Source organism: Amblyomma americanum, chromosome 9 (assembly GCF_052857255.1).
Source record: "Amblyomma americanum isolate KBUSLIRL-KWMA chromosome 9, ASM5285725v1, whole genome shotgun sequence".
Lineage (NCBI taxonomy): Eukaryota > Metazoa > Arthropoda > Arachnida > Ixodida > Ixodidae > Amblyomma > Amblyomma americanum.
In genome coordinates, this window is record NC_135505.1 from 144,576,718 (window position 1) to 144,720,896 (window position 144,179).

General features: G+C 48.3%; 3 protein-coding genes across 4 annotated transcripts; 1 reads left to right on the plus strand and 2 right to left on the minus strand.

Moving 5' to 3' along the window:
- Positions 1-27,084: 27,084 nt before the first annotated feature.
- Positions 27,085-105,984, minus strand: LOC144104729 (uncharacterized). Of its 2 annotated transcripts, XM_077637890.1 has the most exons (4): positions 105,806-105,984; positions 95,266-95,448; positions 77,867-77,929; positions 27,085-30,132 (listed from the first exon to the last, which is right to left on the minus strand). In XM_077637890.1, exon 4 carries the CDS (start codon positions 30,100-30,102, stop codon positions 27,550-27,552), a length of 2,553 nt encoding a protein of 850 aa, XP_077494016.1. In that variant the 5' UTR covers positions 30,103-30,132; positions 77,867-77,929; positions 95,266-95,448; positions 105,806-105,984; the 3' UTR covers positions 27,085-27,549. The 2 variants fall into 2 exon arrangements, with proteins under 2 accessions (XP_077494016.1, XP_077494015.1); XM_077637889.1 differs by lacking the exon at positions 77,867-77,929 and having other exon boundaries at positions 27,091-30,132; positions 105,806-105,972.
- LOC144105130 (uncharacterized) lies at positions 96,992-103,535 on the plus strand. The gene is made up of 5 exons (XM_077638305.1): positions 96,992-97,053; positions 99,128-99,359; positions 100,500-100,557; positions 101,403-101,553; positions 103,410-103,535. Exons 1-5 carry the CDS (start codon positions 96,992-96,994, stop codon positions 103,501-103,503), a joined length of 597 nt encoding a protein of 198 aa, XP_077494431.1. The 3' UTR covers positions 103,504-103,535.
- Positions 105,985-120,414: 14,430 nt separating the features above from the next.
- On the minus strand, positions 120,415-139,142 carry LOC144104730 (uncharacterized). Its single transcript, XM_077637891.1, has 2 exons — positions 138,018-139,142; positions 120,415-126,634 (listed from the first exon to the last, which is right to left on the minus strand). Exon 2 carries the CDS (start codon positions 126,602-126,604, stop codon positions 124,334-124,336), a length of 2,271 nt encoding a protein of 756 aa, XP_077494017.1. The 5' UTR covers positions 126,605-126,634; positions 138,018-139,142; the 3' UTR covers positions 120,415-124,333.
- Positions 139,143-144,179: the final 5,037 nt, after the last annotated feature.

Consider the following 144,179-nt stretch of genomic DNA (forward strand, 5'->3'; position numbering starts at 1 on the left):
ATGTTAAAGAAATCCAGGTGTTAGGAAAACTGAGTACCAAAAATGACAGGACGAAGTAACACAGAGAACGGCGTACACAAGCGCCTTTGAAACATCCTTGTCTGCCTTCCTCCGTCGCGTCCTCTTTTGCGCCAAGATTTTCTAAACATGCACAACCAATTCGTCTAGCAGCACGGTTCGCAGAAAGTCACGCGGTTGAAATTGATTTCGAGCCCATATAAACGGCGCCTCTTTCTTTTTTCCTTCTTTCACTCCCTCCTTCACGTGACTCTTCCCTCACGGCAGTCAGGGGTCCATCGAGACTGAAACAGTCATCGCGCCTTTTCCTCCCATTACCAATTTTCAAATGAATAAAAAACTCCCGAACTCTGAAAAACACATCGGCGTTCGGCGGTAAGACGTGACAAATATACCTTTATATCTCCCCTATACTCAATTTCATACACAGCGGTCAACGCTGCAAAAGCTGCATCATCAGCAAAAGCTGCATCAAGAAAGCGCCCACTCTTCAGTCTAAATAGGGTGCTGCACCATAGAGGCACCCTGAGTTTTAACGACTTCTCCGCGATTTGAAAGATGCGCGAAAAACGATGGGAGTAGAGCATCGCTCCGGTCCGTGCCACGATCGCTCACGGACGCTGCGGTTGCGCCATCTAGAGTGCGTCATCGCAACGAGTAAGACCCAAGCGCCGCCAAACGCGGGATATTCAAAACGGTTGTCGTAACGAAAATATGTTACCTACGATCACATCCTGTGGGACTGCAAAATAGAGCCACCTCCGGGTGATCTAGTTACAGCTCCTTCTCTCGAGCGGTGGGAGACCGTGCTGGCTAGCTCTGACCCCAGAACGCAAGTTTTGGCGGTGGAGTGGGCTGACAAAGTCGTCGAGGGCTATGTACTCTCGACCACTTAACGCGACTTCTTGCCAAGCTCTTCCCGGCGAATAAAATGTTTTACAATCAAAAATGTTAGCTTTGGTGCGCCGGATATTGTAAAGAAATGCACTGGTGGTGCATTGCCAATGTAGTCGCACTAACAGTACAGCAACAGTAGTCGTAGCGCAGTTGAAGTAGTTGTATAGTAGTTGTAAAAGTGGAAGCAATAGTAGTGGTACTGGTTGTGTTCAGAGTAGCGGCAGCAGTAGTAGTAAGAGTAGAAATGCTAGTAGCCTGGGTGGTAGTAATAGTTGTGGGTGTCTGAAGGAGTGGAGGTATCAAAATATTGTCGTGTGTTATTTCTTTGGAACGATGCGCTGGAGTCACGGAACTAGGATCGATAAGTAGAATTCGTCTACTTCGGGCCATTAATTTACAACTGAATTCATTCTTACATGCAAATTCAGTTGCAGATGTCTAGCCGCGGTTAGGCATCGCAACTACAGTCTAGATGTACTGAACCACACATTACAGCGAGTGAACAAACAGCTTGCTGCATTCCTTCAACTCTTGTCACAAGCGCAACCAAATTGAAGTAACTTAAGAATCCGCTCACTGCGAAGAAATTTGGCTAAAACTGGAGGTCTGTACTGCCGAACAACGAGGAGGTGTAGCCTTAGAAAGGACTGTAGCCATTAAAGTGAAAAAGGTAAATAAATAATAAAATAATTAAGGATTTAAATTTAAAGTCCCGTTCCTCGGTTTTCGTTTAACCACAGCATTCACTCAGATAGCTAATAATATTAGGCAATGACTCTCCTGTTTAGCTGTAAACGCAGCGACTTACAGTTCAGGTGGAAGGGAAAAATTTAAAGGGCACACAGAACAAATGGAAGTTCGTCTTTGGTGATAGACCAAACCGTTCGGATAACAAAGACGCTATTTTTACTTAAACATAAGCTTTTATAAGCTAGCAGCTGTCGAAAAAATGAAGTACTGCTGTCGCCATCTTTGGCCATTTTCGCGAACAAACTGAGATGCGTCATGCAGATTTGCGGGAACGGATCTTTTAGGCTATACAAACCCGCCAATCACTTTCAAGTGTTGATCATGGAGTCTTCGGTATCGACACCGCGATATTCAGTTGAGTGTCGAAAAAATTGTGAATAAAAATTTTCTCAACAATAAAGGCGTATTTTTGTGCCGGAGAAAATCAGAATAGCCAGAAAGAGACAGTGCATTCTTTTTACTATAAAAAAGTACGCTAGAGCGGCAGATTGGGTCAGCTCCAAGTAACAATGGTGTAACTGAAAATTATCACAATTCCACCAAAAAAATCCTTATTTAGGCTCTCTGTTCACCTTCCAGCAGCTTAGCTTGTACCGGCAGCTAGGAAAAAGCGTGGCTATTTCCGTTCTTAAAATTCGCTGAAACTCCCTAGGAATTTTCTCTTCACCGAATTTTCCTGTTCACATTACTCGGAAAAGAAAAAAATAACCAGAACGCAATATCCCTTTCAAGAGCGGTTTGCACTTTCAAGAGCACACCGATAAAACTACAGAGAACACGACCATGAGCGGGCAGTGCCGCTGGACAGAGCGCTCGCGCTAGGCCAGCTGCGAACAAATAACGGCACAGAAAACGGACGATTTTGCCCCGCCGCGGTGGCTCAGTGGTTAGGGCGCTCGACTACTGATCTGGAGTTCCCGGGTTCGAACCCGACCGCGGCGGCTGCGTTTTTATGGAGGAAAAACGCTAAGGCGCCCGTGTGCTGTGCGATGTCAGTGCACGTTAAAGATCCCCAGGTGGTCGAAATTATTCCGGAGCCCTCCACTACGGCACCTCCTTCCTTTCTTCTTTCACTCCCTCCCTTATCCCTTCCCTTACGGCGCGGTTCAGGTGTCCAACGATATATGAGACAGATACTGCGCCATTTCCTTTCCCCCAAAAAACCAATTATTATTATTATTATGCTCGCGGTGGTTAGCCATCGGGTCAAAGTGATAATTGGTTTTTGAGGAAAGGAAACGGTGCAGTTGAGAGGACATAGTAGTAGCGCTAGAAAAAAAAAAGGACAGGGACAAAAGGATACAAGCAGACAACACAGCCGCTAGAGCCTGTGTTCCCTTACAAAAACTTCTTTAGACAGTCGATAGACTGTCCATAGACTTCTGTCTATAAAGTCTGAAGAGTCTATAGATTAACTTTAGATAACAGTCTATAGGCAGTACAATTTCTATAGACAGACTATAGATAATCTATGTATTTATGGCCACACACTTTTAGTAGACTTTTGCCTATAGATAGTATGTAGACTATGAGTAGACAAAAATATCTATAGGAAGGCAATAGACACGATAAGAAGTCTATAAACTGTCTATAGACCATTTTTATAAGGGTTGGCTACTTCTATCCTGTCGTCCCTGTGTTTTTTTAGCGCTACTACTTTGTCCTCTCAATCTAAACACCACTAGCCCAGCTTTCTGCCTTAAAATGGCGCAGCACCTGTCTGTCATCTCGGCGGACACCTGAACCGCGCCGTAAGCGAAGGGATAAAGGAGGGACTGAGAAAAGAAAGGAAGAAAGAGGTGCCGTAGTGGAGGGCTCAAGAATAATTTCGACCACCCGGGGATCTTTATCGTGCACTGATATCGCACAGCACACGGGCGCTGTCGGTGCACAATAAATATCCCCAGGTGGTCAAATTATTCTACCGGTTTAGAGCTTATGCACTAAAACATGGAAACAAGATGCAGCGGCTAGAAAGTTTAATTACTCTAACTGTATGCGGAGGTTGACGACGGCAATGGCTTAGTGATGTATGGGGTTTAAAGTTTCAAAGCGACTGAGGCTATGAGGGGCACAGTAGAGTAGGGCTCCGTGAATTTTCAATCACACGGGGTTCGTCAGCGTGCACTGACATCGCACAGTATACGCGGGCCTCTAGCATTTCTCATCCATCGAAATGCGACCCCTAATGCGCGGTTCGAACCCGAGTCTTTCGAATCAGCATCCGAGCACCATACAGAGCAACTGTCAGAACCGACCGGTCAAATAACATGCATTCATGCTTGCAAAAATAGTTGTGGTTCATTGCATATAGTTTCGTTTTAAAAAACTTCTTAATACCGTGTACATCAGATGCAATACAAAAAAAATCGGCAGTGGCTTAGCTTGGCTAACCCTGTAATGCAGCGAAATGCAAGCACTCTTGCTAAACATCTGAGGCTCGACCGCAGCTCCGCTACATGCTCGCAACAGCCGTTCTATACACATATACCCACACGTGACACGACCACGTGGCTATGACGTGGAATCACATGATCTTACGACACCCCCATTGGCTGTCGTCCCGTTGCTTCACATCACCCCATCGGATGTTCTTAACGTCAAAGATAAACTCAAAGCTCACACAATGTCAAATGTTAATTAAAGGTCATGTGTCAAGGTTGCGACACCATAACTTCACCACATATGGTCGTACACGGCTATCCTTGGTTGGGCTGAAGGTCGTTCAAGGTCATTATCCAGCCTAAGCGACGACTGCTTTACATAGCTTTACGTGAAGCTTTTCGCTTCAATAAAAGCATCGTATGCTACAACGATGCGTCGTTTACTGCTACGCCAATGGCGCGTTGTGGAAATAGGCTCTGATTTATTTTTTAAATGCGAAAGCACTATAACAGCCTCGTACACCGCAAAATCAAGAGCTGGACGTGAAGCCTCTGAGAGAGTCACGAAAGGAAATCAAACGCGCATAACTGGCTCCCTCGGTCAGTGGACACCTCAATCATGTTTTGAGATATGTGGCGGTAGTGACAGAGGGATGTGCGCTGCATGCATTGGGGCTGAGAACGTTGTGGCAGAAACGCTGCACTGGGTCAGTAGACCGCCGGCGTACATTGGCGTTGACAATGTTATAGACGCCGTTGATTTTGAGGAAAGGAAGCGAGTAGTAGTAGTGGTGGTTTATTAAAATAACAACAAAAAAGAAAATATTTTTGCTAGCCACGGCATCTGCCACCGCTACAGAAGTACTTGAGCTGGGGAAGCGGAAATAAAGGGTAGAAAACAAAATGAAGAAAGGAAATGAAAGAGGTGAGGGGACAGGAAGAGAGGATAGGGGAAAGGAAAGAAAAAAATGAAAATTGGTTTTTAGGGAGAGGAAATGGCGCAGCATCTGTCTCACATATCGGCGGACAGCTGAACCGCGCCGTAAGGAAAGGAAAGACACAGAACTGGCTCCATGGGTTAGTGAACACCTCAATCGCACTTTGACTCTTTGAGGTATGTGGCGGTGGTGTTCACCGACACACAAATTCTCCCCCAACACTGCCTCAGTGTTCGACTTAATGAGCGTTAGCTGCGGGAGTTTCTGCAAACTGTGTGCTCAGCAAACGTAAAGAAAACCAAATTCAAAATCGGCGAATGTCTCCTTTTCAGAAATATACCTTCTAAGACACAAGCAGAGACATCAACCTCATGGATTTTGCACTAGTATTGCGATTTACAGCCACCTTCGCAATGTCCAGTATATTTCCTCGTTATATCACTTAACAAACTTTACAAACGTGCGCATCACAACACGACGAATCGTTTGACCCCATCCGGAACACCCTGCGACAAACGGTTTGGCCGTAACGGCCCTGTTTTCTCCACTTTTTTTATCCCCCCCCCCCCCCCCCCCGTGCAGGGTAGAAAACCAGTTATTCTCCAGGTTAACCTCCCTGCCTGTCCTCTTCCTCCTCCTTAATATCGAACATTCTGCCCCTCCTGGCCCTAAAAGATTTCACTTTGTTGACAAAATGGTTTCCGTTATATTAACCAGATGGCGCCACCAGGCTGAAGATATCGTTGAGTCTCCGTTTGCTAATGTAACCGCGTAAAGTCGTACAAAATGCTTGCGCTAAGCGCGCGTACGCGTGCATGTGCATATCTGAAACTAATTTGTCGTCAGAGTTTGGTAGGTAGGCAGCATCTATTTATACTAATTTCTAACCATACCTGCGTGCGTCGCGAGCTGACAAGCAGACAAGCCGACGACAAAGCGTTTAACGCACACTCCTGATTGGCTAAGGAGGTCACTAGAATCCACAGTGCTCCAAGGAAATTATCAGAAAAGTGCAGGTGCTTGGATTGTTGGACCCCACCCGGGATGGAACGTGCCTGTGTGACAGTTGCATGAATCGCGCCCTCCCGGGATGCACCTGAAGCTATCGATTAGAAAATGCCAAGAACACCACCGGCCACTTTAATCGGTTCTGTAGCATGTTGAGTTGCCAACCTTTTAAGGCATGTGCGTAGACCGTAACAAAGGAAGAGAACGCTGAGCGCGTGAGGTGTATAAAGGCACTACTTTATTGTTATCACAAAACGATCAGTATCACAGGGGGATGTCGCTGGCTCATTTCCAGCATATAGCCCTGCGTAAAGGGGCAGCAGAGGATAAGTATACTAAGCTTGACGGCTAACCGCGTTATTCATCGAAGGCTGTTAAAGGTTTGGTTTAGCCATTCAGCCCATCATGCGCACAAGGAAAGTACGTCGTCTGCCGTATTTACTAGTAGTTCGGGAGGTATTCGTGGTTGGGGCTTGTATGAGCATGTATCACTTGAGTGGTGCTTAGTGCCTTTGTAACTATTCAGAGCTGTCAAATAGCCGATAAAGTGTCTCTGTAAATATAGGCTTGCCTTATAGACACCAAATTATTCACAGCCTCCACAGAATTACGGACAGCGGACATCATAAATTGGTCCGGGCGGTGACAAACATATTCCAGATGTGTGATTAAGTCAATGTGAATAAGTCAAAGGGCCGCAGAACGACTGCTACTAACCGGACACATACTAAGTTAACTTTGTGGGCACACGCTGTACAGATCGTTTGAAGTTACTTCAATTTTTTAGGTTTCGTTTTCTTTTCCTCCAGTTATAATTCCTAAAAGGCCACCCACTACAAACGGCATGACTATCAGATCATCACCAGCAACAGCGCTGAATGCTTGCAAGTCAGCAGCTAACCATGAGTTAAGTTCCTATGATCAGGTGACCTGTGGACTTCAACCATGAGATGTGTAAAAGCTGATGGGCAATAATCTCCTGCCTTCGCATATGAGTCGCCGCTTAACTTTCGCCTCGTCCAGGTCAACCCATGGGAATTGAAGCGCTAATAATTGGCAAGAGGAGTGCACCTCCCTGGAGGCCGACACAGGAAATCCATAAATCGGCCCATTACCCGCCCCAGGACATTACAATAGCAATACCATGTTGTTCATTAAGTCTGTGCAAACACGCGCCAAAATTTGGCAGTGCACACTAAATGCACACAAAAAATGCCCGTGTTAGTATGCTGGCAGCGCTGGGTGTATAGCTTCTTTACCTGGTGTTACAGCAAACACAAAAATTTTCAAAAAATAACCTTTCTGGGGCAAAAATATGGCTTTTACGGCATAGTATTACCAGCGTTGGCGGACACCAGAAAACCGGTAAGCTAGTTAACTAATTTTTAGTAATTAACTTTTTTAACCATTAGAGCTAGGCGCCTGTTTCAATTACAGATTTGTAGTCGGCCGTTGTAATAGCGGTATTAGATTTTAGAATTTCGAAAACGCGATAACCCTTGGCACTACGGCTCGACAAAATTTGGCTTTTTCGACTAGTTACGTGCACTGTAGGGGTTGCTTTGCTTGGATGCATGCTTTCGAAAGCGCACGCATTTTTGCACGATGTAGCCAAATTTTGTCGAGCCACAACGGTGAGGGTAAACACGCGTTGAGACACAAAATAAGACGCAAAATACAGGAGAAACAAGGTGTGAACAAATGCAAAACGAAGGGCACGTTTAACCAATATAGATTACTGTCTAACAACTGTTGCAAAGGGAGACTAGGAATTCTAGGAGAGTGCTGATGCTTACTTGAATAAAGAAGTATCGCAAAAACGACGACCACAGGAGGAAGAAACCACAAACTCTGACGCTTACAGAGTTCACACGAAATGAAGGTGGCCCTAACTTTTGCTTATTTTCTTCTGCACATTCTTTGAGTGAAGATAATCTCAGAGCCCCGCAAACGTTTCTACAACCAGGCTTCTGGCACAGCAGGCCCAAATCACACTCGCAGCACAAACACGTCACAACGCTCACACAAGCGTAATGAGATAAGCACCTGCCCTGATGAAATTATTGCCATCACCATAATCATCAGCCTGACTGCGCCCACTGCAGGGCAAAGGCCTCTCCCATGTCTCCCCAATTAACCCTCTCCTTTGTCTCTTTTAGTGCTCGAGTGTTTGCAGAGCACAACGAGAATGCAACGACAAAAAAATACTGACTAGTATTGCACACGTATAGTTTTTTTTTTTCCATCACAGAATGAACGAGTATTCACACACTGGCATGAGAGCTAAGCCGCGAACATGCATACTAACTCGCGAACATGCATACTAACTCGCGAACATGCATACTAACTCGCGAACATGCATACTAACTCGCGAACAGCAATACTCAATCGCGCGAAACCAACATAGGCACCTGTGCTTGCTTTCGAAAGGTGCTTCAAAACTTACCTCTGCAGAATCGCCTTTTTTGTGCCGTGTGCAGCGCTGCCATGCCGCTTCTTTACCCAGACGTGTCCGTACTCCGCAACGGCGTCACCGCCCATGGCTTGCATGGGTGCCCCTTGTCCCCGAGCAGCACGCCATCACAAACACGCCACTGCCGATGCACTGGGCCTAACTGCTGTTCGCCAGTGCCGCCCAGCCACCGTGCGACGGCGTCGATGCTGCGGCAGTGGCTGCCAGCCACCACGTTTCTCGAAAGATAGAAGTGGCGGCTGACGTAGGCTTCTTCTTCACGGCGCTCGGGAGCTTTATCTTCTCAAGCGTGCCGTCGATTGCAGCCGTGACGACGTAGCAGCCATCTTGGATGACATAGCAGCTCGCTAAGCGGCGACTGAAGAGAAACGCGGTGGTCATATTTAGTTCCACGCTGATGTCATACACGTGCTTGCACACATTCGCACACATACTACAGTATTGGTGAACAAACTTCACGCGCCGCTACGAATGGGCCGGGAGCTGCTGCGCTCTGCTTTCTCGGCGCTGCCCACGTTGACGTACGCCCATGCAGGTTAAAGAGGGCAAGGGAAGCAAACCCCTCATTCTCGGCTGTGCCTTGATAACAGCGCTCGCGAAAGCCTAGTGCGGTGTTCGTTATGACTGCTGCGTGCTTGGCTTACGGCTGCCCGGCTACGGTGGTTTGCGCGATTAAATGCGGCCGCAATCACGCATCCACGGTGTCCTTGCAACAAGCTGTAGCATATAAAATTCCGTAACCCTCGAGATTCTTCACTGTTATCTTTTGATCCAGCTCATTCAGACGCCCGAGCCTTGGCATTCTCCTGATAGATACTTAAATATGGCATTGGGACGGCAGGGTTTCTTATTTCCAATGCGTTGCCGTTTCTAGTGAAGACAAGAATAAATGGAACGTTGACTTGTCTCAATGCAGTCTTTTGTGCGGTAGCAAGCTGCATTATAATATGCGGCCCATTTAGTGATCGTTCTTTCAAAACACAACCAGAAGTCGCAATTTCAATTACAAACGGCCCCGTTGGAAGGGTCTTTATGGCGCAAGGGCATCTATGGTCAATGGCACAAGACGTTTTTCATCTACTCAAGGTGGATGCATTTCCCAAGCATTTCGCCCTAGAAAAGCCGAGAATTAGGGCAGTGGAAAGCTTGTACCCACTGTGCCACCTGTGAGCAGCCGGCGGTATAGGGGATCGAACCCCGCACCTCTCACGTGCGAGGATACTCAAACGAATACGCCACCGCTGCGGTGCCACTTCAAAGAGGGCCTGTAATCATTGTTCTAATACTGTATAGTTCAAACTGCGTAGACTACACTTCTCCACTAAGAACTGACTGTGTATTGGTACTGAGTGTTGCTGTTCTTTTATTAAAATTGGGAACATTTGAATTAACATTTGGGATTTAGAGGACGTTCGCCCTCCCTGAGTTAGCCGATAATTACAACCCCTCCCTCCCCACTTTGGAAAGTGCCCACTCCGTAGCCGATTTTGATGACCTCGACAATACTGTCTCGTTCCCGGCCGTTGGTGCCAACTTCCAAGCACACACAGGCGCAAGTGGTTCACGCCTTCATTGTGCGCCGCCGTAACGTGAACGTTCTTACCCTTAAGTTGGAATCGCGCAAAGGCCACGGCCACAAAATGATGAACGCGTCCCTGCTGGCGAGGTAATAACTATGAAATATTTTTCAACCCGTTCTTTACAAAACAAGTACATCAAAGTACACGAGCCATTGTGAATGAGCGCAGAATGCAAAAATGAAGACGTAATGAAAGGGCGCCCCGATTTTCTGTGCTGTAGCACGTCGCAAGAAGGTTCACGGCTGCTTAATAATCACTCGAACGCCGGGCAGCATTGCCCTCGGGGCCACCGCATTTGCTCGCACAATCGGCTGTAGCGTGGTGGGCCTAAGACAAGCACGCATCAGGCAGAGCGACCGACGCACTTTCATGGTGGTGGTGGTTGTTGCTATGAAGGGGGGGGGGGGGGGGGGGGATACCGGTCCCGACGTATGATGGCCCTTTGGGCATCACTCTAATCGCTGTTGTCAAGGGACAGCCGAGAGCGAGGGTCATGATTCCCTCCTCTCGGCGTGAGCGAGCGGCAGCGGGCGCCGTCGGTACCAGCGCCACGATAGCAAAGCACAGCCGATCGTGGCCCATTCACTGCGGCTTGAAGTTTTTTGACCGAGACAGTAGTACATATTACAGAAAGCACACGCACAGGCTGTTTCATATTTATAGAAAAATTGGCCGTGCCTGGCCACCACGCTTCGAGGACCACTGCTGCACGATAGGCGGCGAAAATAAGGGGCACCAGCCTCATGCGCAGAAACAACTCATCATCAGCCTGACGACGCCCAGCGCAGGGCAAAGGCCTCTCCCATGTCTCTCCAATTAACCCTGTCCTGTGCCAGCTGTGGTCACCCTATCCCCGCAAACTTCTTAATCTCACCCACCCACCTAACTTTCTGGCGCTCCCTGCTACGGTTCCCTTCTCTTGCAATCCACTCCGTTACCCTTAAGGACCAGCGGTTATCTTGCCTTCGCATTACATGCCCTGCCCAAGCCCATTTCTTCCCGTTGATTTCGACTATGATGTCGTTAACCCGCGTTTTTTCCCTCACCCACTCTGCCCGCCTCCGGTCTCTCAACGTTACACCTATTTTTCTTTCCATGGCTCGCTGGCCGTGCTTATTGCGCATGCATTTACCGCCTATTCTACCTGGCTGTCACGCGCTCCCAGTCTTCCTATTAAGCGTGAAACAGCCTGTACTATATGCGTTATTCTCACGCTAACCATCAGACATACACGCTTGACGTCGACTTGAGAAAACGAAATAAGGAACTGCGATCCAGCCTCGAAACGTTATTTACGGCAAGGGATACCCTCCGGCCACACGGGACCTGTTCCCTTGCACATACATGCGAAACAAGTACAGGTGGTGTCACCCTTTTGTAGAGCGCTCGAGCAGTGCATACCTGCTAAAAAAAATGAAATTAGACAGCAGCTCCCGCTTTCTGGGAAAAGTGCACCCGTCTACTATGTTTGCGGGTCTATCTGACACTACTTCCTGCAAGTGTCACCCTTGGAACTACGTGCAAACAAACTACGTGCAAACAAAGCGCGCGAAAACGCGCCTAGCGAAGGGAATTAAGCACCGATAAAAACATAAAACCAGCAATGAATAGACGCAGGTTAAGTGGCTTACCGGATGCAATCCCTGCTGCGGCGGACGCGGACAGCAGCAACTCGGAATACTGTGCGGCTTATCGCAGATTCGTGGGTTCCGATAACATCATCGGCAGTGACCGGAAAACAGCAGGAGGCAAAAGAAGATATCAGCGCAAGCGTGACTTGCAGCTCGGCGCTGACAGCGAGCATCCGACAAATCGGGTGCTCGATCTTCGAGCGAAGTAGCTCGGCGAGAAGGGCTATGCCGTCCCGCCCGAAACGTATACGCCGCTGCAGCTGCCCATCAATGAACATGACGAGAGGATTCGTTCTGTGTCGAAACACACGCTGGCGGCGGAACCGCCGCTCGGCGAGCACCTCGAGGCAGACAGAACGCAGGGCAGCCATGTTGGATAACACTGGACACGATTTGGTTAACACTGCCCATGGAGGAAGGAAAACTCAGGAAAGGCCCTCGCTATCCGAGCTGCATGTCAAAATATGTGCCGGAAGTCACGCGCTTTCGCAATGACTGCTGGGAGTCTTTGGACGACGGCGCAGCCAATAAGAACGCTGGGCGCAGCGGCGTCGTCTGCTACAATGCCTGCTGCGCATGCGCAAACGCGCCAAGACGGCCGCCAAGTATGGGGGGGGGGGGGGGGGGAAGCAGGGGGGACCCGGCTTCAAGAAATGAGACGCTACCATTCCTGAGTTCTGTCCCTCCATGACACTGCCCATGGTAGCCTTGCTGCCAATCTTATTCAAGTATATATTGTGCCTTGTTTAACTAGTTTTTTTTATATGTGCAAGTGACTCATCGGCTAGGGAAGATCCTAAGACTCTGATAATATTCGACTCAACCTGAAAACTGGAGTGAGACGGGGCTAATAATTTTGTGCAAGCGGACCTTTGGTCTTGTCTTGCTTATAAAAGCTCTGCGTTCGGTGTCAGCAGTCTATGTGATTAGAATGCGGTAAACTATCGATACAAGCTCACTTTTGCGTGTCCAAAGTGTGCCTTTAAGAAACTGCTAACTGTCCGTGAGTTCGCGCACGGTCATCAGTCTAAAGCGCGTGCTAAAATTTCGACTTGTACATCTTTTAAAAAAAAGAGGCGGTGAGCAGAACATGAGAGCTGTTTCCACAAAGAGGTTATTCGAATGGACAGACTCGAAGTTAGGCAGACCCGAAAGGCGACCAACTCCCTCCCCTAAACCCATTCCGCGCAGAGTGCACTTCACTCGTTCGGTCACGAGCTATCACGTGACTGTCGGTCTATGTCGTCATAGGTCGCAAGCCCACCAGTACGTGTTGCCTGACTGCCGCGCGGTTCAGGGGAACCTTTAAAATGTTCTTAGAAATTACTCGGTGCACATAATTACCTCATATTTTAGTCATAGCATAGCGAAAGAAATGCAATAAACAGCTTGAGTCCGAAAAATAGTCTCATGAACTCTCTAGAGGACTATAGACACCAAATTTTTGCTTGCGCGTTTTCTTCTTTCAAACGATGCGCAAGACATTCGTATACATAGAGCACCCTGTGGTATTCGCGTACGACCGCTAAATAATTTACAATCGAACTTCTTCTTGACGGTGTTTCGGTTGCATCGACCGAACGACGGCTGTGACGTCAGGTTGATGTTTTGGTCACGTGATCCACAAGAAAAACTAATATAACGCTGACAGGTCACCTTTTGTCATTCCAGGTCTTGGAGGAGGCTCGTGGTGAATTGAAGCTACATATAAGCGATTTTATTAGTTGTTCCAGTAGATCACATGACAAAGACATCAACTTCACGTCACAGTAATCGTTCGGTCGATGAAACCGAACCAGCATGAGAGAAGAAATTCAATTATAAACTATTTAGCGGTGTAGGCAAATACCATCCTGTAATGCATGTATTCTAGAGTCTAACGCATCGTTTTACAGAAGAAAACGCGCAATACAATTAGGGGTCTGCAGTCCTTCAAGTTCTTACGGCTGACGCAGTGATTACGAGGCAAAATGTACGCATATATGGCTAAATTAACTGTAACCGCTTTTTCTGTAAAGGAATAAAAATGTAAGCATATGGCAGAACAAATTAAGTGAATGATATATCATACAATGCAAAGACGTAGCAAAAAGTTGCATAGGAAGCACAATAATAACATTCAGTATGGAATCATTTTACTTCTTTGAATCGAGCACGTCGCTCAAGCGCAAGAAATGCCGTATTCGACGTAGACAAAAGTCGGGCAAGTCATCCAGTTGCGTCTTCCCGTCATCCCTGGCGCTGCACTCCATGACGTCACGCACTACGCCTGCAAGGCGCATGAACTCTGTGAAGTCTTGCAGTCGGAGCACGCACCGAGCAATCAGTTTCTTTGCTTCAGCTTCCTCGATGAACGCAGTCGCCTGAAGCTCGTCTACCAAGGTTGGAGAGTGGGAGACTTTCTCAAAGGCCTCTGCAGTGTACTTCACATGGGTGCCGGTGACGAAGCGAGCAGCGCGCTTTGCCAAGACTCGGTTCCTGTGCAGGATGTCTTGGATGGCCAGGCGTTTCGTGAACCACTCGTCACCATAATAATATACATTCAGGTACTGCAGAGCGTAGTTATTCGCCAGCTCCGGCTTTGAGAGCTCAGTGAAGAACTCTCTGAAAGCTACGCGGCTTTGATCTTGCAATGTGAAACTACGCAGAGCTCGACTTCGTATCAGAAGGCTGGCCAGCGGTACCATGTCATAGGGAGAATGTCTCCAGAAGTCGGCGGTCAGGCTCCTGATGCCCAGATTTCGACACACGGCTTCGCATATAGCAGGCCCGCACACACTCCAGCACCGGTTACAGCACTGCGATTCTAGATACAGCGCCAGGTGTCTGATGCTAGTTAACTTCTGGATAACCTGAACGATCGCAGTTGAGGCTGGCTCTGTTTCACCAGTAACGCAGAGAATCGAGTACAGTCATACCTCGACGTGCGTGAGGTTACGAGACATGGTCGCTCTGTCCACAGCGGTCTGGAACAGGCCGAAGGGCAAGGCGAACGGGCTGCAGCCCATCGGACGGGTGTCTCTGTCTGGGTAGTACACCATGCAGCGGCTTTTGACAACGACTCTGTCTTGTAGGCCACATTCAGAGAGGGTTCCGCATATCTCCCATGTATGGCGAACGAGGTCTTCGAGGATGATCTTCTTCAGCGACTTGTTCACTCTCACCGCTTGACAAAATGCCTGGCACTCTAAGAGGCTAAAGCCCCACATTGAGAATGTCAGTTCCGTGATGGAGCTGTCGTTCTTGAGCAGAGCGGAAATCCAGGGCTTTAAATGATCGTCGTCATCGAGGTGGATAATGCGGCACCTTCGGCATACCTGCCGACGAAAGCCTTCAATGATGTAGCTGCACGTGAAGCTGAAGTGCCTCAGTGTCTTGTTGCTATACAGAAGCGACTTTATTGCTGTGGCGTACTCCAACTTGAGCTTGCTGACCACTAGCTTAAGTGTAAGGAGAACCTCGTTAGTGGTCAGAGCGTCGCAGAGAGTCATGACGTACACTTCTGGACCCAATTGAAGGGCTGCTATATGCACTGATCTCAGGGACTTACTTTGCTTCAGGTACGTGCCAAGAGCGGTATGCTGGTTGCTTGGTCCGTAGGGTGTATAGCCGCCGTTAAGAATATCTGACGACAGTGACAGATCTGTGATGCTCCTGTTTTGGAACAGGCCTGCCAGGAAGGTGCTGCTAGCCGCATGGTGCACACGGGCGTAATTGTGAGCTATGAGGGTCTTCAATGAAGCAGTTTTCGTGAGCAGAGGCGCAAGACCGGCAAGCAAGTGCCCGTGCAAGTTCATGGACAGGTCAAGCGATTCCAGTCGTGTCAAGGAAGCCATAAGCGCTGCAAGGGAGCACGAGATGACTGTCGGTGACCTCAAGTTCAAGGAGAGCCTCTTCAGCCCCAGCGCGTCGCGAATTGCGAGGCACATGATTTCTTCATGGCCGGCGAGGATGTCGTCGTTGATGGTGATTTCCGGAACGCATCGGTGCTTAGTCAGAAGATGTATCAAGAGTGACGCGGCCTGGTGCCTCTGTTCCATTACGATCAGGTGGTTCATGCGTAGGCCGCTACTCGCCGGAACGAGGGCGAGCTGCGAGGCGGCGTCCTCTTCTAGTTCCAGCCCGACGACCCAAACGGACCTGTTCCAAGCTTGCAAATTGGCTGCGATGTGGCACTGATGACCTTCCCGGCTTTTGCATGGCAGATAGTGGTCGAATTTTGAAGTGGGGTACCAGCTGCGGGCTCTGGCCATCTCTTCGAGCCACAGTGAAGGTGCCTCGGGCGCCTCAACGACTTCGGGCACCTCCACGACTTCGGGCACCTCAACGACTTCGGGCACCTCAACGACTTCGGGCACCTCAACGACTTCAGGCACCTCAACGACTTCGGGCACTTCAACAACTTCGGGCACCTCAACGACTTCAAGCACCTCAACGACTTCAAGCACCTGAACGATTTCGTGCGCTTCCACGATTTCGGGCACCTGAACGACTTCAAGCACTTGAACGACTTCATGCGCTTCCACAACTTCGGGCACCTCTACGTCGGCGGGAACCTCGACATCGGCGGGCACCTGCTCATCTTCGCGTACTTGCTTGCGTTCGGGAACATCAGCCTCCTCGGGAACCCGCACCTCCACTGCAACCTTATCGGGCTCCGCAATCCCAACCTGGTAATCTTCAACATCAACGCTTGCCTCAACGCTTCTGCTTGGGCACGGTCTCGGCTGGCACCTGCTCGTCTTCGGCAGGCACATGCTTGTCTTCGGGTACTTGTTTGCGTTCGGGCTCCACAGTATGCACAAGGTCATCTTTATCATCAACGCTTGTATCTGAACGCTTCCGCTTGGGCATGGTAGCAGCACGGGCTCGGCGTGAACTGCCCTGCAAAAAAAGCACCGTGGGACGGATACAAGGCCGTTGGCGTTACGCAAATGCCGCAACACGCTTCCTACTGCTCTGGCCTGGACTATTGACATGAGGGGTGCACAGCATCTCAATCCAAGCCTCTGGGTGCGTCTCTTAAATAGGCGGTTAACTTTATGGAGATGCATGAGTCTTTGGCGAAGTTAAAGGAGTATATACACACAACTTCTGGGTGCGTGTCTTCTTGTTAGTAGTGATGCGTAAGGTATTATTATACATGTATTATCACCTGGCACTCTCCTACGACCGCTAAATAATTTAAAATCGCATTTATTTCTCTTGCAGTTTCGGTTTCAACAGCCGAATGAGGAATGTGACGTTAACGTATGCTTATAGGTCACGTGGAACATGAAAGAACTGCAATATAATCGCTGCTTCCTCATTCGTTGTCATTCCGGCTCTTGAGGAAGGCTGGCTTCAGCACTGCAGTAAATTAAAACGATGAAGCAGCAATTATAAAGATGTTTTTTCATGCCTCACAAGACACACAAGCGCTCTATGACGTCACAGCCATCGTTCTGCGGTTGAAACCGAAACAGCATGACAGAAAAAATTCGATTATGAATCATTTATTGGTCGTAGCCAAATATATGGTGATTCATGCGTAGTGGTGTCTTCCGCATCATTGTAGAGAAGGAAACATGCCTCGAAAATTAGGTGTCTATGCTCTTTTAAGTGCACACTGGTCGCAAGATTTACGAGTAGACTGAATATCATAAAGGGTCAAAGAGTTGTTTTGAGGGGTGCAACTCTTGCTCTTAGGAGCGTCTTTTATAAAAGCATGCAGAAAACCTTTTGATACCCTAAAGGAATTACACGAGTGCACTTATGTATGCTTGCATTTCCTTTTCCTCTCCCCCTTCCATTTTTAATTTTTTTATTTTCATTTTTAGTTGTTGCTGCTTTCTATTTTTTATGTGTGTTCATTTCCGCTCGTTTGATTTTTGATTTTATATTTTTATAATTTTCTTCATCACTATCGCTATCATCATCCCTGCCTGTCGAGCACTATCTATCTCTAGCACCACCACCTCCAGTAGCTATCATTACCACTATCAATAACATCACTATCCCTATGTACCTCTAGTACTTTCACTATGAGGCTATCATTATCACTATCTATCACTATTTTTACTATCTATTTACTAACTATCAGAGAAAAGTATACAACATCTGTATCTTACCAGTACTCACCCACGGGACAGAAACGTGGAGGCTTACAAAAATGGTTCAGCTGAAGTTAAGGACAACGCAGGGATCTATGGAAAGAAAAATGATAGGTGTAACATTAAGAGACCGGAAGCGGGCAGAGTGGGTGAGACACAAACGTGGATTAATGACATCCTAGTCGAAATCAAAAGGAAGAAATGAACCTGGACAGGGCACGTAATGCGAAGGCATATAACCACTGGTCGGTCGTTAAGGATGACGGAGTGGATTCCGAGAGAACGCAAGCGTAGCAGTGGGCGGATGAGATTAGGAAGTTTGCAGCCATACAGTGGGCGCAGCTGGCAAAGGACAGGGTTAATTAATAATAATAATAATAATAATAATAATAATAATAATAATAATAATAATAATAATAATAATAATAATAATAATAATAGGTTTTTTGGGGAAAGGAAATGGCGCAGTATCTGTCTCATATATCGTTGGACACCTGAACCGCGCCGTTAGGGAAAGGATAAGTGAGGGAGTGAAAGAAGAAAAGAAGAAGGAGGTGCCGTAGTGGAGGGCTCCGGAATAATTTCGACCACCTGGGGATCTTTAACGTGCACTGACATCGCACAGCACACGGGCGCCTTAGCGTTTTTCCTCCATAAAAACGCAGCCGCCGCGGTCGGGTTCGAAAGGGTTAATTGGACAGACATGGAAGAGGCCTTTGCCCTGCAGTGGGCGTAGTCTGGCAGATGATGATGACTAACTATCACTACTGTCATTACATATATGTTGCTCATCGACGGTTCCGTACTCAAATTTTATATATTTTAAATACAGTACAACTTACGATTGACAGTCCGTGCGGACACTTTTGCGGACAACATCCATCTACAACTTCCGTTCACGCCACTCATGAGCCAAGAAGGGCTTACGCCTTAAAAGGAAGCATACCCCCATGCTGTCTGCCGTAAGGCGCCGATGAGCGGGATGCTCTGCTTCTGTACCATGGTGAAAAGTTGGCCGTGTTAGTGTCGATTCATTTTCCGCTTTATTATCGATTAAAATGCTTGTGAATACTCGGGCAGAACAACTGAGTATAAAATTAAAAATTATAGCTTAAAAAACTTGGGCTTTGAATCTTTGAAATTGAGAGAGAAAAACAGTCGCTCAACAAGTGGGCAGCGCTTTGCGAAAACGTAACTGGAGACGGCTGAGTTAAGTAAGAGGCAACTTGCTGGGATTAGATAATGCTGCTGGGGATAATAGGAAGCATTCAGCGAATGGTGAAGAGGCGCTGGATGTCTGGTAGGGGGGCACAATACGAACACCTAAAGCTCCTGTATTATGTGCGGAAGAATTAGCATGAAATGCACTTGCGGTGTATTGAAACAAGCATTAACTGCCTAATCAACGCGCTGCGGTAACATGCGTAAGTATTCATAGAGCAGTTGCACAGAAGCCTTAATCATTTGTAAGGAAAGCGAGAGGTAAGTGTTCAGAAAAGAAGCGTTGCAGAGCGTCATTCTTTCTAGATACCATTTAATAATCAGATGTATGCTATCGTAGAAATACATTCGGAAGAAGGAGACATTGATTAAGGTTGAGGAGCCCTCTAGTAAGCTTTGAACGCTAATGGCACTGTCTATTTAGTAGTCGAGACGGAAAAAAAGTGGTATATGGTTATAACGTATAATTAAACCGAGTAGCTGTGCAAAGCATGTGTTTAGCTTGACTGCCTCATGGTTTTGCTTTGCTAGGGCGTTGTCACGTCTGGCGATGATATGAGGTTCGGGTGAAGCACAGACCGATCTGTTTGCGCTGCCGATGGAAGCTGATGAAGACGAAGATGTGCAATGCACAGCGCGAGAGTGTGCTGGCTAATCCTCCACCGTCAACTACTACTACTACTACTACTACTACTACTACTACTACTACTACTACTACTACTACTACTACTACTACTACTACTCCTCCACCGTGGGTATCTGCCATCGCTTCCGAGGCTGCAACAACAGGGGCCGCCGCGGTGGCTCAGTGGTTATGGCGCTCGGCTGCTGACCCGAAAGACAGAGTTAGATCCCGGCCGCGGCAGTCAAATTTCGGCGGAGGCGAAATTATAGAGGCCCGTGTACTGCGCGATGTCAGTGCACGTTAAAGAACCCCAGGTGGTCGAAATTTCTGGAGCCCTTCACTACGGCGTGCCTCATTTCCCGAGTCGCTTCGGGACGTTAAACCCCTGTAAACCAAACAAAATTTAACACGAGGCGTGTTCGGCTACGGCGATAGCATAAAATTTTATTTTACATTAAGATCTTAGCTTATTCTGATGACGTCGCCCCTTTTTGGTTCCGACAAAAAAGTGCTTGTGGCATTACATTTCACTGAACAGTTTTGTGAGGTATCAGGTGCGGCTCTTAATTTAGATAAATTCAAAAAGGACTTTGGTTCGGTCATTGGGGTGCAAGGCCAAGCCATTTTAGTGGCATGAGCTGGGACTGCGGAGCCCTTCAGTCCCTAGGGGTTCCAGCGCACCGAATTGGCAACAGCAGAGCTTACTGGGATGCAGAGATAATGTCCATCAGGCGACAAATCTAGGCCCGGATGGGTGGGGCAATGCAAGTGTTTGCTCGGGCTCAAGTCTGCACCATTTTTTTTATTTGCAGAACTTTCCTATGTGTTGCAGGTTCTCCACTGTACGAGGAAGAAAGTGCAGGCGATGCACGGAATATTTGCTACCTTCCTATGGCGTTCCCAATTGGAACGCATGCCTCGCGATAACCTATTTTTTTCTCTAGAGTCAGGTGGAATAGGCCTTGTTCACTTATTCGTGCATCAGCTTGTTTCGCGTTTTTTCCTTTTTCAAATCGTCAAACCGTCCTTTTATGGTAGCTGAGCTTATTAGGCGTCTCAGTGCTCATTTGCCTTTCCTATTCGCACCGACGGGACACAATCGTGAGGGGCCTTTATGGGGATTGCTGAAGGAAGTTGCAAACAGCTTCAATTTCCGCACCGTGCGCCTTTCTTGAGGCTATCCCTATGGCCCCTCCAGAAGAAGCGGTGCAATCTTTACTGGAAACGTGTTGGCTTCGTCACTATCGTCTTCAGGACTATGTTCTGCCGTGAAATGACACTTGCGCTTCGGTGCTCTAGCCCGAACTGTGGGATGCAGGACACTATTCGCCCCTCCTAGCCATAAGATGCATTCGGTTTACGGCCAGGTGTATGGCAAACCATCCCCTTCACTGGTGCGCACGCACATAAGTAAGAACGAACTAAAAAAAAAACCATAGCGCTACAGTGTGTAACTTATGGCAGCATTATTAAATGGCGGTATCTCCAGAACACACCCCTGCAGAAGGCAACAAAGAAGAAAACGTACCCGACAACGACAGAATGACTTTTACGAACAAGTCTTGCACTGCAGCCACATAACATGCAGGGCAGTCTGAAATAATCAAGTCTGAGTTATGACAACACAACTTTGGCTACGGTATAAAATCGTGAAGCCAATTAAACGAACCAAATATCGATACCCAACAATTCTGCAAGATTTCGCTCCAACAGTGAATATATCCGCAGATCTGTCTTGAGCACGCTTGCATTTGTTTGTCATTAACGTTTTTCTTATCGTCAAAAACGTTCTCCACTGGTTTGCAATGGCAGCCAACTGCTCGATGCGAGCGATCAAAAAATCTTAAAATAATGATTTTGCTACGCATCGAAAGAATCGAGATTGCCTTCAATATTTCCATAAGAGTAGCTTACAATGTTTATTCTTGGAAAGGCTTTTTCAAGAACGCTGGACGCCTGGCCAAGGGGCTTCCAGTGCACCCAACTATCTAATAATAATAATAATAATTGGTTTTTGGGGAAAGGAAATGGCGCAGTACCTGTCTCATATATCGTTGGACACCTGAACCACGCCGTAAGGGAAGGGATAAAGGAGGGAGTGAAAGAAGAAAGGACCACCTGGGGATCTTTAACGTGCACTGACATCGCACAGCACACGGGCGCCTGAGCGTTTTGCCTCCATAAAAACGCAGCCGCCGCGGTCGGGTTCGAACCGCGGCGGCTGCGTTTTTCCCGACTTCAGTCCTCGTCCGTTTGGCTGCACCAGTTTCTTGAAGTGCCGAAGCGTGTAGATTCGATGTCCAGCTTGGCACTGGATGCTTCCAAAACAAAAGGCCGAGTGCAGATCTGCTAGCCTTGACATCGCCACCTGATTATAGTTAACGAGGTGCCGGCGACATCGACAGGCGCCAAAATACCGCACCACGAGAAGGATTTTCAAGTAGCAAATCGCAATGAAGTGCCTCCATGAACCCGCCCGAGAAAATCGAGGAATGGTGCCCATGAGGCTCGACTTGACCACTTAGGTTCACAATCATGGCGCCGCGAATAATCACTCACGTTAACCTTTAAAGAAAGAACTGTCATGATTTTATTAGAAGACTGCTGCCATATCTTCTCTTTTCCCAACGTACAAATGGGCGCCGCCATATTGCTGCACTACAACTGCACTTCCCCTTCGAAGAGTGCAAGCCAGCCAAGAACTTATGCTGCACTATAAGCTTTGCGAAACGAAGACCGAAGTGCAGCGGATGCGCCTTGCAGTGGCAAAAGTAGAAAAAGTCCGGCACTGCTTGAACTGCTGCAGAGAGTACAGCCAAATCGATGGAACCTTTCAATAAGAGAAGAATGTCTTAGACCACGCTTTTGACGTTAACGCCATAGCGGTCGTCGTCTTGCTTTCTGTGGAGCAGTGCGAACGGCAGCCCAGGTGTACAACGAGATTCTCGCAGCCTGTTCCGGCATGCACTGCCGGTGATACGCGCTAGACAACAAGATGGCAAAAAAAACGTGGACAAACTCGAACATTATCTGCTTGTCCGGTGCACAAACATCGTTTCCCCGTGCGAAGACCCTCGATGCAACAAGACAATCACTTAACAGCACTGCGCAACAAAGCACACTTTGGTAGAAAGTTGTATTCTGTTACCGTGGAGGTCTGGCAGGCAAGGAGTACGACACGCTGTGCCGAAGCCTTCTTCCAGAGTCGACGAGTTAGCGTCACTGCGGGCGGCACTGACCACCGACCGACCGTCCGCGCAGAAATGCCGACAACGACTGGCAGTGGAAACGGGTGTGCAGAGAGAGGCCTCCCAAGACCAAACAAAGGTGAACGATAGGGGAGTACAGCTCTTGGAGGCGCGAAGGAAGTCCCGTGTGCAAAGCCACCCCTGCATCAGCGTGGCTATGACAAGGGTGGATGGCCGCCGAGGCAGTGAACCCAATGTCCCCCCCCCCCTTCTCGGAAAAAGAAAAAGAGGAGAGAAAGACGCCCACATCGTGCAATGCCTTTCTCTCTTTTCACGAGCGCCGCCATACTGGGCACTGGACTGTGCTCCTAGGAAAGCGAAGAGTTGAGGATTTAGCTACCCCCCCCCCCGTTCTCCCGAAAGACAAGAAAACAAGTTTTCCCGGGGCTCGTGAAAAAAAAATGAATGTGGATTAGCTCAGCTCATCCAGGATATACAAAGCGAAAGATGTCGGCGTTCATTGTGTTCATTGGCGCTGACAACGTTCTAGACGCCGATGATTTTGAGGAAAGGAAGGGTGTATGCGCTATGCTCTTAGCGGCTGCCCCGCGGAGGAGGATATAAGCCGCGGAGCGGCCACTCGCCTCGGCAGAAGGCGCAATGGAAGACGACGCGGCTGGCGGCCGCGTGTGTAGCAAGCGGCATCTTCAGAGCCTACAGGAAGCTGCTGCTACCGACCCCGAAGTAACTGCCTGGCGTGAGGCTGCCCGTCTACGTAAGAATGAACAGCGGAGAGCTAAGCGCGTGTCGGAGGCGCCCGAGGTATACGTGAAGAACGTCTCGCCAAGCGTCTTAACCCACCACCAGCCGTGTCTTCTTCCATTGCGTCTTCTGCCAAGGCGAGCGGCCAAGGCGAGCGGCCGCTCCGCGGCTTATTCTCTGGCAAGCGGTTATATAGTCGGCCTCCGCGATAAACACGCGCTTGCGGCGAACGTCAAAAGATGACGCATAGCGCGCGGCAGTGGCCACCTGCGCCGCGCGCGACGTCACGCGCGGCAGCGGCGAAAGGTCAGGCGACGGAGTCGGCGGCGGCCACCTGCGGCGTGCGTGACGTCACTCGTGCTCCGACATACGCCGGCTCGCGCGAAGCGCGGTGTTGACTAGCGTAGTGAAGCTTTTCGCTTCAATAGTTCAGTGGAGTTCCACGCGCCCAATGTTAAAGCGCAGTTAAAATGCAGCTTGTCACCGGCTGCTTCCAAAACGAATGGCCGAGTGCAGGCCTGGTGTGCTCCTATCCTTGGGGTCGCTACCAAATTACAGCCAACTGCGTGCTGTGGTATGGTGGCGCCAGCAGCGACCACACCGCCAGCGCCGCCTCGTGGCACTCGCCGCTTAACCGGACGCTCAGTGACGGCCGGTCTCTGCAGGGGAGAGCGCGCTCTCTCCTCTAGACTGGCCGTGGTGGCCCTGCGCCTTCCTCCATGCCCGATGCGTTCGCTTCAGCCCGGCCGCATAGCAGACGCGCAGTGACCGCAATGCCATTCTAAGTCGACGCCTGCTACTCTGCGGATTTCAACGCATCGAAAGCCTTGATTTTGCGCCCTGCTTCGACATGATTTTTGTTTGCGACTGTTGGCGGCGTGGTTACAGGAGGTGCCACTAGGTGTGACGCGTACCGAGGCGGCCCTCACTGGGAAACTGGATGGCTTTTGCCCGCAAGGCCACGCCCCTCTGACATCAGGTTGTTTGCACCACAGAGACGTCTATTTTGGAGTATGAGGATTCGGAAACTTGCGAGCTGCTTTTCGCAGAGAGGGTGCACCAACGCCTTACCGGCGTAAGGTCGACAGAACCTGCACTGATCACAACGTGGGCATTTGGCCTGGTCGGGAGGAGAATTAGAGAGAAAAGGGTGACACTCGGCCAAAGGTTCATCAGAAAACCGACGTTTCGATGCCGATCCAACACATTGTGTTCACTAGATCGGAGCCAAAGGCGCGCTTTGGAACTCGCTTGCGAGCCGTTGTTTGGGGTTCGTCGGCATACAACTCAAGAAAACAGTGGCGAATGCCCCAGTTGGCTTCGAGTGGCTCTAATGACGTCGAAGTTGCAGAGCGGCAGTGGCTAGCTAAACAGAAAAAGGAAGGAGACGGTCCTTTCTCCGCTAGCATAGCATGAAATCGCCGGTAACCGGCAAGTACTTCAGTGCAAGGGGGTTAATCACGATGTCATGACAATCGGTCTATGCCATTGGCTCGAGGGCATCTTTTGAGGTGTATTTGCCGCTGCCTTCTTGACTTGTACCGTCACCTGAAGCCCTGTTTACATGGAGATTGACTGCTTGCATCGACACACGAAAGCTGAATGCCAGACTTGTGCCGCACTCTCTCACACAGGACCAGAAGGCTACGCTGGCATCACTAAGCACTGATTTGCTCTCCGAGGCAGAGAAGGATGCTGCATTCGTGGACATCATTGCTGAAGACGAAACACGGTGTTTTCAATACGATCTTGAAACAAAGAGGCAGACCGCCGAATGGTGGTCTAGAAGCTCTCCGCCGTCGAGAAAGGTGCGGCGACAGAAGACCAAAACAAAGACGATGCTGATAGTTTTTTCGATGCCAGAGGTGTCATACACCATGAGTTCGTCCCACAAAAGCAGAAGTTTTATATCCGCGTGCCCCAACACATGCGTGATGCACTGCGGCGCCGTCGCCCTGACTTATAGGCATCTGGACAATGCAGCCTTCTCCACGATAACGCAAGACCGCACAGTGCTCTCAGCGTGACAAAATTTCTCGCCAAGCACATAATTACGGTCCTTCCTCATCCGCCATACTCCCCTGACCTAATAATAATTGATTTTTGCGGAAAGGAAATGGCGCAGTATCTGTATCATATATCGGCGGACACCTGAAGCTCCCCATGCGATTTTTTCCTGTTTCCTCATGTGAAGAGTGCCCTAACAGGTCGCTGGATGAGGAGCGAGGAGGCCATTCAAGACGCCACGACAAAGGAGCTGACAGCCCTGCCAAAAGAAGCGTTTTGAAACTGTTTCCAAGACCTCGAGAAGTGTTGGAACCTGTGCATAGACTTCAAGGGAGACTATTTAGAAGGGGTGCTTCACAAATGATTTCGGTGTTAAACGCATTTTCTTAATGGACTCACTCTCAGAACTTTACGGACAAAGGTTGTACGTAGCAAAAATCCGTGGTTGCACATATGCTCTGTACACTCTAAACAAAAAGGAGTAAACTTTCCTCTAGCACACTCCATTTTATGAAAAGTGCACTAAATGACAGCTTACTCCCTTTTACTCCCATAAAGGCGTAGTTGTGTTCAGAGCGCAGCGATTTCAGAATGATTTAAAAATTGCTGGCCAGTCAATGAGCCCCGATTTACTGCAATACAAACGCACTCGGTTGCAGAAGCTTAAAAGACTGAGGCACGCTGTACGAAGATTTGTCGATAATCATCGCGTCGCATGCTGAACCACACTGTGTATTGATAGCGCCTGCTTGAAAGGTGTACGAATCGGACTCTCCGGATGCACCTGAAGACAACGGTTCGAAAATTTTTAGAAGACCGAAGAGTTCTCCAATATGTGTTGAACCATCAGAACAGAAACCTGTTGTTACGCGTGTGGGTAGACCGCGACAAATAGACACTTTTATTTGGGGCGTATACGCAGCGACTCTGCGGGTAACCAATGCGCATGCGTGGAACGCCACGTTACGGGATGAGTTGACAACATGGCGGCGCCCTGCTCGCCCTCATTGGATAAATACATGTCGGCGCTGCATTGTTCAACGCGATAACTCGCTCGAAATTGTAGCGGTTAAGTTTTATTTCGGAAACTCTCGCCCACGCGTAAATCTATGAGCGACAAGCAGCCCCTGTTTATGAGATAATTTAGTGATTTTAAAGCTCCTAGGCCTAACTAAATGAAGTGTGTTTTCCTTGTAGCAATAACACCTTGCGAAGCAGTTGTCAAGCTTTCAGTAGGTCGCTATTCTTTTTTATCTGCATAGCTTATCTTTGAAGGAAAGAAGGTTCGCGATGCACCCACCTTTGTAACCTTTAATTATGGGAAAAATAATTCTCCAACCCGGCGTTGATGCATGCTTTGACGTCTTGTCGCTACATGGCGCCACTGCTCACACGTGCACAAGAGGGTCGCTAAGGAACGGCAAGCTAAAGGTGCCGTGTTTGCGCCGTTTAGAGCGTACGCAGGATTACTAAGTAGGCCCCACTGAAACAGTCTCACAGAAAGAACATCCAGTGCGCGAGGGGGAATGACTTTATTGGCATCACAAAACTGTCATTATCATAGCAGGTATGGCGCCTGTTTCCTTACAGCATATAGCTGCGCGTAAAGGGGCAGCAACACATTTTATAGAGCTAAGCTTATCGGCAAAACGCATTCGGCCCTGTGAGAATAAGCGAAATAGTATCTAGCCACGCCTCTCCCCTAAACGGAGGTAAATTTCTTTCGTTTTATACCTGCCAACCATGGCAGGTGGTGGCTAATAAAGTGATTTTATATTCTAAAAATAAATCCCTTATCAAATTCTCTTCATCATGCGGCTGACGCCGAGACACCATGGCCGAATACACGGCTATACAGTAAACCAACTGCACTAGCTTTCGCTGTGAACGGATAAAGATGTGAGTACTTGGAAGAACTAATGAAGTGATTATGATATTTTACACGATTCAGTGTAACATTCAGTATGACACCTTTCTAGTCCGATGTATAGAGCACGTCGCTCAAGCGCAAGAAATGGTGTATGCGACGTAGACACGCTTCGGGCAAGTCATCCAGTTGCGTCTGCCCGTCATCTCTGGCACTGCACTCCATGACGTCACGCACTACGCCTGCAAGGCGCATGAGCTCTGTGAAGTCTGTCAATGCGAGCGCGCACTGAGCAATGAGTTCCTTTGCTTGAGCTACCTCGACGAACGCAGTCGCCTGAACCTCGTCTACCAAGGTTGAACAGTCGGAAACCTTTTCAAAGGCATCTGCAGTATACTTCGCACGGGTGCCGGTGACGAAGCGAGCAGCGCGCTTTGCTAAGGCTCGGTTCCTGAGCAGGATGTCTTTGATGGCCACGAGCTGTGTAACCCACCCACGCTTATGATGGTAACAGCTCAGGTCCTGCAGAGCATAGTTATTCGCAAGCTCTGACGTTGAGAGCTCCGTGAAAAATGCGGCCAAACATTCTTGGCTGAGAGATGCCATTGTGAATTTACGCAGTGTCCTGCTTCGGTGCAGAAGGCTGGCCACCGGTGCCATGTCAAAGCCACGTGGTCCGGCGAAGGAAAACCTCAGGTTTCTGATGCTCGGATTTCGGCGCACGGCTTCACATATAGCGGGACCGCATACATTCCAGCACCGGTTACAACAGTTACGTGTCAGAGATAGCACGAGATATTTGATGCTAGTTAACCTCTGGATCAGTTGAACGATCGGCGTTGAGGCTGGCTCTGTTTCACCAGTAACGCACAGAATCGAGTACACTTGTAGCGTGACGTTCGTGAGGCCGCGATACATGGCCGCTCTGTCCACCGCTGCTTGAAACGGGCCGAAGGGCGCGGCGAACGGGCTGCAGCCCATCGCACGGGTGCCTTTGCCTGGATACTGCACCAAGAAGAGGCTCTCGACAAAAACTCTGTCCTGTAGGCCACATTCAGAGAGGGTTCTGCAGGTCTTCCTTGTATGGGGCCAGAAGTCTTCAAGGATGATCTTCTTCAGCGACTTGTTCACTGTCACCGCTCGGCAAAATGCCTGACACTCTAAAAGGCTAAAGCACCACAATGAGAATTTCAGTTCCGTGATGGAGGTGTCGTTCTCGAGCAGAGCGGAGATCCAGGGCTTTACATGGTCGGCGTCAAAGTGGTGGTAAATGCCGCACCTTCGGCAGAACGAATCATAGATGTCGCCTTCACCTTCACTGTCGCTGTCGGCTCCGATAATATAGTGGCTGTAGCCGGACGTGAGGCTGAAGTACCTGAGCGTCTTGTTGGTGTACAGAAGCTCCTTTACTGCTATGGCATACTCCAACCTGAGCGTGCGAACCTCTAGCTTAAGTGTAAGGAGCACCTTGTTAGTGGTTAGGGCGTCGCATATAGTGCGTACGTCCACTTCTGGACCAAAAGTAAAGTCTGATATATGCACTGATCTTAGGGACGGACTCTGCTTCAGGTACGTGCCAAGATTGTTATGCGGGTTTCTTGTGCCTAAGGCAGAGCAGTCGCCGCTAAGAATCCATGACGAGAGTGACAGGTGTGTGATGCTGCTGTTTTGGAACAGTCCTGCCAGGAAGGCGCTGTTGGCCGAATGGTGCGCAGAGCCGTTTAAAGCTCTGAGGGTCTTCAATGAAGCAGTCTTCGTGAGCAGAGGCACAAGATCACCAAGCAAGTGCTCGTGCCAGTCAATGGACAGTTCGAGCGATTCCAATCGTGTCAAGGAAATTACGGTCGCTTCAAGGGCGCCTGGGATAGCAACTGTCGATGGAAACAAGTCAAGCGATAACCTCTTCAGGCCCGTGCAGCCGCGAAGTGCGAGGCACATGATTTCTTCGTGGCCTTTGTAGATTTCTTTGTTAATGGTGACTTCCGCAACGCAGCGGTGCTTAGTCAGCAGATGGTACAGAAGTGTCGCGGCTTGGTGCCTCTCCTCCACTGTGGTCAAGTGGTCCTTGTATGTGTCGTCACTCGCCGGAAGGAGGGTGAGCTGCGAGACGGCGTCCTCTTGTAGTTCCAACCCGACGACCCAGAAGAAGCTGTTCCAAGCTTTCAAGTTGGTGAAAACGTGGCACAGATGGCCTTCCCGGCTCGTGCATGGTAGAAGGAGGTCGACCTTTAGACCATCGTGCCGGCTGCACGCTGCGCCCATCTCTGCCAGCAGCAGTGACGGTGCCTCAGGCACCTGCACGCCTGCGGGCACCTGTACGCCTGCGGGAACCTGTACGCCTGTGGGCACCTGTACGCCTGTGGGCACCTGTACGCCTGTGGGCTCTTCGACTTCAGCGATCTGCTCTACTCCAGCGAGCTCCTCTCCTTTTGCGAGCTCTTCGACGCCTGTAGGCATTTCGAATTCGGTGGCCCCATCGAGGATGGGGAGCACTTTCTCGACTTCGGGCACCTGTTTGCCTTCCGGAACCGCAGCGTCCTCGAGCACCTGCGCCCCCACAGGAACGTCGCCTTCTCCGGACAGCGCAGCCTTTTTCGGCTGCGCAGTCACCTGGTCACCATTGAGATCAGCGCTTGCATCTGCGAGCTTCCGCCTGGGCATGGTGGCTGCACCCGCTCGGCGTGAACTGCCCTGCAAGAAAAGTATCGCGGGATGGATACAAGGCCGTTGGCGTAACGCAAATGACACAACACGCTTCATACTAGTCTTGTTAGTGCTGTTGACACGAGGGGTGCACAGCTTCACGAATGTCAAGCACGCAGCATGCATGATTTAAAGCAACGCGTCCGCATCGCTGTTGTGGCATGCCGCAATAAATGAAGTCCCGCATTCACCTGATTACTTAAATGGGTGTGACCCACAATGGCCACGTGGGCGCTGCCTGGAAACCATGTTCGCATGACGATACTAAACACGCGACAAGCCAGGTTTCTTAATCCGCTTAGCGCCTCCTTCCCAAGCTCTCTCTCTCTGTCTGTCTTTCTTTCTTTCTTTTTCTTAGACATTTGCCTAAGAGAGGGCTGAGACTAAAGGCTTGGTATCGCCTGACGAGGCCTCAGCCGCCTGCGCATGACAAAGAGGCAAAAAATTTATATATATATATATATATATATATATATATATATATATATATATATATATATATATATATATATATATAGGTAATTTTCTTTACGCGATTTATTAATCTAAGTATTAATATCCCACTGGTAAGCATAACAAATAAAAAAAATTAACGTTCCCCTATGCACCTTGGTTTCGGTGACTGTTGGCTCCCTTCATAAATTTGTCAAACGGGCCCCTCATTTCATTTAACTTGTCTGCTAATAGCTTAACGAGGGTCTCGGTTCTGGCAGTCTTGATGCCATAGGTAGCATAAGAGGGCTCTCGCACAGTTTCCGCCCTCGCCGTTAGATGATGTTCTACGTCACGCTCGCGGTATTACAGGACGTACTACGTCCGCCGCTATGGTCGAGGGTGGCGCTGGTGAACACTCTCAAGGCTCCCTTACACCCAGTAAACATAAATACCCACGAGAGCAGCAGATTAGACAGCCGTCGCCGTAGCTCAGTTGGTAAGAGCACCGGACGCGATATTCGGAGCTCGTGGGTTCGGATCCCACCGGCGGCATGGTTGTTTTTTCTGCTGCTTTATAAGTAATTTTCTTTAAGCGATTTATTAATCTAAGTATTATTATCCCACTGGTAAGCATAACAAATAATAAAAAAAATTAACGTTCCCCTATGCACCTTGGTTTCGGTGACTGTTGGCTCCCTTCATATATAACAGTGCGGCTGGGCGGCACACAAACAATATCATTGGTCAAAACACAAACACTGCATACAAGAAACACAAAGATACATCTCTAAAAGGAAGGGACACTCAAGGAGAAAATTGCACTATAAAAGTAGAATGCGTACAACATAAAAATGATAAGAATGATGATACATATGCAACATAATACACTAAATCAGAGATTTTTCCTCATTTTTCCCCTTTCCTCTTCCCCTTCAAGCACAGAAAGAAAATATGTCCATGAACAAATATCCGCACATATACGAACAGTACAGGCATCGCAATTAAGAAAAATGGGAGATGGCAAAGGGAACATGATTAATTGCAAAAGAGACAAATTATCTATACACTACACTTCCACGGAAAAGATATTAGTGAGAAGAGTAGACAACAACACTGAACAAAAGAGCTCTCTTACAATCCTTTTTGAAGGCAGGGAGCGGTTTATTGTAATTAACGGGAATGTCTCTTCTATTGAGCATTTCGGTAACCTGAAAGGGTAGTGTTTGCCGGCCATAGTTTGCTCTAACTATTGGCATTCTTATTTTCGGATCTCTGATGTCGTACGGGCTTACACTCTCCGTAGGTGCGTTATGCAGTCTGTTCTTATGTATCCATTGTAGCAGCTCGAAGTAGTATACCTGGTCTGCCCTCAGAATATTTTACTTATTAAAAAGTACGTGAGTTCTTAGTTTCCGTTTATCCTCATAGTAAGTTTCGCATATGCGTAACACTTTCTTCTGCTAAGTAATTAATTTGTTGTGATTTTAGTCAGTTGTGCCCCAAACTAGTATACTATAGCTTATTCTAGAGTAGAACAGAGAATAATATAATGTCAGCTTCAACCAAGATGGAATTAAGTGTTGAATTCGGTAGAGGCAGCTTGTAAACCGTGATAATTTGGACTTAAGGCTATCTACGTGGGTGTTCCATGAGAGATCACCACTGAACCATACCCCCAAGAACTTTTGCTCGGTGACCTCCGCCAGCGGGTTGCCGTCGTACCTGATGCTGATGGGGCTATCATCTCGCTTGCTTGTGGGTTTGAAAATTTCGTATTCAGATTTTGTTATATTTAGGCTTATACGATTGGCTTGCAGCCACGTAGATAGTTTTAGTAAGTATTCATTTACAGATTTTTCTAAGCATGCTTGTGTTGCTCCCGTAAAGAATATATTAGTTTCATCTGCGTACATGATTAATTGAGGACATGCTGGTATCATAGTTATATCGTTCACGTATATAAGAAATAGTAAAGGCCCCAGAATGGATCCTTGAGGGACGCCGTACTGTAACTTCATTTTACTAGGCATACAGTTGTTTATAATTACATACTGGGACCTACCCTTCAGATATGTTTCAAGTAGTCTGAGCGCTACACCCCTAATCGCACAGATCTCTAGCTTCGTTAATAATATATCGTGTTGTACAGTATCAAACGCTTTCCTAATATCTATAAATAGACCCAGTGTTAGGAGCTTTTTTTATGTTTTCAATAATTTTATCTTTTATATGCAGAAGAGCCTGTTCTGTAGATTTTTTTGCTTGAAAGCCATACTGAGCGTCAGCTATTATTCCATGTTTCTGAAAAAAAACTAGTGAGTCTGTCATTGACAACGCGCTCAAATATTTTAGAAAAAATAGTCAAGACGGAAATTGGCCTATAGTTATTAATATTTGCTGCACCGCCGCCTTTATACACGGGAACTACTTTTGCTGTCTTTAGATCTGCAGGAAAATCTCCAGTAAGAAGCATCAGATTAACCATATATGACAACACGTGACTTATGTGGCTTGCGATATGTTTAATTAGCAAAGCTTTTATCCCGTCATCTCCAGATGCTACATCGTTTTTCAAACTCTTGATTATTCTGTAAATTTCTGATGGACTGCTAGAAGAAAGAGAGATGGAACCCATTGGACCATTGGTATGTGTCGGATCGTACGTACTAGCAAGTGGACCAGTATACTTTCCAAAGCTAATGAAACTAAGATTCATTTCTTCCTCAAGCTGCGCATCAGGGAGACGATCCTCATTCCCTGTAATAGCTGTTACGCAGGGACTCGGTCGTTTTCTGTTCATTCAATTATTAACCATCTCCCATAGCCTTTTATTGTCATTACGAACCCCAAGAATTTCAGCCTGAAAATAGTCAATTTTCGCTTTCTTCAGGTCTGAGTTCAATTTGTTCCTGAAGGTTTTAAACTCGGCAAATAGATGCAGATCGCGAGATTTCAGAAAAGCATGAAACTTCTTATTTTTTTCTTTTATGCGCTTGAATAACTCCACTGTCATCCAAGGTTTACGCATGCCTTTGTTCTTTGTTTTATGCTCACACAAAGGAAAAGCTGCATCATAGCACCGCAGAAGTCTTTTCAGAAATATTCTATACGCGGTTGTAGCACTCTGTTCCATGTAAACGTCATCCCAGCTTTCGTTGTCTATTAGGGTGCAAAAAATCTTCAGTTTCATCATTTATTTTACGATGCCAGGTCTTTTCCTTATTATCTCTGTGTCTGCTGGAAACAGGGGGACCCAAACAGAACACGGGAAGGTGATCACTGAGGTCACATGTTATAACACCAGCGGCGATATCGTCACAATTCATATTTGTAATGCAGATGTCAAGACACGTTGCGGTATCAGTGGTCACCCTTGTTGGAACTGTAACAACGTTCGTACAAGCATAGAGATGAATAAGGTCACGAAATTCATTTGCATTCGAGCTGTCCGATATTGTATCAATGTTGACATCTCCAAGAATTATAAACGATTTTGTAACAGATCCTAGAAAACTCAGTACATTTTCAAACAAGTCGCTAAATTCAGATACACAGCCAGATGGCGGCCTGTATATTGCTCCAATCACAGTACCAGATAATTTGATAAACAAACTTTCTACGTTTTGGTCAATCCTTGTCAAATTATCTATAACTTCGTAACACATATTTTGCTCAAGATATACTGCAATTCCGCCTCCTTTTTTTGCTTCCCTGCATATCCTTTCACACCTATAACCTGGCAGGTAAAGTGGTATGTAGTCCTTTGTTAACCAGGTTTCTGTTAGAACTAGCGCTTTAAATTTAATAGTCAGGGACTGAAGGAATATTACTAGATTATCGACCTTGTTTATTATGCTGCGCATGTTTAAATGCATAGTTGTAAGCTGTCGTACACTAGACATATGTTTTATTGAAAGTTGCATAGTCATAATAGCAACATCCAGCTATGTCCATTGCAAGGGTTCAATGAGCGTTAGAAACATTCCTGCTAGTGTCTATTATGTGGCTATTTTTTCCACATCACACACATTGGCTATTCTGATAACAACTGCAGTCTCGTCGCTGCGTGCATAGATTCTTCCGTGGGAGGTCCAAACGAACTTCCATCCCATTGCTTTCTTTCGGGCAGTCGCAGCGCCCAGGAGCTTTTTGTTTGACCCCGTTAAATGCTCATTAACGAACACAGGGTTGCTTTCCCCGCCGAAGTCAATGTCCTTAGTGGTCAGCCGCTTCTTCCTGAATTTCGGCAGAACCTTGTCTCGTTTAGTGCGATGCACAAAACGAACAACTATGTTTTTTCTTCTTTGTTGAATGTCGAGACGCGGTGACATACATCGATGTCCGGTTCATCATATATCGTTGGACACCTGAACCGCGCCGTAAGGGAAGGGATAAAGGAGGGAGTGAAAGTAGAAAGGAAGAGAGAGGTGCCGTAGTGGACGGCTCCGGAATAATTTCGACCACCTGGGGATCTTTAACGTGCACTGACATCGCACAGCACACGGGCGCCTTAGCGTTTTTCCTCCATAAAAACGCAGCCGCCGCGGTCGGGTTCGAACCCGGGAACTCCGGATCAGTAGTCGAGCGCCCTAACCACTGAGCCACCGCGGCGGGTATGGATTTCTTCCAAGCTTCAAAAAATGCTAAACCAACCAGCCCAGCAACATGCCTTACTGACCTCTCACTATGATGAGTCGTTATGCAAGCAAGGAAAGAGAAAGCGGAAATGAAGCCAACAATGCATGAGCGTAGGTGCGCCGTGCAGAATGTATAAGCGTTCGGCGAAAATCTTGTGCGCATGATAGCAAGATTTCGGATTAGATTGAGTATCATAAGGGACGGAATAATAGTTTTGAGCGGGGTGTCAACTCTTGCTATCAGTAGCTTGAGTCATAAGAGAGTTATAGCATACCTTCACCGTGTTTACGTTACTGTTTACCGGGCTCGGCTAGCCACATCTGCGCATGCGCCATCACTTACCAGGCCGCTAGCACTTTACAGGGTCTCCTGTAGCATTGCGGAGAGTTAGTGTTCGCTCGTAAACAATCATGGCGGCGCACTGCACGACCGCTTGGGACCAGAGTTAGCGTCTCCGCCTCATTCTCCGGCGCCATTTCGCACTCTGAACGAAGTCGTCAGCTTTTAATTCGCATACTGTCACTTATACGCCGAGGTATAAGTGACAACCAGCCCACAATTTTCAGATAATTCGGCGATTTTCTAGTACTTAAGTGTATGCCTTGTGTAAGGCCGCGCTTCATCAACGCGCATTTTTTTTTATTCCCTTAGCTTGTGGTCACTGCGGGCCTCCGGTCTACGCTCCCCCCTACCCCTACCCCCCCCCCCCCCCCCCCCTACTCGCAAGCAGTGGCAAAGGCGCAGGAGGCACTGGCTGCATGACAGCACCACTGTGACGGCCGAAGACATCTGGCGCCAAGAAAGCATGCGAAGCGCGCACAACGAGCACGTGGTGCAGCTTGGTCTTAGGCAGCATTCCCACGGCGGCAGAGTGCGAACCACCTCGCATTCCGTGATGGGCCCCTTTTTTTCTTTTTTTTTGGCATTCTCGATGACACCGAAGCCTCGCAGTTCTCCGCCGTCTGACATTCCTGCGGCGAGCCAGTGGGTCAGTGGCCCCGCCAATTAGGTGAAAAACAACTTTTCATCCTTCGAGAGGCGACGCGCGGGTGCGGCACGGAAAGGGAAAGCATCAAGCGCTAAGGCCGAGAACTCCCCTCGGGGAGAGGGTTTTCAAAATGTTTTCTGTATGTGTTTCTTTTTCTTTTTAGCCAAGCAACGGGCTCGAAGTTGGGTCCAACCTTCATGGGCTGTGGCTACTACCTCCATTGGTTATCGAAGCTTAGGACGGGCCTCGATATATGACCGCCCTAATTTCTTTGTTTGCAAAAGCTTTAAAAACGCATGTAAAATCATTGGAGGGCAGTCTTGTCTAGTTTAGCTAGAGGCTCCATGCAGTGGCACGTAATTGCACAGACCTAGACTCTAACCTTGGGTCGATGAGTAAGGTCTTGTCGAGTTTCGAACGTCGCACGTCATCGAACGCACTAGCAGAGCATGTTCAAGAAATGAAGCACGCCATTGACTGGGAAAACTCCACAATCTTACACACAATGAAACCTTTATCATCCCGACTGCTTTTAGAATCATTTTATATTCAGACTACGCATAACGTTATTAACAGGACGAAGGGTAATCTCCCGGATAACTACGGCCATTCACTGCGCTGTCAAGTGCGCTTATAAGAAGCGGCCCATTTCGTCCATCTTCATTGTGAACAAGGGACCCGTAGTGGTCCCGAAAAGTCATATTTTAAAGCCCATTTTTGGCGAGTGCACGTTTTATTCATCCACTATGTTTCCCCCTCGCCAGACAGGAATCTGTCGAACCCTTGACTACTTATGCTTCTTCGGGGTGGCTCTAAGCAACGCGATGGTGATCGCTCCCACGTTTGCCGCCAAGGACCACGGGGAGTGGGCCCAGGTGTCAGCTGGTTACTATTAGCTAGCGTCGCCCGGTTGGATTCTGGGACCCGTATATATAGAGCGGGGACCTGAAAGATGCCGCCGCAGCGAGCGAGCGGCAATTATCTTCCCCAATTGTCGTGGCTATGTTGGGGGAACCAAAGGGCCTCGCTTCCGGTGGAAGACGGCGTGCCGAGTACGGCGGCGGGCTATCGATCATCGTCCGCCATCATCGCAAGCATCTCAAAGGACGAACGAGCCCTTTCGGATTCTCGACCCGACCTTGCGATCTAGCCTGGCGCGTCGGCTGACATCTAATGAAGAGCAGGTGTCAGCTGCGCGTGAGAACCTGCGACTGGCCAGGTAACATCACCTTCCACAGTCGACGTGAACCTGACTGCATCTTCCTCTCTCCCAGGCTCGACATGTGACGGGGGCGTGTCCCTATGTGCGGTGGTCTGAGTTTGTGCGCGTGAATGAGTTTCAGACCACTCCCAGCCCCGCCGACGGCGTCCTCAACATAGGGAATTTAGGGACGAAGAACGATATAAAACTCGACAGTGAGTGCAGTGAAAATGATCCTCCCTTAAAGGGCCTGTGAACGGCGCTCCAATAAAGTTGCGGCATGCCTGGGATATTGAAGCACGCCGCTTCACGAATAGTGTCCAGCAAGGATTTTTTTAAATGCGCTTTGTAGAAGCTGAGTTATCTGTAGTTAAGATTTTAATTTCAGCGCCTTCGCGCCTTTCCCTCTCTTCTCGTCACTTTTTGCACTCTGGAAGGCAGGCGCTCCTTCGCCGACCCCCTCTGGGAGTGGAGCTTCCCGACCCGCCGGAGATAAGCGGCTTATTGGCCGCGGCCACGGTAGCTGCCTGACCTCTGAAAGAATCTAACCAATGGCCACCTCTTACCATGTCTATGCAGATTCGGGGGACGGAGGAGGGTGCAAGCATGAAAAAGTCGCCGGAAAGGGCTCGCCAACTTTGACGCGCGATTGTGGGTCGTCTGCTGCGTGTAGAAGAGTATTATTTGGCTCTGGTTTTCATGGCAACACAGTGCAGTGAATAAGTGAGTTAATGTGCTCTCCTCGGAAGGCGTTTATGATCCCCTTCAAGATCCTCCGTTGGAAGAGATCCCCACTTTTGAATCTGATGTTTGCAAAAATGTAAATAAACCCTACTGTACAGTTTCCCTCCTAAACGGAGTCCGACAACGTCATTCGGAGACGGGACCTGCGCTGCTGGCACCTCCGTCTACAACTCTGATGGTCTGCGACAGGCCTGGAGCCACATCCTCAACAGCAGCAAAAATTATGTGTAGGACTAGAGCCAGCTTCACATTTGAAGAGCCGCTGAGCCGGTTGTTAGCTGAAGAGCAGGGTGTACGTCTTTATGTGCAGGGTAAAATATTAAGGTTCCTGTAGAATATCACTGCATAGAAATGCTTGCAATGAACGCGTATTTTTGATTGCAATAAATGCTGGGGCATCTGTCATCACCATAAGTCGTTTTCGCCTTGCGGTAACTTGTTACGGGAGAGACGGATATGCTAAAGGGTCTTCTCGCCTGCGTAGCCCTAATCGGAAAGCCCAGTAACACGGTACCGGTATGCTACAACAGAAAGTCGTGCCGCAAACCTTATGATGTCCTAAAAAAAAAAGCATGCCTCCGATGCTGCGAGTAAGAAGGCACCGCAACGTGGAATGTTAAAATCATCTGCTCCGGAATCCGGGCGAACAATTAGCCGTGTTGGTATCTGGTCATTTTCATCATGATCATCAGCCTGACTAAGCCCACTGCAGGACAAAAACCTCATTCACGCATTCCCAATTAACCTTCTCCTGTGCCAGCTGCCGCCACTTTATCGCATTGCATGCCTTGCCCAAGCCTATTCCTCTTAATTTTGATTAGGATGCCATTTACCAGCGTTTGTTCTTTGACCGACCCTGCGCTCTTCCAGTCTCTTAACGTTACACCCATCATGTTCAAGATTCAAGATTCGTTTATTACATGTTTATGGTACAAGGTTAGAAAAACACTGGAATACAGAAGGAGGTCCCAAAGTCAGAGACTGTGGACGGGACCTCCTGTAAGAACAATTGTAAAAAAGAATTACAGACAGCAGATGCAAAAAAAAAATAAAGTTGTTGGCATCATAAATGAGCAGTGAGTGAAATACGAGAAATAATGCAAACCCATTTTTGAATGAAAATGATTACACACCTGATAGCATACAGACAAATACAAAACACATATCACTGAATGATAAAAATGACAAAACTAGTACCATACACCAAGTAAAATACTATCAGGGGGATTGTAAAAACTGACAGAGAGCAGATTTAAAGGCACAGATATTAGATGATTGCTTAATGCTAAACGGTAATGAGTTCCATAATGTAGTGGCAGTGAAACGAACTGTTTGCTTTCCATAATTAGTGTTAGGTTTATGGAGTAAAAAGTTACTGTGGTTAGCAAAACGCGTGTCATTGCGACGCGGATTTTGGTCACTGCTAGTTAACGAAAAAGGAAGTAGATTTCTAATAGATTTGTACATAATGGTACATAATTTGTAGTCGATTATTTTGGGCACCGATAAAATATTGTATGATAGGAGCAGACGAGGGGAATTTGCAGAGTAGTGACTATAAGTAATAATTCGAATTGCTTGATTTTGAATAGTTTGCAGAGAAGATAAATGCGAATGCTACGTGCTTCCCAAGATGAAATGCAATACTGAATATGGGAGTGGATGAACGAGTAATAGAGGGAAATGAGAATGGGAACATGGAAATACGGGCGAACTTTAATACTCTAATACCATACGCCATTTTTCGGGAAATGGATGAGATGTGGGTCTGAAATTTAAGGTGTTTGTCCAGTACTACGCCTAGAAAGGATACGTGATCAGCTGAAAGGATTGAGTTTGAGCCAACTATAGCTCGCTGTGTTGCCCTTAATATAAGTTGAACCTTTTGAGACTGTTGAGCATTACTTTGTTCTCTGTGTTTTAATTTTCAGACCCGCCGTTCTGCTCTGCCTGTCTAAATCATTGATCACCCTTTGCATTCTTCATCCTTTGCTCTCGAGGGACGTCGCTAGGCATGTAATCACCGAATCGCAGATTGCTTATGTATTCCCAATCTAGGTCTCGGAATACCTCCTCTAAACCAGTGGTAAACAGCATTGGCGACATCGTGCCTCCCTGCCTCATACCCTTCCGTATCGGAATCTTAATGCTGACTTTATGGAAGACTACGATAGGTGAGCAGTAGTTATATCGTCTAGTATTTTCACATAACACTCTTCTACACCCTGATTCCGCAATGCCGGCATGATTGCTGAGGTTTCCACTGACTAAAATGCTTACTCGTAATCAATGAAGGCTATAACGGGCGTCCCAGCTTATTTGAGCCAAGTGTTAAAAAATAAATTTAGTGTTAGGCGAGTGAAACCAGTTGCATATTGGTGACAGCCATCTTGCTCACCACAGGCAATTTTTATTTCGTGATTAATTGATAGTTTAATTAAGTTTAATTATTAAATTTAATAAATATTGACTTTAGACGAAAAATTGCATTGGAAAAGTTGTTGAGCACCTTCAGAAACCTTCATTCCATCATTTGTGTGTGTGCGTGTGTGTGTGTGTGTGTGTGTGTGTGTGTGTGTGTGTGTGTGTGTGTGTGTGTGTGTGTGTGTGTGTGTGTGTGTGTGTGTGTGTGTGTGTGTGTGTGTGTGTGTGTGTGTGTGTGTGTGTGTGTGTGTGTGTGTGTGTGTGTGTGTGTGTGTGTGTGTGTGTGTGTGTGTGTGTGTGTGTGTGTGTGTGTGTGTGTGTGTGTGTGTGTGTGTGTGTGTGTGTGTGTGTGTGTGTGTGTGTGTGTGTGTGTGTGTGTGTGTGTGTGTGTGTGTGTGTAAGTACAGTATTACGACAAACGCGACTGTTCGTTCTCTTAAAGGTTTATTGTGCTAACAGTTTAGGGAATGGTAAGCCTGCCTTCGTCAGGGCAGGCTTGTAATATGAAACAGTTTAGTCAATATAAGGACAGAGAGCGAGCGAGGAGGTAAAATCTCCGCCCTCAAAGCAAACTTGAGAGTGAGGGCAAGGGGCCGTATAATGGACCGCGCGGCAGCTCTCACAGGGGCAGCGGCTGAATAAAACGCAGAAAAACGCAGAGAAAAACGGGAGGTGGATACAGTAAAGGAGTAGAAAAGACAACGAATTTCAACAGCGATAGAAAAGGGGAAGGAGCGTTGAACACGGCTCTCGGCGCACCGGGAGACCTCACTCCCCCCTCCTCCCTCTCTACGGCACTCCCGCAAGACGCCGCCGGGTCCGCGCGGGCGACCGTCGGGTATCCCGAGACGCTTGCTGGGGACGCGCACGAGAGACGCTTGTTGGCCGCCTCAACGGCAACCTGCAACGGTGTCGTATGCGTATCTTTGCTCCTTTAATTCGGTAGGCTCTTCTGTCGGGCTTTTCTACCAGACATCCTGGCGCACTTCTTCCCATAAATATACTAGGCCGTTTCAACCCGTGTCCGGCAGTGCGCTTTCCGTGAAAAAGCGGCAGCCGTGGGGAAAAAAGACAAAAAATATTGAGCGAAGCCAGAGTGCGTAATGAGAAGGCAGACTGGAATTGTGAATTTTGAAAGAAGAAAATATTCACACACACACACACACACACACACACACACACACACACACACACACACACACACACACACACACACACACACACACACACACACACACACGCGCACACACACACACACAGAGAGAGAGAGAGAGAGAGAAAATGAATAGAATGTGGCGCCAAACAAATACGAAATGGTTAATGAGAATAAGGCGCGGAAGACATAACACAGAATACAAGATAATTATAAAACAAAAGTTCAAAAAAAGAAAAAAATAATAATACATGTGTGCGGAAACTGCGAAAGGTCTGCGGCCCGCGGGGCTGCCGCGTGGTCCCAGTGGGCTAGGTGATAGAGTTATAGATAGGTGTCTATACCAGATAGAACATGGATGCTGGCTGTAGGTTGGACAAAGGAGATTACTGAGAAAATAAACAGCTACATTCCGAGCTATTTCAGAGCGTGGGTTGAAGTTGTCAAGAACAACATCCAGCGTATTTTGATTTATAGTGCTGTCCAAAGCCTATGACGGGTGATATTTCCAACGTTGTCTCCTTGAGGCAGGAGAGCCTCCCAGGAGTAGCGTGCATGCCACGGGAGAACGTGCCAAACTTGTGGACGAGGTATGATTGGTTTGGTTTGGCTTATGGGGGTTTAACGTCCCAAAGCGACTAGGGCTATGAGAGACGCCGTAGTGAAGGGCTCCGGAAATTTCGACCACCTGGGGTTCTTTAACGTGCACTGACATCGCACAGTAGACGGGCCTCTAGAATTTCGCCTCCATCGAAATTCGACCGCCGCGGCCGGGATCGAACCCGCGTCTTTCGGGTCAGCAGACGAGCACCATAACCACTGAGCCACCGCGGCGGCGTGGGTGAGGTATGACTCCCTTTGTTCCCTGTAATAGGTGCTAGGGAACCCGGACTGGGGGAGGATGACGCGGATGTTTTCGACACTGTGGAGTGGCAGACGCAGGTGCTTGGAAAGGGGTAAGCTGGGTAAGGATGACACGTGGGCTTTGTGGTTGTTAAAGCGGAAGCGAAATGATGTCCTGGTATGACCAATATACTCTTGCCCACACACCTGACAATGGAGTTTGTAAAACACATTGCTTGAGTCGCAGTCGAGGTCTTCGCTTATGTGAAACACAAAGTTGTCGAACTTGGATTTTGCCAGTTTGGTATCTAAAATGTGCGCACAGACTTTGTACCGAGGTTTTCCGCATTGGTGGAATTCTGGGTAGAATTCTTTTTTTTCGCTTTGACAAGCAAGTCTCTCAAGTTCTTGTTGCGGCGGTACACCATTCTGGGCGGTTCCTTGAATATTAGTGACAACCTAGTACTCTGTCTGATTATATTAAAATGACGGCTTAGTATGTTACTTACTCTGGGAGCAGTTGAGGAGAAGGTAAGGATTAAGTTTGTTTTGCTGTTGCAGAACATATTCTTCGGTATCTTTTCGCCTGAAAGTGTGGAATGCTTGTTTTGCAGTGTTTCGGATGGCTACTCTGGAAATTAAGATATTGCTGTCTATCCTTGGGCTCTTTGTATAGTGTAGTCGAAAGGCAGTTACCGTCTACCGATATCTCCACGTCGAGAAAATTAATTCTGGAGTCGGAGATACTACGGGTGAACCTTATTGAGGGGTTCAGGGCATTAAACTGAGCTATGAATTCCAACAGGCATGCCTCATCATGTTCCCATACAAGAAATATGTCGTCCAGGAAACGCTTGTAGAAAAGTGGGCTTTTTTTTTTTGGCTGTTTTGGCACGGAATTTCTAGTGACGCCATGGATTCCGGCGTAGTTAGGTGCCATTTTTGTGCCCATCGCAGTGCCGCTCATCTGGAGGTAGTGCTCACCATGAAACTCAAAATTGTTCAAATTCAGGACCAGTTCAAGAAGGACCGAAAGAGTTCCATTGTCCAAATCTACCGAAGAATTTGAGCTTTCGAAGGCTGCCAGCGTTGCTGGTATGCCGCCGGCGTGTGGGAAGTTTGTATACTGGGAGCAAACATCCATAGTCGCTAGAAGGCCTCCTGTGGGGATGGTCAAGTTAGAAATCTCCCGAAGGGAATAACTTGTGTCCTTGATGTATTAAAGAAAACTGGGAGGGATATCCTTGATGCGAAAGTTGATAAAATTAGATATGTTCTCCGTCACAGCCCCATTGCTGGACACGATTGGCGGCCAGGATGGTTGGCTTTATGTATTTTAGGGAGGAGATCAAACCGGCCGGGAGCTGGATTGCTCGGCAACATTGGTTTTAACATTGCCGCACTTGTTTTACTGTCCTTAGCAAGTTCAGCAAGAGTGTCCTCTATCTATATGACTAGTTGACTTGGGGGGTCGCTCGGAAGTTAAGCTGGCGGTGGCCTTCTTTTAAATATTCTGATTTGTCCAGGATTACTATAGCTCCACCCTTGTCAGCCGGTTTTATTACGATGTTTTCGTCTTTATGCAACGTTTCCAAAGCCTGTCGTTCCTCGTTCGAAAGATTGTTGCGGACCGGACGCTGTTTTCCATACGCCTTGATGATATTCTTCTGCACCGCAAATATATACATATCAAGGTGTCTATCGCGTTGTTCGCTCGGTGTCCACAACTTATCTGAGACAGTGCGTATCGTTTGCTGTCTGTCGCTGGTGTGCTCGTGGAAATACTCCTTAAGGCGGAGGTTTCGCGCGAAATTGTCCAGATTCTGAAAGAGTTGAAACTCATTGTAATTACCAGATGCTGGACCAAAAGTTAAACCTTTGGATAGAAGGCTCAGCTGGGCAGGCGTGAGAACCATTTGTGAAAAATTCTCCACATTTGTATACCCACACGTTGTTTCACAGTTCTCAGCTGAGGACCCCGTACAAACAACATTCGGAAAATTATGAGCAGTTGTGTCATTCTCTTGAGCTGGGACAACGGTCTCACGGCCAACAGCTTCCAATCTAACGTTAGAGCTCTACTTGGGCGACTTTGTTCCCGTATATACGTTTGAAGGAAGCGGAAATTTGTCGCGTTCTAGTTTTTTGCTCTTATCGTTGGAGACTTCCTGCCTTCTTTTTATCTCGTAGGTTTTCAGTTCGCACAGTTCGGCAGGAGATAGAGCATGCTGGCGCATCTGCGTTTCCTCAACACCTCCAAGTTCGGCAACCTTCCGTTTGCTGTGGTTGGCCACAGCTTCTGTTAGCTTTAGCGATGCTTCCAATAGTACAATATCCCGTTCCTCTTTTTCTCTCTCACTGAATGTGGACATGGACAGTGTACAGCCCAGACGAAGTCCCTTTGGAACCGTACCCCGCGACAGGTAGGACGTAAGGTGAGATGCATGCAGCTCAAATCTTACGCGCTTATCAATATTTTTCCTCACTGACAGGAACGTCTGGGACCACGTCTGCTCTCCGCGGGCCGTACCTTTTGCAACAGGTAGTCAGTTGCTCTGTCCAGGCGCAGCCTGCTGGGCGGCCATGGCGTAGGTATTGCGGGTGTTGTAGCGTCGCTCCGGCACTGGCGGTGACGGTGGAGGTATACTGGGAGGTGATGTCGAAGCGGCCGCGTCTCCAGAGCGGCGCCCAGGGCCTCTGCTGCGTGGCACGAACGGGGTCGGCTGCCAACCATGAAGTGGATAGTTAAGCTCCGCCTTGAAGTGTTGGGCCAGCAGTCTGACGCCCACAAAACTGGTGTGCAGTCCGTCCGCAGTGAGGAAACGCCACAGAGGCAGCGATGTAAATCCGTGGTCGATGTAGCGCACACCGGGGCCGAGTTCTTTGCGCCTGCAGAGATGAGGAACTCCGGTATTGAATTTGGAGACCTGACCGTTCAACCATTTCACGAAGCGTTGATTTGATCCTCTTCGCCGGCGATTTGGGCCCCGAGGAAGATGAAAGACCAGGTGAAAGACGACAGCGAAACTTAATCCTTATCTTCTCCTCAACGGCTCCCAGAGTAAGTAACATACTAAGCCGTCATTTTAATATAATCAGACAGATTAATAAGTTGTCACTAATATTCAAGGAACCGCCCAGAGTGGTGTACCGCCGGGACAAGAACTTGAGAGACTTGCTTGTCAATGCGAAAACAAAGAACAACTCTACCCAGGGTGGGTGCCACCCATGCGAAAAAACTTGGTGCAAAGTCTGTCCGCACATTTTAGACACCAAACTGGCAAAGTCCAAACTCGACAACTTTGTGTTTCACATAAGCGAAGACCTCGACTGCGACTCAATCAATGTGATTTACAAACTTCATTGTGAGGTGTGTGGGCAAGAGTATATTGGTCAGACCAGGACATCATTTCGCTTCCGCTTTAACAACCACAAAGCCCACGTGTCATCCTTACCCAGCTTACCCCTTTCCAAGCACCTGCGTCTGCCACTCCACAGTGTCGAAAACATCCGCGTCATCCTCCCCCAGTCCGGGTTCCCTAGCACCCATTACAGGGAACAAAGGGAGTCATACCTCATTCACAAATTTGGCACGTTCTCCCATGGCATGAACGCTACTCCCGGGAGGCTCTCCTGCTTGAAGGAGACAACGCAGGAAATTTCACCCGTCATAGCCTTTGGGCAGCAATGTAAATCAAAATACGCCGGATGTTGTTCTTGACAACTTCAACCACGCTGTGAAATGGCTGAAAATCTAGCGGTTTATTTTCTCAGTAATCTCCTTTGTCCAACCTACAGCCAGCATCCATGTTCTATCTGGTATAGACACCTATCTATAACTCTATCACCTAGCCCACTGGGACCACGCGGCAGCCCCGCGGGCCGCAGACCTTTCGCAGTTTCCGCACACATGTAATATTTTCTTTTTCAAACTTTTGTTTTATAATTTTTTTGTATTTTGTGTTGTCTTTCGTGCCTTATTCATTCTCTTTAACAATTTCGTGTTTGTTTGTCGCCACATTCTATTCATTTTTTGTGTGTGTGTCAATATTTTCTTCTTTCAAAGTTCTTTGCGCTAAAATTTTTTTCTGCTCTTTTCACCTCTTCACTTCATTTCTTCATTCGGCCTGCTATCCTTTATTTCGGCTGCCCCAGCTCAGGCGCTTCATTATCGATGGCAGATGCGGGAGCTAGCAAAAATCTTTTCCTTTCTCTTTCTTTTCCTTCCTTTTTGCTATTATTTTAATAAAAACCACTACCACCAACTTTCTCCCCATCGTTTTTTCTCCCAAATTCCTCTCTGTTGTCTCATTACGCGCTCGGGCTTCGCTCAATATTTTGTCTTTTTTCCCCACAGCTGCCGCTTATTCACGGAAAGCGCACTGCCGGACACCGGTTGAAACGGCCTAGTATATTTATGGGAAGAAGTGCGCCAGGATGTCTGGTAGAAAAGCCCGACAGAAGAGCCTACCGAATTAAAGAAGCAAAGATACGCATACGACACGGTTGCATGTCGCCGTTGCGGCGCGCAACAAGCGTCTCTCGTGCGCGTCCCCAGCAAGCGTCTCAGCATACCTGCTATTTCCACCTTTTCCACCTCCCTGTTTTTCTCTGCGTTTTATTCAGCCGCTGCACCTGTGAGAGCTGCTGCGCGGTCCATTATACTACGGCCCCTTGCCCTCACTCTCAAGTTTGCTTTGAGGGCGGAGATTTTACCTCCCTGCTCGCTCTGTGTCCTTATATTGACAAAACTGTTTCATTGTAAGCCTGCCCTGATGAAGGGAATACCATTCCCGAAACTGTTGGCACAATAAATCTTTAAAACGCACAGTCGTTTGACAAACATATTAAGGAAGCCAACAGTCACCGAAACCAAGGTGCATAAGGGAATATTAATTTTTTTAAATTTTTTTATGTAGTGCTGATCAGTGGTATAATAATACTTAAATTAATCTACCGTGTACAGAAAATTATTTACAAAGCAGCAGAAAAAACAACCATGCCGCCTGTGGGATCCGAACAAACGACCTCCGAATATCGCGTCCGGTGCTCTACCAACTGAGCTACGGCGACGGCTGTCGAATCTGCTGCTTTCGTGGGTATTTATGTTTTCGTGTAAGCGAACCTTGACAGTGTTCACCAGCACCACCCTCGTCCATAGCGGTGGACGTAGCACGTCCTGTAACACCGCGAGTGTGACGTAGAACGTCATCCAATGGCGAGGGCGGAAACTGTGCGATAGCCCGCTTATGCTACCTATGGCATCACGACTGCCAGAGCCGAGACCCCGTTGAGCTATTAGCAGACAAGCCAAATGAAATGAGGGGCTCGTTTGACAAATATATTAAGGAAGCCAACAGTCACCGAAACCAAGGTGCATAGGGTAATGTTTCTATTTTTTTTTTAATTTGTAATGCCAATTAATTGGTTTAAAGGAAATTACTTATAAAGCAGCAGAAAAAACAACCATGCCGCCGTTGGTATCAGAACCCACGACCTCCGAATATCGCGTACACACACACGGATATATATATATATATATATATATATATATATATATATATATATATATATATATATATATATATATATATATATATATATGAGGTCGTGGGTTCTGATAACAACGGCGGCGTGGTTGTTTTTTCTGCTTTATATATATATATATATATATATATATATATATATATATATATATATATATATGCAGTCTGCGTTGCTTAACGGCTTAACGGGCCAGTAGTGAAAACTTGCATAGTGAAAAGGCCACAACTGGTACGATTACCTTGGTTTACTTACTAGCGGTTTTGGACGGTGGACCGTCCTTCATCAGGGTTTTAAGTTGAACGAATACAGAGATCCGCGTATTTACAGAACTAAATGTAGAGGGAGAGAAGGAACTCTCTCTCTCTTTCTTTTCTTTGAGGAGCGAAACATATACACACATCCCGGAGTAGAAGAAAAGACTGTCGGCGTCTATTAAGGCGAAAGGAGCAGGGGTGGGAAAGAAATTAAAAAAACAAGTTAAAAAACAGAGGTGACAGACATGTAGCAGGGGCGGAGAGGGTTCAGTTTTCGCCGGGAAGACTTAAGAAAGAACGGTTTCTTTCGGCGGAAGCGAGGAGTTCGAACACAAGGAAAGAAAATAATCGGAAAAACGGGAACACAAGAAAAAACAGAAAGAAAAACACCAGAATAGACTGAAACAGAACACAACAGCGCACATAGCATGACCCGCTCCACAGCGGAGCAGGTGTTAAGGACTCTTGGAGTGTAATTTACTGTAAGCTTTCAAGACCGCGTCATTTCGCCCTGTTTGAAAGAAACCAGTGACCGTTACGACGGCGGCGTGTCGCCTCAGCGGCGGAAAAGCGGTCGTCCAGGCGCCGTGCGGAAGCCCGGTCCGCATCGAGGCGCCGCAGACAGCAAACACTGTATGAATTTTCAAAGGGCTAGACTGCGATGCAGGGAACATTTATGGCTAAAAGGAACAGTGGCAGGCAAGCTAACACTCCTGGGCTTTGTATACCTGTGGACAGGGGCCAATGCCAAAGAGGAAAACAGGAAAATGTTAGAATGTATTGCAAGCGACATTGATGAGCTAGGAGGACAGGACGAGATAATTAAATTAGGTGACATGAATGCACACATAGAAGACCTGGATGGGTACACGGATTCGACAGGAAGCATGCTGCAGGACATGTGTGACAGGCATGATTTAGTTGCATGCAACAGCACCGAGAAGTGTGAAGGGCTCATAACATGGGAGGCGGGGAGTCTGCACTCGACGATAGATTATGCACTAATGTCACAGAGGATGTATAACAGATTAGGGGTAATGAGCATAGATGAAGATGGTTCCAGAAGTCTAGGTAGTGACCACAAGCGTATCAAGTTGAGCTTCAGAAGAAAAAGCAATGTAGGACTGAAGCAAGATGAACAATCAGGGGGAAATTTTTACTCAGAAAAGCAATTGGAAGTAGCAGCCAAACAAATCGAGAAAGTAATTTTTGAGGATAGTGAAACAGAATGGACTTATACCAAATTAACTCGATTACTGGAGCTAGAGCTAGCTAAGGTGCGAGTAAAGCTAAAAGGGAAAAGATGCAAACCCAAGAGTTGGTGGGATGAGGACGTCAAGAGGGCAATAGAAAAGCGCAAGGAAGCATCCAGGGAACACAGATATTCCAAGAAGAGGGGGGAACCAAAACCCGAAGTAGACAGAAAATGGGATACCTTCATAAAGTGTAGAAGGGACGCATCCTATTTGATTAATGAGAAAATTAGAAGAAAGGGTGCCCAATGGATGTCAAAAGTAAATAAAAAGGATAGAAAAGCAGCCCAAAAATTCTGGAAACATCTAAATGCAATGAGTAATAAAACTAGGCTAGAACAAAGGTTTATTGTTACAGATGAGGGTATTCGACTAGAAGGGGATGAAGCAATAAAACACATAGGAACAAGGATGACGGAAAAATTTTCAGCAAAGCACGTGGTACATAATTTATCGAAGGAGGATAGACCGGTTACAGCAATAGCTTCACTTGAGCAAGGAGAGTGGGAAAGGGCAGAGAAGAAGGTTCCTAGTGGCACATCAACAGGACCAGATGGTATCCCGATTATGTTGATAAAGAAGTTAGGACCAAAATCCAAGCAAACATTAATACAGGTAGTGAACAAAATGATAGTGGATGAGAAAGTCCCCGATGAATGGCGATTAAGTAGAATGAACATGATATATAAGGGAAAGGGGGACAAAGCAGACGTAAGTAACTATCGCCCCATAACAGTGACATCTGTGGTTTACAGGGTGGTGATGCAAATTATAAAGGATAGACTGCAGGCTTGGGTGGAGAACGAGGGGGCGCTAGGGGAACTACAGAATGGGCTCCGGAAACAAAGGAGGTTGGAGGACAATCTATTTTCATTGACACAGTGTATAGAAATTGCGGAAAAGGAACATAGGCCCTTATTGCTAGCATTTCTGGATATTAGGGGAGCCTATGACAACGTTACTCAGGAGCATTTGTGGGACATATTGGGCACATTGGATGTGGAAAATGGAGTAATTAATCTTTTAAAAGATATATATAGAGGTAACAGAGTGCTCATAAAATGGGGAAAAAATGTATCAGGGCCTGTAGAGATACAGCGGGGGCTTAGACAAGGATGTCCTCTGTCCCCTTTGTTGTTCATGTTGTACCTGCAAGGTTTGGAAGCCAAGCTAGAGGGGAGCGGACTAGGCTTCAACCTATCTTTTTTCAAGCAAGGGGAATTGATTAAACAGACATTACCGGGACTAATATACGCGGACGATATAGTGATAATGGCTGACAACAAGGAAGACCTGCAGAAGTTGTTAGACATATGCAGTACAGAGGGAGATAGATTAGGCTTCAAGTATAGTAAGGAAAAATCTGCAGTCATGATATTTAATGAAGAGGGCGGCGAGCATAGAATACAGGAGTTCGTGCTAAATGTAGTGAATGAGTACAAGTATCTTGGGGTGTGGATAAATAACAGTGTTGAGTATCTGACAGAGCATGAAAAATATGTAATGAATAAAGCTAGTAGGAATGCAGCTGTCATGAAAAATAGGGCACTGTGGAATTACAATAGGTATGAGGTGGTAAGAGGGATCTGGAAAGGGGTGATGGTCCCTAGCCTGACCTTCGGGAATGCGGTCCTGTGTATGAGGCCAGATGTTCAAGCAAGGCTGGAAATTAGGCAACGGGGAGTAGGGAGGTTAGCTTTGGGAGCACATGGCAATACACCAAATCAGGGGGTACAGGGGGATATGGGATGGGCGTCTTTCGAGAGCAGAGAGGCTAGCAGTAAGATAGCATTTGAGGAACGATTGAGAAGGATGGAGGAAAAGCGGTGGGCTAGGAAAGTTTTCAGATACCTGTATATAAAGAATGTTGACACGAAATGGAGAAAGCGAACTAGAAAATTGACAAGCAAATATCTGGACAGCAGTAAGGGGGCAAATCAGCAATTATCGGTTAAGAAAAAGGTTAAAGGAGCAGAGAGAGCTTTGTGGAAAACAGGGATGCTGACGAAATCGGCACTGGAAACATACCGGACCTTTAAACAGGAAATTGTCAAAGAAAATATCCATGATAATTGTAGCGGAAGTTCTTTGTTGTTTGAGGCCAGGACTGGAGTTTTGCGGACTAAGACGTATAGAGTCAGGTACCAGGAGATAGACACTTTGTGCATTGCGTGCGGAGAGGAGGAGGAAACGGCTGAACACTTGATACTTTTCTGTAAAGGGCTTCACCCTACAGTGGAAGGCAGCGGGGCTGACTTACCCAAGGCATTGGGGTTTAGGGATAGTGAAGGGAAAGTGGATTTTAAGAGGTTAGAAGTAACCAAGCGAAGGTTATCTGATTGGTGGCTAAAAGCAAGACAGGAGTAAAATTTCACAAGACATGGCTAGGTGGCTTGAGCCACCGCCCAATGTAAAGGGTTCAGCCGTATCCATCCATCCATCCATCCATCCACTGGCCCTTCGTCAGAGGGCGCCTCCGCCGCGCGCCCCACCGCGGACAATTCCGAGAAGGGGGCTAGGAGGGCAAGGAGGAAAAAGGAAAACCGGCATGTAGAAAAGAAGGGGGGAAGGCGGGACGGATGGTGAGCAGGATAAAAGAAAAACAAATGGAAAATAACAAATGGGCGGTGCTTTCGCCTTTTTCAGTTGGATAGGTTTCTGAGGAAGGCAAAATTGCCCAAGTTCTCATTGATGCCATGGGTTAATGTCCGAAATTTGGGTATGAAATTGTGGAAACCTGTTTTCCCCTCCATTTCGACGCGGCCGACCACCTCCAGCGGTGTGCGTCGGGACAGCCCCCGGCTGGGAGAGGAGGGAAGTCTCCTTCATGAGGTAAAGGGAACGGCGACGGGAGCGCCACCTCGTAGGTTACGCGGAATTCTGCGGAACCGGACAGAGCCTCTTCGGGATCCGGCCATCGTGACGAGCGGTTGGAGCCGCACGCTCTCGTCACCTTCCGCGGCAGGCGCACGGGGATCCGTTCTGCCTTGCCGCTGGACTTCTGGTTCCAGGCAGCGAAGCGAGCGCAGCAAACGCGCGCGTGGTCGCCTTCCCCAGCAAATGCTAGGGAATGGCTTTGCCTCAAGAAGGCGGCGCGCACGGGAGAACCCGGCCGCCATTATCGGCGCATACAAATGTTCGCCGCCGATACCTCTGAAGTCGCGCCCCTGCCCCAGCCGGTAAGTCGGAAGTCCTTCTTACGTAGCGTTCTATTTCCGAGGAATGCCTCGTTGATGTTTTGTAGCTAGCTGGCCCGCTCTGTGTATTGATTGAAAGTGTAATAAAAAGCATATGAGTGTTAACGCTGTGTCGTCCCTTCCCTTTGTCCCTCGAGGACGAACCCCATCCGCGGTTAGCGAGCGGGAACGCTGCATCCGCGGAGTGGGAGTGCGGGCGGGGCGAAAGGCTTTGTTTCCCCCGTATTTCCTCAAAATACGACTCTCTTTGTTCTCTTTGGCGGCCTGTTTGAAAACCCGACTGGAGTAGGACGATCCGGATGCTTTCGAATATGCGTGTGTGTGAGTTGCAACGTATAACTTATAACTTCTTGCAACATTATTATTACATGGCATATCTCTACAACACACCCTTGCAGAAGGCGCCAGAGAAAAGCCAATCCAGGCGGTAACTGAAGTCACGGTGCTCGAGCGCACCCAAGAATTATAGGCAGAACACTCACGACGTCAGTGAGAAAGTACTGGAAAGTTTTAGACCGCGCTTTCAACTCCACCGACGCCACAGCGGCCGATATATTGTCGCCTGTGGAGCATTGCGAAAGGCTGCTGGCGTGTCTAAAAGACATTCCCGTCTCCTGTTCCGGCCTGCACTGTTCATGCTACGCGCTGGACATCGAAATGGCGAAAAACATGGCCAAGCACGAATGTTATCTGTTTGTCCAGTACACAAAAATCGTTTCTCCGTGAGACACTCTGGATTCTACAGAAAACCTTGCAACAACTCTGCGCAACAAAGAAGACTTTGGTAGGAAGCTGTTTTCGCTTACCGTGGAGGAAGTATGATGTACTGTGCCAAAGTCGTCTTGCAGAGTCGACGTATGAGCGACGCTGCAATGTCGTAATCTACAACAGCGCGTTCGCGTCACTACGGGCGACGCCGATCACCGACCGACCGTCCCCGGAGATGTGTGCCGACAGCGACTTGCAGTGGGAGCCCGTGTGGCGAGAGTGGTGGTGGTTGTTGCTATGAGGTGGGGTGGGGGGGAGGAGGCGTACTTGTTCGGACGTATGTTGGCCCTTAGGGCATAACTCTTGGGGACCAGGGGAGAGGGACTGGCATGTGGGGAAGGGGGGTAGGCGAGAGACCTCGGAACACCGAACAAAGGCGAAGGAGAGGAGAGAGATCAGGGAGGGGGAGAAGGCGTCCACACGTGCAAAGCCCTCCCTGTATCAGCGTGGCTTTGAAAGGCGCGCTTGCCGGCTCAGGAAGCGCGCCCCGGCTTCCCCTCTTCTCGGAAAAAAGAAGCAGAAGGAGAGAAAGAGATCCACAGCCTACAATGGCTTTCTCCACCCAAGCACAGCCATATGGCTACAAAGGAAAGCTATAGAGCATTCTCGGAAGCTCCGTAGTTGCAAAAAAAAAAAAAAAACGAAGGTCGGGGTGAGTTCAGTTTACAGAGCGACTGCCCTGGTGAAGCGGTGGAACCAGTGGTCTCCTCGATAAATAAGTGCGGTGCCAATGCAGCGGCGCGAGTGTAGCCTGACACTCTCGGTGAAACGGCCTATCGAGTGCAGAAGTACAGAAACGTTCGTCTGCTGCGGTAGCTAACAAGGGAATTATCTGAGGCTTATCATATTCACAAAAACACCGACATGTGCGTCAGCACACCATCTGTTGTAATCCAAGATTGTGAGATTCGGTATCTTGGTTCAACACAGTGATTCGTTTTGTCATTTTGGGGGTAGTCGCACGCGCTGCTGGCTGCCTTGTGTGAGCTATATAACCTTGTGCTTTTTCCAATAAGCTTCAGTTGATAACTTGCCCTTCGTGTCTTTCTCTTAATGTCCCCTGTCGCAGCGCTATCGAAAGTTTTCAAAGATGTACCAACTAGCTCAATTGTCCGTGTTATAACGGAACAACTACTGATAGCTCCCAAAGACAAGAATGGATAAGTTGAACAAATGTGCTAAAATAGGATAAAAAAATGCCAGCGCTGTCTTCAAAAGTGATAACATCAGTTGTGCTATCAGGACGCACACAACAAGAGCTGAAGCGATCCGCGAAAGCTTGGCATACGGCTTGCTCTTTGAAACAGATCTTACCACGCATCTTTATCACAGCAGCGCTAACCTTACGATTTCTTTCTTGACATTCTGTTCAAGAAGTATGCGCTATTACGCTTCACCTCATGGAATCGATTTTTTTTAATTTGTCTACACATTGAATATACGTATTTGATACCAATGCTATAACTTTCCTATTTTACTAGCAGTTTGTAACACCGCTGTTTTTTTATCCGAGTACTGTCTCAAATCGCAAGATGGTTTGGTTTATGGGGGTTTAACGTCCCAAAGCGACTCAGGCTATGAGGGACGCCGTAGTGAAGGGCTCCGGAAATGATCAAATGACAAAGTATCAGTCATTTGGTGAAGTCAAGGGCCTCTGCGGTTGCCTATTATTAGGCACTTAGGGAGCACACACGCACAAATGATGCTAAAGTGCGGCATTTGCAATGTATTTGCGACATCCACTATTGTACCACATTTTGCGAAACCTGTTCATGTAATGTCGGCAGTTTATCGGGCCTTAAATACAATAATTGGGATTATAGGAAGCGAAAGGCAAAGTAAATGTGGGAATCACTAAAAGAATCCACAAAAGTACAGTTAAGCGATAAAAAGCTTTGCGACATAACTCCATTAATTTATTAGAACAAAATGAGAAATATATGCAAATGCTCTGGGAAAGAGTTATACAAAGTACACACAAACTTTATGCACGCTATCAAAATTGTGGTGTCACTGTAAGTTGACGCCAGCACGCGTTTTGCTTCCGCGGCCGTCGACTTCTTTTTTTTTTTTTTCAAGCTGACGCGGGTGAATGCGTAACCTCGTTCGGGCATAGTTGAAGATGAGAAACTTCTGAACGGTTGCATTGTGTACTTGGTAGGCCCTCACGTTGAACTTTACCATTTTACCCAAGTGCCTTACAACCCTCTCTAAATGAGATTCTACAGTAAGGAGGCCTTCGGTCCATTCCGTGATCTCCTTGAAAAGTTCTTCGCACGACTATACTCATTACTTGAGCACTGGAGTAATGTAGGTTGTCGCCGTTGAGGATGTATTCCTTTAGTCTTGTCAGGTACGAATGCTGACTGTCTGTCGAACCTAGAGAGCAGCTTTGCACTTCTCGCAACTGTTTATCTCTCTGACAATGCCTTTCACGAGGAATGCGGCAATATGAAACGAGATGCTACAATCTGTGGATGTCAGCTCTTCAATAAAGAGCATCTCGGAGAGTTGAGTTTCCCCCTTCAGGTGGTGATGAGAGGAAACACCTTGTTGATGATGAAATCGGGGCTTCTTGATGACCCGGTGGTTCTAACTCGCAAACATTCACGTCACCCGCAGCAAGGAGGTTAACTATTTATTTACAACATAAATAAAACAAGAAACAAAGCAAGGAGAAAACTATTTACATGACTAAACCATTGATCAGACGAATTCGGCCCCCGTTCAACCCAGAGCGCTTGTTTTTAAACCCTCTGTCTCCGCCCTTAGCGAGGACAGCAACCAATAAGATTACAAGCGACTCACTTCACCAATCAGTGGTTAGGGAAAGGAAAATAAGGTTTCCGCCAACTAATCACAGATTGTGGAAAGAGTGCTGATTAAACATTTTGGAAAGGAGAGGTTGCAATCAAATACACAAACAGCACAAACGCGACCACCCTCTCCCACGGCATCCACGGCACAGTCGTTACCACTTTCCTCTCTCTTTCGCACACGCGACAAACATATGCCGACGAGACGATCACTAAACTTGTTTACAGAACATCGAAAGAGAAGAAGACAGTCGTTACGGGAATAGTGGGTTTCACGGTCACTCGGCTAATACTCAGCCGTATCTCGTGCATTCCGGAAGCCCCGGCAACCCCTTGACAACGAACACATGTCAACAGCTGCACATGGTGAGGCTTCTTAAGAGGGGCTATGCCCGTGACCGCGTGGAGAAGATAAGGACGTCAGCCGCACGAAGGGAAGGCAGGGACAGGACGGGCCCCTTTGTTGGCGACTTACGACCCCACTGCTGCGGCCCTCTTTGCGACCACGAGGCTGACCAGTTCGCGGAAAGTTCAGCGAACTCCACACGGAGTCATATGGGTCTGGCTCAGCTAGCTTGCGCTTGCCATGTGTTAGAAGGTCGACCAGATACTCCAGTCATCGACAGCACAGCTGGTTGTTTTCGGCGTGTTGCCGCTTGTCACGTTTAACCTTCACGGTCCACCTTTCTGTACTTCTGTTCGGATCTCTCGGAAATGCAGGCATTCTCTAGCCATTTCGGGAGTGATTTTTGAGCGCAAGCACGCAATAGCCTAGCATGCCTTCCCCGTCTTGCGGCCAATGAAAATTGCAATCGAAGGGAAATACGCCGCCGCACGTGCAACTGACGCAGGCCGGACAGGGAGTGGGCACAAATATGGCGCGCGCCCTCGCCGAGACGGCACTGACCCTTTCAAAGGATGTCCCCACTATAGTGCACTAGAATAATCTATACTCCGTTTCATACTTAGCTGTCTACGCAGCCAAGGCTACGGTGCCTGTTTGCGACCCTCGTCCGCATCATAATACAGTGCGTCAAAAATAAAAATAGAAATGAATTGACAAGCAAAGTGAACAGTAGTTGATATTATAGTAGACCGATGGAAGTGTTTCATTTTGCAAATAGATTGATTTTTCTTTTGTTTTCCAGAACCGAGTGACGCAGATTTTTCGTTTTCTCAGGCGCCGGCTGTATCAGGTTTTCGCAGCTGAGCCGGCAGGTCTGTTTGTGAAAATGGCGTCGCTGTCACCTGCTCGCTTGTTTTCTTCCCCCGCTTCGACTTCGAAAACATCTCCTGTTCGCCTCTTTTCCAAGGTGAAGTCTCCAAAGTTTTCTAAAGACTGCAAGGCGGTGATAGTTAATGTCTACGCAAGCATAAGGAAGCTCCACCCCGAGAGGACTGTGCGTGACGTTCTCGCAATTGTGGGCGAGATGACCGGAGTGAGCCCTCGGACAGTTGTGAGGTTTAAGAAAGAAGGTCTTTCTGGCGGAGTAAAATAATTGAAGCCACACTGAATTCTATCACCCCACAATTAATGATTCATTGTGTGCAGCATGCGAAAAAATCCGTGAACACCGAAAAACAGCGCCTCTCAGCACGTCCGTTGCCAACTCTCACTTCACTTTCGTTTCCCTGCGGAAAAAGTTAACAGCACGCTTCTTATTAAAGAAGTCATTTCATTTTGATAACAAAAAAGGCCACTTATATATGGCTCGCATTTAGACTTTCTATCTAGAGATTCGCCGAAAAAAGATAAAAAAAAAAGAACAAACCTACGCTGAGGATCGAACCTGGGCCCCCTCACAAAATGAACAAACATGCCCGCGCTTCGTACCACTCAGCCACGACGCGAGGCGGAGTGACACATTTTGTTAGTTTTTTTTTTTTGACGGACTACTTCCGTACCTTTGGCTGTGTAGACAGCTATGTATGAAACGGAGTATAGTTCACTGTATCCCCAACCTCCACAGAGAGGCGGTGGGGTGGGGGGCGCACCGAGGCACCCAAGTAAGGGGCGGCAGCTTGCGCCACCCAGACTATACTTCCCCCTTGTTAATTGATTCTTCTTTTCATTTTCCTTCTATTTTTCTCTTAAAATGTCCAGTCTGACTACGTTTTTCCCTCCCCAAATTCACCCCTCCTTTGATTTCCTCCACCAATCTTCCAACCTCCCCTTCGTCAATGTCACGCTTTTCTCATCCACTCGCCCGTCCTCACCAGCAAATCCCAGCGCTCTATATACTGGGCGTCCCAGCTAACTTGAGCCAAGGGTTAGGAAATAAATTGTTAGAGGCAGGCGAGTGAAACCAGTTGCATATCTGTTAAGTGGAAGCCCACAAGGCCGATGGGACCCCCCCCGCACCTGTTACCAGGAGCGGTCATGCCCGAGGGGGAATCGAGGAATGTACGTCGAGGCGTGACGCCCGCTTAGGGTGAGAGCTGCACATTCCACTGGGCTCGCGACAGCCCACGGGGACAATGTCCTTCCCCCCCCCCCCCCCCCCCCCCCGCACCTGCTACCAGGAGCGATCAGGTCCCGCGGAAGACATTCCTTAGCTGTCAATCCGATGCGTGGCAATCGATGGAATGTGCATGCAGCGAGCTGCGTACGCGGAGTCACGCGCCCTGCACGTTCCAGGAGGAGCGGGGTCCACTGGGCTCCGCCCACTTGTACATTGCATGGCTATTGGTTCAGATTGGGCGAGAGCTGGTTTGGTAAAGCTCCGCCCAAGTATCGAAGGGTTTAAAACCCGTGGGAAACAACGATTTTGGACGAGCGCGCCGAGTCTCAAGCTCGGCCGTTTTTTACAGCCTTTTTTAAACAGCCTTTTTTAAACTGCCTTTTACTCACCTGCCTTTTTATGTCAGTGCCGTCTTTAATAAATAAGTTTTGTTCTAAGAAGCTGGAATTGCTGCCCCAACCGGCAACGTGTCGCCGGACGAAGACCTGAAGTACGCTTCGTACTGCTAAAAGTCGTCCCCATCGGTAGGAGGGCAGAGGATAGTTTAACTATATCGCTGACAGCCAACTCGCGCACCACAGGCAGTATTTTGTTCACAATTAATGTATAGTTTAGTTAAGTTTAATTATCTAAATTAATAAATATTGACTTTACACAACAAATTGCATTTGTACAGTTGTCCAGCACCTTCAGAAACCCCCATTCCACCATTTACGATAAGGAAATCCTCACGAGCGTCTTTTTTTTTCCAGCTCCAAAGAAAACCCGCGAAATACAAAATAAACCACGTGACAAACGCACTTGCGCGCCACGATCATGCTGCTTTCAGAAACGTGATTTGAGCAAACGAAATCACCTGCAGCCTTGACTCGACGGCCCCGAAGCAGCGACAGGCCGATATGTTGGCGGCGGCAACTCCATCGCACCGTCATGTGTGCCACAGGCTGACGCAGACGAGAAACCACCACCACCATCATATCGGCCTGCCGCTGCTGCGGTGCCGTCGAGTCAAGGCTGCAGCGATTTCGGTTGCCCTAACCACGCTCAAAGGCCAGCTGAGAACAGATGCCCCTCTTGTGATAGAATTCACCGGTGTTTCTTTCCCGCATGCTTTTCTTTTGGCTTTACTGTGTAGCAACCCTGCCTCCCTATTCGAGGCCGCTCCCACAGTGTGGGTATGTGCCATCTTTTGAAAGGCTAACAACAACAGGAAAACAAACAACTGGCGATTTTGGTGGACTTGGTATCCAGCGAATTAGTGCTTACGTCCCTGCTTAGCCAAAAGATGAATTTGGTTTCTGGCGAGATGTATACGGCGAACCCGCGCTATTCTGTGATGCAAACGCACATGAATAAGAACGAACTTAATAAGAATTATACACAAGCTACAACGTATAACTTATTGCTGTATTATTGCATGGCGATATGTCTAGAACACACCCTTCCAGAAGGCGGCGAAGAGAGAAGCCAAACGGAGCTTGCAAGTGCGATCATGGTGTTTGAGCGCGCCCAAGAATTAAGCGCAGAAAACTCCCGACTTCATTGAGAGAAAATACTAGAAAGTTTTAGAGCGCGCTTTCGACGCTTCCACTGTCGCGGCAGCCGCTGTATTGTTGTCTACGGAGCATTGCCAAAGGCAGCTGGCGAATCTAAACTTAGAGGTTCTCGTCTCCTACTTCGGAATGCAGTGCTCATCCTACGCCCTAGAGAGAAATATTTGTTTGGTTTGGTTTATCGCGTTTAAAATCCCAAAATGACTTAGGCTATGAGGAACGCAGTGGTGGAGGGCTCCTCATAATTTCAATCACCTGGGGTTCTTTTACTTCCACGGACATCGCAAAGTACACGGGCCTCTAGCATTTCGCCTCCATCGAAATGCGACTGCCGAAGCCGCTATACAACCCGCGTCTTTCTGGTCAGGAGCATATAGTCGTACACAGTCAGCCAACACGACGGCTCTCGACAACATGGCGAAAAACGGGTTCAAACAGGAATGTTATCCGTTTGTCTAGTGCACAAAAATCCTTTTGAGATACAAGAAAACCTCTTAACCGCTCTGCTCAAGAAAAAAGACTTCGGTAGGAAGTTGTTTTCGCTTACCCTGAAGTTTTGGCAGGAAAGAAGTGCGACGCGCTGTGATGAAGTCTTCTTCCAGAGTCGACGAGTTAGCGATGCTGCGATGTCGTAGTCTGCGATGTCGCGTCACTGCGGGCGGCACTGAACATCGACCGACCGTCCGCGCAGAAATGCCAACGACCTCTTCTTCTTGTGGCTACGTGGGGGGAATGTGCTCGTCTTCTGCCACCCCTATCGCGGGGGCACTGCTTGAAGCGGGGATGGGGAGGGGGGATGCGGGCGGGGGGAGGGACGACTGGCAGTGCAAAGGGTGTGCAGAGAGAGGCCTCCCAAGACCAAACAAAGGAACAGGAGAGGCCAGAGAGAAGGAAGTCCCCACGTGCAGAGCCTCCCCTGTATCCGCGTGGCTTTGACAAGGGCGCATGCGAGGGAGCGAGCGCCCGCTTTCTGACACTTTTAGGAAAAATAATGACACGAACTCGTCGGACACACTGCCGCGAAATCAGAAGAGATTACGGCGGCTGCCACAGCAGCTTTGGAGTCAATTGCAGTACATGTTCAAAGTGCGTATTTTTCCAATCTTCACCAGAACTATACTTCAAAGGAAACTGTGTAGAAAGCGTTAGTCATGTCAAAGCAGATAGTGTCTGCCTGACCACGATTAAACACGTGAGGCCCACTACATCCCAGAAAGTTGCGTAAGTTGTTTTCCACGGATCGTCCTTTTAAAAACTGTGTTGCAGAGTAGAGATCTTTTGTTTGAAATATGAGCTCATGCGTTCGTACATTACCATTCCAAAAACATTCGCAATCGATCAAATTAGCGACGCGGGTCAATAATTATTCACATAACAAGTATCGCCAGGCTTTAATACAGAAACTACTACTGACAGCTTCCAACGAAAAAAGAAACACCAGTTCGCAAGGATAAGTTGAACAAATATGCTAAAACAGAACCAAAAGAGACGGCAGATCCTTTGATTACGAAGCTGGGAATTTCATCGACTTCTGCTGAAAGTTTTGACTTAATCTTCTGGATTGCCGATAGAACATCATGCTCATCGGCACTTTCATAAGCTAAGCAGTCAGCTCTTTCAAAAGTGATAACAGTAGTGGTGCTATCAGGGCGCACACAACAAGACCTGAAGGGATCAACGAAAGCTTGATATACATGCTGCGATTTGAAACAGATCTTACCACGCATGTTTAGCACAGCAGCACTAAAAATATATTTTTTTGCTTCCGCACAAAACCCCGAAAATTGTTAGGTTCTTTCTCAACTATCAGACCGAGAAGTTTGTGGTATTCAGCTTTATCTCGTGCAATCAGTTTTCCAAATTTCCCTATAGTGATATATTTGTTACAAATAATCGGTGTCTGATTTTACGCACAGTTCGTGATACTGCTGCTTTTTTCTTCAAGTGGTGTCGCAAACAGGAAGAAAACAAGCAATGGAGCCTAGACTTCCTCGGACGATACCATGGTATACATTTTTTTTTTCATTATTCACTGTTTCACTGATGTCACTGGCTCAACGGCTGAGCACATAATCGGTCTCAATGGACCGCGACCAATCCTAGTTTTGAAGTCCATTTTAGAGCCCAAGCTAATCGCCGTAAGCGCACCTAGTCTTTTTCTGGTATAACCTCACGCACTGGACGAAAAAAGAGAGTAAATGAGCAGCGATATTAATTGCCTACAAGAGCATGAGGACCGGGCACCGCTTGCTCACCAAAAAGAGGCACATTAGATATAATTAGGTTTAAAATATTACCAGCGAAGTTAATCGCATTATATCGATATGGCACCCATTGAACTCAATGACATCAATAAGACATTGGGTTTCTTCTTGCACCGCTGTGCAGTTACTGGCGGCCAAACCTGTGGCCAATTTGGATATAGGAGGATTGAAGTATTGTATTTTGAAAATAAAAATAAAATAAAAAATTCCCCAGTATCCACAAAATTATAAAAATGACTCTTGAATAATATTAGGATCCGAATTTGGCGGAAAGTAATAACAGCCAGCGAGATTGCGTCATTTGTCATGGATTGAAATTTCCAACCACACACATTCTTCGCATGTTTCCTGGTCTGGCCTTCTAAATGCACTTAATACAGAAGAGCAGGCTATCACAACTCCACCACGGTAAACAACCTGGTCAGAATACATTCGGTCGGCTCTGAAAAGAGCATATAATGTCGTACTCACAATGAACTCTGACACATATCCAAACCAACACTTTAATGTAAAACCGAACGTTTCGGAGCTGCCTCGGCTATTTCTTTAGTGGTGACAGAGGACAGTAGCCAGCGGCTACTTACTGAGGGCAGGAGCCCCCAGCCTCAGTAAGGAAGCCTTCACTGTAGTGAGGCCCCCTCATGTTAATCTGGAAGCTTTCTTACTGAGGAGCCCTGAGCAAAGTCGACCTTGGTGCATCCTCTGAGTCAGGAAGCTAGTAGCTTGGGAATGTGCGTTCGACGAAGTGTGCCTGCATCCTCCAACAACTAGGTCGCTTCGCAATGCGATGGATCCTATGGAAGTCTACTCAGAGGAAGAATTTGCGTTCAGACTCCGCCTCAGCAAGGCGTCCGTGTTGACAGTCATGACGGAGCTGTCGCTAAAAAGCAACACGGACCTAAGAGGAGCACCGCTTGACTCCACTACCTACTTAAGGAGCTCGTTGCTTCTACGCCACCGGTGCGGCTCGGTCACACTTGGGCAATTAGGCAGCGAGAGCGAGCGAAATCGGCCGCCGCCGAGAGGCCTCGTTTACACCTCCCGGCCACCACGTCACCGCTCGTGGCGTAGCATAAGCGTGTGCAGTCATACGTAGGCTAAACGCAGATATTTTTTGCGGGACGTTACGCCATTTCACAGATTGCCCCTTTCAGTTCAGCGTATGCAAACAGCGACACACGACATGATAATTGACGATTACGTGGCTATTCCCTTCGCATCGGGCGGGAGATGTTTCTGCCCAGCGTTGTGGCGCCATCTGGTAGTTAGAAAGGCAACCATTTTTGTCAATAAACCGACGGTCCTCTTAAGCCTAAAAGCGACTGAATCTTCAATCTAAAAAAATAATAAGCAAATTTATCACTCATACGTTTCCTTAGAGGCGATCTAAGACGAAGCGAAAGACCGATGCCCCAGTTATGGCCAGTGAACGCATTGAAAAAGGCAGTAACAACGACAAATTCGTACCGAACCGAAGGGTGCTGCTTCGAAGGGCGCCATGTTTGTCGCCGCGGGAATGCAGCTTCCTATTAGGCGGCCTATTGGCTGATGGGAATCAGCTAGACCGGTCTGCGCTCCTGTATGTTAGTACTCAATTAAAGAATTGTGCGACTATGTTTTTTATTGAACAAGGGCGTTCGTGTAAAGCTTGTGACGCAACCCTGAAACCCTGACGCGCGACATGCCCTCCTTAGTTGGGAACAGGTGAGGAGAGCTCTCAGAGTAAGCTGGCTTCCTCCATGGAAAATTGGCGAAAAGGAGGCCTCGCTAAAGTGCCAACTCCAAGGGTCCTTCCTGGGCGTACACGCTCAGCGTCGGCGCTCTTGGCGTACGCAAAAACCAGTCTGCGCATGCGCACTGCTGGAGACGCCAGCAAACCTCGGCGAGGCGCCGATATCTGACCGTGCTAGATATCGGCGCCAGCGCACGGGCGCTCGCGTACGCGTCGGAAGCGGGGTCCGGTTTGGATGCATGGAAAAAACTTTATTGCTCTATTTACAGCTTTAAGCTGCTAACAGAGGTCTTCATGTTTTACTGAAGTCTCCGTCGTCTTGAGTGGTCGGCGCCCCTATTCCAGAGCACCGCTGAGCCTGGCCACTTTGAGAGCGTGCTGCACCAATCCTTTTTGAACTGTGAGCTCGCTGCTGGTGAGCAGGCCCTCCCACTGTTCCGCACTGGGTTTTTCTTCTTTGTGGAAAGAGAAGTTATTTCTGCGCTCCCATGTGGTGTGATATAGTGTTGGGATGGCCCCACACCATGGGCATGTGTCCCTGTATTGACTGGGGAACATTTTATCTCGGATGTGTGGATTTGAGAATGTTCCTGTCTGCAGCCTTCACCAGCCGACTGCTTCATGTTGTGTCAAAGATGGGTGGGGTGGTGGATATATTATCCTTTTGCCTCTGTGATGGTTTATGTTGAATTCCAATGGCAGACCCGGATCAAGTTTTTCTGCTCTGTTTGGAGCAATCGTATTCCAATGGCAAAATGGGAGTGCGAGTTGTCTGTTCCAATGGCAGATCGGGATCAGACGTCGATCCCAGATCGCTCCGTGGAGCAGCGATATTTGCTCCGCCGAAATCGGCAGATTTGACCGGAACCTCGCGCGACGTTTTACTTTCCCGCGTCTGCTTCCGGTCATGACCGGCTGCATCCGTCCTGTCGCATACGCGAACTTCCTGTCGTCGCTACGCGGTGATCCGTGAAACGTACAGGCAGTATTTTTCCTTTTTTAAAATTGATTTCTCCCAAATGTAATTATTTTTTGTTTTGTTCGCGTCCGCACAAGTTAAAACAAAAAAATTTTCTTTACGGGATGTCAATTCCATCGCGGTCAATTCTTTGTGACCGCTTTTTAGACCAAAATCGTGGACTTGTTTGAACCTCCCGCGCTTTCTGACGTCAGACGACGCAACTCTCTAAGCCTAGCAGCTCTGTAAATAAGGAAGCAATGTGAAAATTTGGCGCGTTTCATCACTAGAATTTTGTGGTGCGGGCATTATCACACAAAGCGAAAGCTTCGTGCGCCTTTTGTTTGCCGTGAACGCGAGAGACAGAGTGGCGGCAAGGACGAATCGCTGGTGAAGCGAGAGGCCGCGCTTCGAAGGGCGCCGCCATGTTTCCTGAACTTGGAGCTATTCTTGCGCTGAAGTGCCCCCGCGGGAGCGCATGCATTCCATTGGCAAAATGGGAGGGAGTGATCTCCGCCTGAACTACGCGCTCCGTTTGTGATCCGGCGGAGCGCTCTCGATCTTCCATTGGAATTCAACATTAGTATTTCCGCGTACGTTGCTTCAACCGTCATAGTGGTGTCCGGTTTACAAAAACCCGAGGATCGCGGGCCTCTCGGTGACTCTTCATAACTTGAAGCTCTTTCAGGTTCCCGGAACACTTCTTCGCGGTTAAAGTTGTTCTTTCATCGCCCCCAACCCCTTCTCTCCACGACTTGAAATTCTCTCCTTCTGCTTGAGAGGGGAAGCGAGCCAGCACCAGGAACATGGAAATGCATGACCCTTTTCGACGCCCGTACGCCTAGGAAGGGCCTTGGGAGTTGGCACTTAAGCCTCGCCGGGATGCCGGAAATATTTGCTTGAGCTGCTTGCCTGCCCCCCCCCCCTTTTTTTTGCTTTGTCCCCCCCCCCCCTCCCCCCTATAGTTTGGGCCTGGAGGAAAGGGAGCAGGAGGTCGAAAGGAGGTGGTGTGGAAGGCGCAGAGGAGGAGTGGGGGGGCGTTGGGGGTGGAGGGGTTAATTGGCTCTGACTCCTGTTGTCCGACTGTGCTGAGGGGGTCAAAGGCGATTTTTTTCTTCTTCAGCTCCAGAGTGGAGCCTTTCGTGCGGTCGATGTTGTTCGGAGTAGTGTGAACGTGCTAAGATTCTATTGCGCTAATTTTTTTCGGTTCTGAGAATGCTGCTTTCGTTGAAGTTGATTCTGTGGTCTGAGTGTTGGGAATGTTCCCCTAAAGGATTGCGCTCTCTCGCGAAGTTGCGGACGTCGTTTTTATGCTGCCCAATATTTTTCTTTAGATTTTTGGTTTCGCCGATGTAGCTTGCTTAGCAGTCGGCGCAAGGAATTTTGTAGACAATGTCTTGATCTCTTTCTTTCTGTGGCAGGTCTTTTGGAATACGTAGGCAAAGCGCAACAGTGTTTGTAGGCTGGTGAGCAACCTACAGAGCCCCCCCCCCTTTTTTTTTTCAGGATTCGGCCCATGGTTTCACTGGCATCTGGGACGTAAAGCAGAGTGCCGTATTTTTGTGGTCGCGTTGGCAGCTGTGCGTTGATAGGGAGCCTACAAGGAGTACAGTCGGGGGCAAAAGTATGCGGACCACGTGCTCCTCATGCAAAGCCCATAGCTCTGCTATTAGCGGTCGGCTGGAGACTACACTTGTAGAGGTGAAAGTCAAAATTTTGTTCATCTGCACAAGTGTGGCCTCCAGCCGACGGCTAATAATGGAGCTATTTGGCTTCGTTTGAGGCACACGTGGTCCACAGACATTTTTCCCCGACTGTTTGTGAAATGCCTCGTTACGTTCGCATTCCCATGAGATGTGGTAGAGTGTGGGTATGGCTCCGCACCACGGACAGGTGTCCCTGTATTGCGATGGGTACATTTTGCTTAGTATATATAAATTGGGGAAGCAGTTCGTTTGCAATCTGCGCCAAGCAGTGGCCTCCTCCTTTGGCATTTCACAAACACAAACACCCGAGTGCGGAGCAGTGGGAGAGCCGTCTCACCAGCAGCGAGCTCACGGCCCAGAGGGCCTTTATAGAGCACGCGACCGGTGCAGCACGACTCAGTGGAGCCTTGGAATAGGGGCCCACCCTTGCTGAAAGAAGACTCTAGTCGCCGGCGCAAGCACGAAGACGACGGAGCCTTCGATCCGCGAATCCCTTTGGAAATCAATAAATGTTTTCACTCACTCACTCACTCCCCGACTGTACCTGTAGGCTACCTATGCGTTGATTTCTCGGCGCATGCTGTTCTGTTTTCGGAGGCGAGTGGTTTTTCGAATAACCTTTTTTTTGTGTGTGTAGCCGTTCATGGTGAGTTCTTTTAAAGTCATCCGTTGTTCTTTCCTTCTGTCCAGTTCTGTGCTGCACTGTGTCTGCACTCTACTCGGCGTGCGTTTACACGAGTCCAGTAACCAGTTTTCGACCCCACGATTAGCCTCCCCGGCTTTATCGCTTTAGCGCCGCTCTTGCCCAAGCCATGCCAACCTATGAGACGACGCTCTGTCTGGCTCGGCGCGTCGCTTGCTTCCCATCATCCCCAGAAGCTTTTTCCTCCTCTCCTAAGCGGTCAGTCTCGCAGTGTCACAAAGACGTAGCAAGCGCATCGGCGACAGCGGACGAGCCCACCCCAGCGACGTCAGACTGTCCTGTCTTCCAAGCCTCCCATGGTAAGCTCGAGCAATTTTTCTGCCAAAATCTTTGTTGGGCACAGAGGTTAAGTTTTGCTTGCAACCGCCTGGCTCTAAGATACAAAGGATGTTTTAGTGTTTGGCAAACAGATAATAGTGGCTTTTAGCACAGCTCGCACGTATTAGCGTATACGTTTGCCGGTTTGCAGGATGCTCACACACAGTGGCAAGGGCGCGACCTTCGCTCGTGAGCAGCCGGAGTCTGGGAAACTGACATAGTACTTCGGTGCAACGTTTCCACTATGCTAAAAGCCACTAGCGGAGGTTTAGCTTAGCGGAGACGTACTAGCAGAGAGACGTACTATATTCGTTTGCCGGACGCCGGCTGAGCAGGCTACGTGGCCCAAACCATGCCGCTGTGCGTGCCCAGGCGGATTCGCCTACGCAAGTACGTCTCTGCTGTGCTAAAAGTCTCGAATGTCCGTATTTTGCCTCTTTTTTGTGAAGATACGTGTTCTCGATGTTCAGACGTAAACACACGGCTATCCGCCTAATAGAGGAGCGTCGAAAGCGTGATGCGAGTACCTTGCCCGGAATTTTCGCCCTCTGAAGCCGGGCGGGTATTGCTTTTAATGTATAATGCGGGCACGGACCCCCGATACCCCACGTGCTGGTTCACTTGATTTCACGCTTCTCGATATTAACAGCAGTTTTTAATGAGAAAGCTTTACTACTCCCCTCCGTAGCTTCTTCGCCGTGAGCGTGTTTGACCTTGAACAGAGGAGAAACCACGTGACAGCTATGATGTCACTTAGCCGCCGCCGCCGAAACCTAGCACTCGCCTGTTTCTATAGGCCGTCGGCGTTCATTGTGTTCATTGGCGTTGGCGTGTACAACGTTCTAGGCTCCGATGATCTTGAGGAAAGGAAGAGTGCATAACTGGCTCCCCGGGTCAGTAAGCGCCTTAATTGCGATGTGAGATATACGTGGCAGCGGCGAGAGAGAGATGTGGACAGTAGGCACTGGCGTCGACAACGTTGTGGCAGACACGCGGCACTGCAGCAGTAGGCCGCATCGTTGAATGGGTCACCAAACTTTCGAGATCAACCAATAATTTAACTGCCGCCTGCCAGGGTGGGCGCGGTGCCTATCTAGTCTGCGGAACGAATTCAACGTTACAGACGCCAAGCCGCGTCTACTTGCCCGACACACCACAGGTTTTGCTCTCTAGCCAGGTTGAGCAGTAGTTTATTTTTTTTAATGGAAGCGAGGCTTGATTAACTTAAAACGGTCATGCTGGTTTAGGGCTGGAGTAAACTTGTTGGCAACAGGATAATTTTTCGTGTCTTTGTTTAATATGCTATGTGGGGTTTTATGGCGCATGAGCAAAAGAGGCTATCTTGCGTCAAACACGAGGTTAAATGTCGGCTTATTTCTTTGCCACTGTTTTTCTAATTTGTATATAGTTTAAAACATTTGCTTCTTTTAAACTTCATTTTCCTGTCCTGTCTTTGCTTTCTATCCTTCTAGGATAGTGGGTTGATAGAACGCGAGAATAAAGCGTGAAATGATTCTCAGTGGTAGCCAAGTCACATTAGGTTAACCCCTGGCGCGCTATAGCTTGACATGGGATTAACCGTGGATTAACGACGACATTAAAGAAAGCCGACGCCATTGTCTAGAAGGCCGCGTTTGAGTGGCATTCAAGTCAAATGTGCGGCACGGTTCAATGGTGTAGCTTGCTTAAACTGTCCTCCGATAAGAGACTCGTGTAACCAACTGCCAATCAGGGACAGGCCGTGTTTCACACAGTTGAATCATCTGCACGCTGACTCACACAGAAACAAAGGAGACCGGTTTGCATTAAGCGAGGACCAAGAGCCGGGAATCTTTCATATTTTCTCATATCTTCATATATCATATCTTCATAACTCTGGTGTCGCGATTACCGAGTTATCAGCAAGCAGATTCAGTATGTCCTCACAACTGGGGTGGATACCAACCAGTGTCGATGATATTCTAAATGATCCGCGCATTTTGTTAGCTTCCGGAAATTAGAAGCTGATAGCATGCGGAGTAGCCACGCTGATTAATCTGGAATTGACTAGATATCCAGCAGCTGAAGTATGGCACAGTGCCGCGTAGACTTTATTTTTGTTTGTTTTTATAGGGTTTAACGTCCCAAAGCGACTCAGGCTATGAGGGACGCCGTAGTGCATGGCTCCGGAAATTTCGACCACCAGGGGTTCCTTAACGTGCACTGACATCGCACAGTACACGGGCCGCTAGAATTTCGGTTTCATCGAAAGTTGACCGCTGCGGCCGGGATCGAACCCGCGTCTTTCGGGTCAGCAGCCGAACGCCATGACCACTTAGCCACCACGGCTTCACAGTGGCGAGTAGACTGTCGAGGAGCAACCAAGCGAGCTTTGCTTACGCGTCAGCCTGCCTCCCGACATCAAATACATGGCTGCATTGAGAAGTCTACCACGTATGTTGGACTTGGGGATTAACAACGCGGACATATGAACATAGGCTTCCCCTTGTATCGGGGTGGTGGCGAGCGCCACCGGACTGCCTTTAATAGTTATATTTTCTTCTGTTTTAAAGCCAGCATTTAATCGTAACGCATTTGTGTGAAGTCCCTGGTTATCATCCCTTACCTCTCTACTTATATTCCACCAGCCTTCTAGTCTTATGTTGCTATTTTCTGCCGCTAAGCAACACCCTTTGCCACTTGAGGCAAACCCCAGGGTTTCTGGGAGGTGCACCCTCCCTTGTTTAAGGAGAGATCGGATAATTTCATAGTTCAATAAAATGTGCCGAATCGTTCCTGGTTCCTTCCCACGAACCGAACACTCCATATCCTGCAGTTATGTTTTTGTTCTTCAACAACCTGGCCTTGCTTCGAAGCACGAACACTGCGCTTGTATTGTCGTTGAACTTTTTCCTCCCGATTTCTTAGTCGGCGCGATAGAATCGACCTCTTTCTTTTCGTTCTGTACTGTCAGTTAGCTGCCTCTGTATCTTTTGCCTTCCTATTCATGGGCTCAAAAACTTTCGCTTTCACCTTTGAGTGGCGTATACTTCATTGTGAGCCTCCTTGTCCTTTTAGCACGAAAGCACGCTTCCGATGTGCCCACCCTGAGGAAGATCTTGGGATAGGATGCAGAAGGGTTGAAATGCGGGCCAGTTGGTTCATAGTAACTTGAAAAAAAAATCACAAAAGACAAGAGGAGGAGTGTATCTCAGTTGATAGTCCAGTTGTTGTGACGTAAACACTCCTTCTCTTGTCCCTTGTCTTTTGTGACTTTTTTTTCAAGATCTTGCGATGTATGCGAGTTTGTGCCATCGCTGTTGATGGTGCTGCCATACCACAACATCACTTACGCTCCTAGCTCCCCCGTTTGGCGGATACTCCCGCCTACTCCGCGTCGCCGGCGCGCTCTGCCGTCCCCATGGATGGATGGAAAAACTTTATTTTCGTCAGAGAGCATGCGTGGACGATTCCATGTCAGATGGCCATCAACCCATGGCTGACGGCGACCTGGGTGGCCCACTCCACGGCCCTGGTCTGGACGACCGGGTCTGAGCTGGCCAACACGGCCTCCCACTGCTCGAGGGAAGGATCACGCATAATGTCCGCCGGTGGCGGGGCTATGCCGGAGTGCAAATGGTGTCACGAATTGGCAACCTATGACCACATATTATGGAGCTGCCGTCCCCAGCATTGGCGATTCGGCGTCGCAATCACGCGAGCAACCGCGCGGCGGCGATGGACACGCGCGCTGCTCGTGGCGTGTCTTTTCATGCTGTTGCCTTTGAGGCGGCGTTGCTGGTCCTACCGGTTTAACTACCTTAAAACCTTACCATTTACGGCATGGAAAAGCAGCATGATAAGCCAACATTTCAAAGCCAGCAGCTTTGCAACTAGACAAGGCAACGATCATGCAATCCTGCTTTCGCACGTTCCCAGAATTGAGGCAAATATTCTTTTTCTTCTCTCCATTCTGTGCCCACATTTTCACGTGTTTGTACCTCAACACACCACTCGCCCACCATTGTTTTTCCGTGGCACTATGCCTTTTCTCAAAGCACCGTTTACTCTGTGCTTCTGTGGCTTGAAAACCTCTCCAACCCATACCTATCTATGCAACTTCTTTTGTAGTTTTGTCGTTTTTATTGTTCTGAATGGATATCACTCATGTTACTCTTTGGGCAAAAGTTAGGCCCGGGGCCATTATCCCCCTCCATATTGCGCTCACTATTCCATGCTTGTTCAAGCCCCTTAAAACACTGTTTCAACAGTGCTTCATTTCTTCTAATTTTTCTAAGGAGCTTTTCATGGGCGCTTAATCATTAATACTAATGATTTATGCTACTCTGATCAAGAAGAGGCAAAAGTATATGCATGAGGCAGGCACAAATCAATCTGTGCAGCTGACCTGATCATGTGGGATATGCGATGAGCGTATTTGTTTTCTTCTCTTCAACTGCCGCAGTAATAAAGACAAGGTCGGTAATTTATCTGCATTGATTGAAATAGTCAAGCCAACTGTTGCCTTAGGCACTGAATCGTGGTCAGATGAAGATATCGTTGACGAGAGAGTATTTCCCGACTCTGTCACGTACTCTTATAGAAAAGGCGAGAATTCCCACGGCGGAGGTGCGTTAATTTTGGTAAATGAAGGTGTTTCATTGCGCAGTGTCATCTCCGATGCCGTTGTTTGTGAAGCAGTAAGAAACTAGAAACTCCAAGCTTTGAGGGAACCCAAACGCGCCGATAAACAGCCAATATTTAATGCGGACAGACCAACCCCATGAACAAGTTCGCCCCAGTTATGCAGTACCTTCGCTTATAGTAACTGGTGTAAGTAGGCAGATTTTAACTTTGAAAAGGCTAACGTGGAGGAGATTAACAGGAAATTAAATGCCTACTTATCCGTTTTAGAGACATGCTGGGAACAAGAGAGTAGCTTAGCTCTCAATGTTGCTCAAAGAAGATATGATGAAACTGAAACACCGAATTGTTCCTTCTCGGACAGTAACCCCCTCAATGTGTGCTGAAGGTAAACATTGGCTTACGAAGAAGTTGTATACCTTAACATGTTCACTGCGTCTTGGGTCACCGGAAGGTCCCGTCATTTATTCATGCTGTGCGGCGTCAAATACTGGGTCATATAATGAAGTCATGGTTAGATTTTATTTAGAGGTTCAATGAGGAGGACTGCAAGGCCGCCACTCATTTATGGTCTAGTTGTTTTTTTATGACAATGACATTGGTATGAAGGGATGAAAACCGCCGGAATGCGCAGAGCTCTCTTGCAACTTTCTTCACAGCTGGGGCCACGTGGCAATGCACAACCCTCGCCTCGAGTGGACATACCCAAGTGGTTATCGACATTTGGCGCCACTTAGATGGGGAGGGGGGGGGGGGACAAAACAAAAAAAAGGGGGGGGGGGCAGGCAAGCAGCTGAAGCAAATATTTCCGGCATCCCGGCGAGGCTTAAGGGGTATTCACACGGGGGATGGAATCCCTCCCGAACTGACGGCGGCTGCGTACACGTCACGCCTTCGAGTGTGCTCGCGGCGACGCAGTTTCCGGTTTTGGTCCGGCGGCCGCCGCCGACGGGGGAGGGGACCGTTCGCTCGGCCGCTACGTTCAGTCCCCGCGTCCCCGGGAGATTAGGCGGCACTTGGCAGGGCGCGCGTTGGGGTCGCTGTGAGTGGCGCTCCGCTGTCGACGGAGCTGTATTACTTCTTGCCGTGGATTTTGCGCACGTTGGACGAAGAGGAATGCGTGCACTAATAAAGACATTTTTGAAGTCCAATATTTATGAACTGGTTAGAGCAAGATGCGTTTTGTGGCATACGTCGTCTTTGTGTTTGTCTGCATCTTCTCAGAGGTTCTTCTCTTCTATCTTTCACGCATCTCTTTTTTTTCGTCTAATTTTTTCCCCCTCGACTGTCGGCATTTTCCCTCCTCAGATCAGCACAGCCCCGCTCCTTGAGCATGGTAAACCCAGATGGCGGCTTTTGTTGTAAAAAAAAAATAATAATAATAATCCGGTGTCTGATGCGTTCCAGCATCCACACAAAAACTTCATGCGGCACACGAAGCAGTTTCTGGTATTCGTCCGGGTCATCTTCACGGAGCGTGTTATACAGACTGTGCTGCACACCAAGGGACTTTTCTTGCATCCATGGCTTCACCCAGCACCGCCGCTTTTTCTTGAAAAGATCGTCGTCATCGTCGGTTTCAAGTAGAGCCGCCAACAACACGTACTTGCGCCTTTTTGCGACGTCCATTTCCTGCTCTGGATCCTCTAGCGCCAGAAAGTTCGACGTGTATTCAGCTCCGGTGCTGGGAACTGTCTGTTTGTTTCCCTGTTTCGGTTTCTTTTCCCTCTTATCTCCCTTCAATCTTTATTATTATTTTTTAGCCTTCGCTGTCTTCAAAGAACAGCAAAACCGGCCGTCCGGCCCTTTCTTTAACCCCTCCCACGCCGCCCGGCCGCTTCGCGCGTCTAGATCCCCCGCGGCGGCTCCCCGCTGCCCGTGTGAATACTAAATTTGGGAGCGGGGGAGGGGTTTGGCCGGCCGGTGACGTAGCGCGCCTCGTCTCCCCGTCCCTCCGCGCCGAGGTCCCCCGTGTGAATACCGCTTTAAGTGCCAATTCCAAGGGCCCTTCCTGGGCGTACGCGCCCAGCGTTTGCGCTCTTGGCATACACCGGAACGGCGTCGAAAAAGGGCATGCATCCGCACGTTCCTGGTGCTGGCTTACTTCCCCTCTCGGTCCGACGGAGAGAATTTCCAGCCGTGAAGAGAAAGGGTTGTGTGTGTGTGCGGGGGGGGGGGGGGGGGGGGGGGGAGGGCTGAAAAGACAACTTAAACCGCGAAGAAGTGTTCGGGGAACCTGATGAGAGCTTCAAACCATAAAGAAAAAAGCCACCGAGAGCCCCGCGATCCTACGGTTGTTGTAAACCGGACCCCGCTTCCGCCGACGCGAGCGCCCGTGCGCAGGCGCCAATTTCTAGCACGGTAATTTGTTGTTTTTTTCATCTGAGTTCATATATAAGTTGATGGATTATGTAAATTAATAGATAACCTAAAGGTATCCAGTGCCCCTGGGCCCGTAAACATATCTGTCAAAATTCTTAAAGGTTAGTATCCAGCCGTATCCTACAAATTATTTTCACGCAGTCTATCTCCAGCGGCCAAATCCCGTCCGAGTGGAAGTTAAATAGAGTTGTACCCAACCCACCTTTAAGGCAGGGAACTGCTCCACCCGTCCAATTATCGACCTATCTCGCTAACGTGTATTGCATGCAAGCTCATCGAACATATAATTTACTCTCACATTGCAACGCACCTAGATAATAATTCATTTTCTTCTCAAACCAACACGCATTCCGTTCTGGTTATCCATGCGAAACTCAGCTTCTCGAATTCACGACTGACCTCCATTCAAACCTAGACTCATCATTTAAAACAGACATAATTTACCTCGATTTTTCTAAGGCTTTTGACCGCGTTCCCCACCAGCGCCTCGTGACTAAACTTTCCTGCCTGTCTCTGGACCCACTATTATTATCATGGATTCACTGCTTTTTAACTAATCGTTCGCAATACACCGTGATTGATAGTCATCCTTCCGCCGCTACAAATGTTACCTCTGGAGTCCCTCAGGGATCAGTTCTTGGTCCGCTTCTGTTTTTAATCTTTATTAATGACCTTCCTGCTGGAATTTCGTCATCCATTCGTCTGTTCGCAGACGATTGTGTTCTCTACCGTCGTATTTGTACTAATAGTGATCAGTCTCTGCTGCAGGACGACTTAAACTTAATTCTAAATGGGTGCTCTACCTGGCTCATGAAGTTGAATGTGACTAAATGTAAGTTTATGCACGTGTCCCAGAAACGATCTAACTTGCCCTACTCATATTCGCTAAACACGACCGCGCTATCGCAAGTTGAATCGTACAGGTATCTTGGCGTCGAAATAACAAGTAATCTGAACTGGTCAAAGCACCTCAAGTCACCTCAAGCCTTTCCAAATCACTAGGTTTCATCAGACGATCTCTCACATTTTCTCCGCCCACGATTAGACTAATTGCTTATGAAACATTCATCCGTACCAAACTTGAACATGCATCGACTGTTTGGAACCCGCATCAAAAATACATAAATACATAATCCAGGCGTTAGAAGCAATCCAAAGCAGACAGAATGGAGAATGAAATGAAAGAGGTGAGGGAACAGAAAGAGAGGATAGGGGGAGAAGTAATATGTACAAACTATTTACATAATAAGAAATGTGTCCAGGTTGTGCGCGTGATTACTTCATTTTAGAGGAATTAAAACACGCGCACAGCACTGTGTTGGCTACAACTGGAGTGGGGCGTCCAGCTATAAATCGTTCAAGGTTTTAACGAAAGAAAATGACGCCTAGCTGTCTAACAAATCCCGCTGGACACCCGTACCGCGCCGTAAGGGAAGAAAAATTCCTTCCCTTACAGCGCGGTTCAGGTGTCCACCGAGATGCGCCTTTTTGTCGCTCACGGCCAAAGACGCCGACGACACCGGTCTTTCTACGACACGAGCTCCTTAACGCTGTCGCGTTAAAATGGAAACAGCACTGTGTGGCTGCAAAGAGGCTTAGACGTCCAACACCTGGCTAATGACCGATTCACACGACAGGTCCGTTCGCCCGCGGCCCGCGCATCACGTGTTCATGCGCCACTAAAAACTGGCCTGCGATCCGATGACGTCAAGCGGACGCGACGGACCAAAAGAGCAGACGACGCGCTGGGTGTAACACTTGCCAGATTATTTTAAAGCGTTTGGCAACTCTGGTCAAACCGCTTTTCCTCCCGACCCATGACTGCGATTGAATGGTGCAGGTGCGGCCCTTTGTCCAATTCCTCAATGGCCTGGGTCGTCTTGCTAGTTGAATCGATCCGTTTGTCATGGTAGCGAACGCAGTGCAGCTTGTCAAAACAGCGCGCCAGCTCAACGCCACTCAGCGAAATGCGGCAGCCGAAATACTGGCAACAGCGGTGGTTGCCAGAGCTGGCGCGCTCTGGTAGCAGCGACAACACCTGGGAGCAACGCTTGAGCGTAATTCTACTCTTTGCCGCAGGTTAGTGTCCTGTGTGCTCTCTTTCTTGTCTCGTAGTCTTGTCGCTGCTGCCAAGTTCGGGATTTCTTTTGAACTTTTTTTTCTCTGTGTCTGTAGTATATTTTATTCTTCCAAAATGGATAAGAACATGGCTAAATTGAAGGAAGACATGAGAGCGGATTTTCAGTAGCTAAAAGATGAACTCCGTCAATAACTTAAGATGTCCCGTGAGGCATCCGAACGAGACTTTCGCACTGAACTTCGTGAAATACGAACTGAACAAAGAACCACAGCCCAAAGCATGCAATTCATGGATTCCGTAATTTAAGAACTAAAAAAAAAGTTAGGTGCTGAGATTGCAAAAACATGGCACTGGAAGCTGAGAACGAGGCACTTCGGGCAAAATGTGAGCATCTCGAGAGAAATGCAGAGGAACACGAGAAAAGAATTGTAAGCCTAGAGCACTACTTTAGAAATGCTAACGTTGAAATCAAAGGCATTGAAAGGGTAGAAAACGAGAACGTTCTTGACATAGTCGCTAAAATAGGAAGTGTCATTGAAGCCCCGATCACTCCCGATGATCTTGAAGCTTGCCACCGAGTGCCAACTCGCAACCAAAATGAATCCAACATAGTGGTGCAGTTTAAATCGCGTGCAAAACGCGACGCGGCACTCAGGAAGGCAAATAAAGCCAGACTTAACAATGAAGACATCGGCTTCACTAGCTCAGAACCGGTGTACGTGAACGAGCATCTCTGTCCCGCACTAAAAAAAAACTGCTTGGTGCGGCCATCAAAAAGAAAAGTGAACACAAATGGAAGTCGGTTTGGTCGTTTAACGGCAAAATCTTTGCAAAGAAGACAGAAAAGTCAAAGATTATACAGATATCAGGAGAGCGTGACCTTTCAAAGATAACAAGCTCAGAAGTAGCTAGCTCGGAAGACCCCGCTTAAACGCAGAAAATGGACCATGAAACTTTCGTTCTAGCAGAATCCATTAGACCGGTTTCTTTACCGAGCGCTTCACTTCTACATTTGAACACCCGTTCAGCAATTAATAAAGGCGATGCCATTAGTGATCTTCTAAACAAATTTTCCTTCAAAATAGGCACAATAATGTTCACTGAAACCTGATACTATGAAGGCTGTAGCCTTCCTGCGCTTGACGGCTACAAAGGTTTTTTTCTGAACCGCCCTGGCCGAAAAGGTGGCGGCATTGCTATATATACAGAAGTTCGAAAAAAATGTGACCTTGTGCCAGAGTATAGCAAAGTTACTGCGGGCTATGAGATGCTGGCGCTGGGCTCCAACGATGAAATTTTATCAGTTGTATACCGCCCACCCAGCGGTAGTATATTATGCTTTCTCAGTCTTTTTGAACAGTTTTTAGAATACGTCTCTGATAATAGATTCCTACTTTTATGTTCTTGGGACTTCAACATAGATATATTAGAGCCGAGTAATATAACTTTCGATTTCACAACAAGGCTGTCCCCAACTGGTTTTAGAAACATATACACCCACTCGTGTCACGCTATCGAGTTCATCTGCATTGGACTTGATTATCACAAACACTGATACGACTGTTCACCATGCTGGTACAATCGCTTCCGATATAAGTGACCATTGTCCTGTATTTATGATTTACTCTAGAATCACACAAAAAAGTACCTTCCACGACCCGTTTTTCTTTCAGTGCTTAACAACTGATGCCTTAGAATCATTCAGAAATGAACGAAGTGCCTTAGACTGGTCTTTTATATTTGAAAAGACAAGCGCAGATGAAGCGTATACATCTTCTATCAAAACTATTACAGGTGTCTACACACGGCACTTTCCCTTCAAAAGAGCTAAGCCATCGAAGAAAATCAGAAATCCATGGATAACGCAATGGCACGCCAAAATCGTAAAACATAAAAACCATTTATACCATTCGTTTTTGCGCACGCGTACACCAGCGACACTTGAAGAATTTAAAAAGACCCGGAACAAACATAATGCTGAACTAAAACGAGCTAAGCTTGCATATTATCACCAGTTATTTGCCAATACATCAAGCAGAGGGGCGTGGCCTGGAAAGTATTAAACAAAGTCTTGGGCCGCAAACGCTCAGACTTCCACCCGGATAAGATTACTGCGGACGGCCACGGACTCACAGGCAAGGCGCTTGCTGATCGTTTCAACAGACACTTTGTCACCACAGCTGCAACAATACAGCCCGAGCCGCAAGAGCAAGAATCAGAACAAGGTACAGTCTGCAGCCCCCCCAATAGCTTTTTTATGGAACCAACAGACCAAACAGAAGTGCACAGAACATTTAGTAATCTAAATAATAGTGCTGCATTGGACTGCGATAATCAGAAGTGCACAGAACATTTAGTAATCTAAATAATAATGCTGCATTGGACTGCGATAATCTTCAAATTAAGCCAATAAAGCATGCCTTAGATTTAATTCTTCCCGTGCTAGTGCACATTTATAACCTGATTTTTGAAACTGGCGTATTTCCAGATGAAATGAAGCGTTCCAGAGTTTGTCATCTACAAAGGTGGTGATAAAACTACTGTCACTAATTACAGACCAACAAGCATAATTCCAATATTTTCGAAAGGACTTGAAAAAATTATGTTTTCTCGTCTCATGATATATTTTTCAGTAAGAAATGTTTTCAGCGACAACCTGCATGGTTTCAGAACCGGTAGGTCAACCGAAACTGCTCTCCTAACAATGAAAGAATTTATACTAGATAATATTGATCACAACTACTTTACATTAGGCCTTTTTGTGGATTTCACGAAAGCTTTCGATTGTCTAAGTCATAATATTATCATAACTAAACTGTCCCTTTATGGAGTTCGTGGCATACCCCTAGAATTGATTAAATCGTATTTAAGCAAGAGAATACAAATGGTATGCTTGGGAAACCACCAATCAAGCTCTCTACCCATTAATAACAGAGTTCCACAAGGAAGCATATTAGGCCCTCTTTTGTTTAATGTTTTTATCAATGATATTGTCCTCATTGACAAATCAGTAAAGTTTGTCATACCCGCCGATGACTGCTCAATACTGATGCTGGGGCCAGATGCAGGTATGTTAATAAAACAATGTGAAAACTTTCTTTTAAAATTATTCTTATGGACACAATCCAACGGATTGAAACTTAGTCCATCTAAAACCAACATTATTGTTTTCACAGCAAAAAATAAAACATTTAAGGTTCATCACCCAATAGCTTATGAAGCCCAGAATATTGAAATCGTAGAATCGCATAAAATACTTGGAGTCATGTTTAATAGTAACTTGAACTGGGACTTACATGTTTGGGGGGGGGGGGGGGGGGGACATATGCAAAAAAATTTCCAAACAGCTGCGGCGATCTCACGCTGCCGAACGTTCCTACTGACGCAAATAAAAATCAAGCTCTATCACGCATTATTTGCGTCCCACATCAATTATTGCAGTCTTGTCTGGACCACCACTACAGCTACAAACAAGCATAAAATTCTTAGAATTCAGAAAAGAATTATCCGCTACATCGGAAATCACCCATACCTCTCACACACTGGCCCCTTGTTTACAACCTACAAAATAATTCCCGTGACATCTTTGTACGACTTCAGGGCTTTACGTACGTTTTATTCTTCAAATAGCCCATTTCATGAATTTCTCATTTCAACCGCATCACTACAGCGTCACGAACATATCGTTTCTACCAGAAGCGCTAATGACTGGTACATTCCGCGCTTTCGTACTAATTATAAACATCAGTCACTAAACATAATCTCCATTCAGTTCTAAACATATACATAGTTCATACCAAGCCTACGATAAATCAGTTGAGGCAGCAATCCCTTAATATATTATGTGATCAACACTTAAACACTGCCTTGTTTGTTATTAAGATATTGATTTTGTTGTGTTTGATGTTACTGTTCCTTTTTAATCGTGTATAAACTATGTTTCCTTGTTTGTCGTTTTCGTGTATGCAATGTCTTCCTATATTGATTTTTCGACATGATATTGAAATTCTGCGCCCCATACTGAAATTTCAAGTAGTGTCTCTCCTGTATTTGCAATGTACATTGAGTGAACTTCACGCTGCCCTACCTTGTTATGGTCTCTTGGGCCCAGTCAAGCTGCCTCGAGCAGCTTTTTGCCCAAGAGCTCCTTCCATGTATATGGTAAAATAAAAGGAATTGAATTGAAAAAAAAAAAATCTTCGCGGGCCGCCGCTAATTCCCGCGAGGGGAGAGGCACTTGAACTTCCTTCGTTGTCCAGTCCGCGGGCCGACAACACGCCTCTCGATTTGGTGACGCACGAACACGTGATGCGCGGGCCGCGGGCGAACGGACCGTCGTGTGAATCGGCCATATTGTGCAAGGCTTTGTCCTGCACAGTGACAGCTGGCCATCAGGTTGTCCTTTGGCATTCTTTCCTCAGCTCATATTGCAGTTGCACAAGCCAAATGCAGCGTTAAAAATAAAGTATGGGAAGTTCTGCTGAAGGTCCTGTCATTGTTGCCATGTACAAAACAATCCGGCATATACCCTGTGCAACTCCAAAGCGTTCTCAAATCTCTCTTAAGAATGCAAAACAAAGTGGGTGCCTTTGTATTGCATAAAAGTCTATACATGCTATTCTAATTAATATAAACATAATGAGATGAGGGAGCCAAGAAACTGGATTACATGTAGAGGAAATGCAAGAACCAATTTGGAGGGTTTACATGGCAACGGCCCCTGGCATAGGCTGGGAAAGAGTAATTTTGTATAGTCAGGAAATCAGTCTGCGAAGGCAGATTGGTGCTTGTAAATAGGTACGAGCGCAAACAGACTTCTGAATATTCGACAAACGATTGATTACCCTATGTTATGCATGATACTGGCTTTTCTAGCCAAAACTACGAGAACCGCTGGTTCCACGCAATACCACGCGGCTCAGCTCCGGCGCGGCTTGGCCTCCACAGAAGGCGTCGAAGCGTGGTTTCGAAATTCCAGGCGTCGAAGAACGGCTTACGGAACCGTTGATTGACAGCAAGCGCAGCAAGTTTACCATTTCCCATGGCACCATTTAATGCTGCTCTAATGAGGCTTCCATAGCCGGCAGCAGAGAAGTGCAGCATTCTCAATAATCAGGCGGTTAAAAAAAAAGTGGAAAGTGAACGTTTATCTATGCGGGGTCACTCAGGTGGCAACCACAAAGTGACATACCCGTAGCCCTGTCTGTAGCAGGGAATAAGTTTTGCATAGATCGACGTTATTGTATGGAAGGCCTCATTTCAGGAGCGTTTGTCGCCGCTCTCTTGAGGTGTATAGAACTCTAAAAAACATGGATTCGCCTTTGCCATTTCAATAATTTACTGAGGAATTTTTCCTCATACAATTTTTGTTTCGCTTTCAATAACTGAATGGCGGCTGATACATCATTCCACTTCATGGAACGTGAGGCACTGAAATTGCGCTAGTACATTTGATTGTTAATTTGTTATCATTCGAGCACATGGGCTACGTAGGCGTACGATTCAGAGGCATTTAAAGCTAGGAAGCAGAACAAATTAGTTTTCCTAACACGACCTGAAGTCGTAGCCAGCGTTCGGCTGTCGAAATAGCTTAGAAGAAGAAAAAATCGAAAAGCGCATTGCTTACCAACTACAAAATACATCATCAACAACAACAACAACAAAATACATTACTTACAAATTCCCCGTGTCTCGTTCCATGTTTACTACCTTGCTCACCCCATAAAGATGCACAAAAGTACGTTTACAGTCATTCAAGGCAGCCAATATTTTTCTTTAATTTGACGCATTGTCACATCACAAGGTAGACAATTGGGTTTGTTAGTTTATTTCAAGGGTAGCAAACGTAGCGCAAAACAGATGGACTCGGAAAGACAACACACACAACGCTACAGCGTAGCGTTGTGCGTTGTCTTTCCGAGTCCCTGTCTGTTTTGCGCTAAGTTTTCCACCCTTGTCACTTCAGTCAGCTTCTCGGTCGAATTTTTTCGTAAAGAAGTCCCTATTTGCATGAACGTGTCCACTTGGGATCATTCCGGTCGGTTTTCGTGCCTATAGTTGCATGTATCTCGCTTCTGGACTTGTAAGCCATCTCGCCCCACAGGCACGATCGTACTATTGCTACGTTTCAGGGTGTAGCAATGCAGGCAACGGGAGGCCGTTCAGCGACCTTTCGTTTGAGTTTCCTACATGTGATGTGTCGGAAGGGGGAAGAGATTGAGACTGGAGTGCTTTCATTTTCTTCAGCCTAGTAAAGCCTACTTCAAGACAGAAGGCCTGTTCCATTTCCGAACAGTTAACTTTTTACTCCGCTAGACCCGAGCACCCATCCCGATGAACCTTCTTTATCTAATCTAGCCACCAGATTTTTTGCTGTTCCTTAATTGCTGCGTATACCTTATATTCGAATACACTTGTTTACATTCAGGAGCATGTGTCGCGTCATTTACGTTTCATCAGTATCCTTAGCCGTCTCTTGATGTTTGTCTCGCAGGTCCCCGATACGCCGGCGTTACCACGGTAGCCAAGCGAAAGCTAGAACAGGACGACTGTGTCGTCGAGCGTGGCCCTGTGGAGGTTGACCTGCTCGAAGAGGTCGCGGTGCCCGGGGCAACACCACTGGTACTGCAAAAGATGGGCGGAGCCGTCAGCCGGTACGCTGGGCTAAGCGTCGACCACCGCCGGCCTTGCACGAGCCAGGAAGGCCGCCTGTGCCACATCTTCGGCAGCTTGAAGGCTTGGAATAGCTTCCTCTGGATGATTGGCATGGAACTCCAGGAGAAGTCTGCCTCGGAGCTGTCCCTCGTGAAGGCGAGCGACGGCACGTGCCTCACGGGGAGCGCCACGGTGAACGAGAGGGTGTTGCTGAGGATGTACCTGTACCATTTGATAGCCGAGCATCACTGCGTTGTCGAGGCGACCATCAGTGATGACATCCTCGCCGATCATCAAGACACCATTTGCCACGCAATTCGCGACAGCAGAGGGTTGAAGAGGATCACGCTGGCATTTAGATCACTTAGGCTACTCTTCTCATGGGCCCACCTCGCCGAGGCCATAGGTTCAATGACGCATCTGGAATCCCTCTCCTTGCACGGGATCATACACGGCGATCTGCTCGCCAATCTCGCACCCATGCTGGCGGCCAGTGCTTCTTTGACAGTCTTCCATGCTTCCGACATGCATGTGCGCGATCCGCCCGTCAACGTCTTCATGGAAGGGCTGTCCAAGAACAGGAGCATCACGGAACTGTCGCTCACGACAAAGGCTCTTGGCCGCGGCATCTGGCGGTCTGGCTCGCGCAACCGGGGTCTCGGCCTTGATACGTACCTACGCGCCAATACGTCTCTGACGTCATTGAAGATAACTGCTCCACGAGGTGGCACGGAGATCGACGTGAGGACAGTATGCACGGCCCTATCGGAGAACACGGTGCTGACTAGGTTAGAGCTAGAGCTGCACAGGCTCAAGTCGGAATATGCCACCCCGATTAAGTGCCTTCTAAGCAGCAGCAAAACGCTGAAGTATTTCAGCCTCAGCTATCAGTATATCGATCGCAGCGGTACAGCCAGCAACGAACGTCAATATCCTGTGGACGTTGTGTCCCCTATGCAGTACTGCCCACAGTGCCGCACAGACCACTCGGAAGTAACCAATCGCGTGAGGCCATGGATAATCGCACTGCTGACCGACGGTACGGCCCTCCAGCAACTGACAGTCTCAATGTGGGGTTTTTGTTTCTTGGAATGCAAAGCATTACTCCAAGCAATGACAAGGAACAAGACTCTGCAGCAGCTCACCATTAATGATCTGTATCATAACACCTTGCGTATGTGCAGCGCTCTCAGCGGAACCGGCGCGCAGGAAAGGGTCCTCCTCAACGGCGAATGCGCCATAATCTACCCAGAAGGCACTCCGTCTAAGATAGGCCAATTTCAACCTGTGCCTTTCAGCATCCTGCAAGCCGCTGCTAAGCGAGTGACAACGACCAGTAACCTCACAAAAATCGAGCTGAAAGTCTTCTCGATTCTGTGCGTCAGCGGGACAACGGATCCAGCATCAACGGACATCGTTCAGCTCATAAAAAGGGCGGCCTGCATAAAAGAACTGACACTGAGATTTCAGCGCCAGTGCTGTAAAAAGTGCTGGAACCTATGCGCACCTGCTATATGCGACGCTGTGTGCAGCAATTCAACGATCACGACCCTGGAAGTCTGTTTCGTGAGGCGTTGTCGCCTGGGCATGACACCGTTAGCCAGCCTATTGCACCGAAGCCGGACACTGCGGGCATTCTCATTAAAACCTCCGTGCCCCTACTCCTTCACAGAGTTCGTCGCGGAACTCTTGAAGCCCGAATTTGAACACAACTACACGCTGCAAAGCCTGAAGTTTTCTTACATGGGCGGCGAGATGATGAAGGAGCGTCTGGCCATACAAGATATTGTGCACAGGAACCGGGCCTTGACAAAGCGCGCTGCTAGCTACGTCACAGGCACCAGTGCCAAGTACACAGCAGATGCCTTTGAGAAGGTATCCGCGTCCCCCGCACTGATAGAGGAGCTTCGACGGGTGGCGTCCATCGAGGAAGCTCGAGCGAAGCAACTGGTTGCTGAGAGCGCCCTTCGACTGGCGAACTTCACCGAGTTCATGCGCCTCGCAGGCGTGGTGTTCGATTCGGTAGAGTGCGATCCCAGCGAGGACGGAAAAGTGCAGCTGGGTGACTTGCCCGAACTCTGCCTCCGTCGCATACGGAAGTTCCTGCGCCTGAGCGACGTTCTCGATGGGCAGCACTAAGCACAGAGCAGACCCGTCACCGTCCAATCAAGACTACCAAGCGCAGTTTTTTTCGTGCTTTTTATTTGTTTTCTGTGCTAGACAGTATGTAAAGAAACGTGTGGGTTAAAAATCAGGGGTGGATTTGAGTAGCGGACCACACCGCGAATCATGATATGAAAAATGATCATTGTAACATCGATATCAGAAGAGGGCATAGTAGGTCAGGGAACGAATGCTAGTTAACGGATATCGATCGAAATCAAGAATAAACGTTGTCATTCGAAGGCAAGAAAGATAATCTAGGTCGCTAAGAGACTGGTCACTGAGCAAAACGCGCCAAGAGTTTATGGTGGGAATGAGTTTATGGTGCCTCGTATTGTGAGAACTGTGCGCTGCAGTATCGAAGAAAGAATTATTTATAATTCTAATTCGGTATTGAATATCGCATAGACTACCATCTTGCGGTGAAACCCCGTGATCGATAGTTTAAATCATCGCGTGACCAGATCTCTATAAAATATCGCTTCTTTGTTTTAAATGCAGTTTTTTTTGTTCATTAGTATTCAGCATGTTTTAATAAAGTTCGCACTCACACTCTTTCCAGTGCGCGCTTCGAAGAACAGCTTCGCACCCTGCGCATCGCTGAATATATGCACTTCTAGCTTCGTTTCCTAGATGGCGCCACTCTTGCATTTCTTCGATGAGACGGCAAAACCACGGTCTACTGAATGTTTTACAGAGGATATGCACGTCGCTGTGCGGTAATAGCTTTGGATGTGGAAACTGAAATGGGTGCTACCTTGTTTTGGAAAGAACTTCTGTGTGGGAGGTGAGATTTATATTATCTGGAATGTTGCTTCAGCCAACGTGTCATAGCTGCTGGATGGATAGATGATAATGGCATTACCCTTTGTATCGGGCGGCAGCTTGCGCCACCTAGCTACCGCTTTCGCTGATCCTGGTTTCCAGCATGGCCTTGCATAAAAACGGGCGCACGCATTAAGGATTCCCGGTAAAACACGCCTACAGAATGTGAATAAAAACTGTTGCGGAATCTAGCCACTTTAGACAGCAAGCATTCCTTTGTGCCTAAAAAACTGGACACTTAAAGGACTGGAGCCCAAGCGACAGCAAGCGAAGCATGGAGAGGCAGAAAGTCAGGTAGGCGGATGAGATTTGGAAGTTTGTTTGGGCTGCAGCAGGCAAAGAACGGTCTTCACTGGAGATGAGTCGGAGAAGTCCTCGTGCAGCAGTGGTTGTAACTTGGCTACTGATGCTGATCATGCCAAGAAGAACCGATGATTTATTTCCAATCTGTGATAGAAGACAGAATTAACTAATAAATGCAAAGCTATAACCTTGTCAAGAACTCGAGGTGGGTGGGATGGCGTAGTGAGCAGGATGAGGGTAAAGTGGTTGGTTCACCGCAGGTGGTATACGGTGCCGCGCTCGTTTGAGTTCCAGCGTAGATATGTGGGTTGGGATCACCAACAACCGGCACGAAGATGCCAAGTTTGCGGGCGACGCATGAAAGCGCTCATTTGTAGAGTTGCCCTCAGGTTCAGGGCCCCATATAGTGATTTATTGCTGTGGTGCTGGCATTTCAGATCATCTGTGGAGTGAAGTTGAAGCCGCGGTGCCTTTATGGAACACTGTATGCTATTTGAGAATTTCCTCCACGTTGTTATGCGCTCTCAGCTGCAGGATTTTCGTGGTATTAGCGCGTCTTGGTAGGCGTGGCTGTGCCTGTACTTCTGTTCAGCGTTTTATGCTTATGTGGGTTTAGCTTCTCAAAGCGACTCGGGCTACGAGGGACGCCGTACTGATGGGCTCCGGAAATTTGGACCACCTGGGGTTCTTTGACGTGCACCGACATCACACTGCACACGGGCCTCTAGAATTTCGCCTCCATCGAAATTAGACCGTTGCGGTCGGGATCGAAGCCGCGCCTTTCGGGTCAGCAGCCGTGCGCCATGACCACTGTTGTGTTGAGTTTAGATGTTTTTTAGTGAGGTTGTGATATGCGTCTAAGATGCGTAGGGTATCTTGTTTCTTGAGTGTGTGATTGCCTGGAGACACGTCTGCTGAGATCGGTTGTTTTGTTTGACTTTCCAGGAGAGATATGCTCCGCTGTCGGCTTCATGTCTTGCTGCAGGTGTAGGCCAAGCTGAAAATTTTATCCTGTGCGTATGGGCTTGTTGTAAATGATTATTTGTATGGAAAGAGCGTAAATGGGGCTTTGAGTAGAAGTAGCTTGGATTTAGTGGGCGCTCAGGTGAGGCCTACGGATTGCGTGTATGTTTGTATATGGTTGCTTGCTGTTTGTACACGTTCATGCCCAGGTGCTCCAGCGGTGGGCAAGAGTGCGCTACCATCGTGATATATTGCGTGTTAAAGGTTCGAGGCATTTTGAAGTTGTATAGGTAGCAGAGTAACGGCGATGTTCAATAGAGAGTGATAAAACTGGTCCTTCTGGAGCGCCGTGGTTCGTTAAATGGATTGTGAGTGTTGTAAGGGCTCCCAATTTCACAGTCGCTATGCGAAGGAATAGGAATCCTTGTACTTATTTCCATGAACATGTGCAGCGATTTTTTGTTCCGGTTGTCTGACACAACTCAGGAAAGCGGCAGCAAATGCCTCCCAAGGCGGACTGTCCAGCCAATCAATGGTGCAGACGGATTTTCACGACATCGCAGTAAATGCATGTTAATCCCTTGTAGGCATTGCGCGAGAGTGGATAGGCGATATGTGAAAGAGATCCCACCATCTAACGCGATGCCGTGTAGATAGGTCGACACCATTGGTTGGAAAGCCTGCTCTGAGAGGCATTAGGCGCTTCTTTCTGAAGTTGTATCCGAATACAGTGTCGATTGAATGTGGTCCCGGCTGAAGTTGTCAAAGGCTTTCTGTATGTCTATAGAGCGAGTATGTTTGGCGGTGTGTGTGTGTATCTGATAGTTTAGCTCCGTTTATTTGATGCGGAATTCTGTGTGACGCTCCAAAAGGCGGGGTGATTGCCCCAATAAATCGCTTGCTTATACTCGTCTCCCGCTTGGTGGTGTTTCTTTCAGCAACAATTTTTTCAGCAGAGATTTGATCGTGCTGTTCTCTGGCAGGAATTTTGGTTTCAGGTGCACCTGACTGCCTGCGCCCCTAGCGTTATAGCGGGGCTTCCCGGAATTGTGTTTGCTGACGGCATAGTCCTGTTGGCTGTCAGCGTGCGATATGCGCAGGCATTTATAGGGGAGAGGCTGACAAGCTTGAACTGCGGTTTTAGAAAAATGAGGCTTTATGGCATTCAGTGAGTGGTCTAGTGGTAATACCGTAACTATCTGGTACCAGAACTACCAAAATTAAAAAAATCCATTTGGTACCAAAATTACCAAGTACAGATACCATAAATATCTGGGAGTGGAGATTAGTGAATGCAAGGCAAGAATTTCGATGACAATGCACGAGAGAACCTGAAGAACCCGAGACATTCTGAAAAATAAAAGCTGCAGGCAGTATACGCACCAGGATATGGCGCGTATTCGATCTACGGAAAAAGAACCGCGAATGATTTAACGTATTATAACCAAATGCGAAATTGTCCAACCGTTCCCAGAGTGAGCGTGCCAAATCGGGCTTGCTGGTGAATCATGGCAGAGATAAAATGAAAAGTGGTAGGGTTTTGAAGGGACACTGAGGAGAAATTGAAGTTGGCTTGTATCCATAGAATAGCAGCTCCTGATCACAAAAAGACCACTCTTCCTGAAAACAAAGCTCTTGTAATGTAGAAAATAGCAAGAACCAAAATACAGGTATCGCCGCCACAGGCCAATCTCGCAAGTACAAGCGTGACGACTTCCTAAGACAAGAGGCGCCATCTTGGAGGAATTTTATTTACTTCATGGACGTCACGAATCTCAGAGGCTTGCAAAGGAAGGTTGCACACCGCACCGCTTGGCGTCAAAAATCACGGAGTCTGCGTTTACGTCACGGTTCACGTCATTCCGTTCTGTGACGTCATAAGAGTTGCCGTGGCGTCATAAGAGTTCCCCGAGTTTGAATCAGAGGGGCGGGAAAAACTTTTCAACTTCGAATCCAAATTTCTTTGAAATAAATGCATCTTTCGCGCCCGGACAAGCGGCAACAAAACCATGAAATGCCGAACTATCAGATTTTGCTAACAAAAAAAATTGATAGAGTTCTCCTCAGTGTCCCTTTAACGTGGTTAGACTGAGTACACGTACGAACGCACCTGTTCAGCCTGGTAAGCTCATGATTTTGCTTTGCTGGGTGGTCGGCACGTGTGGCGACTATGATTAGTTCGATAGTAGTATCACATGATGAAAACGAAGCACCGCAGCGTTGTCGAAGTGGTTGAGCAACCGCCTCGCATGCGGGATGTTCGGGGTTCGATCCCCAGTGCCGCCGGGTACCCACCGGTGATACAATGGGTACAAGCTTTCCCCTGGCCTGGTGCTCGGATTATTTAGTGTGAAGTGCTCAGGAAATGGGTCTTTGACCCCACCTTGAGGAGTCTAAAATACCTTGTGCCATGGCGCTCTATGGCTATAGATGCTCTTGCGCCATAAAAATCCATAATAATCACGACGAGTAGATGAAGACGATATGCAGTGCACAGCCCAAGAGTGTGTTGCCGTTTAACGCGAGAAATGATCGGCTGGGCCGATAGCCTTGTGCTCTCGCGCAGTGGCCAACGAAGTTGATCTGTCAGCGCCGCCACGTGTTCGAATCCCAGACGCGACAATATTTATTTCACTTAGCACAAACTCCCAAGAACCGCAAGCACACAAACACCCCGAGATCATGCACTGGGTTTACCCAACGGAGCAAGCCTTTCGCACTAAACAGGGAATATTGATAACAGTGTTGGCGGACTGCAGTTAGCGTCGGACTAGTGTTCCCGAGGCATGACGCCGTACCTTCGTAGCTGAGATGGCGGCGTTGCGTCGATCATTTTGCGCCGGCTCAAATCCCAGTGCCAGCGAGTTGTTCGCATTGGAGCAGGTGTAGTAGTGCTGCCCCGTTTCCTCTTCGCTCCTACAGGCCCTGCACATTGCCGCCTGTACCTCGGGTACAGTGTTCTACTAGACAGTACATCAGGAGCGGGGTCGAGGAGGCGGCCAGTGTGCGGAGCGCTTCCGCTCGTCTGACTCGCTGCGCCATCTGGTTTTAAACTGAGTAATCACGTAGCTGCATGGAGCCGTTGAAGCGTGCCTGGTGTGGTCCTTGGCTCGTCGTCCCGGAGACGTAAAGCTTGTCGAAATTAGTTATGCAACACAACATGATCTCCACATTTCCCTGCCAACATCGATGCAGCTCATTTGTCGCAGCACTATGGACTAATAAATCAACCAACGAATGAGCTGCATGCGGATTTGCTGTACTCATCCAATCGTCTGATTCTATCTCTCTGACCGCTCTTATTCGCGCGGCCACGAGAGAAACGAGTAGAAAGCGCTCATATCGTAGCCCTATTGAATGGGTAACTTGCAAAGCCACGGTATGCCGATGCTATTTGCGTTTTTTTTTTCAGCAGTCCTTCCGCATTGGTAGCCGCGGTAGCTGCTTCGTCCTAGCACAAATCGCAATGGCCGCTGGGTGGCGCCAGTGTCGCCGCATTGGTCAGTTGGTTTTTCCCCAGTTGTCGGTTACAAATTTCCAATTTTTTCCCAGAAATATATTTTTTTCAAAATATAGCATTATATTCTGGATTATTCTTTATCACATCATCGTCAATCAACACTTCGATTTTATTGGTTTTTGCGTTGGGACGGGGACCAGCTCGGCTACTTCTATTTCCTTTCTAGCCTCTCCTGTATAGACCGTAGAAATTTTCGAGAATTTCTTTACAACAAACATGCGTACATAAGGGATTGTGTGACTAAAGAGCTGGGAGTGGTTGGAAGCAATTAATGGAAGGGTCACTGCCACTATAGTTGGAAGAAATCCAAGGACGCAGCACTCGAAGCCTGAATGAACTCTAATGGGTCAGGGTCCTGTATCCTTGGCAAGGCAGTGAGTTAAAGGGAAACATCAAGCCAAATTTCTTCTCTCGCGACACTAGTCAGGCCTCCATGATAACAGTATTTTCCCTTCATCTCTGCAGATTTTCTCGAGAAATCACATTTGGAACACCGGTCTTAGCGAAACCAAAATTTACCACGTTTTCAAAGGGTTATTAAACAAAATTCCCCTTTTCTCTCAGTGGCTTGATTTTCCCACGACATGGGAAATTTCCCATGATTCGGCAACACTGGTTGGCGCTAGCGGTAGGTGGTACAGCTCCAACGCTGGTTACTTATCGGGTTAGCTGTAATCGAATATAACTAAAGAATGAAGTAGCAATTGCCTCTCATAGGAGCCCCTCGAGCTAACATGAGCCGTCCAGCCAATTAGTAAACGTCATAACCACCGCAGTTAGCGTGCATGTTTGTGGAAAACCTATAGGCAGTCGAATTTCTAGAAAATTTCATTTGGTACAGTTCACGAAGAATGGTCGTGTTTCGATATATTCGCCTCCATATTTCCACATTAAACTCAGATGTGCAACGCTGGCAGACGACGGACGAAGAGAGGACGAGACACAATTGCGCTGAACTATCAACTTTAATGTCAAAGGGAGATGGTCCGTGCACGTTAAAGACCCCTAGGTGGTCGAAATTATTCCGGAGCCCTCCACTATGGCACCGCTTCCTTCCTTTCTTCTTTCACTCCCTCCTTTATCCCTTCCCTTACGGCGCGGTTCGGTGGCTTAGTGGTTAGGGCGCTCGACTACTGATCCGGAGTTCCCGTGTTCGAACCCGACCGCGGCGGCTGCGTTTTTATGGAGGAAAAACGCTAAGGCGCCCGTGTGCTGTGCGATGTCAGTGCACGTTAAAGATAATAATAATAATAATAATAATTGGTTTTTGGGGAAAGGAAATGGCGCAGTATCTGTCTCATATATCTTTGGACACCTGAACCGCGCCGTAAGGGAAGGGATAAAGGAGGGAGTGAAAGAAGAAAGGAAGAATAGGTGCCGTAGTGGAGGGCTCCGGAATAATCTCGACCACCTGGGGATCTTTAACGTGCACTGACATCGCACAGCACACGGGCGCCTTAGCGTTTTTCCTCCATAAAAACGCAGCCGCCGCGGTCGTTAGTGCTGCCGTATCCTACGCAAGGTCGTGCAACACGTAGTTGTGTTCCAACTCTGGGCTTTAACAGGTCCGTTAAGAGGATGAACTTGATGAAAGTGTTCGTTCCTTGAGGCTTTAATGAGAACGCGTGCAGGGTCCGGCTTCGGTGTATTACGCTGTCCAACGGTGCCATATCCAGGCGACAACGGCTCGAGAAACGGACATCCAGGGTCCTGATGGTTGGATTGTGGTACACAGCATCACATATAGCGGGTGCGCATTGGTTCCAGCACTCGCTGCAACACCCGCTTTTCAAATCCAGTACCAGGTCTTTGATACAAGGCGCCCTCTGGATGAGCTGCACGATGTCTGTTTTTGCTGGATCTGTGGCCCCGGTGGCGCACAGAATCGAGAACACTTGCAGGGTGATTTCCGTTAGGTTGCCGGACGTTGTCACCCGGTCCGCAGCGGCCTGGAGGATGCCGAAAGTTACGCCAACAGCGGCACCTCTCCAAGGCTCGAGGCCAATGTCTGGATAGTAAACGATGCAGCGGCTGTCGACCAAGACCGCAATACCGCACCTTCTGCACACCTGCCAAGGGAAGCCTTCATGTTAACTGCCGAATTTGAGGTCATGGTGGCTGTATCTGCTCGTGAAGCGGGAGTACCCAAGCGTCTTGGTGTACAAAAGCTGCTTTATGGCTGTGACTTTAGCTCAAGTGTAACCAACACATTGTTAGTGGTCAGAGCGTCACATATAGTCAAGACGTCCACTTGTGGACCATCTTGTTGTAACGCCGCCGTTGAGAATCAACGACGAGAGTGACAGGTCTGTGGCTTTGGCTGCGACGTGGCACAGATCGCCTTCCCGGCTCGTGCATGGTCGACGGTGGTTGACGAATAGTCCGGCATACCTGCTACAGATTAGGGCCGTCTCTGCCACCGCAAATGTCTCGTATACCTGGATCTCATTTGGACACATCAGCCTGTGCGGGCGCCTCGGCCACATTGAACACCTCCACTAGGACAACCCTCGAGAGTAACGACTAGCCCGGCGTGCTTCGTTTTGGGCATAGATCAAGAACCGGCATGTCGGCAACTGACCTGCGAGAAAAGCAGCAGGGATAGGAAACATTTTTAAGAACAGATAGAAGACCATGTCATAGGCTTCTGCTGCTACGCCCGAGGAACCGTTTTACAATATATTAGAACAAATAGTTTCGTCTGGTTTCACGAGGTTTAACATCCCAAAGCGACTCGGGCTATATCAGGGATGCTGTAGTGGAGGGCGCCGGATAATTTCGACCACCTGCGGGTTCTTTACCTACTGACCCCGCACAGTACAGGGGCCTCTAGCATTTCGCCTCCATAGAAATTCGACCGCCGCGAGCGGGATCGAACCCGTGTCTTTCAGGTCAGCAATTGAGCACCATAACGACTGAGCCACCGCCGGCAGACAAGATTGTTATCCAGGTTTCCGGAGGACATGGGGCGGTAAGATGAAAGCAGCAACGAGCGATTGCGGGATATATGAGATACCTGTAACGCGGCAAGCGAAGACAAGAAAATACAATGAAGAGAAGGTGCGAGGTCTATATGGAGCATTTAAGTGCTCATTCTTTTGATAGGCGATGAATTCGCCAGCGCCTTTTAACCCTGCGCACCGAGCAGTTCTGCTGACAGGGCGACACCAGGCCTGTCGTTTGTCCACCCCGGTCTCTTCCTTCAACCGTTCTACTGGTTTTACAGCGTGAACAGTTAAGCGCCCGTTCCAGATACTGCGCCATTTCCTTTCCCCAAAAAAACAATTATTATTATTATTTTCCGTCGTGGCAGCGCCGTGGTAGTCTGCGTAACCGATAGGGGCCTTGGCATAAGGACCATTTGGAGCGTCGTCATCGTGTGGCGGGTACGACGTCAACTGGGAAATGCCTAACCGGTGGATGTGTAACAGCCGGAACCATACTAACGGTGGGAGCATGGTATCGCGTAACAGCGCTGCATCATCAATCGTAACAACATTATCTTAAACCTAAGGAAATCGATGGGCATTTGGAATTAAGAGCATCGTGCCTTAAGCCGAATAGCCTCAATCGGTAATTACTAATTACCGACGGACGTCAGACCACCCCATAGAATGTCTCCTCCGTATCCCCAGGTGATGAACCACTCACCGTTCGTCGCAGACACCGAACAGCGTGGTTTGCTGAGCGGTCCCTGTTCCCGGCCGAGTGATGTTCCATCCGACACAAGAAGCTTCTCGCTGGTGTCCGATGTCTTGAGCGGACGGTTGTGCACGTTTTCGTGAAGGCCACCGGTTTTGGTTCCCGCCGACTGCCCGCAGGGTTAAAGTCACACTGCGGAAACAGAACGGTGACATCAACCAAACACGTTCGCTATAGCCAGCTGTCAACAAATTGCGCGACCAACTCGTAACCGGAGGGCGGTCAACATGGCAACCGTCCAGGAGGTGGTGGTGGCAGCAAGGAGCGTTAGCGAGGAAGGAAGAGGGCATGAGGAGAGCGTAAGAAGGAGAAACCGGTGGCGGTTTCCAACCGGAGGATCGTTGACGTGATAGTTGGGAAGGGATGAATGTTTAAGCGATCGATGTATTACGCTGTAGTCGAAATAACGCAGGCTTTCGAAATGCGCGTAATCTACGATCTTCGAGGTACGAAGCATAGCATGTGCAAGCAACGTCTGCTCGTGTCCTGTACCCTCATCGACCGTGTTTGCTTTTAGTGATTTCTTCTTCTAAGTAATGTAAAAGCGGCATGCCCAACCGCGAACTCCGGGAAAAAGTGTCACGTTTTCCCAACCTGCTGATCGCCCCTCGCACCGCAGAAACCATGTGTGGCCCAGAATAACGGATTCAGTGACGTCACTTGGAAGCCGTCCATAGTGTGCACTGGCATCGTAGTCACTGCAAAGCAAGGGTGTGAAGAGGAGGTTCGGCTGGCTGTATTGCAACGGCTCATAGGCGCACCGGATTTAGTGGGTATTGGAAACTGGAAGGTACTGTATCTTTAAGAAATATGGCTTGTGCGACCACTGCCTACACTCAAGACACTGAAGCCACACGAAAGACACGCCTACCTATGAAGTGTTACAGAATAAGGGAACAATGGTTAGCCCCCCTCCCCCTACTCGTGGGGGGACAAGGCAGCCCAGCCGGTGTCTGATGGAGCGAGCCTTAGAATAAGGAGATCGCAGCGACTCTTGGGGATGGAAAGTAAAACGCACGATAGTAAAGCTCAAATTGTTTCTGGGTTAACAGGAATTCAATTGTGCTACTTTTTTGTGTGTCAACAACAAGAAACTGTATGGAAAACATTCGCTTTTTGAAGACCTGCTTCTTTCTCGGCCAAAGAACGCTGAATCGCCAAGCAGCGGTCCGAATCCAGGAGGAAGCTTAAAATTCGAGGCGTATTATTTTGCGATGAGGGTATCTAGACAAATGAGGAAACTCGCACACCGTGCATTTGCCGCGAACGCGAGGAGTGAGTGGCCCCGGCTACCCACGGGATGCCAGCACCTAGAACGGCCATAGCGGGTGTCCCAGCCAACTTTGTCCAAGGGCGTCGGATGATTGTCTCCAATATGCAAACTAGTTGCATGTTGGAGAGAATCATCCTGCGGACCACAGGCAATTTTACGCTTCGCAAGTAACAGTTGAACTACGTTGACTTAAATTAATAAAATAGAATTGAAAATTGGCGGCGGTGTAGCTCTGGTTAAACCTGCAGTGACGCGGTAGCTACCGCTGGCTGAGAGGAACTTGGTCACGTGATCAGCCACGGCGCCGCGCCGCCGGCAGCTGCTCCGCACCGCGGGATCAACCACGTGACAGCGTGGCGGCGCCGCCACGCTGAAGGTTCGAATTGCTACCGCAATGTAGCAATGGCTACAATATTGAAAAAGGAGGATATTCGTGCCCGGTGCATTTGCCGCGAACGCGAAGAGTAAGTGGCCCCGGCTACCCGCGGGATGCCAGCACCTTGTGGGTTTCTCAGTAGGCACTGGCCACTACCCACCGCGGGTTCGAGCTTCGCGCGAGCCAAGGGCCCCGATCAGCCGTCACCACACGCACCCTGGGGCACCGCTGCGGCGGCGTTCAACCTCTGAAGAGAGGAGAGCGGCTCGCCGCAAGAAACAGGCCTCCAAGTTCACGAAAGAGACGTTTATTGACGCCGTCCTCCAGCGGTACATACACACACTCAACAGTCACCCCGTCCCGGGGCGCGCTCAGAGCAAGGCTCCGGTGCGCGCTCGGGGCAACAAGAGAAATGCGCGCCGCTAGCACGCCGCTGCAGGATATTGTCCCCGCGGCAGTGCTGTGATCTCTCTCGTGTCGGCCGTTGGGCCGTTTGCGAGAGAGAGTGGGCAGTCAACGCAAGGTGCGCCTGTCAGAGGTCGTTGGACCCCTGGACAGGCTCGAGCCGCGGCGGATCAAGGACCCACGCTGGCGAGCTCGAGTATGAACTGGTCCGAACGGCAGAGGCCGGCCCGGACGAACAGTAACGTACGCACCTTACGCTGTCTCGGAGGGGTCTCCTCTCCCCGGGGCCCCGCTCGGAAGGTCGCGCGACCACCCCAAACGGGTCCCGAATTCCCGCCAAAAGTCACCAATGGCAAAGGCCCTTGGGAAGCCGGGGGCGGAGCTGCGGCCGAATGACAGCGATTAGCCACCAGCCGCCTCTCCGCCGCCCGAGGCGGGAGAAAGGGAAAGAGAGCGACGCGGGATGCCGCGCAGACGCCACGGCGGGAATCTAGCAGGCTTCCCACAACCTATAGACGGGCCACATACAGGGTGTCCCGGCAAACTTTGTCCAAGCTTAAAAAAATAATCGGAGATAGGCGAGTGAAACCAGTTGCATATTGGAGACAGCCATCCTGCGCACCACTGGCACTTTTATGTTTCGCAATGAATAAAAATATGTTAATTATCTAAATTAATAAACATCGAATTTCGACAACAAATGGGATTTGAATAGTTGTCGAGCACCCTCGGGAACCCCCATTCCATACTCGCGTGTTTTTTTTTTTCAGCTCCGAAGAAAGCCTAGGCAATACAAAAATAAACTACGCGAAAGCATTCGCGCGCCACGATCGTGCTGCTCTCAAGCGTGATTTGAGGAAACGAAATCACCTGCCGCCTCGACTCGACGGCCCCGCAGAAGCGGCAGGCCGATAGGTTGGCGGCGGCAACTTGCACCGTCACGCGTGCCAACTGGCGGACGCGGATGAAACAAAACTGCCTGCGGTGCGCAAGGTTGCTGCCACCAATATACAATTGGTTTCACTCGCCTGTCGCTAATAATTTATTTTCTAATCCTTGGCTCAAGTTTGCTGGGACACCCGGTATAATCGAGCATTTGGGGGCCACGCTCAAGGCAAAGGGAGCTAACGCTATGCGCACGCGTCCCGCCATTCCCTTATCACCTGAACATATATTGTTCGCCCCCACTGAAAAAAAGAAAGTAGTGTCACGGGCGGCAGGCTGGCAGACGTCCACAGACGAACTGCAGGGTTCCCTGCCGCACGCAAGTAAACGAAAGCAATATTAGCTGCTCCGCAGAAAAGAATGATGATAGCGTGCACCATTCTCGGAGCTGTATATCTTATCGCACCAAATCAATTCAGCATGGCGACAATGCTCGCTGCGAACGTTCAGAATAGCGGCGGGCAAAATGCGCCCGCTGGTCACTCGAGAGCCAGAACGGCCGAGTGAAGATACTTCGGCACTGCAGCGCCTATCCTCAGATAGCGCTCAGAAAAGCGCCACTGTCTGCCACTGTTTAGTCGGAAAGTGGGCTTTATTTCTAGTGAGGAGCGCAGGAGACTTGCTGTTCACGGTGTTACGTTTCGCCTACACTGTAAAAACAAACCGTCATTTTGACGGCCACTTTTTTATCTATTTTGACGAGCCGCCGGCGTCAAACGGGAAAGACGGAGACTTCGCCGTGAACGAGCGGGCGAGGAGAAAGAGACGGAGAGCGCAACACAAAACGAGAAACTCTATTGGCTGGCGCGTAGGTGTACGTCATGTGAGACGTCACTCAACGCGCTCTTCCGGCCCCCGCTGTCAAGGAAGGAGTCCGGTTGTCGTGGTTCCCTCTCGCTTTTCTTTGTGCGCGCTGCTTCTGCCCGGGTGTGCGTTCTGTTTTTGCGCCATTTTGCCTTTTTGTGTGCAACGCGTTGGAAGGCCGCGAAGACGCAATCAAGGAACGTATGGGCTGCAGCCGAAAATCAACTGCAGCGGGTAGAGGTAAGTGTTCTGCTTATATGCTTCGTTCGTGCAGTACGCGTTCTGTGAGGCACATAGCTACGAGGAGCACGCTAGTTCTCACGCGTAATGTATACACGCACCGATGGCCGTGGGCCCGAGATTGCCGTTCAGAGACGTGCTTCTACGTAAAGCGTGAATCGCGGCCTCATGGTTCAGCCACGTGCAGCGATTTTCAGGGGCTGCGTGCGCCCACGTGTAAAAAAAAAACTTCCTGTGAGGAACACTGAAGCGTACGAAGAGCATTGGCGCACGTTAATTGAAGAAAGTCGAAGAAAGTCGTTTATAGTATCTCTATCATGCGGGCACATACAATCGCGATCGAGCCTGACTTTCGGTTACGATTACTGCTACGCGGGCCAAGGATCGAAATCGAGTTGGTCGAGCTCTAGCGCGCCATGCGCCTCTGTTTAAATGCAGAACACCTTATGAATGGGCTTAATGGGCAGTAAAAATTGTCGTAAAAACCATTTTTTACATTTTCAGTTGTAATTCAGGCCAAGACATGTGCTATGACTACCATGCTGGCCATCTGCAGCTCCCTTGAATTCATGGTGTCGGCACTACTGTCGTAGGTTCGTAAAAGTATTCGTCAATAAAAAGCAGACTACTTTTCGTGCACTGATCAGCTTTTTTCTGTTTTATTTCTTACGCTCTGTCTTTTTTGTTGTTCCTCGCTTCCTGGCACACCGAGCCCCATACGTCGGTGTCCGGTGGCGATGGGGCAGCTCATTGTTTAGTTCGTGTACTGATAGTGTGCAGTTTCATTCTTGTATAGCATTAAGATATGGGCCTAATTATTTCAGCAATAGTTATTTCCAAATAAATTCTATTCATTTTTATAGCTTATTGCCTATAAGCCTCAAACAAGGGCCAAAAATTTCTTTCGACTGGCGTATCCATTAGCTGGGAATTATTGAATCAAGTATATTTGTAGTCTTGTAATTTTATACCGCATTTTCATCCATTTCTGCTGAAATGATACTGTACCCGAGGTGTAGAAAGTGCCTTGATGACAGCAGGATCGTTGGAAGTATGGTTATGATTTATTATTGAGATGCATGTATCTGATCACTGATGTTTTCTCTGGAGTCTAATAACATGTGGCTTGTGAATTCCCAGCATGCAGTTGAAGGGGGGCTGGAAGGACTGCCAACAACTCCGCACCTTGCTGTGATTGGTATGTATTTGTCATTTATAGAACTTTGGCTCAAAACATGGCTTGTACAGTGTATTTTATTATTCTACGATGTAACCTGATTTTGTGTAACTTCACTCTACTTAGTAGGACATATTCAAAACTTAGGAATGAGGCTAGCCCTGGATGAAAGGCTTAATTGCTGCTTCATCTTATGTATGTACAGTTTGTTTAATAATTAAACATGATAACAATGTGCAAGTTTGGCCAGTAGTTTTCCATTCTTATTAGAGTGTACAAAAAATTTGGAACTCAGTAGCAGTACTGTTGATAAGTGGGGAGGGTGGGGCAATCTCCGCACTATAAGGTGATATGCCAGAGTTCATCGAGACTAATGTGCGGCCTTTTGACTTGCCAAAAGCATGACGTTCTGCTAGAAAGCATGAATGAAGCTGAGCTTGGCTTTTCTCATCAATGTCATGGCAGGCTAGGTACAAAATGGAGGGCCTTTGAAAAGTTGCCTCGGTGCTTGCCCAAGTTTCGTTACCTCATCACTATTCCCCATTATTTAAAAAAAACAACGAAGTATTCTGTCGACAAAGTTAATTCTTTTTTGTCGTGCAATATTTGTAAAGCTTTTTCCATAAACAAGTTCTATGTAGTATGTTTACATGAAGCAAGCATCTTCAACAGATATAATTAGTGGCGTGTAAAGCACTGCCAGGGTACCATAAGGCCTAGCAACAAGACCCAGTATGGCTTTTTACGAGTACATTTGAATTCGGCTTCTCTCAGTGTACACATCGAAGGCCATAGAGTTACTCGAATTATTAGATCACCCCTTTAGTGGGTAGCGTTTGCGTGTGACTAATTTTTTTTCCTTGCAGGATCAAGCATGGGGGACATAAAGAAGATCATCGTTGCAGTGGATTCTACAAGAAGTCTTGAGAAGGCCATGGGCCTCCTCCTTGGTGCCTTCTTTGTGTTCAACGTTGCGTACCCTCCCGACTGCCCCCTCACCATGGAGTTTTTGCAGAGGTAAATGAGTGAATGTGGATGATGCGTTTGATAAGCAATCGGAATCCGAGGCAATAGTGTGAGCAGCAGGCTTCTTTTTCCTGAGGAAAGGCACTCGCCCTCCTTAGCCAGTGCCTGCAAATGATCAGTTCTGCCCTGTTCCCCTGAAATTCTGATGTCGTCACATACATTCCTCTCGTGCATTTCTTCGTTCTCTGGCACAGCACCGTGCTGCTTTTTTGGCACACCTGTATGGTGATTTGCCAGTCACAGGCGTCTTTAGAAAGTAGAATGGTAAGATTATTGACATAGTGCTGCTTGCCAGCAGTACATGCTAACAAGCCTTGCACATTGGCTAGCTCTGGCAATTGCGAGATGAAGGCCGGACTTTTAATTTTAAATTGCACCCAGTTCTGGTATTCTGACACTTGCAGAATTGCGGATTTGATCATTGTCATGTGATGAATGCACAAGCCTGGCAGTTTGCATTGCCTAAACTTGGTCACGTGTCCTGTGAGTGCATCTAGATAACACTTTTCGGTGTTTTGCTTATTTTTTTGGTTGGCTACTGCAAGAAAGGGGCTAGAACGAAGAACCAGATAGGACGGGCGACTGTCAATTATTGCTAAATGTAATGTGTGCAGCACTTTTATAAGTACCGACGTCAGGAAAAATAGGAGCGAGGATTAAGTGTAAATGCAGTTATTTTAAGTCGCTCTACTATGTATCGTGTCCACTGGCTAATGTCCTAGTGCAACATTACAGTGTGTCTGACTATGGGTTGCGTCCACACATGTGGCAAGTTGCCGGATCCCTCTCTGCACTTTTACAGGCCTCAGGTTCCCTTGTTACCATTGATGCAGTGCTCGCTGTAGCCTGTGTACAATCAGCCCCGAGAAAGTAGAGCTCTCTACCTCACCTTCTGGGCACTCAACAAACCTTTTGCAATGATGAATGTCAGATTTCATTTTGCATTGAAACGGGAGACGTGACACATAGGCAGGACAGCTTCACAGGTACTGTCACAACCATTACATGGCACTTTCCCCTTTCACCTGGTGATCTTTTAGGGGCTGGCAGGGTTATTAGCCCCTTTCAAAAAAAATTATGCTGTGATCCCATATTTGTCCAGAATTGCTCAGTACTTGAAATGGACAGGTGAAAGAGCCATCGTGAAGTCTGCTATGTTGGCACCTGAGAAGTTGGCCGCCCTTTGTGTCAACAGTTGCAGTGTAAAAGAAAAAAAATTAAGACATTCATCATCGTGACAGGTTTGTTGATTGCTCAGAAGATTTCAGGTGTGAAATTCCGCTTATTTGTGGCCAAGGGCACAGAAATTAGAATGAGCATTGTGCAAATGGTAAGATGATGAGGCATGATAATGAGGTTTTTAAATGTATGCATGGTTGCCACATGTGCAATTGCAGCCTATACCTGGACATCAGGGTGTTACATCAATACTGACCTATGTTTGCGGCTGATAGCTGAAAACACTGAAATGCAGCAAAATGCTCTTGCATAGTTATGGTTTCTAGACTCTGTGTATGGTTCCTGTACATGATGAGCACCTATTGTTACTAGAAATACTATACGGTGTGTATGTGCAATTGTGGGCTGTTTTTACAAGTTATAATAATGGTTACATTTAGGTACATCATCTATTGTTAGTGCATGTATATGTAGCTATTTAAGCGCACTACTAGTGTGCTCACATTTGTTGCTACCTGATTTTAATCTCGTCTTTCAATTTCGTAATACTGTGTGTTGCAGAAGGTAGTGCAGTTCACACATTCATGGCATTTCACGCGTGTAGGCAGAGTATGTGATTGGCACAGTTTATGGAGCATGGATTTATTCTATCCTCGTTTTGTTTCCAGGTACCTTGGGCAGAGCAACCCAACGAAAGGGCGCGGCAAAGGCAGGGCCTGCGGAATCGCACCAAAGTTGCTGAGCCTGCTGAATGCACTTTAATTTATGAATAAATGTGCAAGTAGAAATGTAAATTTGTTTTTGTTGCATGGTTTATGATGTACTGCCCACTGCAAGTGACTTTCATGTGGTCAGGTTCACCACACTATATATTGACACAGAATTATGTTGAGACTTGTCGTGTTGGGCCATCATACTGACAACACAGTTGCATTTCATGTTGACAAGCCAAATTTTGGAATGGTTAAAAGCATAGTCATTTCGAAATTACAGCCTGCTATTACCTTGAAGGCCAAATGCTGTACTGACAGTTATAGATAATTTCAAATTTGCAAAAAGTCTTGAAGTCATAAAAACAGTTTTAAAATTGACAGCTTGCCATCGCAGACAATCAGTGGTATAATTACAGTTTGGCTATATTTTCAAATTGATAAAAAAGACATCGAAGTCAGGAAAAAACATTGTCATTTAGAAATGACATCTTGCTGTAACTGCTACGGTCAAATGCTATCAAATTGACAGTTTGACTGTATTTCACATTGACAAGAAAAACATCAAAATGATGGAAAAACTGTCATTTAGAAATGATGTTCTGCTGTCATTTTGATGGTCAAATGTCATCAAATTGACGGTTCAGTTGTATTTCAGATTGACAAGAAAGACGTCAAAATGATGGAAAAACTGTCATTTAGAAATGATGTTCTGCCGCCATTTTGATGGTCAAATGTAATCAAATTGACGGTTCAGTTGTATTTCAGATTGACAAGAAAAACATCAAAATGATGAAAAAGCACCGTCATTTTAAAATGACGGGGTGCCATCATTTTAACGGTCAAATGCTTGGAAATAGAGCTGCCAAGGTATTTCCCGTCATTTTGACGGATTTTTTTTTACAGTGTACGACGCGCGGTATAGCCGGCGCGGATGCAACGGACGCCGGGGCTTCTTTCAAAGTGGCGGTCATTTTGGGCCCGTTCAGTGCTGCCGCAACGCCTCCCGCCAAGCGCGTCCAGGCAGGTTTCGATGCCACGTGTCGTCGTGTGTGTGTGTGTGTGCATGTTGGTGCCCACGCTTGTCAAAGCGCGGCAGTCGGGGAGAGGAGCTCCCCAACTGGGAGGCGAGGAGGTCTGACCGGCGCCGGCCCGGCGGACGCGTCACTTCACGTCTCAACATGTCCGTGCGTCGCCGTCTCGTGCGACTCATCCCAAGCCGTTCCTTCTTGCCCTCGACTCCGAGGGTATAAAAAGCAGCTGCCCCGGACGCCAAAGAGACTTCGATTTCTTCCTTCGTGTAACGTGGTCGCCCTGACCGGCTGCTCTTTTGCGATGCCAGAATAAACAAGTTGTTCTGTTGCCAGTCGACTCATCCTTTGCCGGGACCTTCGGATGTTTCCAGCTTTGCCCCAGGCCGCCAGGCCAACGCTACCCTTGGGGCTTGCAACCCATTTGCAACAACGGACAAAAAGAAGCAAGAAGGAGATATCTACCAGCAACACCGAACACCGCATTGTTACCTGATAAGTGAATATATTAATCGGATTGCGAACACACCACTTCAAATGGCAAAAAAGTAGAGGACAAAAAAAAAAGCTATGAGACGAGTGAACCCTGTTTCACAGCACCAAAATATTCGGCGCCGTCAATGACGCCGTAGTAAGATTTTCGGTCAGTGCTTTCACATGCAACGCGTACCAAGCGAATTCGGTCAGAGGGACGGGCAAGGATGGTTGATGTTTGCGCAACCCATTAAGAAACGCGATAGAAACGTTACACGGAATGTTATAGCCAGAGTGCTTTTATATGAAAGGCAATATTCCGTACGAGTTTATTAGAATAAACTTCTTTGCTTCCGCCGCGGCAACGCCTCCCACGTGATCGCACGCCGCCGACACGCAGTCTCGGCGCTCCCCAACGCTGCGATTGATTTCAAACCGGACGGAAACCCGTGCCAGCCTCCCCAGTCGCAGACGGACAGAATTTGCAGCATCGCAGGCGAAAATCACGTGCATGCGATACGGGCCTAAACCGGACGATGCCAACCAACCGTATAAGCTCGTACGGTTAACGCGTTTCGAGCGCACCCAAAAATTACAGGCAAAACATACGCAGGACTGCATTCAGGGAGAATACCAGTAGGTTCTCGCACCGCACCTGTTTGGCATTCAGGAAAGCGGGGCCAAAAGCGGACATCTTATTGTCTGTCACATTCACAAATATTCGTTCTCACTTACAAATTCACCGCTCAAAGAAAAAAACGCCGCGCTTGCTACGCCTCCCAAGAAACATTGTCATCCGCTCAGACCATAAAACCATAGACTGCCGTAGACAAATTGCTTGCTGCTTACCATCAAGGTGTAGAAAGGCAGGAAGAATTGCACCGGACTGAGCTACAGTCGCTGTCTGCCACCGATGTGTTCGCCATGTCGCCATCTACCGGGACGTCTTCTAGTTATACGATACGGACGACACTCGACCACCGACCAGCCTTTCACGCATACCGGCCACCAAATGCGCGCAATTGAACAGCGTAAGGCAAGATGCCTCCGAAGATGTATCTAGGTGGGAAGGAAAGAGGGGTGAGAGGGATCCCTGCATCTTCATGCTTATCGGCAGCCTGCAGTCCCCGGGCTGCGACGCAATTGCTCCAATGCATGCCTGAAAACTGCTACCGTCAGCCCGTCAACAGCGACAGACGGGGTGCCAAATTTTGAACGATCAGAGGAGCGCTTTAGCATGAAATGTTCCTTGCCTTGTAGCCCCTTCAGGCTTCAGTAATCTTTTTCATTCAAAGCTAAGATTTTTTTATGCTGACAGTACACCCAGTACGCCTAATGAAAGCCAATTAGTTCTTTTTCAGTGGTACACAGCAATGGTTAACTTTTTTTCAGCACATATAAAAAATTTATTACATACAGCCAGATTATAGGAGCGCACTGGAATATAATAAAAAAAAGGGCGCTTGTGAAAATGACGCTCCGGGCATTGCGGAAGTGTTATTTTTCGAAAACACACATGACGCTAGGAATTCAAAAAAAGAAAACAGTAGCAGTGGTGTTGGCCCTATCTGTCTGCAACAAAATGGCAGAGTACGCCCCGCACAGCTCATTTTTTCGAGATATATTATTTGATGCATTCGCTAGTTCGCATAAAAGAAAAAAAAAACACTGCAGTTTTTATACGCATCGCGTGACTTGAATTCATCGTCTAGGTCAAAGTATTACTTCGACTGTTGAAACCTAAGCGTAACATTCAATTAAAATTGAACTGCAGATTATTCAGCTCGCGTAGGCGAATTCGGCGTCGTCAGTCGTGTGTACTATTATAACGGGTGCCATTTCAAAGAAAGAAAAAGAACACTGCTGCAAAAATGTGCTGTCTTTACAGATGCAGCAAGAAAGAAACGCCACGAATACGACCATCATTCCTTGCTCACAAAAGGAATGGTGGCAGCTCGTTGCCGTTACTACCGATATCAAGGCAGACTATGAGCTGACCCTGAGGTAAGATTAGCATTTTTTTTTGCTGCGTGCACAAAAGTTCCTGGAGGCCATGAGTATATTGTAGATAATTACGGGCTAGCTCAAGTTATGTTTATTATGATTTTTTGTTGTGTTTTCTAATAATGGTGACAACTCTCAAGCCGAGATAAAGGGGCTGGCTACGTTTGACCTCTGTTACGGCTACTTTACTAAACTGCACAACCACAACCCCGCCAGCGGATAGGGGGAACTTGCGCTGAAGTTTGCAGTGCCGACTGCAGCGCCATAACACACTGCCTAGCGAGAAGAGCAAGCAGTTTTGGGTCGTGCTATTAGTACTTTTCCGCGCCCCCTTCAGGCGCGTATTGGCGTGAGCCTCCGCGCTCTGTCAAAGGCGCACGTGCCGTGCGTCAGCGATCTGGGCTACGCCGAGAGAAGCTACGCAATGAATGCTGTCAGCCAAACGCGGGTACCTAATCACGCATAATCTGTTCTCGCGTTTGCAGCGGCCCGAGCGGCTGACAAAAACAGTTTTGAATCCCCGAGTGGAACAATTGCAGTGCCCCCTTGGCAGCGCAGGTTGCCCATAAGGTGAATTGGCAGATATGCGTGAATATAGTCGGTCCTTGGGTAGGTAGCGTCGCGCGCACTGACGCGAAGACATCGCAGTAGCGACACCGGAAGCAATCCAGTGCCTCGTTATTCTTCCTGCCTACTATATACTATACTACACGGTAAGTGTAAGAAATTTTCGCGTTTGAGAAATTGTCTTCCAAGAATTTGCTGAGATTTTCTTGTAGCAACCCGGATGTGTATGACGGACAAAGCACATGTTTCTGTACTTGACAAAACGGCAGATAAAATTATGTGCTTTACAGCGTCTTTTTTTAGATGAATAGGTTTCAGTGGTCAGGCGTAAACACATGGCTAGCCGGCTAAAAGTTCAGCATTGAAATCGTGACGTGACAACAAACTAGAATTTTCGCTCGATTAAATTCTGCGTGCACTGCCTTTCAGTCTAATGTACTAACACACACAGGCGAGCTATAGTTGGCGACTTTTATTGTAGCTGCATCGCGCAAACAGTCTATATTCGGATGCAACTTAAAAACGCAGCGGCTTTTCCCAGTCAAAGCACACACTTCCAGCCAATGGCGCCGGCCGATTCTCATGACCCATCTAGTGTGACAACGCAGGGAGTGGTGGATGAAAGGGGATAATCCTTTTCCTCTACGGTCAGGGTTAGACACCTCTCTCCAATGTGGCGCCGCTCCCTGCATTGTAACTCTAGCAGGGACATGAGAATCGGTCGACGCCATTGGCTGGAAGCAGGTCCTTTGACGGAGAAAAGCCGCTGTGTTCTTGAGTTGCATACTACTTTATGATACATGGTGAAAAAGGCAATATCCTGAACGAAGCAAGAAAGAATGAATGTCGCATATATCCATTGCTGTACTGGGTAGACCGGGCGGTCCACAAGTGAGTGATTACGGGAGTACCGCGTAGCAGTGGAAGCGTTGGTGGCGGGCGGGTGTTTGGCCGATCATTGCTTCCGGTGGCGCCTCTGCCCGCCCGTTTCTTAATGCGCCGCCTGAAAACGTTCCTTGTCATTCGCTACCTTGGCGTTGTACTAGTCCTGAACCAAACCAAAATCTGCTCTCGAGCAAGATGTTGAACTAGCGCGTATCATCTCCTGTACAGTGAGGGCAACCTGCTTCGTCTAAAAACCCTGTCTTCGATAACATTTTGTTTCTCACCTTAACGTCACCCTCTTACAATTCGTACGTTTAACTTTGCTCGACACTTCTTTCTGCAAAACCCAGATTACCTCATACGTTGTCGTCTTCATTTTTGATTTGTGCACGTTTTTTTCGCTTCCTGCGTTTACGTAAGCGTATAACGCTTTTCTCGTCTGTTTTGTGGACGGACGAATGGTTTGGGCGTGACGTCTCCATGTTGGTTATGCCCGAATTGCTGCTTCTCATATTGCAGCGACTTTGGTGCTTCTGTGTCATTTTTTTTTCTTTCATCGTTGCGGGATTGCTGCTGAGACACTCATCCGCCCTCAACGGATGCACTAAATTCCCGCCTCCCACGGTGGGCAAACTTGTTGCTCGCAATCCGTTGGGCAGTTGGGCATCTACCCCGAAGGGCAGGATGTAATGACGTCACGAGGTTGTGGATAGGCTCCCACCTGCAGCGGTGGACAGGTTATCATGACGTCACAAGGACGCGTGACCTTTCTCGACCAATCAGGTAATTCCGTGACTCACGCCGCCCCTTTTGTGCAATGTGGACTCTAATGCTATCGCGTTAATAAGCACTCTTACCTTGTCTCATAGTTAGGAATACTATGCCAGCTTGTCTACCAGGCAACCACGCACGCTCATGTAGTCCACACCAACTTGGTTATTCAGGCGAACCAGGGAAGCTTCCTTTGCAACGTGCTACAACTGCAAGGCCTACGCGCTGCAGTGTAACATGGCATTAGGAACGTGATGCGCTATTCACTTTACTCCAGTGGCCTTATACGGATGACGTCATGATTTTCTTGCAGGCCAGTTTCTCGCGTGCAGACGCTGCAGCGATGCTCAAGCTGAAGCCCGAATGGGACGAAGTACTGGCCGGGAACTTCCCTAAGGAAGTAGAGGTGCCCAAAAGGGATGCGGTATTCCTAGAGGCTAAGTTGCCAGAAGGCGTCGAGAAGCCCGAAGACATTGAGGCCGTCGAAGTTGCTAAGACACGCAAAGGCGTCGCTGATCCACCCGAAATCGTCATTGAGACACCCGCAGTCGTCGTAGATACCCCTGAGGGCGTCGTTGAGACACCCGAGGATGTCGAAGTGCCCGATACTCCGCCAGCAGCACTGGATCAGATGGGCGCATCCAGCAGCTCGTACGTGGGACAAGGAGGGGTCTGCGTGCTGCCTTGCTCAAGCTGGGAGGATCGCCAGTGCTACATCTTCTCCAACTTGGCAGCTTTGAACGGCTTCTTCAGGGTCGTCGGACTGGAACTGCAGAAGTGCGTCTCAGAGCTGGTCCTCGTCCCGGCGACTCACGGCGTGCACCGTCCGGCCACGGTGCTAGACCGGCAACAGGCGGCCATTCTTCTCCACCAGCTGCTGACGAAGCATAGCTGTCTTGCAGGGGCCACTATCCACGACGAAATGCTCCCGGATTACGATAAAGTCGTGTGCCATGCGATTAGCAACAGTGTGGGGCTGAAGAGGCTTTCGCTGGGGCTCTCGTCACCTACGGAGGAGATCTCCAAAGCCTTTGTCGAGGCTGTAGCTTCCCTGACACGATTAGAATCGATCGACCTGACCATGGACACCCACGGACACTTGCTTGCCAATTTTGGACCTCTGCTGGCGGAATCTGCTTCTTTGAAGGCCCTCCGCGCAGTCGACGTGCTTGCGCCGCACCCAGCCGCCAAGACCTTCCTGGAAGGGCTGTTCGGGAATAGGACCATCGCAGACCTGTCGCTCACGACAAGTATTCTTAACGGCGGCAATCCGCCATTCGGCTCAGGAAACCCGCACATCGCCCTTGGCGCGTACCTGAAGCTGAGCCCGTCACTGACGTCGGTGAGGATAACGGCCCCAAAACACGGTCCGGAAGTCGACGTGTGGACTATCTGTGACGCACTTACGACTAACAAGGTGCTGAAAAGGCTCGAGCTGGAGGTGCGCACACTCAAGTTGGAATACTCCACAGCAATAAAGTGGCTTCTGTACAGCAACAAGACGCTCAGGCACTTCAGCTTCACGTGCAGTAACACCAACCGCGACGATAAAGGCGGAAGCGCAGCTGAAGGAGCGGCGGCATCACCCGAGCAGGAGTGCCCAAGGTGCTGCATTATCCACTTTGATGACACCGACCACGTAAAGCCCTGGGCCGCAGCTCTGCTCGAGAACGACACGTCCATCACTGAACTGAGATTCTCAATGTGGGGGTTTAGCATCGCGGAGTGCACGGAATTTTGGGAAGCGGCGACCACGAACAAGTCGCTGAGGAAGGTTACTCTTGAAGACGTCAGGGGCGAGAAATCGGATATCTGCCTCACCCGCTGAGAATATGGCTTGCGACGCAAACGTGGTGAGCAGGCACTCCGCGGTGTAGTAGCAGAACGCAGGTATCCCCGCGATGGGCTGCCCACCGGTCGCTGAGCCATTCGGCCTCCCCCAAACCGCTGTGGACCGAGTGGGATCGGACCGCTAACCACACACACGTCACGCTTGGAGTGTAATTATATGCGTTACTGGTGCGTCGGAGCCATGTAGGCCCAAGACCGATCATTGAGCTGTACCAGAGGATGACTCTCATCAGATACCTGAATGTGCCGATGGAAGCCAAGTGCACTAGCCGGTGCTACACTGTGAACATGAATGCCCCTGCAAGGACGTAAAAATGGAGTTAACAGTTCTACAACGGACTACCTTTAAGGACAGGATATGCTGCCCATGTTCTTTTGTACATTCCTATCACCATATATGTACGCAATGCATACGGTTGGCAAACGAAGCATAGCCTCACGTCAAAACAGTAATTTTATGGGGTTAGCAATGCAGTTGAAGTAAGCATTTAAAAAAGACTGGAGCCGCGGTTAAAATTTTGATAAATACAAGAACTTCGCAAATTCTTGAGATGCGGCCTGTTTGTACTGGCAACCGTGAGTAGTTCTGTATTTTTTGGGGATGTAAATCTACATGATTTGGGCAGCATCGCGTGGCCTTATTATGGAGTACGCTGGGCTATATATACCGTTTACCCCTTTTTTACTCTCTGACAGGATAACTTGTTTGCAGTGTAGAATCTGTCTGGCCCCGCGCTGTTTGCGACGCTTTGTGCCGCCATCAGAGCATCAACACCGTTGACTATCGTGTTCTCGAACTTGTGTGGTGTTGGCATGGCCCCATCGTCGGCTTTGTGCTCCGAACCCGTACCCTGCGGGCGCTACAAACACCCGGTCCCCATGCCTTCATCGAGTTCATCATGGAGCTCTCGAAATGAAGACTTGTAGACAGCTACACAGTGCAGCACCTGAGGCAATTTTTCTAACTCTGGCGGCGAGGTGATGATCCAGCGGCTGGCCACCGTGCCCAGGAAGCGGGATATGGTAATGTGCGCTGCTGGCTACACAGCCGGGATCTCCGTCAAGTATAGTGCGCAGGCCTTTAAGAGCGCCTCATTCGACTCTCCTACCCTGACGGGTTCGGTTCGGTTGACAACGTCCGTCATGGAAGCTCAAGGAATGGTTAAGGTCGCCTAGTAATAGTTACTGAGAGCGCGTTCCGAATGGCAGACGTCTCAGAGTTCACGAGCTTCACGAGTGTGGTCCGCGAATGCCTTGTGTGCAGTCCCGGAAATGATGCGAAGATTCAGTTTGATGACATGTACCAGTGCTGTCCACGTCACATTCGGTAGTTCTTGTGCTTAAGTTACGTGCTCAGTTCGTAAGCGCAGGCTGTCTGTCGTATCAGAGCCATTATTTGTCATTTGATTTATCGCGTTTTTTTCTTTCGTAAAGTTCACCATGCGCTAGCTGTATACACATGTTCATGATTTAGCTGCCTTATATCAGATGCATTTTCAAGATTAGTTCTTTATTGATGTACTATTTTTACTCTGGTTTTACGCGACTTCCCGCCTGTGGTACAAATGTATTATTGTTTGATACTAATAAAGCAGGGGATTTTATACAGCGGCCCAGCCCTGTGTTCTCCCCTCAGCAACAGTCGGCACACATTCCTGGCAGAAGGTGTCGGGCAGGGAACACTTCAGGACCGACTTGAGTGCTCTGTGGTCCCCCTGGTATTTTCCGTGGATGAATTCAGGTGCATCAGCAGAGGTCGTAGCGGACGATTAATGCAGCGTTCTCAAGTATTTTCGACCTTAGCCAGATCCATCATGGTCCAGCATCGACAGCATGGTACAGCATCGACAGCATGGTCTAGCATCGACAGCATGGTGGCACCCACTGCGGAGATCGGATTGCAGGTCGTGCGGCGGCGTGCTTTTCCTGAAGTGGAGCAGCACGTGCACTCCTCGCCGCAAGATGCACAGCTGTGGGTGCTACTTGAAAAGAGGTATTCTAAACAAGCACGGTTGAACAGTACTCAGAAATCGTTTTCCCGGTTGGGTTATGTGACAAAGTGAAAGGGCAATTACCGTACTGAATCTTCTACATACCGTAATTTCCGTACTATAATCCGCGGAGGCAAATTTCGGGTAAAAATAAAATTTCCTTACTTCGATAGTCCGCACCCGGTGTATAGTCCGCAGGGACAAATTTAGGCTAAAAATAAGTTTTTTTTAGATTGTCCGCTAGTAGTACACCAGGGTCAAGCGAGCATTTTATTGTAAAGTAAAACTGCACGTCTTAGTAGACCGCATTGGTTTGAGTCTTAGAACCAGTCGAATCTGTAAGGCAGATAGCAGACTGTGGACCTGATATATTTTTTCGCACGTGTGCTACGCTACTACCGTCGCTGCAAGGAAAAACACTCCCCTTACTGTTAGGAATCTTATTAACGAAGCCGACCTGCGACCAGCTGCCGTGGCTGCTTCCATCACGATTACTTTTGTCCCGTCCCTAAAACACATTGTTGGCAACAATGATCTCGGCGAGGAGAAAAATAACGGCACTGGAGAGCTTGGAAAAGCAGTTTCATACATCATGTGCAACGCTGTCAAAGCTAGCGCTCTTGTTTGCTCTGCCTGCATCCGCGACCAAAAAGTAGTGCGCTCCTTGTGGTGAGAGAAACACAGTAAATTCTTCGCCTGCAGGCCTATTACATGACACATCATGAGCTTGATTTAATGCATTCTTATTGCCGACTACACGCTATCGCTTTCTAGTGCCTTAGATCACTCGGCCACAGAACAAGCGCGGAGTAACACGCCTCCCTTTATGTTCCCGGGCGGACTACTTAGATACCTTTCACAGCGTTGCACCTGATGTATGAAATGGAGTATAGACGCGCATAATGCAGTTTTTGAGGCACAAAAGCCATTTCTGGTGAACATCGTATTCTTGGCTGTAATACAAAGTCCACTTACTGGGAACATCGCATACAACGAACGCAGCCCGTGTTACCACCAGGTTCATTGCAAGTGGGCTCGACTGTAACTGCTTGGGTTGATGTTTTGGTTTATTGTGTTTGGCGCACCTAAGCCACTCAAACTGTGAGGGACGGCGTAGTGCAAGGCCTCCGATAATTTCCACCACCTGGGGTTTATTAACGTGCACTCAAATCCTCATCGAAATGCGACCTCTGCGGCGAGGATTGAACTCGCGTCATTGCTTCAGCCCTCATCCCATCTTTTTACGGCGTGTCCCTTGTTGCCTTACTTCATTCATACATTTTTTTTCAAGTCGATCTCAATTCGCATGTAATTTTACAGGATCTTCTAAGTTTTAAATTTTCTTGCCTTACGTGTTTTGAAACTACCTTTCGCATATTACTGTTTTTAACTTACATCTCTTTCGAGCCGCACACAATTGTCCGCGCGTGTACACACGCTCTTTGCCGATGGTTGTTGTTAAGTTCCTCTTCCCCTCATTGCTCCGTCATTGTTCTTCTTGTTCTTAGGGGCGTTTCTAATCTGTGGTCAACCTTAATGGGCCATGCTTTCCCGTGTGGTCTTTTTTTGGTTTCTTTGTTTTGTAGATTGTGAAAATGTGCGCCAGCGCGTTACTCCTTTTTCCTGAGTTGCGCATGCGCCCGAGCATCAATGGCTAAAAATTTTTGAAGCAAAAGGCTTCACTGCGCTAGTTAAATCAGTCCTTGGGTAGGCAGCACGACGACCTTGAACGACCTTCAGCCCAACCAAGGATAGCAGTGTTTCACCATATGTGGTACGGCTATGGCGTCGAACCATTCGCCCCTGACTTTGAGCCATGACCTTTAGTGGACCTTTGACGTTGGTTGACCTTTGAGTTGACCTTTGACCTTAAGAACACCCGATGGGGTGATGTGAAGCCACGTGATGACATCTGATGGGGGTGTCGTAAAACAATGTGAAACCACGTCATAGCCACGTGGTCGTGCGGGTATGTATAGAACGGCTGTCGCGAGCGTGTAGCGGAGCTGCCATGGACGAGCCTCAGACGCTTATAATGGCCGATTCACACGACGGTCCGTTCGCCCGCGGCCCAAGAATCACGTGTTCATGCGCCACTAAAAACTGGCCTGTGATCCGATGACGTCAAGAGGATGCGACGGACCAAAAGAGCAGACGATGTGCTGGGTGTACCACTGTTGCCAGATTATTTTAAAGCGTTTGGCAACGCTGGTCGAACCGGTTTCTCCTCCCGACCCATGACTACGATTGAATGGTGCAGGTGCGGCCCTTTGTCCAATTCCTCAATGGCCTGGGCCGTCTTGCTAGCCCAGTTGATCACTTCGTCATGGTAGCGAACGCAGTGCAGCTTGTCAAAACAGCGCGCCAGCTCAACGCCACTCAGCGAAATGCGGCAGCCGAAATACTGGCAAGAGCGGTGGTTGCCAGAGCTGGCGCGCGCATCTTCGCGGGCCGCCGCTAATTCCCGCGAGGGGAGAGGCACTTGAACTTCCTTGGTTTTCCAGTCCGCGGGCCGTCAGCACGCCTCTCGATCTGGTGACGCACGAACACGTGATGCGCGGGCCGCGGACAGTCGTGTGAATCGGCCATAATCAAGCGTGCTTGCTTTTCGCTGAATTCCAGTGTTAGCCAAGTTAAGCCGCTGCCATTTTTTTGGCTCGCTGTATAAAACGAGCGGACCATCTCCCTTTGACATTAAAGTTGATAGTTCAGCGCAACTGTGTGTCTCGTCCTCTCTTCGTCCGTCGTCTGCCAGCGTTGCATGTCTGAGTTTAGGGTGGAAATTTGGAGGCGAATATATCGAAACACGGGCAGTCTTCTTTAACTGTACCAAATGAAACTTTCTATAAATTCGACTGCATATAGGTTTCCCACAAGCATGCTCACTAACTACAGTAGTAGTTGCGGAGTTTGCTAATTCATTTTAATAATTATTAAGTAGGCGATGACAACTACCTTCTCATAATTATTTCCTAGTACCTCAAAGGCCCTCCAGGGCATTGCATGAGGGATTCGCTGTCCCGAATGGCTCGAACCATGCAGGAGCAGGTTGGATAACTGCTTCGACAGAAGTTGTTCCAGTATGCACTGCAGTCCAGGTGAACATTGACTTGACACGCGAAGATGTTGATGCTCCGGGTGGATGGACCGTTTTCGAATGGCAGGTGCGAGGTGAAAGACGGTGTGTAGGAGTGATAGTGCAATGACTCAGAGGTGGATGATCGAACTTGTGGAAGCGGCAAAGTCCGTGAATTTTGGGCGCAATTCAATGCTGGAGAGGTTGTCTTTTGTTTTCAATGCCGCAACACTTGAGCAATCTGAATACAGAGGTCTTGCCTTCCGGCTTTGAAGGGCCTCAAGGAAAAGGTTTGAAAGGTTAGGCTTGATTTGAAAGGGTTTAAAGGTTAGTTTCTTTAAGGCCCCAAAAGAGCATGAATGTTTCTAAAGGTTTCAGAACGGAAAAATGTGTTATCAAAGCTTAAGGGAACGTTAACACTGCGGACAGCGGAACGACCGTTGACAAGTGGCATTCACGATGCCGCCGCCGCCACACCTGACCTCGCGATCGTGACGGAAGAAATTGGTTAGTGTAAGCACCGGCTAACGTGGAGACAGTAACCGAAGAATTTAACGAAGTTTCAGTTCATACCTCTAGTTTGGATTCGGTGGCATCAATGAAGCTACGTAATGGAAGAAAGAGGCATATTTAGGCCTCGTTTCGTAGCACGAGGCAGTCTGTAGCTATGGCTTACGTAGTATAACACTCAGATAATTTAGATTGAAGACAACAAGATTAGAGCAATGGGCCCTATCTTCAGCATCATCTGCTCTGCCTATCATCATAGTGATTAGTTTCGCGCTGACGTCTGCAAGCGCAGACGTCAGATGGCGGCTAAGGAGGAGAAATCTTATGTATCTGAACGAAAGTCTTGTAGCTGTTTATCTGGTCGCATAACGCAACCTGAAAACGGCACCCGTGTTGTGCTGATCATTACTGATTAAAGAATTTTGAAAGATCAGTTTTTTATTAATCTCTGCATTGTATTAAAAAGAACATAAAACATTTCATATTAAAATGATGCTGCACGTATTGCACATCATTCGCTATTAGTGGCACAGAATATTGCTTACGATCAGCGACATTTTTTTTTGTATAGCTGCGGCGCTTATGAAGTGATGCTTCAGAAGCAGCCGTGTTCATGGGATACGTTAAAATTCCTTTGAATATGTCGAAGCATTGTCCTGCACCATGCGCTCGCTTTATAAGCAAGTTACATTTCACTACAAGCAGCCGCCGCGGTGGCTGAGCGACTACAGGAAAGACGCGGGTTCGATCCCAGACGCGGCGGTCGAATTTCGATGGAGGCGAAATTCTAGAGGCCCGTGTACTGTGCGATGTCAGTGCACGTTAAAAAACCCAAGGTGGTCGAAATTCCCGGAGCCCTTCACTACGGCGTCTCTCATAGCCTTAGTCGCTTTAGGACGTTAAACCCCCATAAACTAAACTAAACTAATTTCACTACAAACGAATTGACGATTTGCGGAGAAGTTTCTGCGCATGCGTGGTGAAGGCGCAGGCAGCGCCCTCTCTGGGCGGTTTGGTTTTTGGTTGGGAAAACATGAGCCAGCCGTGCATTCCTGCGCTGTAGTGCGACGACTGATGTGAGCTGTAACTTCCACGGAACTGACATGTAACTGCAACGCGATTTATCTAAGCTAACCACGTGTTTTGCAAAAGCGAGACTTGTACGTAATAAAGGCCGCGACGACATACAAGGCGCAAAAGACGAACCCGTTGATGGGGCCAGTGATGCGCACATCCAGCACGTTTCGAAACGGGTGTTGCTGCTTTATTTCGCGCTTACTGCCGAGTACACACTGCTCGGTCGTTCTAGAAGAGTTTTGCCACCGACGCAGGAAAACCGAATGATATATACTAGTATGAACATTCACCATTAATGCTACAATGTGCTTCCTGAACAGCGGGAGCACGGCCGAGCGCAGCCTCGCGTATATCCGCGCATTCTAACGCTCCCGCGGCCCGTTAGCACGCAAAGCAACGCTCTGCCGTATCAGCACGAGCCGGGATTGAGATAGTACAACGGGTCCTTTAATAATCAGCTAAGTGTGCCCTGAGGCAAAAGGTGTTGTGTTAAGTTAGCAGAAACTCCGGCCCTATCAAGGAAGCGCAAACGTAAACGTCTGTGTGCATTAGGAAAGTGCATCCCATTATACTGTCACACTCGCCCGCGCATAGGCGCACATTCACGCACATTTTCACTTGGTCATTCGGCGCTCCGTTGAGGTAGCAGAGTGCAGGTATTGCCACACATGGTCGTTTTTCAGGCTACAACGCGAAAATGATTCGCTACACCCTGTTTCTAAAAACGGAAATGGGAAATTCTCCTCTTCCATCATACTCTTTCGTTAGCTGACACACGTTTCCGGCCAACAAACAACACTAAAACAACAAAACAAGCGCACATGAGCTGCTGAACGCTGCCTTGCGCATGCTTGCTCGAGAGCCCCTTCCAACCAAAGGTACCGGCGGAGCTTCTCTGTTTGCACGACAGGCGGCGCTCGCTTTTCCGCAAATGGTCAATTGTGGCAATTTGCTACAATCTAAAAAGCGATGCATGGCTAGTAACTCCCACTGTTTTTAATCGCCTAGCTAACCCAATGGTCGGATGCAGCTGAAGACAGCAGCGGCAAGTGCCTGTCAAATAAAGCCCTCCAGCCAATGGTGCCCACCGAGGCTCAAAAAATCGCGGTTAATTCCATTTCAACTGGAAGCCCCCCCACCCCCACACCCTCGTATTAAGATTAACCACGACATCATGACAATCGCTAGACGCCATCGGTTGCAGGGCCTCTCTTTAGATGCGTTTTCAACTAATTTCTTGCATGTTATCCGACTGAAGAGCATTATCAAACCCTGTCGCTTATCACGGTTCATTAGTGCGCCTAGATCACGGAGGAAGACTATAAGGAGTGGAAACTCCGCCGTCCCAGAAAAGGTCACAAGCCTGCGGCGCCTGGCGGCCTGGAAAGAAACGACTAAAATACAACGTCACGGCGTGCCCGCTGTAGCAAACACCCGTGTCGTCTGCTTTGAGCGCGCTCCGCCGGAGCCTAGATTTACTGAGGTTCCAGTTATCTTTACCATTTATAGAATTATTTTTCACCAATGGTCCAGTCTTGGCGATTTTCACCGCTGCGCTATTTTTTTCTTTGCAGTTCATTTTAAACGTGTTTTTGATATTGCGGTGATAGTTGGAAAATGCACTAATTTAGAGTTGACAGCGGCTGCCATTTTGTTCTCCATGAGTCGTGGCGAAAGCCGTGGGCGTGTCTGGGCCTACCATGCCCTCCACGGCCTTCAGTGCCGAAGTTACGCGGTGACCAAAATGGCGTCCGTGACGGCACGTCGATATCCCCTATTCTCATCTACAGTGCTTCAGGCTGTTGTACTGGACCATCCCAGTTGGTCGAAATTATTCCGGAGCCCTCCACTACGGCACCCCTTTCACTCCCACTTTATCCCTTCTCTTACGGCGCGGTACAGGTGTCCGCCGATATATGAGACAGATACTGAGCCATTTCTTTTCCCCCAAAACCAATTATTATTATATCCTTGAAGAACAGCAGCGAAATACAAAACAGCGCAACTTTTTTAGACAAGCATAGAGGAAAGGCGAACATCTTAGCCCTGGCTTTACTTCTTTTCAAGTCGGGGAGTCGAAGCCAGGAAGTCAGTGTTGAAGCCAGCGCGGTGCTGTTCTGTGCTTATCCAAAAGGTTGCGATCTCTGCCATGAATCGCCAACTAGCCCGATATGGCACGCTCGCTCGAAGAACGGTTGTATAATTTCGAATTCGGTTATAAAATGCCAATCGTCTGCGGTTATTTTTCCGTACACCGAATACGAGCCTGATCCTGCTGCCTGTGCTGTCTGCAGGTTTTCTTCTTCGGGGTATCTCAGGTTCTTCAGTGCATTGTCACAGAAGTTCGCGTGCCTTCGCTCATCCGCACTGCCAGATATTTATTGCTATCTACCTTTCGGTATTTCCGCGAGACTATTTACTGAACGACCCGAAGCCTGACTTTGTCTATCTATAAACCGCAATCCAAGCTTGTCAGCCTCTGCACTCTAAATGCCTGCACATCTCGCACGCTACCAGCTAACCGGAATATGTCGTCAGCAAACACAATTCCGTGAAGCCCCTCTACCTCTTTAAGCTGTCTGTTTTGCCAATGGCGCTAGGGGCGCATGCAGCTAGAGTAGTAAGGTGCACTGAAGCCAAAACATGTGGAAGAGCACAGCGCAATCAAATCTTTGATGAAAAAAAAAATGTTGCTCAGAGAAATAACACCAAGCAGGAGATGTGTATAAGTGATTTATCGGGGCTATCGCCCCGTGTGTTGGCATTTGACAGAGTTCCACCTCAAACAAACCGTGCTAAACCATCAGATATACAAACACGCCGCCAGAACAATACTCACGCTAAACATTCAGAGAATGTGTGACAACGTCAACCAGGACCAGATTCAATCGACACTGTATTCGGATACAACTCCAGAAAGAAGCGCCTAATGCCTCTCAAGGCAGGCACTCCAACCAATGGTGTCGACCTATTTCCATGACACTGCAGTTAGATAGCGCTATCTTTTTCGCCTACAAGGGATTAACATGGATTTACTGCAATGTCATGAAAATTCGTGTGCACCATTGATTGGCTGGACAGCCTGCCTTGGGAGGCATTTGCCGCCGCTTTCCTGAGTTGTATCAGACAACTGGAACAAAGAACCGCTGCACATGTGCATGAAAATAGGTACAAGGATTCCTATTCCTCCGCATAGCGACTGTGACATTGGGAGCCCTTACAACACACACAATCCATTTAACGAACCATGGTGCTCCAGAAGGACCAGTTTTATCACTCTCTAATGAACATCGCCGTTACTCTCCTACCTATACAACTTCAAAAAAAAAACATCTATGTTACTATATAGCTCCGAAGTGCCCATCTCGAACGCTCTTTAAGAACAAACCACAAGCTACCTGGCCACTGCTCTTGCGATTTGAAGAGATGTGCCAGAATCTTGGCACATACATTACCTGCTATTGCACAACGACGAGACACGCTACTGCCATGGTACAATTTTTCTGCGAACTACGATTTTACTCTGACATATTACCGGAAGAAACAAACTCGACAACAACATATCATACAAGAACGTTCTGCACTGAAGGAAAAGTACAGTACTTTCAGAGTTTTTTATACAGATGGTTCAAAAACAGATGCTCACGTAGGAGGCGCAGTGGTACAAGGAGATTGGAATGAAATAGTAAGGCTTCCACAATGTGCCTCCATTTACAATGCCGAATGTTACGCGACCTCTGTAGCCGTACAAAATTCAGTGAACGAGAACCTCGCAAACAGTATTACATACACCGACTCGCTAAGTGTGCTTACAGCCCTTCACTCTAGAAATGCAGTCACTCGTATAGTTGGTGATATCATACACAACATAGTAATAGCCACAACTAAAAGACAAAACCTAAACCTCTGCTGGGTACCAAGCCATACCGGAATTAATGGCAACGAAAGAGCAGACTTCTGCGCTGCTCAAGCTCGTTATCAGCATGTAAAGAAAGTAGGTATACCGTTCAAAGAACTTAATTCATCGCAAAATGACAAATGGCAGTCCGCATGCAACAACGAAATAAATAACAAATTACACAATGTAAAACCAGCTGTAGGTGATTGGAAGTCCTGCACCCACCAGGAACATTTTAAGGAAGTGATCATGTGCCGTCTTCGTAGGAACACACGCACCTCACGCACAATTTTCTACTGACAAGATCAACCTGTCTGCGAAGAATGCGCAAATGAAGTTACGATGAACCACATTTTAATTTCTTGTGCGAAACTGAAAAAACTAAGGAAAAAGTACTTCCCTCTTTTTATAACGAATACATTCCTTTTCATCCTGCACTGGTTTTTTGGAAGATGATGCAATTATTGATATATCATGTGTTTTTAGCTTTCTTAAAGAAACGGGATTTCTCAAGAGACTAAATTTTTTACCCACTGCTCTGCTTGAATTTCAGTACACCTCAGCCACATTCTCATGCCTGAGAAGAAGGCTGAGGCTTTTATTTTGATTGGTTGGGAGCCTTGATATCCTTGCGCAGCCAAAGACAGCTACTGAGGTCACTCAGCCCTCTTTAAAGCTTTTACTAGTAGCCATTTCTAAAATTTGTGTATGTGTTCACAGGTTAGTATTAACGTTTGAGGGCCTCTACACCAGGGATGATTTTTAAATTTCTGTAATAGTCAACAAAAGACTTTTCCTAAATCTTGTTCTTGGCACAACATGGCCTCAGTTGCCTATGTGCCATAAAACCCAACAGGACACAACTACTTCAAAATATCTCGAACCTTTAAACGTACTATATCACAATGATAACGCACTCTTGCCCACCACTGGAGCACCTGGGCATGGACAGGATAGTGCACAAACAGCAACCAACATCGCACAAACATACACGCAATCTGTAGGCCTCACCTGAGCGCCCACCAAATCCAAGCTACTTCTAATCAAAGAAATAATCTAATCTAATAATAATCTAATCTAGAAATCTAATACATAGAAATAGAAAAACAGCAAACCCCTAGGCACAGTACAAAATATTCAGCTTGGCCTACAGCAGCAGCAATACACCAAGGCAGCGCACAGCATACACCTCCTGCAAACTCAAAACAAAGCAACACATCTAGTCAAAGGCATCTCCAAACAATCACAGACTCAAGCGAAGAAGATACCCTACGCACCTTTGACGCATATCACAACCTCACTAAAACACACCCAAACTGAACTCAAAAAAATTGAACATATGTCAAGGCAGAGCCGCGCCTACCCCGACACGCTAATACCACCAAACTGCCACAGCTGGGATTACATAACAACTAGGAGGAAATAAAAATAGCATACACTATTCCAAAAAGGCACCACGGCTTCAACTTCAGTCCACATACAATCGAAAATACCAGCACCAACACAGCAAATGACTATATGGGGCCCTGGGCTTGAGGGCAAATTTGCAGAAATTAAGCGCGTTCATGTCTTTACCCACAAACTTGGCGTCCTCCCCGTACAAAAATTTCTTTAGACAGTCTATAGACTGTCCATAGAATGCTGTGTATAAAGTCTACAGACTCTATATATACACACACCCTAGAGAACAGTCTATAGGCAATACAAATCCTATACACAATCTATAGATATATGGCCATACAGTTTTCGTAGACTATTATAGACAATGAACATTGTCTCTAGACTATGAATAGACAAAAGAAAATATCCAAACGAAGGCAACAGAGTCTATAAGAAGTCTATAGACTGTGTATAGACAATTTTTGTAAGGGCTAGCGTTCCCAACCCACATATATACGCTCACTCTCAGACGAGCGCTGCACCGCACCACCTGCTGCGGACCACTTTACCCTCACTACATCTGGTAATGGAAATGCTAAAACCACTCTGCGTGCCTCCTGTTCACTCCGCCATCCCACCCACCTCGAGCTCATAGGAAGGTTTTAACTTTGCTGTCAAATAAAGTGAATCCTGTCTTCTCTATCACAAATGGGAAATATCACCGGTTCTTCTTACTATATCATCATCACCAGCTAAACTGTGCCCACTGCAGGACAAAGGCTTCTTTCATATCTCTCTAGTTAACATTTAACGACCCAGAGTTATCTTGCCTTCGGATCATAACAACGCTTCTTCTTGGTTTCGGCATTGGTTAACCCACATTTGTTCTTTGACCTTCCCTGCCCTATTCCGATATATATCTAGATGTTACGGCGATCGTTTTTTTTTCCTTTTCATAGTTCGCTGTGTTCTCCTCAGGTTAAGTCGAATCGTTTTACAGCGATAGCTGTTAGGCGTCCGCCCCTGGCTTGCACGTCGCTGTCGGCCTAACCGGTGCATAATAACCGGTGCGTTAATAACACCCACCGACCAGGTGGACGTCCATAACGCACTCACCTCATATCACGTTCAACATGGGTCGCAGCAGCCTACAGGTGGCTCTGTTTTTAACAGCCGCCTGCCAGTGAAAGGGTGCACCACTTGACACACTCGTAACCGTCCTGTGTTTTTTTTTTTTGTCGACCCCCAAGTTTCTTTACATGTTGACTATACGACCCTGTCTATGCACTGAAAAAAAAAATTAAACGTCAAACAATAAAAGCTGCGCGCGGTAGTTTTGATTGGACGGTGACGGGTCTGCTCTGTGCTTAGTGGTGTGCATCGAGAACATCGCTCAGGCGCACGAACTTCCGTATGTGACGGAGGCAGGGTTCCGGCAAGTCATCCAGCTGCTTTTTGCCGTCCTCGCTGGGATTGCACTCTACCGAATCGAACACCACGCCTGCGAGGCGCATGAACTCGGTGAAGTCCGCCAGTCGGAGGGTGCTCTTAGCAATCAGTTGCTTCGCTCCAGCTTCCTCGATGGACGCCACCGATTGAAGCTCCTCTATCAGTGCGGGGGACTCGGAGACCTTCTCGAAGGCATCTGCTGTGTACTTGGCACTGGTGCCGGTGACGTAGGCGGCAGCGCGCTTTGGCAAGGCCCGGTTCCTATGCACAATACCTTGTATGTCCAAACGCTCCTTCACCATCTCACCGCCCTCGTAAGTAAACTGCAGGCTGTGCAGCGTGTAGATGTTTTCAAATTCGGGCTTCAAGAGCTCCGCAACGAACTCTGTGAAGGCGGCGGGGCACGGAGGTTTTAATGTGAATGCCCGCAGGGTCCGGCTTCGGTGCATTAGGCTGGCCAGCGGTGCCATGTCCAGGCGACAACGGCTCGAGAAACGGACATCCAGGGTCCTGATGGTTGGATTGTGGTACACAGCATCACATATAGCGGGTGCGCATTGGTTCCAGCACTCGCTGCAACACCCGCTTTTCAAATCCAGTACCAGGTCTTTGATACAAGGCGCCCTCTGGATGAGCTGCACGATGTCTGTTTTTGCTGGATCTGTGGCCCCGGTGGCGCACAGAATCGAGAACACTTGCAGGGTGATTTCCGTTAGGTTGCCGGACGTTGTCACCCGGTCCGCAGCGGCCTGGAGGATGCCGAAAGTTACACCAACAGCGGCACCTCTCCAAGGCTCGAGGCCAATGTCTGGATAGTAAACGATGCAGCGGCTGTCGACCAAGACTCTTTTCTGCACGCCACTTTCACACAAAGCGCTGCACATGTCCAAGGTGTTCTCATGGAGGTCTGTAAAGGTAAGCTTCTCCAGAGTCTTGTTCCTAGCGATAGCTCGCAAAAATCCCTTGCACTCCAAAAGACAAAAGCCCGACATTGAGAATGTGAGTTCTTTCAGGGACGTGCTGTCAGTCAGCAGTGCGGTTATCCAGCGTGCTACGTGCTGGGTTTCCTCGGAGTGGTATTTTTGGCACTGTCGGCAGAACTGCATAGGAGGCTGGGCATTCACAGAAGCTCGGTCTTCACTGGCGGCCTCTCTGTTGCGTTCGATGAAGCTATATGTGAGGGTGAAGAACTTCAGCGTCTTGCTCCTGTTTAGAAGACACTTTATCGGGGTGGCGTAGGCAAACTTGAGCATGAACACGTTTAGGTCCAGCCTAGACAGCACAGTGTTCTCCGACAGGGCAAGGCAGATGGTCCAGACGTCGACCTCCGAGCTACCAAGTGGATCCGTTATCTTCAGTGATGTCAGAGAAGTATTTGTCTGTAAATATCTAGCAAGGCCGTGATCCAGGTTGCCTGGGCCGCAGCGCCGACTGCCACCATCAAGAAGCTTTGCGTGGAGCGAGAGCTCCTTGATGCTGCCGTTTTCGAGCAGCCCTCCCCTGAAGATGTTGACGGGCGGATTGTGCACATGCATGTTGGAAGCCCGGAAGACTGTCAAAGAAGCAGTGCCTGCAAGGAGGGGCATCAGGTGGCCCAGGAAGGTGCCTTGTATGTCTCCGCGCAGGGAGAGTGATTCCAGGCGCGTCAGAGAAGCTATGGCCTCTGCGACGTCTCTCAGTGAAATCCGCATCCTGGGTGGCGAAAATGACAGCGTGATCCTCTTCAGCCCTCGACTATCACGAATCGTTCGGCACATGATGCCTTGAAGCCCGGCGATTATGTCGTCATTGATGGTCGCTTCGACAACACAGTGGTGCTGGGCTATCAAGTGGTACATGTATAAAGCCACCTTCAACTTGTCTTTTAGCCTGGCCCCCAGCCTGAGGCACGTGCCGTCGCTTGCCGCCACGACGGAGAGCTCTGAGGCGGACATCTCCTGCAGCTCCAGCCCGATCATCCAGAGGAGGCGGTTCCAAGCCTTCAAGCTTCCAAAGATGTGGCACAGGCGGCCTTCCTGGCTCGTGCATGGCCGGCGGTGGTCGACGGCAAGTCCAGCGTACCGGCTAGGGCTTCTGCCCATCATTTCCAGTGCCTGTGGAGGTGCCACCTCGAACGCTTCGAGCAGCTTAACTCCAAAAGGGTCAGACTCGACGGCACAATCGTCCTCTTCGTGTCTCCGCTTGGGCATCACGGTACCTCCGGCACATCGAGGACAGGCCTGAAAGAAAAGCATCAAGGGGTGGTTAAGACCAGTGTTGCAACATAGAGGACGCGGCACGTGCTTCCTGAATATAAAGGGAAAAAATTCTGAGGGCATTTAAGTCCGCTTAGGTGCAGGAATGCGAAAGCATGGAATTTCCAAGAGCGCAGGTTCTTTTCCACGGAGCCTGTAGACATTGCATTTTTGTTGTTTAGTTTTGTTCTGTGTATTTTTATTTTTGAACTTTCATTTCTTCCTTTTTAATTTTTGTTTACTTTTATTTAATTCCTTCAACTTTGTACTTTTTTTTCATTTTTGCTGATTACTAATTAATGAATAATTACTAATCACCCACTACTCAGTAATTGTTAAGGGTATATGGGTTATGTCAATTATGCCACTGATGACGTCATAGTGTGAGCTTACGCGGACGGACGGACAACGGTGAGCCATTAAAGGCTTTCGATTTAATACATTCTAAAGGCTGTCAATTTCATAAATTCTAAGTTAAAGTAAGGACAGCAGGGACCAGCAAACGATCAGGTGGCCAGATTAGATAAGCAAGTTTCAGGGTGATTGATGGTCCCAGCTGGAGTAAGAAAGGGTTGATTGAAGATAATGGACCTAAGTCCTCGTGTTGTGTGCCTCGTGAGTGCTCGTGTTGTGTGTCTTATTCTACGTCCTTGTTTTTTGCGCTTTTGCGCTTTTACGTTCAGCATGGTAAACCAAATCGCCCAAACTCTGCCTTTATTGACCTAAGTAGGTTGACGTTGTTGATACACGCACTTCACTGTCAGCCCCTTCGGAGACGATGCGCAGAGGACTCTCAAGAACAGACGTTTAAAGTTGCCTGCAAAGCTATGTGGTAAAACGTAGCGAGCGTTGGCTCATCCCAGTGGATCACAGCATGCTTACGAGGACAGATGGGAGAAGCAACTAGCATGCAAATGGAAGCATGAAACTAGGCATGAAAAGAACACACCTAGTGGACACGATCATGCAAATAGCAACTTTGTTAATGCAAAAAGGTCTGAATGAAAAGCTGACTGAAGACTTAATTAATTCGGATTGCAGGGCTTCTTTTTTCTGTTCTTTTATGAGCAAACTATTAGTGAAGACGGATCGACACGTGGAATTACTTATTAATTTATATAGAATTTATAGAAACAAGAAAACGGTAACATTATAGGTGTTTCGCCATTTCTACTCGTACGCCAGCCTGATCGAAGAGGTTAATTATAACAAATAAACAAGCAATTACAAATAATACTTGACATCGAGAACATCGAGAACGCCTTCGCATTGGACACATGCACTTAGCGACTTCATTCCTGCAAAGAAAGGCACACCCACATGCGTACAGTGCAGCGAGATGTTTACCACAAATCACATATTAATATCCTGCACAAAACTTGAACTTAGAAAAAAAGCATTTCCCTCCATTTTATGACACGCACATCCCATTACATCCTCGCTTACTTCTAGGAGAAAATCCACTAGTCGAAACCTCTTCTTTTGTTTCGTTACTAAAAGATGCAAATGTCCTATACCTGCTGTATAGTGTTACAAAATAATCTTTAAACTCCCTCACACCAAACAGACATATTTAAAACTTGCGTTTGGAGCATGATGGCCCTAGCTGCCTATGTGCCATGAAACCCAACAGAACACACAATATATAACACTGCACTTTTGTGCCTCACCTGACAAAGTCTAACCTGACGTCACAACCATGAATTGGCTGTTGAAACGAAAGCTAATATGAGAGATTGAATTCAAGAATAGGTTGGTCCAAGGAGGAAACAAGTTGGTCCAGAGGTGCAGGCGAATCCCACGAGGATATCTATGTTTACTATTGCCTTGCGCATAACAAAAAAATACGTAATCATATTTGGCTGGAGCTAGCCCATGTGAAGGGCTACACTGGGTTAATTGCGAATTTCTTAAGATCTGCTTGATACGTTGAATAAAAGCGGTGTGACACCTCAGACGCAGTGCACATAGTCTACGTACCCTGCCAGTGCTCACATAGGAGGCCTATTGGCGATTTTCACAACCTAAAAGGGGCGCCTCAACTGATCCAATATGAAGGCTGATCTCGGGGGTGGCCTAAGTGGAATCGGGCTTGATAAACTCTCGCTTGTTTGTCTATGGAAGCAACTTCGCGCGAGTCATTTTCCCTTGGGTGTAAAGGTGTAATCGAGGAACAATGATCAGTTCACGATAAAAGATCCCCCAGGTGGTCGAAATTAGGAGCCCTCCACTACGGCACCTCTTTCTTCTTTCACTCCCACCTTCCTCCCTTCTTTTACAGCGGGGTTCCGGTGTCCTCAGAGATGCCAGACAATTACTGGCGATTTCCTTTCCTCAAAAAGCAATTTAGAAGGCCCTAACGAGCCTTTGACAAAAGTTAAGAACAGTGACATCAATAATAATAATTGGTTTTTGGGGAAAGGAAATGGCGCAGTAATCTGTGTCATATCTTTGGACACCTGAACAGCGCCGTAAGGGAAGGGATAAAGGAGGGAGTTAAAGAACAAAGGAAGAAAGAGGTGCCCGTAATGGAGGGCTCCGTAATAATTTCGACCACCTGGGGATCTTTAACATGTGCTGACATCGCACAGCACACGGGCGCCTTAGCGTTTTGCCTCCATAAAAACGCAGCCGCCGCGGTCGGGTTCGAACCCGGGAACTCCGGATCAGTAGCCGAGCGCCTTAACCACTGAGCCACCCCGGCGGGTGACATCGACGATGACGAATTCTGCACAGGGGTGAATGACTAGACCAGGCCATCAGGTAAGGAAGACCTAAAGATTGTCAATTTGCCATGCGGCTTCGCGCAAAACAATCTAGAAAAGTACTCTGCCGCTTGCGTTGTAACCGATAAAGATGCGTCCTTTTGTGGTTTTTAATTAAACAATAAGTTTTACCCACGCGCTACATGAAATGAGCACGTATTTATAATCGTACGAACAGGCGAAAAGCGCGACCAATGAAATCGCCTCTTCCCGCACGCGCTGTCATTCTGCATCAATTTAGCCCGTTTTGTGCCCTCAGTGTTTTCTATGCATTCGGTGGAAGGCCGCTATTTATGATTATTGACCTTCAGTCATGTTCAATTCTATGATCGAATACAATTCAAGAACGAAGCAGCAAATTCCTCCAAAAAGGAGACCCCCAGCCAATGGCGTCGACCTATTCTCCATTTCTGACGGAACAACGCAGAACAACGGGGCAAGAGACAAGCGCTGACTTACAACTTATTTTTATTTCGAAGAAACATGGCTTCCTATAACATCTTTACATCCTCGGAGCAGACCGGCACGGTGGCTCAGTGGTTATGGCGCTCGGCTACTGACCCGAAAGATGCGGGTTGGATCCCGGCTGCGGAAGTCGAACAGTCTATGAACAAACCAATTAACCCTCGGCCCTCAGTCCCCAGCGGCTGCGGAGCAACTGGACAAGGCGACGGTCGCCGCCATTGGAGTGTGAAACTGGCAACGTTTAACGCTAGAAACTTATCCAGCGAGGCTAGCCAAGCAGTATTGCTCGAGGAACTAGCAGGCATTAAATGGCGTAGTGAAGTTAGGAGGACAGGTGAGGCGTATACATCACCCTCGACGCTGTGGACCAACAAAATTTAGGTTACATGCACTGGAGAGGTTGCTTTGCCTGCGAGCTTCTCGAAAGCGGGTGTATTTTGGCGCGATGTAGCCAGAATTTGTTGGGCTACAGCGGGGAGCATAGCCGCGCTTTCGAAACTCTAAAAACTGATATGGATATTACTTACGGTGGGCTACACACCTGCACCCCTCTGTTCCGGGGTCCCTGGTCATGGCACAGGCATATTCAGTAGACGCGGGGCGATGTTAACCGCTTCCTAGGAACCGGTCCCCCTTCTTAAGTCCAGGGTCTATGCTCAGTGACCCGGCGGATGACTACACCTGTTAAGGGAATCAAGCACGTCTCGAAACGCCGTTTTTTTTTTCATTTCTTTTGGTTGGCATCCTTTCCCACTTAAGAAGTCCGGTCGAGTTCATGTAAACGCCGCTTCTGTTCCCAAAACTGGCACAGGTTCGCGCAGATTAAGGGGCATCCCCCTCTCCCCTTTTCTCAAAAGAATACAACAGCGGGCGACAGACTCATCTTCCCTCGCGCTAACCTCTTCTGCTGGCAGAACAGCAAGTGGAAACGCGCTTTGTGAATGAGGATTTTTTTATTTCGAAAATTTGCCAGTAAGTCGGCTTTCCCGCACGCCTACAGGCTTTGCGCGTGCGCAGGACGTTACTAAAGAGGTCCATTCTAGGCCCCTCTTCTGGGCCCTCGCAAATGCACGCATGGTGCCCGCACGCGCCGGCCTCAAGAGAGAAGACGCAGTCAGGCACATCAGTGTCCTTATGTCCCGCCTGTCGGCTGTGGTTAGGCCGAGCCAGCAAAAAAAGCCCAACGCACCGTTGCAAAGGAATTTGCGGAGAAGGTATCGAGGAAGCTTAGGCGGACCCGGCCCCGCAAACTTATTTCGCTTGGCGGCATCTACAGAAGTGCAGCTACTGGAAAAACGCCCATTGTGAATTAACCACGGCACAACTTATTTACTGATCGCCCCATAAAAGCATGGGCGATTAGTTGCGTAGTGCGACATGAACAACACTTGGTTTTTGATGATTTCATGCAAGCTAACTTAGGTTCTTTGGCTGAAAATTTACTCGACAAATGACAGCGAATTATCCAGTCATTAGTAAGACGCATCTAAAAGGCACAGCTTGGGATAAAACGCGGCCTGCCGAAAGCAGCCACAGAGGCTGCACTGCGACGCTTGCTATCGCGGTCGTCACGTGACCGCTTTAAACTCGGGGCAAGCCTGCCCAAGTGTTTGATCCTCTTAACGACACATCTATCAGTGGGTTGCTTAATACTTCCACACGGGATGGCGTATAGGGCTAATTAAGCGCCGCCAAGATGGAGCTGCCCTTTGCACCCGCTGTCGTTCATGCTTTTATTTGCTTGGCATATAAAGAAAGTTCTGGCTTTAATTTAGGCTATAAAAGAAACAGATGACAAAGGCTTTAATGTATCCCGACGACATAGTCTTGTCAGCTGACAACGAGCGAGATTAGAAGAGACTAGCGGATATCTTTGGGGACGAGGCTGGCAAGCTTGGGTTTTAGCAGACTAGGGGACGAGGCTGACAAGCTTGGGTTACGTTTCGGATCGGAAAAATCGGCCGTAATGTCATTCAATGGTAACAAGACATGCGAGTACGGAACTCTAAATACAGGAATGCCAAATGTACAACAGCACAAATATACCTGCGAGTGAGTATAAACTAAGGCAAAAACCACTTACGCAGTTACGGAGAGCTATTGTAAAAAAAAAAGCAGAAAGAATGAGGCAGTAATGAAGCAATTTTATCGAACTTTAATAAAAATGAAATAGTGGGCAGAAAATAGTACCCGCCGCAGTGGCTCAGTGGTTAGGGCGCTCGGCTACTGATCCGGAGTTCCCGGGTTCGAACCCGACCGCGGCAGCTGCGTTTTTATGGAGGAAAAACGCTAAGGCGCCCGTGTGCTGTGCGATGTCAGTGCCCGTAAAAGATCCCCAGGTGGTCGAAATTATTCAGGAGCCCTCCACTACTGTACCTCTTTCTTCCTTCCTTCTTTCACCTCTTCCTTTATCCCTTCCGTTACGGCACGGTTCAGGTGTCCAACGATATATGAAACAGATATAATTGCGCCATTTCCTTTCCCCCAAAACCTATTATTATTATTCGCAGAAAATGGAAAGGGGTAACGTCCCCGGTGATTTCGGTGGCTAACGCTGTACAGTGCGTCAAGGCAGATATCTTGCCCCGTCTAGAAACAAACCAGAGGGCAGTGGGCCGCCTAGTGCTCGGAGCCTATGGGGAAACTATGAATGGAGCTACCGGGAAGATAAAGGCTAGGCAGGGATTGAAGATGCGCGCAGTAAAATATGCATTGAGGGAAAGCTTAAGTGCCTGGAGGAACAAAAGTGTGCAAGCAGATCATAACTGCATATACCTGAAAAGCGTCGACACAACAAGGTGTAAGAGGCCCAAAAGTCAAAGCCAAAGCACTAAGCCTGTCACAAGTAAGGTCAAAGAAACTGACAGCTAGATTGACGGACAGAATGAAAACAAAGCAGTCGCTAGCAGTGTACCGGGCCGGTAAAAAACAAATCAGAGGGGGAGGAGGAGGGACTTTAATGGAACAGGGGAGGTCTGCCTGGTTGTCGGCCTGGCATGTTACTCTAGGTGAGGGTGAAAGAAGAAAAGATTAGAGAAGGGGATGGTGAAAAAAAAAAGGGGGGGGGGGGCTCTGAGAAATCAGAGGGGAAAAGTTCATCAACTCAGGGTACTGAGTTGCCCGCCAATGCCTGAGCAGATTGTTTTATACCCGTGTTATACCCGTGTTACACGGGCGTTTTCAACGACATTTCAGTTAACCGCCAGTTGAGGATTTCAACTGCCGTTGAACTCAACTGGAATCGCCAGCTGTTACACGAGCACTTCGCGTTCAGTTCAGTTAGCACTCTAACCACATGTCCTCGCGTCTAGAGCGAAGTTTAAATAAGAAAAAAAGCAGTGTGTGCATTTTTCTTGTTGTAAATGATCGTAGTGTATATATTCTTTACTATAGTGACAATTATTTTTGTGTACTTTTAGCTTTGCGGTAGAAATTTGCGGGTTCGAAGCACACTGAGCCAAGACAATCCAGTAAGAGGGCAAGTTTTTCGGCATGGAGGAAAATGTTTTTCGGTCTGTAGGTCACCATCTTGTCAGTTGGCCGTTCAACTGGGGTCCCCGATCTCAGTCGAACTCAACTGCCGTTGAGATTTCAACGGCAGTTAGCACTGCCGTGTAACACCGCTAACTGCCGTTCAGTTGAACTGAGAATCAACTGAACTGCCGTTGAAAACGCCCGTGTAACAGGGGTATTACACGGGCGTTTTCAACGACAGTTCAGTTAACCGCCAGTTAAGGATTTCAACTGCCGTTGAACTCAACTGGAATCGCCAGCTGTTACACGAGCACTTCGCGTTCAGTTCAGTTAGCACTCTAACCACATGTCCTCGCGTCTAGAGCGAAGTTTAAATAAGAAAAAAAGCAGTGTGTGCATTTTTTCTTGTTGTAAATGATCGTAGTGTATATATTTTTTACTATAGTGACAATTATTTTTGTGTACTTTTTGCTTTGCGGTAGAAATTTGCGGGTTCGAAGCACACTGAGCCAAGACAATCCAGTAAGAGGGCATGTTTTTCGGTCTGTAGGTCGCCATCTTGTCAGTTGGCCGTTCAACTGGTATCTCCGATCTCAGTCGAACTCAACTGCCGTTGAGATTTCAACGGCAGTTAGCACTGCCGTGTAACACCGCTAACTGCCGTTCAGTTCAACTGAGAATCAACTGAACTGCCGTTGAAAACGCCCGTGTAACAGGGGTATAAGAAGCAAAAGCTTATAAGCACAAGTATACACTGAAAGCAAGGCACCCGAAACATAGCTGAGAGAAAACTGACGCCAACCAATATTTTTAATACCCCTGTTACACGGGCGTTTTCAACGGCAGTTCAGTTGATTCTCAGTTGAACTGAACGGCAGTTAGCGGTGTTACACGGCAGTGCTAACTGCCGTTGAAATCTCAACGCAGTTGAGTTCGACTGAGATCGGGGATCCCAGTTGAACGGCCAACTGACAAGATGGCGACCTACAGACCTAAAAACTTGCCCTCTTACTGGATTGTCTTGGCTCAGTGTGCATCGAACCCGCAAATTTCTACCGCGAAGCTAAATGTACACAAAAATAATTGTCACTATAGTAAAGAATATATATACTACGATCATTTACAACAAGAAAAATGCACACACTGCTTTTTTTCTTATTTAAACTTCGCTCTAGACGCGAGGACATGTGGTTAGAGTGCTAACTGAACTGAACGCGAAGTGCTCGTGTAACAGCTGGCGATTCCAGTTGAGTTCAACGGCAGTTGAAATCCTCAACTGGCGGTTAACTGAACTGTCGTTGAAAACGCCCGTGTAACACGGGTATAACTTTACCACCATTTCGGGACCAACTCGGTCCCTTCATCAGGGGTGACTAAAGTGTTCCAGCAGCAGCAGCGGGTTGCTGCCTTCTCTGTCCCTTTGTTAGCACGTGGCGCAGTCCACTAACGTACGCGGAGGGGAGCGTTCCTCGAGTCCTATTCATCGCCGCATTTGTGAGCCGGATGTGCCGTGACTCCACATGTCGCCTCTTGAGCAGGTTTGGCTCCATGGCCAAGTCGCTCACCTCCTCGAAGGCTATCCGGTGGTTGGCGGGCTCGCAGTGTTCGGCGAAGGGGTTGGATTCGGAATTCATTAGACGGATGTCATTTTTGTGTCGCCCTATTATTTGGTGGAGGTTTTTGTTTCGCCGATGTGCGATAAGCCGGCGATAAGCGATAAGCCGGCGAAACAAAAAACCTCCACCTAAGAATAGGGCGACACAAAAATGACATCCGGCTAATGAATTCTGAATCCAACCCCCTCGCCGAACACTGCGAGCCCGCCAACCACCGGATAGCCTTCGAGGAGGTGAGCGACTTGGCCATGGAGCCAAACCTGCTCAAGAGGCGACATGTGGAGTCATGGCACATCCGGCTCACAAATGCGGCGATGAATAGGACTCGAGGAACGCTCCCCTCCGCGTACGTTAGTGGACTGTGCCACGTGCTAACAAACGGACAGAGAAGACAGCAACCCGCTGCTGCTGCTGGCACACTTTAGTCACCCCTGATGAAGGGACCGAGTTGGTCCCGAAACGCTGGGTAAAGTTAAAAATATTGGTTGGCGTCAGTTTTCTCTCAACTATCTCAAGATCCTAACTATACACGGAATTCCGTCGAAGATATTTTCGTTCAAAGCATCAGAAACAGTGCGGAACATTTTAATGGGTTGCGAAAGTATCCGACCGATCCTCAGGGATGAAAAAGTACACTTTCCTGAAATCCTCGGCTATGGCAGTTAGCAGCAGAAGATTTGACTCGAGACACAGCAAAAGATAGCCGGAGGGAGGCGGGGATAAAACAAAACATGACTATCTAAGGCAAGGTGGCGCTTGCAACCGCCCCGATAAAGCCAACCAGTCTGACACACATCCCACGTTGAATTTTCAGGGTTGCCAAGATTTTGGTGTCGGGAGGCAGGCTGACCCTCTTGCTCGCTGCCCGACAGGCAACGCGCCATTTTGTCTCACTTTTACTGCTGAATATCTAATCTCATCTAGAATAATCAGCGTGGGAATGACGCCGTTCGCGCGCTTTCGAGAGTTTCGTCTGCTTTGGCCGCGTCTCCAGCGCTCGCGCTTGGCACTCGAAAGTGCCTGGTCACTCGATATTAGCAATTGGCTGCGACGACCTGAGCGGAGAGGAGGATATAGCGGCAATGTGCACCGCGGCCGTACAAGCGGCCTGCCAGCCAGCCTGAATGCCGGCCGCTAGCATCAGAAAAATGCGCTAGTATGTTGTTTGTTCGCGTTCATACCATGCTCTGGGAAGTCCAAATTCAAAAATGAATCAGTTTTGAAGGTCGTTGGCCAATACCGAGCTGCTGGATACAAGCAAATTTCTTCTCATAGCCGCTTTGCTGCTGTTGCCCAAAGCGGCTCGATCGCCTGGCGTCTGTTTCTCCGCTCCTGAAGGCGTCGCGGAAATCGAGCATATTTTTATATTATCATGAGACGGGGTTCACAATAAATCCGTAGCGAAAGTAGCACCTTGATTACAGCGCTGGTCAGTTCCGAAACGCCCTCAGCTGCGGCATCGATGTGAAACCGGCTAGGCTTAGTGACGAATACGGCAGCTCGGCGCACCCGCGAGCGGCGTCGTTGCCGAAAGGTCGGATCGCTCGCTGATTGGTTCAGCGGTTTGCGACTCGCAGTCGCGAGGCTGCGAAATCGAGCAGCGAGCGACTGGCCCGCGACTGTCGCTTTTCGACCAACGCGACCGTTTGCGACTGTCGCATTTCGACCAAAACGGTCGCGCGACCTCTGCGACTCTCAAGTGTGAATGGGCCCTTAGCCTCCAATTTCCGGAAGCTAACAAAGCGCGCGGAAATCGCACTGGGAAACCACGACAGCAGAGTTAAGATACGAAGGATTCTCGGCGCCTGGTCCTCGCCTAATGTTAACCGGACTCCTTTGTGCGCGAGTCAGCACACGGATGAGTCACCTCGGGGAAAGATGGCCGTGAGTAATCGCAAGAGAGTTGAAGATAAGCCTCACTACTGAACCATTCCGCGCCTTTGACTTCAGATGGGGTAAATAGAAAACCCACTTTTCACCTACGAGAAAAAAAAAAACGACAGTAATCCCGCACGAGCTACTATGCCCCTCATACTTTACGAGAATAGCATTATAATCGGATGCGACGGAAGAAAGAAGCGGTAAATTCCTCTCAGCAAGGACCTTCCAGCCAACGGCGTTTACTGACTTTAATGACGTCGCTATTAATCCACAGTTTAGGGATAAACTGAGCGTGACCAGGCCTCCTCCGCGGGACATTTGCTGCTTTGTTATTGAGTTGTATCTGACTATAGCACCACTATATAAATAAAGAAACAAAGAGAACGAGACAGGAAAGCATCGCCTGTTGGCAAAAAATATACTCCAGCTCTAATCCAGCGTGGCAGTTTTGAATTAATCAAGCCTCAGTTGTATCAAGAAAACTGTTGGTGCTGTCCGCGGAAGCGTGAAAGCAAGCTAACCAGGCATGCGGTCTAGGTGACTTGTGCGGGCATAATTCATTAAAAGCGAAGCCCGCGCGGATTCAGAGAGCGAAAATTTCAGTAGGTATTTACACTATTCTTTCGATGCTTCCCTGGTCAGCGGATAGCCACGTGTTCACGTCCGAACACTGGCACCACGTATCTTCTGAAAAACACGCCCAAACACTGACATTATCTGTTTGCCAAGCGCAAAAGCACCCTTTGCCCGTCAGACCCTGGCCGTTGCAAGAAACTCTCAACTCTCATAAGCACTCCGCACAACGCCCCGCCGCGGTGGCTCAGTGGTTAGGGCGCTCGACTACTGATCCGGAGTTCCCGGGTTCGAACCCGACCGCGGCGGCTGCGTTTTTATGGAGGAAAAACGCTAAGGCGCCCGTGTGCTGTGCGATGTCTGTGCACGTTAAAGATCCCCAGGTGGTCGAAATTATTCCGGAGCCCTCCACTACGGCACCTCTTCTTCCTTTCTTCTTTCACTACCTCCTTTATCCCTTCCCTTACGGCGCGGTTCAGGTGTCCAACGATATATGAGACAGATACTGCGCCATTTTCTTTCCCCCCCAAAAAAACAAAAAACAAACTCCGCACAACAAAAAAGATTTTGGTAAAAAAAATAGCTTCAACTTACCGTGGAGGCCTGGATGGAAGGACCGAAGACCGACCTCGCTGTGGTACTCGCTTGTCCGCTGTCGCCGATCTGCTTGCTTCCCTGGACTGACGTCTTCGCGACACTGTGAGGGACTGAACGCAGATACGCCAAGAGACCCCCGAAGATAAAAGTAACCCGAAGGAGAGAAGGAAAAAGCTTGTGGGGGCGAGGGGAAGGCTCTGAGCCAATGCCGTCACATTCCTTTTGCCTGGCTTTGACAAGGGTGATGCTAGCAGCCTCCAGAGGAAGGGTGTTGGGGAGGCCCGCTGCGAAAGACTGCCCCCCTCTCAGTAGAAGAAAAGGAAGGAAAGAACGTCTACAGTGGCTCCGCCCTTTCCCTCTTCCATGGCTCCGATGGTGTCGTCTACCTCGGAGGCTGCCGTGGAAAGTTGTAGCTCGTTCTTTCCGCCACTGCTACTTAGCTTCGCACGGGCGGGGATAAAGGCCGTCGTGGCCACGTTGATAAAGTAAAACAATGTCTTTGAAGTAGTAAGCTGGAGTGAATTCGAGTTCCTGACCGTCGGAGTCGAAGGGGAATGTCCGGTGAGAGAGCGCGCTGGCGGCGGCGACAGCAGCCTCATTTCCCTCAAGGCCCAAGTGAGCAGGCGTCCCCGGTGTAGACGCTGTTTTAGAGAAGGCGGTAGGCTAGGTACGGTACCCTAGCCTGCTCGACGTTCTCTCAAAGGCGGAGGAGCGGCTTCTGCTTCGCCTGTATGCTAATACTTTGCTCTGCCCGGCAGCTCTCAAACACTTCGACCCTTCTTTCTCGGAAAGCTGTACGCACTGTGCGGAGGAGTCATCGGACATCTACCTCATGGTGTAGGCCTGCCCCTCCAACCCTCGCGTCCCCCTTCACCCCAACCCAACACAAGAGGACTGGGAGGCGACCCTGGTCGGGTGTGTCCGGGCGGCGGCCGACGCTACTGGGGTCCCGAACTAGGGACCTGGCCCCCTCTGACTCAGCTCATGCCTATCCCCCTGTATCTGCCCATAAATGTTTTCTACCGCCACCACTGCTAGCTTCACACTCGTAGAAGGAAGGTTTTTACAGTGGGATACAACTCAGGAAGGAAGCGGCTGACGCTCTTCAAAGGAGCCCCTCCAGATAATATATATATAATAATTGGTTTTTGGGGAAAGGAAATGGCGCAGTATCTGTCTCATATATCGTTGGACACCTGAACCGCGCCGTAAAGGAAGGGATAAAGGCGGGAGTGAAAGAAGAAAGGAAGAAGAGGTGCCGTAATGGAGGGCTCCGGAATAATTTCGACCACCTGGGGATCTTTAACGTGCACTGACATCGCACAGCACACGGGCGCCTTAGCGTTTTTCCTCCATAAAAACGCAGCCGCCGCGGTCGGGTTCGAACCCGGGAACTCCGGATCAGTAGTCGAGCGCCCTAACCACTGAGCCACCGCGGCGGGTCCAGATAATGGCGTCGACCAATTTTCATGATGCCGCGGTTAGTCGAATTAGGCGCTGTTATTCCCAATTCATCTGTCATCCATTGCGATTCCACGCTAGCAGTTCCAAAGGAATCGGTTAAGGGGGAGAATCGGTCGACGCCATTGGCTGGAGCGGATTCTGTAAAAAGAGCATTTACCGCTATTGTTGTGAGTAGTTATCGTATTGTAGCGCGCAATGCCTCTTGTGGTAGCCTGACTTTTGTCCTACTCCCCCCCTTCTCTGGGGCCATAATTTTTTGGACTTCGAAGAAGGAAAAATGCCGAGGAGCGCAGCCCGGGGTGCCTTGATTTCCGCGTACACGAACCGTACATGACCACACGACCATTTTGTGCCGCACGAAAGTTCAAGATGCCTTCGAAAGTGTGGTAAAGTGACGAATCGACAAATGAAAGAAAAAAAGGGAAACACAACTGTCGTCTAATAACTTAACGCTTAATTCGTTTGTTTTTTTTAAAAGACCCGAATACAGCAGCCCGGCTTGTCGAGACCATTGGCGCGCTACTTTTGCGGCACGCTTGCAGGATGCAGGCTTTTTCGTTTCCAGGTAGCGTCACCATGAAAGAAAACGCTTATAAGCGTTAAACCTAGTGAGGACCTTCAGCGGTATTTTGAAATAAATAAATAGTTTCATGAGTTAAAACCACACCTGTCGCTGACAGTTTTTCTCTCGGTGAATAATATCCACAAGATAGTTTCAATTTGAAATGAGAAATAGCAACGGAATCGGTCTTTTTGTGAAAACGAATCGTTCCCTTTAATGATGCAACCGCGCCTGTACTTGACCACTGCATGTGTCAGCTCGGGAAACGCAGGGAACCTGCGTAGCAAACAGCACAAGCGCGACACGGACAAATTTAATGCCATTGAGTGCTTACTGCCTTATAAGGTTTGTGTGGCCGTGGTGCGGTTCCTAAAAATTTAGTGGCAGCAGCCTCGCTGCCATTCGCGAACTACTGAGTTCGCCACAAGTCAACCGCCCAAGCAGTGCGTAGGCAGTGAAATGTTCGCATCTGCTCTAAGGCCTGAGAGCCTCCCGCCCCCCCCCCCCCATAGCGTCCACTTCCCTCCTCTTCCTTTGTTAGCCCTCAGCACTGTCACCTATTTCGCACTAAAGTATTGTACAACCTTCCGGCAACGAGTGTCAGCTCATTGTGGCGTACGTGGAGCATCGTGTCCTTGTAGTTCGATGTCAAGACAGAAAGCTGGGCTTCGAGAATTCGCAGGTGGAAGAGGGCCTGTACTCTCCGGTACGGGAAGCTCCCTGTTGTAGCAACCTTGCAGGTGCGCATCCCCCCCCCCCCCCCCACCTTGGCCATATTTGGAGGGGCCACCTCTTTTCTTCACGCTTCGTTGCTGGGTGGGTCTCGTCGAGTCAAACGTCAAGTGCACCGACCTTAAGGCCCAACTCGATGGACACATCCTACGCGTACCAGCGGAGCGCCTACGCGCACGGGCGTACGCTGGGTCCTGTCTGCGCATGCGCAAAGCGCGACGCGCGCGCAGGCGCGAGCAGGGGCAGATATCTGTCCATGTCAGATATCCGCGCCTGAGCGCGCGCGCTTGCGCGCGCGTCGGAAGCGGGGTCCGGTTTACAACAATAGGAGGACGGCGGGGGCTCTCGGGGACTCTTTTCTTTATGGCTTGAACCTATCCCAGGTTCCTGGAACGTTTCTTCGCGGTTTCAGTTGTCCTTTCAGCGCCCCCCAAACTTCACGCTTGAAATTCCTTCGGTCGGCTCGAGAGGGAGAACGCCCCAGCACAGGGAGCATGGAGGTGTATGACTTTTTTCGACGCTTGGCACGGCGCGGCGCTGGGCGCGTAGGCGCTCCGCCGTACGCCTAGGATGTGTGCATCGAGTTGGGGCTTTAGGGCCGTTGTACGATCGTTTTGGAGCGCCTTCCGCCTCGTCCGTTTCGGGAGCGGTCCGCCAGTTTTCGGCCGCCAGGCGGACGTGAGGCGGAAAGGTGTTGTACGATCACTTTGGCGCTTGCGAGCGAGGCGGATGGTCCCAGCATGCCGATTGGCGCGCCGGGCATATCCGTCTGTCCAATAGCCTTCTCCGGCTGGTGGCAACCTAGCCGGCGCGAGCGCACCGCCAGCACACACGCACACACACACACACACACACACACACACACACACAAAAAAAAGTTTGCCGGCTCGTGCATCAGGGCTGGAATTCCGCGACGTTCAAAGAGTGCAGAAACGTATTGTTGCGTCGAGGGCTGCCACAATATTTCTATGAACAGCAATGGCCAAGAGCTGCCATTAGAATTATAGATATTCCGGACATGTCCTGTATTCTTGGGGAAAAATTTATATTGGTAAAATGCACGGTACTCTAATGGAAATGTTGAAGGTGATGGTCTATCCCTTCAGTGTCTTGTAAGTTTTCCATCGCTCGCATCGGCCAGTTGACGATACCAAAACGTTAATAGCAAGCCTGTAGATGCGTGATTGTTATAGCCAAATATTCCAATATAAGAAAAAATGTGTCTATGCACCCCTCCTCGTTAGAAACGAAACACTTTTTTTGCCAGTAAAGCCCTGCGCCAGTCCAGTCCGGGAATGCGAAATATTGTTTTGGAGACTGACATCAACAGCTGCGTTATGCAGACGCATGTGAGACAAGGGCAATGATCGGCTTATTGTTCCGGCGTGTGATGCCCGGCTTAATTTCCGAAGTTACTTAACTACATCTAAACAATTACTAAAAGTAAAAGTAGTCGAAATGTCTGCTTGCACTTGAATGAGCATTTGCATATCAGCGACGGCTCTGCACATTCATCGTTTTGGGGATACGCGTACGCTGTGATCGGCATTAAAATAAAAACACCAGCCGTTTATCTCAGTGGTCGATTAACTTTAGATCATTTTTCCGTTAGCCATAAGCGAGCAGCTGCTAGGCGCATTTCGTGAGTGTTTTAGTTTTTCTCTTCAGCCTCGCGTATCGCCTTATGGGCACTTCATTTTATGCTGAAATAAAAAATATTGCAATTCTTATGCAGCGAAGAACGAAACGAAATGCCAACTATTTCGCCAACAGAGTTGCGTGCACCGACCTGCTCAGCCACACCTACAAAATTAAGTATTTTGCGAAAATGACCGCCCCAAAACAGAAAAGGTATTCACTTTGAATTCCACATTCCCTTTACTTTTTCTCTCCTTTTTTTCCCTTTTCTTTTTTTCAAGTTCGCGCTGGGAAAAGAAATGCGAAGCTGCGTTCTCTCCCTCGCGTGCTCGCGAGGGACCGATGCATAGGCGCCCCCCCCCCCCCCTCCGCTCCCCAAGAGTGATGCCCAAAGGAACGACATGCGTCGGGACCAGATCCCCCTCCCCCCCCTTCATAGCAACAACCACCACCACCACCACCATCGCTGCCACTGCCCAGGCCGCGCTCCCCAGTTCAGTCGACGGATGGCCATTTTGCCCCGGCAGGCCGGGGCAGAGCAGAACCGAGGCGGAGGGAGGAGGGGCTCGGACGTCACTGACGTCACGGGAAAAGCAGCCAATAGCTGCAATCCGGTCCCCGGCCGGATGCGCTCGTCCGCCAGAAAGTTGAAGTTCACCAACTTTCCATCCGTTCGCCGAACGAGGCGGATCCGCCTCGTCCGCTTCGGGAGCGGTCCGCCAGTTTTCGGCCGCCAGGCGGACGTGAGGCGGAAAGGTGTTGTACGATCACTTTGGCGCTTGCGAGCGAGGCGGATGGTCCCAGCATGCCGATTGGCGCGCCGGGCATATCCGTCTGTCCAATAGCCTTCTCCGGCTGGTGGCAACCTAGCCGGCGCGAGCGCACCGCCAGCATCGCTCCACGCGCCGAAACGGGCTCCCGCATCCCAAGGGGCAGATCGGTATGCGCCCGACTACCTTCTCCCTTGCCTCCTTTCCCGCCCCCCTCTCCAAACCCCGATATCCCTGCACACTGCGCTCCCCCCCCCCCTTCCCTACCTACTTCCCGTACGAGCGCCCCCCCCCCCCCCCCCCCAAATAATAACCTCTTTTCGTGGTCACGTGGTACTTTTTTCCGTTCCTCGGCGACCTGCACCTAGGCCTAGTAGGCTGCGCTTCGGCATCGCCATGGTGTGCGTGTTGAAGTTCCTGCTTTTGTCGGCGGCTCTCGTCAGCGACCCTTGTGTAGAGATTTTGCGCACTACGAGACGAAAAATGCAATGCTCTGGTTTCAGGCATGCACGTTAGGCAGAAACAGAACTTTGTTCCAGTGCAAAGTGGAGAATCTGTGAATGCTAATGACCACAACCATTTCAGCCGATCCAAGCAAAAAAGAAATGGGTTCAATTTATATCTGGTGTCAGCCTCAACTGATCCAGAGTTGCGTCAATACTGCAGGGCTCGCAGGAATGAGTGCAGACTGGTATTGCAAAGTCAACCGCCACGCAACAGTGCATAGCACATTTCAAGGCATTAAAAAAGCCTTGTAACTGTTGTTTGATAACATGTGCAGGAATAGTGCTGTCATGACCATGAAACAGATGGGATCGGATAAGTGTTGCAGGCAACTTATATAAGTGAGGAATGTTCAATTATGAATTTACTGATGAGCAAATAAATTTCTGCTCGTGGAAAATGCGAGGAGGGCTAAGAAAATCCCGGAACATACTACATTGCCGACACAAGTTCTTGCAGGCCAACCAGGGTTATCATCACCCTGCAGGC

What these genes read in the sequence shown, in the direction of transcription:
- LOC144105130 (XM_077638305.1), top strand. Translation starts at nt 96,992, where the DNA reads ATGGCTACAATATTGAAAAAGGAGGATATTCGTGCCCGGTGCATTTGC. An exon ending in ATCAACTGCAGCGGGTAGAG is followed by an intron (nt 99,360 to 100,499) that starts GTAAGTGTTCTG and finishes GTGAATTCCCAG; the next exon opens with CATGCAGTTGAAGGGGGGCT. An exon ending in ACCATGGAGTTTTTGCAGAG is followed by an intron (nt 101,554 to 103,409) that starts GTAAATGAGTGA and finishes TTTTGTTTCCAG; the next exon opens with GTACCTTGGGCAGAGCAACC.
- LOC144104729 (XM_077637889.1), bottom strand. An exon ending in TTCGGTGTCTGCGACGAACG is followed by an intron (nt 30,133 to 95,265) that starts GTGAGTGGTTCA and finishes CTTTTCTTGCAG; the next exon opens with GGCAGTTCACGCCGAGCGGG.
- LOC144104730 (XM_077637891.1), bottom strand. Translation starts at nt 126,604, where the DNA reads ATGCCCAAGCGGAGACACGAAGAGGACGATTGTGCCGTCGAGTCTGAC.